This window comes from Castor canadensis, chromosome 6 (assembly GCF_047511655.1).
Source record: "Castor canadensis chromosome 6, mCasCan1.hap1v2, whole genome shotgun sequence".
Taxonomy (NCBI): Eukaryota; Metazoa; Chordata; class Mammalia; order Rodentia; family Castoridae; genus Castor; species Castor canadensis.
This window is the reverse complement of record NC_133391.1, coordinates 27,647,849-27,774,501: the sequence shown is the minus strand read 5'-3', so window position 1 is coordinate 27,774,501 and position 126,653 is coordinate 27,647,849. Positions and strand designations below refer to the sequence as shown.

General features: G+C 38.7%; 4 protein-coding genes and 1 long non-coding RNA gene across 6 annotated transcripts; 1 reads left to right on the top strand and 4 right to left on the bottom strand.

The window, feature by feature from the left end:
* Positions 1-6,787: 6,787 nt before the first annotated feature.
* Positions 6,788-22,879, bottom strand: Wbp11 (WW domain binding protein 11). Of its 2 annotated transcripts, none has more exons than XM_020167146.2 (12): positions 22,725-22,879; positions 20,824-20,932; positions 20,343-20,374; positions 19,260-19,353; positions 17,421-17,617; positions 15,849-15,982; positions 15,433-15,632; positions 14,670-14,861; positions 12,103-12,204; positions 9,827-10,120; positions 8,657-8,839; positions 6,788-7,760 (listed from the first exon to the last, which is right to left on the bottom strand). In XM_020167146.2, exons 2-12 carry the CDS (start codon positions 20,885-20,887, stop codon positions 7,327-7,329), a joined length of 1,926 nt encoding a protein of 641 aa, XP_020022735.2. In that variant the 5' UTR covers positions 20,888-20,932; positions 22,725-22,879; the 3' UTR covers positions 6,788-7,326. The 2 variants fall into 2 exon arrangements, with proteins under 2 accessions (XP_020022735.2, XP_073932106.1); XM_074076005.1 differs by having other exon boundaries at positions 22,804-22,822.
* A 2,097-nt stretch (positions 22,880-24,976) lies between these two features.
* Smco3 (single-pass membrane protein with coiled-coil domains 3) lies at positions 24,977-39,728 on the bottom strand. The gene is made up of 2 exons (XM_074076004.1): positions 39,631-39,728; positions 24,977-25,661 (listed from the first exon to the last, which is right to left on the bottom strand). The coding sequence occupies exon 2, from the start codon at positions 25,646-25,648 to the stop codon at positions 24,977-24,979; it is 672 nt and encodes a 223-aa protein (XP_073932105.1). The 5' UTR covers positions 25,649-25,661; positions 39,631-39,728.
* A 5,812-nt stretch (positions 39,729-45,540) lies between these two features.
* On the bottom strand, positions 45,541-60,417 carry Art4 (ADP-ribosyltransferase 4 (inactive) (Dombrock blood group)). The gene is made up of 3 exons (XM_020167742.2): positions 60,229-60,417; positions 57,639-58,347; positions 45,541-46,733 (listed from the first exon to the last, which is right to left on the bottom strand). Exons 1-3 carry the CDS (start codon positions 60,415-60,417, stop codon positions 46,642-46,644), a joined length of 990 nt encoding a protein of 329 aa, XP_020023331.2. The 3' UTR covers positions 45,541-46,641.
* Positions 46,427-63,283, top strand: LOC141424029 (uncharacterized). Its single transcript, XR_012448828.1, has 3 exons — positions 46,427-46,503; positions 48,903-48,952; positions 62,947-63,283. It is a non-coding gene; the product is annotated as an uncharacterized lncRNA (long non-coding RNA).
* A 32,341-nt stretch (positions 63,284-95,624) lies between these two features.
* On the bottom strand, positions 95,625-98,872 carry Mgp (matrix Gla protein). Its single transcript, XM_020167679.2, has 4 exons — positions 98,713-98,872; positions 97,299-97,331; positions 96,402-96,477; positions 95,625-95,988 (listed from the first exon to the last, which is right to left on the bottom strand). Exons 1-4 carry the CDS (start codon positions 98,771-98,773, stop codon positions 95,847-95,849), a joined length of 312 nt encoding a protein of 103 aa, XP_020023268.1. The 5' UTR covers positions 98,774-98,872; the 3' UTR covers positions 95,625-95,846.
* Between the last annotated feature and the right edge of the window lie 27,781 nt (positions 98,873-126,653).

Genomic DNA, 126,653 nt, shown 5'->3' with positions numbered 1-126,653 from the left:
ACCAGGAGATAGAAGTTTTTTCACAATTTGGATCACTGAGTCCATGACATCCCTCCCAGGTTACATATATTTTGTCACATAACTAGAAAATAATCTTTTAAAGTCATTACTTTTGCCCCACACAAAGGAAATGCTGATGAGCTGCCTCACCTTACTGATGAAACTGGAATGCATAGGTGTCTTTACCCTTTACGTTTTTACCTTGCATTTTTCCTTTGCCTACACAGTAACTAGACTGTGAAAATGCCTCCTTAAGACGTCAAGAAGAGGGGCTGGTTGTAACTCAGTGTAGAGTACGTGCTTAACGTGTGAGACCCTGGGTTCAATCAACCCCAGGATTAAATAAATAAATAGTCACAAAGAATATTGGTAAAGAGCCTTTAAAAAAGACGTATTTAGTTGAATGTAATTTTTTACCTACTCATTTTAATTTTAAAGAAGTTTTAGAAAGTGATAAGTTATTTCATTATATCCATGTAGGTGTTTTAAAATGTTTAAAACATGAGAGGTTTGACACTGACAATCCTTTTTTTTTTTTTTTTTTGAGACAGGGTCATGCTGTGTAGCCTAGGCTGGCCTTGAACTCATGATTCTCCTGCCTAGTGCTGGGTTTGCAGACATGAGCCACCATGCCCAGCTCCATTTTTTTTTTTTTATTAAATAGAAAATGTTTAGTTTCCTAAAAGAGGAAAATGGGAAAATGGAGAACAAGAAGAGCATCACACACATGCACACACAAAGATATGAAAGTAGCTTCAGGCATATACTGAAATTATCCCTTTAAAGCTTTGCTTTCTTTACTAGAAGAAAGAAAGTTTAGGTGTGGAAAATCAGATTTTCACATTTACATACATGAAAGAGAATGTCAGCACATTTGAACAGTAACTTGGGTCCCTGGAAGTTTTATTAAGCCATGCAATTAAAAAGCCATTACTGCATAACTCCAAAGTATGGAATCACTCAACAAAACTACCTTTCTTTTAGACAAACAAGATGAGTAATCTGCCCATGAGGGTTTCTTGGCTTTCTATTTTAAACTATTTCTCAAATGAATTATCTATTTTTTTCTCAAAAGCTCAATTGCACAATGTCCCTGATGAAATTGTACCTATAAAAGAGATAAGTGTGCAATTAGCATCACAGTGAAAAAAGCATAAAGGAAGTGCATTGGGTGGAAGATATGTAGTTTTAAGTGTGAAGAGTAGGATAAAGGCAATGGTTGGGCTGGTGGAATAGCTCAAGTGTAGAGTTCCTGCCTAGCAATCATGAGGCCCTGAGTTCAAACTCCCACTATGCCAAAAAAAAAAAAAAAAGCCAAAACAAAGAACCTGTCAAGGTGGGTCAAGAATCACCAATCATGGGTCTGGGCAGACAACAAAATGGATCACTTCTCAGGGGTACAAAGACAAGACTGAGAAAGAAGCTTTTTGTTAGGTTTGGAGATGGCGTCCAAAGCAAAATTTGTCTTAAGGTCACTGGCCTGGAGACTGGATGAATGCTTCATCTCTTGGAAGTAGTTCACAAATGGATTTGTTAGACATGTCTATCTCTTTCCCATAGTTTCCTCTCTTAAAAATATCACTGAACATTAGCAGAAGATGCAGGAAATAGAAGACTAAAATGATTTTACCATCATTTTTCTATCTTTTGGCAATGATCAAGTGCAAAAATGATCTTATTGAAGAATGCAAATCTGATTAGATAACCAAAAAAAAAAAATCCAAGATCTCTTCTTCCAAGGCAAATAAACTCATCACTGAAGTGTTTTAGTCAATATGGGAGCTCAATTCAGCATGAACATACCTCTTAGCCATGAGCAGGTACACCTCATATATATAAAATCACAAGCAGTCTATTTGCACACTCTTGCTGAGTTGAGTATCCTGGTTGAAGCAATAAACATTGTATGGAACCTCTGACATACCCATAGTTGAACAAGTTAGGTTTATTGCTTTTCCACAAAGGAGAACACACATTCTGGAGAAATGTGGGGTGTCTCAGCAAGAGGATGTTTGGGTTTATTATAGGATTTGGGTTTGTGTCAGTTGGCTTGAAGATTTTGCTCAAGTAAACTGTAGTACTGCTGTCAGTACTACAGTATGTACTATAATGTGCGGCCAAAGTGAAGCCAAAGTTGTAACTGGTACATATGCCAATGCATACCTGGATAGGGGCTCTTTAGACTTTTGTGTGGTTTGACCAGTGCTTATGATTTTTTTTTTTGTGTTCAGACATGGTTAGACAGTGGTCTTTTTGTTTTGATTTTTCATGGTTTCTTAGTGGGCTAGTCTTGTGCTGGTTTCTGTGAAATTGTTTATGTTAACAGAAAACCACAATAAAGCTGTGTCAGGCTACTTCTTAGCTTTTGCAAGGCCTAGGTTGTAGTCTAGACCATTGCTATCAGTTATGGGCTGCTTTTCCTTTCCAGTAGCTAACGAAAAGCTTTCCAGTAGCATCATACAAAAGAGGTAGCTGCTGTCTTTGAGTATTTTACTCATTCATTTATTTTAGACATCCAAATTCTCTAATAGCATCCTGTTCTGATGTTTATCAAGAACTTTATCATGGGACTGGGGGTGTGGCTCAAGGGGTAGAGCTCCTGCTTTGCAAGCACTAAGCCCAGAGTTCAAACCCCAGTCCCACCAAAAAAAAAAGAAAAAAAAAAAAACCAGAAAGGATATTTTGAATTTATTATTTTGTCTATACTGTCATGTTCTACTTTCTTTGGCACCATATTCCATGTTCCTAATTCTAAACTGTGCTTTGCCTTTCATGATGCTTATATGTAATTCATATGGACTAAATTTGTACATTCCAATATCCTACCTCCTATTTCCCAGACCAAAGAACAAAACCAACTCCATTAGTGCCATCTCTACAATTTTGCCTCCTGGAGCACAGAGTGGAGTGGAAAAGTGTAAGGAAGGGATCTGAAGGGGGCAGACCCCTTAATTGTCCAAATATATAGTGTAAATAGGTATCCAAAGTCATGGTGGGGAGGATGTCACTGGGTCTCTCATGGCATGACAATAGTTAGCCCCTCACAAAACTCTTGCTATGCAGAATGCTTTGGCAAGAGCAAACAGGGCAGATAGATGACTTTCACAAGGGTAGTAGGCCTGACATGAAGTCTATAAAAGGCATGCTGTCCTTTTATACCCTCACCAGCAGCAGGGAACTCACACCCACTCTTCTTTGCTTCAGCCCATCCACTAGAACTAGCTGATGCTTAATCTAAACACAAGGAAGGCTAGGAAATGAAGAAGAGTAGGTGTAATATTTCTAACATGGAGCCTGAAAAACAAGAAAGAAAATAGCATGGAGCCTGTCAGTTAACTGGTTCTCTTGAGATTTTCAGGCACAAAAATGACACAAAAAGTCTGTATCATTAGCTAGAACACATAACTAGCTCCTCCTGCCAGAATTTTCTCAATTTGTTTTTGCTAAGATAATCTGTGCTTAGAATTTTATGAGTAGTTTTGTGATCGTGGAGGAAAAGAGCGCTGGATTTTCTCTGGTTTCCTATCTGCCAGATAAGAATTTATTGCCTGTGAGCTTCAAATTCAGAGTTCACTACCTGCTCTAGCTAATAGATGGCATTCTTTCTCATGTTTCTCCATCCCAGTGATCTTGATGTTGAGTTCTCTCAGAAGAGGGCACTGGAGGGACATTGAGGAAGAGCATCTTTTCATGTGGACTGGAGTAAGGCAGGCAACTGGCCTGCAGGCAGGTTTCATGCTAGGAAAGCAGCTTAGTGACAGAGAGGGCACAGCTGGCAAGGCCCAGAACATGTATTACAGAAAGTTTGCTGACACTTGTTCAAATCGATTTGAAGAAACAAAAATAAAATATAGGAAGTTGATCAAACCATGAAGCATCTATTTAAATAACTGATGTTGTTCTGTTTTTCTTCATAGATGCGTTTTCTCATGCTATTCTTTACTTTTTCATGTTGACCCTCAAGTTTTTTTAAATTTTAAAAGAACACATATTTTATGAAAAAACTCTTTAACTATGGATTTAAAAATGAACTAAATGCCTACTTGTATATAGATGTTAAAATACATCCACCCCTGGCCCAGGATATTTTGCAGTTAAGAACAGATTAGGAGCAGATGCTGTGTTTGTACATGGCCTGTTTTACTTCTCTTATCACTCAAGTGAAGGTATGGTTTTCTCTGCAGTATAATATGCTAAACATAGTGCTTTTCATGCTTAAAGTTTGACCTTCACAAAAATAATGTTTTATTATTTTTTTACTGTGGTTGGTTTATTTCATAAAGTCTGACACGGTTTCACATTTGTACCTGTGTTTTTCCTTTCTCTTTGCTTGAGACTGGCTACCCTTTTTTATCTCACTCATTTTATTGGATATCAAGATTGTTTGGTGCAATAATTCTGTTTGTGCTTGAACTCAAGTTTTTTTGAGATTCTATGGATATAAACACTTAATATGTTCTTTCATAAAATGGTTATGAAAATCATTTAGTCATTTTGGCATTTCTTACAGCATTTTTAGAGCATTTTCTCCTGTATATATTCATTGCCTGCAAATTAGCGTAAATCTTACTGAGTTCACTGTGGTAAAGTACAGTGGAAAACAAATATTTTTAAGCTTAAAATGCCTAGTGAGTATAATTACTCTGTGTGACTAGGGTAACCTGTTCTTTATATACTTCTGATATTTAAAAAAAGAAACCAGTTTTCTCTATTTGAAGCATTGTTAGGCCAATAGTATATAATTAATATTTTTAAATTTACAGAGAAAACATTTCCATTTAAAAAAATTTCTTTGAATGTCTTAATTGGTTGGTATGTGGCATATATAGCTACCAGATCTTTTTTCCAAATTATTTAGAAAATTAGCATTGATAAAATTACTCCTCTGGGATAGAATCATTTATTCCCCAGAATTTCCCTAAGATCCCCTTAGGGATCGTATCTGATTATGCTCGTGTATTCCCAGCACCTGGGTCACAGAAGGCTCTCAATTATCTGTAGAATAAACTTTATACTGATTCTAATGCCCACTCCCCGCACCCTCAATCCTCAAGTACCTATTCACCCATTACTCCATCATTCTGCAGTCTCTTGACTGTTGGCCATCAGCAAAACAAGCATGCTGAGTAAGCAAAACCCCTGTTTACCCAGCCCAGCCATTTGCCCTCTTCTCTTCACAGCTAAACGACATGGCCCTTACAGGGAATGAAGTGAGGACAGTTATTTTGGCCTCACAGTTCTCTTTGTCAAAAGCTCTTATTTCTTGGGATGTATTTTTTCCTCACAACTCATTCCTATCTTCCTGAACAGAAGATATAATTATGTGTACTTCTGCTTGGTGACAGCTTGGGAGCCCTGAAAGTCCTGCAGTAAGGTTCATCCTTGAATTAATTTTAGCTGAGGAATATTTTCAGATATGCAGCTCAAAACGGGGTGGTGATTGTGGCACCAAATGGTCTTAAGTGACTTGAATGCCATAAAATATAATTTAAAACATTCTGAAAGAACTCTTACCAGCTATAAGTAAATAAGGAGTATTTGAATAAACAGCACAAAATGGAGTATGCAAATTGAGTTGAAACTAAACAGAAACCTGGAGAACATCTGAACTTTGTGCTGTCTCCATGCCATGGCAGTGTTATTGTGGTGCTCCTGAATTCACATTTCACAGCACCTTAAAAAGCTCAGTTGAAAGAAAAAGTAATTTCAAAATGTTTTTAAAGGGCAATTACTGTAACAAAGCAGCACCGTGGTAAGGAAACAGTATTGTTTGTCCATACACTGGATTGACGATTTGTTTCCAGCCTACTTTTCCTGGTAGCAATCTAAGTGTTGAATTTCTATGAAACCATGATATAAATTTCGACCATGACAACCAATGTTTACCAAGGATCAGGACTGCTGGTTCCCCTCTTCTTTCCCACAGATGGAGTTGACATATTAATTTTATTACTAGAAGAATTTTCAAAAATTCAAACTAGCAATGTATTAGGATACAGTTTATGGCAAACTGTCAAATGCTTCCTTACATAATATGAAACAGAAATCTCTCCCAGAAAGAATACAAATTTCAAGCAAGAACATAATTAAAAAAAATTGTGGACAGGGACCAAATTCTATAGAGTAGATCTGTTTACGTTGAAATTTAATTGCAATACTGATTTGAAAACAACACAATTGGCTAATCCTTGCATCTAAATGACCAGATTCAATTTGCTGGCTGACCTATATTAGTTACACAAAAAAATAAAAACTACATGGTCTATTTCATGCTCTGGCAAGATTTGCTTTAATCTGAAAGAATTAACTTTTAAGCAAAAACTAGACACACAAGGTAACAGAATTAAAAATCTAAAACTTCAGAAAAATAATTATGAGGAGATGAAAGTATCATTGCACTGCTTTTTAGAACATGAACAGTATTTAAGAAACAGTGGAAAGCTGTGCAAAGCCTCACAATGTGTGTGTCTATGTGTGAATAGACACAGGATAAAGCACAAGAGCCCTTTCTAAAATTCAACAGTCAAGTGTAAAATAGTAGTAATACCTAAGCCTTTGTCATGAGATTAGTATCAGTTCACACAACTCTGGAGGAAAAAAATCATCTCCAAGGATAAGACTATCCTCTAAGCAATAAAAGTTGAGACATATTGTAAAAACCTCTTGATTTCTCTAACACCAATCAATATGATAACCTTGAAGGAAAAAGAATATTTCCTCTTTACCACTTAAAACTTAAAAACCCTGTTTTAGATACTTGCTTCTTAATACACTATTACACAGAAGGTCTTGGTATACAACATTTATTTATTTTTTCCATGAAACACTCAGTGGGAAATAGTTTTAATCAAAGAATTGTACATTTCTTCCCATACATCCTGCTCTGTATTAGGAAATGATATTGTGATCCATTTCACTACAAGTAAAATATTACAAAATATTTACAAGAAAATATTAAAAATAACTCAAACACAAGTCAAGATGAAATAAACTTTTTTCAGAAATCTCACTCTGGTGCCTACAGCACACAAGAAGAGAGTCAAACAAATAAGCAACTAAGATACCCTTGATCACAAATTTCCAAAGACCTGGAGAAGGGGAAAGAAGGGGACGAAAATGGCGGTGTCAGAGGGAATGGATTAGCAGCACTGCTTTAATAGCCAATCTCTTCTGAACGAAACTCCCTCTGTGCAGTAAATCCCCATCAATGCTAAACTTTAGGATTCCTTGAAATCAAATTAGAAAATACCCTGACAGTGGAAGTAGCTCTTTCAATGTAATTAGAGCCTCGTCAATATTGTGAAGCCTGTCTGGCATCAAAAGCTGTCACAGCAGCCCTTCCATCTCTTTCATGAAAGCTTCATACACATCATCCTTAGTTTGTACTGAGACGGGAACAGAAGGACCAGATTTGGGGGCTGCTTTGGCAAGAGGCACAGCAGAATCATCCTCTGACTTTCTTTGGGGAGCAGCGGTAGCCCCTTTATTCTCCCGACGTACCCTCAGTGCAGTAGGTACAAATCGAGTAATCTCTGCCTTGGGATTAGTGATCTGTGGCTTGGCACTGATGGTTGCTGTGGCTTTCTTCTCAATGGTGGCTGCACTTGTATCATCTGCCTTGGGTCGCTGAATCAAGTTGGGTGGGGCACTTAATACCCCAGGGTTGGGCAAGGGAGCTGGTGGGAAAAGCCCAGGTGGGGCAGGTCCAAGTGGAGGCACCAAAGGTGGGCGCATCATGCCAGGACGAGGTGGGGGAATACCTAAATGAAGAAACAAACAGTCAAGATGAACTAATAAAAATTTATTATTAAGGATATTTAAACATAGGTTGGAAAATTTTTAAACAGAAACCAATTTACAGAAATTAAGCCGAAGTCACACTACTTGTTATTTGCAAGTCAGGAATATATTCTGATAGTAAGGAATATTATATTATAAAACAAAAATCACTTTTAGTCTTCATCTCTGTACTTACATCTTTAAATACTGCTCTACATCAAAATATAAGTAAAATCAACTGGCTTCAAATACCACTTCAAATCTGATAATCCAAAATGCTACTCTTACTGTACATAGGTGCTTTACCACTTGAGCCACACCTCCAGCCCCTATTCTTACTGTAGAGTATAGGTGTTATTAAGGTCAACAAAGGGGGTTGGATCCTTATGCATTATTTCCTTATTTCCATACCACCCCCAGTGCAAAGAAGGTAACCCAGTGGGGAGGGAATACAGTTTTAACCCTGGTCATTAAATGAATATGGGATGAGAGAATGTAACTCATTAAAATCTGTCACCATTAAAACAATTCAGATACTACTGATGATTCAGACATACAGTAGTAATATAGCCATAACCTACAGATTTTAATGTTCTACCATACTGCATCATTTTTACTCAAAAAGAAAAAAAACCAAAACCCTCAAGAACAGACTCTCTAAGTGGTCTCTGGCTGGGTGCAGTCCCTCAAGTGACAAGCAGAAACAAATGCAACCACCCACTGGAATAACTCTGCCTCGATTCAGGCCAACAGCATTCAAAACCACCGATCAACAGTAAGATACCTCTTGATTTCAGAATACTGAAATGTAACAACATTTCACAAAGCCAATGAAAACAACTGGTGAAGTTCTTGTTATAGAAATCGAGAGCTTCACCTGGAGGTGCAGGAGGAGGTAGCCTTGGCGGGGGCCCCCGAGGAGGAGGGCCAGGAGGCAGACCTGGAGGTGGACCTGGGGGAGGGCCAGGAGGTCGGCCTGGTGGTGGCCCTGGGGGTAAAAGTCGTGGTAAAGGACCTCGGAGTCCTGGCATTCCAGGTGGTCTCAGGAATGGAGGAGCCCCTGAAAAAGAGAAAAATGATGAATTAACGTCAAAGAAATACACATGAAGTAATAGTTGTGACAGAAAGGTAACTCACATTTAATTTTATTAGGTAACTTCAAAAACTCATTGAAATGAGTGGAAACAGTATTCATTCAACAAATATTCAAGCACCAGAAATAATAGATTCGTTATAGATCACTTCTCTATTTCCAAGCCCTGAGAAAAAGTACTCTCAACCATAGCTCTCTGGGCCTGGACATACACAAAGATGAGAAGATTTCTCATTATTACAGTTCCAGTATAAGCTGAAAATGGAATATAAAGCAGAAGACTCTAAGGAGCCCATGAAACTCATTCAGAGTTCTAGGAATGACAGACAAAGACCACTGAGAATTTCATAAAAAAGCGAATTTAGCTTTGTAGCAATCAGAAAATGATTAGTTTAATTGAAGACAACTTACTGGCTGACTGTGGGATGAAGGACTAAAATTATAAATAGCTCAGAGTGCTTCATGTTGTTTCAAACTACAAATAAGCTTTTAAACCAAACACTTGACAAGACTAATCCATCACCCTTCCCTTATTCTATGAAAAGAACTATAAATAAGCCTAATAAAGACTACATTGACAGCCAACAACTCCCAACCTAGGAAGAACGTGAGATGGTATCATTGTGCCCTAATCCTACTTGATACCAACATAGAACCGGGCCTCCCTGTCATTAAACATACTAAAGAAAGCACAATCATGTTCAAGTTTCTGCCTGCAATAATCAGAAATAAGAATCCTAAAAAAGAGCTTTGCATAAAAACAGTTGCCTGCCAGAAGAACTCTGATCTACAAACAATGCTTTCAGGATGAACAAGTTTCATTTATTCTTTGAGAATTCTTCATAACTAAGAGAATTCCATTAAAGGAACAAGAAAATATTAATACTAATGATGTCTGATTTCACTATAATCTCATTTATAGCAAATACTTAATAACATCATGTAAGTGCTTACCTGGAGGTGGCCCAGGAGGAAGGCCTGTAGGTGGCCCAGGAGGCCGTAAAGGTGGAGCAGGTGGTGGTCCAAGAGGTGGTGGTCCTGGCATGGGAGGTGCTTGTATCTGAGAAGGAGGAACAGATTGTGGGGGAGCCTGCTGCTGTGAAGAAGCAGTAGCTGTGTTGTCAGAATGAGAATCTTCTTTATGCTGTTTCTGTGACTGCTTTTCTGCCTCAGAGTCATCAGAATCATCTTCTTCATCATCTTCTGAAAATTCCTCCACTTCCCGGCCCTCCTCAGGGATTTCCTGACCTGAAAGACAATTTTAAAACCATAAACAGTTGATTCATTTTTTATAGCCTGGAGAACAGCAATGACTGAGGACACATTTAGTAAATGCATTCTTTTTAAATTTTTTTGGTGAGACTGGGGTTTGAACTCAGGACTTCGTGTTTGCAAAGCAAGCACTCTACCATACCTCCAGTCCAATTTGGAGATGGGGCATGTGTGTCTCTTGAACTATTTGCCCAGGCTGACCTTGAACCGTGATTTCCCCAATCTCAGCCTCCCAAATAGCTAGAATTATAGGCATGAGCCACTGTGCTTGGCATTCGTACACATTCTTTAAATCAACAACGACATGATCTTTTTCAATAAAGTACTTAGATGTGGAAGAATCACATAATATTATTCTGCTCATCAATGTTACTGTAGTATAGCTAACCCAGTGCTTTTTTTTTTCTTTTATTATTCATATGTGCACACAAGGCTTGGGTCATTTCTCCCTCCTGCCCCCATCCCTTCCCTTACCACCCACTCCGTCCCCTCCCTCTCCCCCCACCCCCTCAATACCCAGCAGAAACTATTTTGCCCTTATTTCTAATTTTGTTGTAGAGAGAGTATAAGCAATAATAGGAAGGAACAAGGGTTTTTGCTGGTTGAGATAAGGATAGCTATAAAGGGAGTTGACTCACATTAATTTCCTGTGTGTGTGTGTTACCTTCTAGGTTAATTCTTTTTGATCTCACCTTTTCTCTAGTTCCTGGTCCCCTTTTCCTATTGGCCTCAGTTGCTTTTAAGGTATCTGCTTTAGTTTCTCTGTGTTAAGGGCAACAAATGCTAGCTAATTTTTAAGGTGTCTTACCTGTCCTCACCCCTCCCTTGTGTGTTCTCACTTTTATCATGTGCTCAAAGTCCAATCCCATTGTTGTGTTCGCCCTTGATCTAATGTCCACATATGAGGGAGAACATACAATTTTTGGTCTTTTGGGCCAGGCTAACCTCACTCAGAATGATGTTGTCCAATTCCATCCATTTACCAGCAAATGATAACATTTCGTTCTTCTTCATGGCTGCATAAAATTCCATTGTGTATAGATACCACATTTTCTTAATCCATTTGTCAGTGGTGGGGCATCTTGGCTGTTTCCATAACTTGGCTATTGTGAATAGTGCCGCAATAAACATGGGTGTGCAGGTGCCTCTGGAGTAACCTGTGTCACAGTCTTTTGGGTATATCCCCAAGAGTGGTATTGCTGGATCAAATGGTAGATCAATGTCTAGCTTTTTAAGTAGCCTCCAAAATTTTTTCCAGAGTGGTTGTACTAGTTTACATTCCCACCAACAGTGTAAGAGGGTTCCTTTTTCCCCGCATCCTCGCCAACACCTGTTGTTGGTGGTGTTGCTGATGATGGCTATTCTAACAGGGGTGAGGTGGAATCTTAGCGTGGTTTTAATTTGCATTTCCTTTATTGCTAGAGATGGTGAGCATTTTTTCATGTGTTTTTTGGCCATTTGAATTTCTTCTTTTGAGAAAGTTCTGTTTAGTTCACTTGCCCATTTCTTTATTGGTTCATTAGTTTTGGGAGAATTTAGTTTTTTAAGTTCCCTATATATTCTGGTTATCAGTACTTTGTCTGATGTATAGTTGGCAAATATTTTCTCCCACTCTGTGGGTGTTCTCTTCAGTTTAGAGACCATTTCTTTTGATGAACAGAAGCTTTTTAGTTTTATGAGGTCCCATTAATCTATGCTATCTTTTAGTTGCTGTGCTGCTGGCAACCCAGGGCTTTATAACAAGACAAACCTGAACATAAACGCCGTCAACAACTTACTAGCTGTGTAACTTTGGGAAGCTTACCTAATGGCTTCAAAACTTAATTTTTGTGAAACACAAATTTTCACTTACTTCAGGGTTGCTGGGATACTGCTGGGATACTAAATGGAAAAATGTACACAAAGCCACCAGCATAAGGAAATACAAACGGTGATTTGGGTCTATTTCCTTGCCTTACCTGCCATTCGAAGCATCATAGCTTGAAGAGGTGTCAGCTCCTTCATGTTCTTCTTTTTCTTCCTTGATTTTCCAGGCATATCTGCAAATCGTACACTCAGACCTAAGGGGAACAAGGGAGGAAGGGTAGAAGCGGGATGGATAGTGATCAATAAAATTTAGTAAATGTTCACTATAAAACAAACACTGTAAAGCACTATGCGTGACTATAATCCATTATTTGGCAGAAGTGCAAAAAAGACATAGCCCTCTGTAAGATAGTGAATAAGCCAGGCACTGGTGACTCATGCCTGAAATCCTAGCTAATCTGGAGGCAGAAATCAGGAGGATTGTGGTTTAAGGCCAGTCTGGTGAAAACAGTTCACGAGACTCTATCTCAAAAATACCCAACACACATACCAAAAAAAAAAAGGCTGGTGGAGTGGCTCAAGCAGTAAGAGGGCCTGCCTAGCAATATGAGGCCTTGAGTTCAAACCCCAAAACTTAAAAAAAAAAAAAAAATGAAGTGCAAAAGATGGTAAACAGGTGCTATAGTGGCTTCAGATTTATAAATAAAACAAAAATCTTTTTTGGCAGTACAGGGTTTGAATTAAGGGCAGGTGCTCTACCACTTGAGCCATGCCTTCAGTCCTTTTTGGAGGTAGGGTTTCACTTTTTGCTTGGGGCCTGCCTGGATGGAGGTTCTATTGTAAACTTCCCATCATCACTGGGATGACAGGTGTGCACCACCACACTCAGAACTCCACTCCTACTGAGGTGGGGTCTCGTAAACTTTTTTGCACAGGGCTGGCCTGGAACCACAATCCTCCTGAACTCAGCCTCCCAAGTAAGCTAGGATTACTTGCCACCAGGGCCTGGCAACAAATTGTTAAGACTACTATTAATAACCTGTATGTGAATAAAATTGACCTAGATGAAAACATTTTTTTAGAAAAATACTAATGAATTAAAATTGGCCAAAGGAATGATAAGCCCAGAGAATATAAAACTGGTAAAGATCTACTCCCTTAAAGGCAACAAATAATTTTATGAAGAAATTCAGCAGCCATTAAAAAATCTCCTGAAAAAGGTTACAGTAAAAGATGGAATGCTATGCAAAGGTAGCATAACCCTGATAACCAAAACTAACCTACTATCCAATATAAAAATATAAACAAATTGAATCTAACAGTGTTTTAAAAGAAAAAATACATCATGAGCATGCATGTTGGTCCCAGAAATGTAAGGTTTAATATTAGCAAAGTTAGTAATGTAATTCACTACAATAAAATAACTCTGTAACATCCCAACAAATGCTTAAAAAATATGGTCAAACATCTCTCCTCTCCCTAGCAAACTGCAACAGAAAGAAGGCTTCTTCACATGGCAAAGGCTATCCACTAGACATTATTCTGAATGGTCAGTGTCAGGAGCAGTCTTATGTGGTAAACACTGAGGGAGGATAAAAGTTCTATGCACACAGGGCTTTAGTTTGTTTATTCTGTATACTTAGTGCCTAAAAAATGTCTTTTATACAGTTAAAAACAATAAACATTAGTTGAAAGAAAGCGTATCAGTCAGAGTAAGGACAGCCATTTGTAGAACACATGCCAATCAATATGTTTAAAAAAAAAAAAAAAGTTGGCAGAAAAAGGAAAATAGGCAAGGCACCACACAGTCTACAGAAAAATGGAGCTGCAGTAGCTCTAATTGCTTTCTACTATAAAATAGTTCCCACCTAAAAGTCTTTATAATTTTCTAATGCCAACTCTTTCTACTATGTTTTAAACCAGCCTTTTCATTTGCAATCATGATTCTTAAGAAATAGGAGAGAAAGCTCATCTTTCTGAATACTAATATTAGCATTAAACAAAATCCCCACAGAAGCTCCAAAACTACTGAGGCTCGACAGAACTAGAGTATATTTAGCATTGTTAAATGTTTAGAATTTTCTTGGCACTACAAAATACATTATAGATAAAATATGGTCCATGATTCCACTTATAGATGTGTTAAAACGTAAAGGGCTTCCAGTAGACATTTAAGTAAGCTTATTGAGAAACAACGTGGTTCATCACCTTTCTTTCCTACAGTGCATCCAACAGTGCATCTTTATGCTGTTGAATAGGTGTCTTTTTGCCCCAAAGTGGAATTTACTATAAAGACTTTTTCTTTCTTTTTTTTTTTTGTTTGCGATAGGGTTTGAACTCAGGGCCTAAACCTGAGCCACTCCCATGAGCCCTTTTCTGTGATTTTTTTTTTTTTTTTGAGATAGGGGCTCATGAATTACTTGCTCAGGCTAGCTTTGAATCACGATCCTTCTGATTTCTGCCTCCTGCGTAGCTAGGATTACAGGTGTGAACCACCAGCGCCTAGTTGATACAAAGACTTTTAAAAAATTACATACAATATTACTCACAAGCATCTACTGAATATGTCAAAAACTTTCAAAATATTGAAATAAAGATGAATACAATTAATGATCCCTCCTTTCAAATAACTCACTATTACTTTCATCCACTAATAAATTTAAAGCTTTAGCTTTGTCTATTTACTGACAAATACTATGGAATGTCCCCGTGTACAGACCTGACTTTTTCTCTTCAGTGTTGTCTCGCTCACTGTCATCACGGTGCACATACTCATCCCCCTCACTTTCTCCATCCGATCTATCAGTGTCACTATCATCAGTACTGTCATCATGCTTATCTTGGTCCATGTCTTCAGGATAGCCATCATCTTCACTAGTGCTGGAAACATCATCATCGTGGCCCCGTTGAGCTGAAAAATGGGATAGAACAAGTAATGTGACTAGCTGTCCACCATGTGGTACCCAGACATACTGAAAACTATGCTCACTTAGAGTTAACACTTAATTGTTTAAATAAAAATTCTATATATAATCTTAGCTATTCTATGTTCACCAATTAAAAGTTTTATATACTTCTTTTTGGTAATGTTGAGTTTTTTTTTTTTTTTTTTTTAAAAAGAGGTTCAAATTTGAAAACATATTCTACTTAGACAATTCTGGGTATGACCTCACATGCAATCATTAACTACATACAATGATGCTTGAGAATGATGACGAGAAAGCTGAAAGGGAAACAGGAACCCAGGTCTTAAGGGACTGGTAAGAAAGTGACATCTCCAAGAAAAGTCTAATGTAAAACACCACGAACACTTCCACACATCCTTATGTATGATGCCTGTATTCAAGTAGATCCTATGATTTGTTCATCTGTATACACATTCACATGCACATGGTATCCTTAATTATTTCCTAAGTTCTGATGGTGCTAAGTAGGGCCACAGTGAAAAGGTTCTAATGGTGAAAAGAACAGACACTCCTTACCAAGTTCAGGACTATATAACATGTCTTCATCCCGCCTTCGTGGGGGAAGATCTAGAGCAAAGCCCACTTTACGGCCATACATCTGTAAAACTTGGGGAGGAGGTGGGCCAGGCGGAGGGCCAGGTGGTTTTCTGCCAGGGGGCAAACGTGGAACACCATGTCCAAGAAGAGGAAGGATAGAAACTGCTCGAGTTGGAGGTCTGTAAGAAAATTTGATGTCATTATGTGATTATAAAACTGCAGTGAGAATACTTACTTTCCCTTCTAACCAGTTTCCAAGGAATTGCTTACTCTTCAATTAACCAAATGTTACATTCCTTATATCCATCTTATCTTTTGTTACTTGCTGCATTAATTTTGGCTTCACTGTCAAAAGATGGTTTTAGTACGTGATCTTTGATTATGTCACTGCTTACCCATAAGCTGAGGTCTTCTTAAGGATGGAGGGAGGCTGGGCCCCAGGAAGTGGAATGTCCTGGATCAAGATGTTGGAAGGAGCATGAGGCATATCTGGCAAAGGAATACTCTCTACTTCCACATGCTGGGCATTCTGAAATAGAAAATTTTAATTATACACAAAAAAAAGTAATCAAAATAATTTACTTTAACATGGAAAATTCCATGTCACTATTTTATAACCTGATTTTGCTTTCCAATGAACATTTAATATCATGAAAAAAACAAGAACCAAAAGCTTTAAGTCAATACTCCTAAGAATCAAGAATTAAGAGAAATCTTTATCTTGTTCTATAGAAAACCAAAATCCAGCTGCCTTTTTTTTTTTTTAAAGCCTCTCATTATCAGCTTATTTTTTTTGGATATGATTTGAAATAGCTGTGTAGAGAAATTTGTTCAGTAACTATTCAATATTCTGCACAATAATATGTATCAATTAATAAATAGTAAATATCCAGTGGTATAGCTTGGGCTCTAAAATAAGTCTGCCTTTGTTGTGTTTTTGCCCTGCATTATCTGTATGCCACTAAGCAAGTTATCTTAAGTTTCCTGCAAAACGGGATGCAAACTACTTACTTCACAAAAATTATACCATTTGGGCACCCTCCTCCCCATTTCTTAAGTAAAATGTACAATGGAATATACAAATTCAGTGAGTTTTGACAAATGCATACACCTTTTATCTCTTCTCAATCAATCCCTAACACCATCCAAGGCAACAACTGCTGCTTAAGAATAATTAACATTTTTTTTCCCTCCATAGATCAGTTTTGCTTGTCCTGGAATGGAGTAATAACCATTAAAGCAGTTTGGCATGGATTCAGGGATTTAGCCATGTTGTTTTTAACATTTTTTTTTGGGTGGGGGAGGCAGCACTGGGGTATGAGCTCAGGGTTTTCTGCTTGCTAAGCAGGTGCTCTACTGATTGAGCCACACCCTCAGCCGTTTTGGCTGTGGTTATTTTGGAGATAGGGTCTCACTTTTTGCCCAGGCCAGCCTGGACACTGATTCTATTTTACACTAACTGCCACTGCTGGGGTAACAAGCATGCACCACCACAATCAGCTTTTTCTGCTGAGATGAGGTCTTGCAAACTTTTTTGCTGGCCATGAACTGCAATCCTCTGGATCTCAGCCTTCTACGTGGCTAGGATTATAGGTGTGAGCCACCAGTGATTGGCTTAATTTTTTTTTTTAATTCCAAGTTGTTTTGACTATCAACAGATTACTTTTTTTTTTTTTTTATTTCAGAGTAGTACTCTATTGTGTAAAAATACTCCAATTTGATCACCCCCTATTGCAATTAGCGAACATGTGTGCTGTTGCTCAGTTTGGGTTATTACTGCATTGGAAAACAGATTAATTTCTCTTGTTTAAATACAGGGGATTAGATTCGTTGGTATATAGAGTAAGTGCATGTTTAGTTTTACTAGAAATTACTAAGAAGAGAAGGTATGATGTGATCAATTCTCCCATTAACTTTTAAGAAGAAATCTAACATTTTAGTTTGTCTCTCAAGAGAAACTTGATTACCTTGACGGCATCAAAATATTGGCTAAGTTGGGCCCTCTTCTGTTCATATTCTACTTCTAGCTTTCTCAGTTCTTTGTAAATATCTGGATTCTCTTTTTCATATAGTCGTAGAATACGTTCAAAGGTTTCACGTAGCTTTTTACGCTTGTCTTTCAGTACTTTCTCATTTAGCTGTGGCTGTTGTACTGGGTTAAACTCTAAAAGAAAAAGCAGATTACAAAACCATAAAGAAAGGGCTACTTCATTTCCGTACTTAAACCCTTTTTAGATGTCCATAAATTTTTCATTTCTCAGAAATGAAATGCAATTGATTTCCATTTTGTTATAATAAAAATCAATTTACACAACTTATTACAATCAACCATTGTAAGCATATCCCATGTTGAAAAATCTGGTAAAGTGAAGTTTCCATCAGACACACCTGGACTTATATATTACACTGGTTCTGGCATTTAAGTCTGAAATCTTGGGTTATTTACTTGAATTCTCTGCTCTTTAGCTTCCTCATCTGGAAAATGAGGACATCAATTCCTTAATACCAAAGCTCCGATAAAATGGGATCACAAATAAAATATCCAGTGGTATTTTGCTTCACTTCTAGGCACTGAAATATAATCCTATTATATCCTAAACAGAATTCTATTAAATATAATCCATTAATTATTAGCCTTGACGATTTACTCAAGTCCAGAAGGCGTATTTCTACACAATTCCTGGTAAGTTAAGTGTTTTAATACCAGCTTTGCCTTGACATAGCACAGTGACTTTGAGAAGATCTTGCAACTTCTCTGTGCCCTCTTGAGCTTCCGTACCTGCAAAATAGGGACCTGTACCTACCCTAAAAGTTGGGTGGGGATGAAACGATAAAATCTAGAAAACTTGGAGCAACTTGTTACTATCATTATCTCCTTTTAAAACAACATATAACAATTTTGGATTCTTTAGCAGGATATTGTGTGCAATCCTAGGGAACGTAATTGTCCTTATTGATATTTAAACCAGAGAAGAGTGGAATCAGTTACAGCTGACTGGGAAGGATTAAGGATCCTCACCTACAACTCTTGCCCAGGCTAGCTACATGGATTCCTCATTATTCAGAAACTTTGCCACTATAACCCCCTATGATTAAATATTTGAACCCCAATTGATGTGTCACAGAAGAGATTCAGTGTACCTTTTTCATTTACTACTGTTTTTAGATAAACCATTGAATCCGTTTGAGTATCTTTGTGAACAAAACTTAAAAACAACAGGAAAAAGAGTGGCATGTAGGAAGAAGACAGAACTGGCAAAAAAGTGATAGATAGCTGAAAAACCCATAGGAGTTTATTTTTTGCATGTTTAAAAACCCCTACATGTTGTATAATAGAAAGGGTATTTGTTGGTGACATAAAATTTCCAGAGGCAGCTAATTCTCAAACAACTTAAAAGGACGGTTCTACTTAGAATGGCTCCACTTAGTGTGAAGCTGTAATCATTCAGTGGCAACTCCTCAAGTGCCCATACAACCATTCTGTTTTCACCTCCAGTACAGTAGTCGGTAAATTACATGTGATTCAATACTTTATTATAAAACACTTTTGAGTTGGATGATTTTGCCTAACTGAAGGTTAAGGCAAGCAACACGCACACACTTAAAGTAGGCTGGCTAAGCTATGATGTTCAGCAGGTAGGTGTATTGAAGGCAATTTAAGTGGCTTACTGGGATGCGACTCCAAAAGTTGAGAAGCATCCCTATGTGAATTCTTCTACATTCTTACCAGTCAAATTTCTTTCTGGATCTTCTCAATGGGATTAGTATAGCTGACATTAAAATTGAAACTTTTTACAAATTCTTACCCATTTCATCCAGTTTCTCCATGTCACGGATAATCTGTTTTGGATCTTTCATTTTCAAAACTGCAGCTCGAACCATCATGCGCTGCTTTTTGTTCTTAGAAATGAAAGAACAGGATGCTAAGAAGCTGGAAGCTGATGAGTTTTTATTTCAATTTCCTTCAAAGATTTAAACAGAAATCTGAATTTCCCCTAGGTCTCTGATCATCTTTTAACTACCAGAAACAGGCATTAATTTTTTGCTATCAAAAATGTTTAGACTTCAGTCAAAAAGATACCTTCTTAGTCAAGTATCTTTCAACATTGTGAGATCTTTTGCAGTTACTTAAAAAAACTTAAAAACCAACTTTGCAGCTAAATTAAAAAAATTATACATTGGAATAGGGAATAGGTTTGCAAGATTTGATGCTAAACAACAATAAAGAATACACAATGGAAAATTATTAAAAATCTGAGTTCTCTCAGATTAAACCATGATACTGTAAACTTACTCCTTTATTATTTTGTTGAAGTATTTTCCAACACATCCAGCAACTAACTAGTCAGGAAACTGGACACAAAGATATCTAGCAGTGCATTTATTTCCATTCAATAACTTTTTTGGTGGGATTGTGGTTTCAACTCAGGGCTTTGCACTTGTAAAGCAGGCACTCTATTGCCTGAGTCACGCTTCTTGTATATTTTGCTCTGGTTATTTTTATTTTTTTGGAGATGGGGTTCTCAGGAACTATTTGCCAAGGCTGGCCTCGAATCTCGATCCCATTCTCCCAATCTCAGTCTCAGGGGTAGCTAGGATTACAGGCGTGAGCCTCCTGTGCCTGGCTTCCATTCAGTAACTTTCAGCAAAGAAGTTATGTTTTGATAAGCCGCAAAAAAGTTATTTTCAAAAGTACTGGTTTACTTACAGGGAAAGATAATCAAATAAAAATGTCATTATAATCAACTATGAACTTAGTAAATGTTATGTAAGTTTCAGATGCATAAAGGATCTTTTCTGGCAAATAACTAGAAATTATATTTTGAAATCTACAAATACCACACAACAAGATGTGCTGCACAACACACAGAATACTTCTGAATTCATACCTTTTTTAATTCTCTTTTCCGGGCTTCCTTTCCTTAAAAGGGAGAGAAGGAAAGATGATATAACTTTCAAATCTTGAACATTAATATTTTCTCCAATTTAATAGATAATTCTTTACTATGAGATCATCCCATGCATAACAGTATATTTAGCTGCTGCTAAATATTGATGACAATAGCATCTCTCTCCTCTAATCATGACAACCCAAAATGGCTTAGAAAATAACTATGAACCTTAACAAAAAAGACACAATAAACTACTAAATGAGAACTTGCAAAAACTAATTTGTTTAAAATTCCAAACAGAAAGCCATTTTACTTTGCATGTCAAATTCGAAAAAACAAAATGTGGGTACTAATTTATTTGCACAAGAACACCAGATAACTATTGTCACCACTAATCTTGGTAAATAAGCCACAATGAAATACGTTATTTACAATTTTTAACATTCCTCTCCATCATTCTATAGCAATGGATACTTACGGGCTTGGTCTGTAGGGTTCATAAATTTTCCACTCTTGGTGGATGATGTTGATCTCCGTCCCATGTTGACAATTTGTATGGTTCACTTATTCATTAAAAAAAGAAAAACCTGCCAAGACAAAGAAATAGATTTCTTTTTTATATTTGTAACATTGCTTTCTTTTCAAAGTTCCTATCAATCTCTGGAAAGAATTCTCTTTTATTATTAATTTTGTGAGGCCTTATTGTTTCTTAGCCACAAAGGTAAAGTGTCCAAAGACCACGTTATTAAGTCATCAGTTTAACATTTTCCATATAACATCACTGTCAACTCAAAAAAAATCAGGTAGGAAATATCTTAACAACATGACACAAACCATGAATATAGGAAGCCCCTATTTCATGTCTTTTTCTACATCCTCCCTTTCTTTACATACAGGGTAGAAGACTAAAAAGGGAATGGGGATAAGGGACGTGGGCTCAAAGACAAACACTTTCCGTTTGCCTTTTTCCATGATTTTTCTTGGCATGTATGTGTACCTTTCCTACCACTCAGAGACAGTAAAATTCATTAATTCAGGCATATTTAATCCAGATTTAGTACTAATAAGTAAAGGCTTAGGGCATCACTGGAGATGCTTTAGCATCTCTAAAGATGAAATATTCAAAATTAGCATTATATTAAAAGCACTTCCAAAACTTCAACATTAGGATAAATATTTTTCTTAGTAGTACCTATTTGATTCCTAATTTGTATTTTTCTTCAAGGTAGTTGACAGAGGGAACTGTGTTTGGGAAAAAGATTTTTGTGTGTGTGTGTGGTACTGGGGTTTGAACTCTGGGCCCCACCAATCCTCTTTTTGTGATGGGTTTTTTCGAGATAGGGTCTTGTGAACTATTTGCCTGGGCTGGCTTGGAACCATGATCTTCCTGATCAGCAAGCATTACAGGCGTGGGCCACCAGCGCCAGGGAGGAAAACATTTTTTAAACCCAAAATTTACAACCATCACTTCTTTCCTTTTTGTTCCAAAGGGAAGTTTAACTTTTTGAAACTTAAGTCTTCCCAATAATAAAGACTGGCAAATTTTCTTCTTTTTGAAAGCAGACACTTCTAAAGCGTGGGGGAGAGAAGGTCGTGAAGCAAATTTCTTGGTAGCCCATACAATGGGCAACTTTCCTTTGCACGTTTGTTGTCCGGTTTTACAGCTCACGTCTCTTTCACCAAGTGTTCAATCACCTGGATTTCTGCTGCATGTTTCAGAGACGTTCCAGCTGCAATTACCGCAGAAGTGTTTCATTCTCAGAAAAACCGGGGGTGGGGTGCCGGAAGAGCACAGGCAGTGAATGGAGAGAACCAGCAAAAAATATTCCAAATATAGGATCTCGCACCTTTGCCTGCTCTTTTTTGTTTTCCTTTATGATTTATCCTCAAGCTCATGTTTTGACCCTCTGCTCCCCAAACCTAAATACATAACTGATACTGATTACAGAGCATTTTTACAAAAGACGATGGAACAGTCTACGTAAGCTACCTTTCTGTCTAAAAGCAGGGGCGATCGGGAAATCGGGCCAAAAAATCGAGGGGGACTCTATGTGGCCAAGCGTTTCCATGGGACGGGGTCCAGGGCCACCAAAGGAGGCAACAGCAGCGGCAACCGCCGAAACCATGGCGACGGTTGACACCGAAAGGATCTACGTGCCCAGGAAGTCGCGCCAAGTGATCGGGCGAAGTCGCCCGCCACGTAACCGCTGGACGCTGCGCCACGCCAGTCCCAGGGATCTCCAGGCCGCTACTGGGGCCACCCCAACCAGGGAGAGAAGAGCGGGGTGAAGGGGCCTGGTGTCCCCGAGGCAACCGCGCGGGTGTCAGAAGGGACGGGAGACACGGAGAAGCGGCGTAAAGCAGTCCCCAAACACTCACACTACTGTTGGGCTCCCAGGATTGCGAGAAGCGGGTAGGGGGCGATTCCCAGCCTCTTTTACTTCGTAGGGGCCTTCACCTCTGCCTCTCGGTCAACCACCCAGCCACCGCCATCTTGAAACCTCGCGCTCCTCCGCCACCCTTACGTCACTTCCTATTCCTCGGCGGATCTCTTAGCGTTGCTCAGCCCTAGAACCATAGAGAAGACCGTAGAACTGTGGGACAGAAGGGCTTCCGGTCTCATTCAATAGCCAATTGGTTGGTTGTCAGCTAAGGGCCCGCCTCAGTCCACGTCGATTGACACAGTATAATCCAATAGGAATAAGAAAAAGGAACTGGTATCTGATTGGCTGATTTCCTGGAACTCCTTGCTTTGAGCTACCCAGTCCTGCTATATGCGGAAAACGTGGAGGTATTTTGCCTAGTTTCTGTCCGTTTGGATTGTGTTACTGTTGTATGTAAGCAAGCACGACACTTTGGGAGTGTCTCCATTTGAAAACGAGTCCTCGAATAACGCCACTAAGTTTAATGGGCTCGGCAGGAATCAGATCAACCCATGTGGGCGCCTGGTGCATTTGGAAAATCCGTGAGTGGCTCTTAAACACAAAACGTGTGTAGACCTGAATAAGTCAGGGTCCGTAGTAGAGACCCAGGGGAGTCTGCAGGAGTAATTTTTTGGAGAGAAAAATGTGAGGATACACATGCAGTTTTAAAATCTCTAGAGGCGAGGTATACATTAGCTTCCTCCCCTACTGGTCTTTTCACCAGCCCAGAGCACTTTGTCATGTCATAGATACGGGATAATTCACTCATCTCTAGTCTTCCTCTTCACTTTTTATGCTTTCTTAAAATCCCTCTTCATCTTCTCCTTGAAGGCGTTTTTCCCCTGCTCTTAAAGGACATGAAATTATTTCTAATCTTATTCTGAGAATTAGAAAACCTACAGAAAAATTAAGTTTTAGGTTACTATCAGTAAGCAGCTAAAATATTGGTGGAGACGTGTATTCATTTTTAGCAGAATATTTAAATGTGCCCTTAATAGTATGTGAAAAAAAATTGAGATATCATTGAGCATTTTTAAATTTCAAGACTTTTTTGTAGTTGGATTAAGAGTGAACTGTGATGAGCACATTCTCACATCAATATAATAATTTTGGGAGTAGACTCTAAAGGAGACTCAATGGCATTAATTACTTGGCGAAGGCTTTAGAAAATAAAGACTTGCATTTACAGAAGGTAAGCTGAACTGTGGGCCTTTATAGCCTTTGATTTTTTTCTAAAATCAGATAACTAGTGAAACAGACCACTTAATGCTTTATGTTAGCAGAGGTAGCTGTCTCCTTTCTGCTAGTATTGAAAATGAGATATTCTCTTCCCCTACCCCTCCACCGGAAAACTCATAGTGTAATAAATTAGAACTTTATTTTAAATAACAAATTCTTAAAGAGTAGTTAAGTTCCTCTTACGCATATGGAAAGCATTTTATTTATGTATAACCAGGGTTTGCTTGCTTGTTTGTTTTTTTAAAATGGTCCAGAGTATTCAGTCACTGGAATGGTATTTAGTTACCACAGTTGATCAGTGTTGACTGCAAGTATAGGAACAGTTTTTGCCATTTTTTGCTTTTTTTTTTAATCCATCCAAGTTACATTATGTAGTTAGTAGAAGTTCACAAATCTATTTCCTCCTTTAGTCATCAAAGCAAATTATTACAAACTTTTTCAGTCTCTTTCAATTTACAGAAAACTGGATTTAATCTACTGGTGAAAAGTATGATCGTATTACTTTTTCATTTGAAGGCCCCAGGTTTGTGTCTAACCAGGAGATAATAAGTATGTTTTCCTAGAACTAAGCTGTCTTTGAAGCTAGTGGCAGAAAATGAAAGTGTCTGCATTTAATGTAAATGTTTAAGGATTTTGACTAGAAATTAGAGAAGGAAAACATAACCCTTATGCTGCCTGCTGCCCTCTGATAATATTTACCCCAATGTGGATCTGGTAGAGGAGGATGACAAAACATCCTGAGATACAACCTTTTACCTGGCAGGGTCTAGCACCAACTGGTCCACTCATTCATTGTTGATACAGTATTCAAGTCATTTAGTTTTAGCATCTCCAGTTCCTCTTTCTAATTGTCTTTAACCTTTTTATGTCCATAAAGGAAGCATAAAAATGAGCGTAATCAAAGAAACAAGCACTATTATTGAGAAGGAAGCAGAAATATTCCTGCGGTAAATAAAATGACTGTTCATTTCATTTGCGTTTCACTGTATTGGTGACCTCAGTAATGGCATGGTGATATTTTTCTGAGGCTGACTTGAACTCCACCAAATGCTTCTCATAACTTTTGATGGCGGCTTGAAGCTGTGTTTTCTCCACTGCTCCCAGGATGGCACGGAAGATCATATCTATGCCAAGGCCAAGAACAGCCACTCCAATACTTCCAAGGAGAGAAGCACCAATTTGAGTTAGTACAGTGACCAGCTTGTTAATTATGCCACTTGTGACATTGGAGCCCACGAGTTTAACAGCCACTGCACTGGCTGCAGATGTAGCTTCTCCCAGGATGACTGATATAACCTTTTGTACGATTGCAATTTTCTCTGTTTCCCTTTCCTTAATATCCTGAAGTTTTCTATAAAGGGTTGGCTCTAGTTTATCTTTCAGTGCTTCATCCACCATTTGCAATTCCTTTTGGATTTTCATAATGGCTTGAATGATAATATCACAATTTTCTTTGATGGTCCCATGTCTTTTCATTTCAATGAAGTCTAGCCTGCACCCCAGGTGCGTATTTAGAACTCCGATTAGTTTATTGGTGGCTTGGAAGCTGTCAGATAAGCAGTCAAGGAGCTGCTGGTGTAGGCGGCTTACTTCTTGCCTTCTCCTTGGGTTTTCTGGGTAGAGGAAGTCACTCTGAGCCATATTTCAAATATCCCTGAAAAAATAAAACAGTATATCTTCACAAAATTGTCTTGAAAAATATCTACCATATGAATCTGGTCATAAATCTTCATGTATATAACAAAGTGGCAATGTGCATATAAAAAATCCCTTAGGAAACAGGTTTTTCAAGCATTTTTTTTTTTTATGAAACTTGGGCGACAAAACAGAATCCATTGATGCATAAATTAAGGCATTAGATTTTTATTGGGAAATTCTAAAAAGGAAATATGCTTATCAAGCATCTGGTTATTAATAAATAACATGATTAACACCAGGAAATACTTAAGAACTTTTATTTGAAACAGACCCCAAATCAAAGTGTTAGCTCTTGATTACTAATGTTCCCTAATTTCCCCAAACCCTAGTCATCATATTGAATGTACCTGCTAGATTGATTTTGCTGATATGTGGGATTAAACTAGTAGTCAGGGTCAGAAGAGTATTAAAACCTCTTTCAGGGCTACTGACATAAATTTTGTGTTTATATATTTGGTTATCTTAATTTAAAATACTCAAATCACTTTTATATTTTTCATGGGTAAATTACTTGTTTTCAAAGCCTAAGGGACATCCAAAGGCAACACACATAAAATTAGAATCCTAGAGGGGATTCCAAGATGGCGGCTAGAGGTAGGAAGCAGAAAGTGACCCTCCTATAGTGAAATCTTGGAGAGACGCTGGAGACACACTTTGCAGGCATAATCACCGAGAAAAGGCATAACTTTGACCCCTCCACATCTCCAGCCAGTGCAGAGAATCTCCACTTCATGTTAAATGGAGAAACGAGGAGGGCCCCCTGGGCCGCCAGTGGCTGGTGCCCATACGGCTTGGGAAGACGCGGACCAGGTGAGCTTCGCCCGCGGTAGCCCCACAGACAAGCCTGGGCCAGAGCAGCATAGTCCCCTGGACAGACTGACCTCCACCCGGGAAAAAAAAAAGAGAAACTGAGTAATAAGCAATAAGAACAGTTAAGACATGCTGGAAAGAGGGTGGGGAGCCCTGAGCGCTGAAGATTGGGGGAAGGGAATCCTTCCTGGGACTGTAAATAAACAAGCCAGGTGGGCCGGAGAGCCTCTGGCGGGAGTGGGACGCGCGCCCAGCAACCAGGAGTGGGGAAGCTTGTGAGAGTGGAGGAGGGAAGACCCACTTCCCACGTGAACTGTAAATAAACATGGCGGCCGGCAGGAGCAGCAGCACCACCCAGTAAGCAGGAGCAGGAAAGCTTCTGAAAGTGGCAGTGGGAGGAAAACTTCAGAGGAGAGGGGGGGAAGACCCACCTCCCACATGAACTGTAAATAAACACGCAGGCCTGACAACGCGGGGGCAGTGTCACCTTTCCCAGTGCTTGGAAAGGGGAAAGCCTGTAGCAGAGGCTCCCGCACAGGAGAACTCTGAGCAAACAAAGCCTGTGGGACCAGGTGAGTGCTAGCTCACCCCAGAGATCTGCATAAATAACGCTGCCAGCTACAGGCTGAGAGCAGCAGGCAGGCAAGCCACAGTTGCAGATACCACTCTCAGAACTGTCTCCAGACGCTTTTTTTTCTTTTTCTCCCTACCTTTGATGAGAGAACAACCGAATTACACCTGCAAGCCGAAAAACTTACTGAAATTGTATTGCATTTGAACTGGGGACACTTGGTGGGGCTTTTGTGTGTGTGTGTGTGTGTGTGTGTGTGTGTGTGTGTGTGTGTGTATGTGTATGTGAGTGTGTAGTTTTGTTCTACTTTATGCATCCCCTTTGATGAGACAACTACAGAACAACATCTGAGGCACCAACTCCAGGACTGGAGATTGAGACGGACACCCAAATTATTAAGACTGAAACTGCATTGCATATAAACTTGGAAGTTTTTTGGTTTTTTTTTTTTAATTTTCTATTTTCCATTTTATTTTAATTTATTTTTATATATAGATATTACTTTCATTTACCTATTTTTTATTTTTTTATCTTTGATTTTCAATCCTCTATCTCTCTAATGTCTGTTCAGCTTACTGTCGATTAGTACACTAACACTCCCTGTTTATACCTTTGAAACTCTCTTGTCTGATACCTTGTTCTGCTTTCTCCCTCTTGTCTGTATATTTGTTTTCCCCTTTTCTTTAACTTCTTGCTTTCCATCTCAGCTCACTCTTCCATTCTAAATATTACCATTGTTACTATTACAAGCTAGAAAATACTTAATTACACACAGTACAGGGACAGTAACAACACCAAGGACAATGACGGGAAGACAGAAAAAACAGGGAAACCAGTTTCCCCACAGCAAAAAATTAGTACAGGAACCAGAGGGGAATGAAGAGAACAGAAACTCAGATCCAGACTCCAACAAAATGAAGATAAACTATGCCAAAGGACCCAATGAAGCCCACAAGAATAATTTAAAAGAAGACATACTACAAGTACTCAATGAGAATTTTATAGAGATGATACTGGATAGGGTCAACCAAAATGTACAGGAGACACTCAAGAAATTCCAAGACAATAAAAATAGAGAATTTGAAAAAGCAAAAGAAGAAATAAAGGAAACCATAGAAGCACTGTATAAACACCAAAGTGAAAGAGAGAACACAATGAATAAATGGATAAATGAACTCAGGACAAAAATAGACAACAATAAAGAAGAAAACTGCCAGGATATGGAAGACCTCAGAAAATAGAATGAAACAGAACTGCAAAACAAAACGGAAGGCCAATCCAGCAGAATAGAACAAACAGAAGACAGAATCTCAGAACTTGAAGATGAAATGGTAATTAAAGGAAAAACCGAAGAACTATTAATTAAACAACTCAAGACCTGTGAAAAGAAAATGCAAGAACTCACTGACTCCATCAAAAGACCAAACTTGAGAATCATGGGCATCGAAGAAGGAGAAGAGGTGGAAGCGAAGGGAATGCATAATATATTCAACAAAATAATAACGGAAAATTTCCCAATTCTAGAGAAAGATATTCCCATACAAATGCAAGAGGCCTCCAGGCCACCAAACAGACCAGATCAAAATAGAACTACTCCATGACATATCATCATTAAAACAACAAGTTCAGAAACTAAGGAAAGAATATTGAAGGCTGTAAGAGAGAAAAAACAAGTAACATACAAAGGTAAACCCATCAAAATCACAGCAGACTTCTCAACAGAAACATTAAAAGCAAGAAGAGCGTGGGGTGAGATCTTCCGGGCACTGAATGAAAATAACTTCAACCCCAGGATACTCTACCCAGCAAAACTATCACTCAAAATAGATGGAGCAATAAAAGTCTTCCATGATAAGCAGAAACTAAAACAATATGTGACCACAAAGCCACCATTACAAAAGATTCTGCAAGGGATCCTGCACACAGAAAGTGACACCCAACTTAACCATGAAAAGGCAGGCAGCACCAAACCACAGGATAAGAAAAAGCAAGACAGTAGAGAGGAACATTAAGTTAGGTACACACAATCAAACCTTCAAACAACTAAGACAACTAAATGGCAGGAATCACCACATACCTATCAGTACTAACGCTTAATGTTAACGGACTTAATTCACCCATCAAAAGACACCGTTTGACAAAATGGATTAAAAAAGAAGATCCAACAATTTGTTGCTTACAGGAGACTCATCTCACCGACAGAAATAAGCATATGCTTAGGATGAAAGGGTGGAAGAAGATTTACCAAGCCAATGGCCCCCGAAAACAAGCAGGAGTAGCAATACTTATCTCTGACAAAGTAGACTTCAAACCTACATTGATCAAACGAGATAAAGAAGGACATTCCATACTAATAAAAGGGGAAATAGACCAAAAGGAAATAATAATCATCAATCTGTACGCACCCAATGTCAACGCACCCAATTTCATCAAACATACCCTGAAAGACCTAAAAGCATATATAAACGCCAACACAGTGGTTGTGGGAGACTTTAACACTCCATTATCATCAATAGATAGGTCATCCAAACAAAAACTCAATAAAGAAATCCAAGATCTAAAATATGCAATAGATCAAGTGGACCTAGTAGATGTCTACAGAACATTTCATCCAACCTCTACACAATATACATTCTTTTCAGCAGCCCATGGAACCTTCTCCAAAATAGATCATATCCTAGGGCACAAAGCAAGCCTCAGCAAATATAAGAAAATAGAAATAATACCATGCATACTATCTGACCACAATGCAGTAAAAGTAGAACTCAACAACAAAAGTAAAGACAAAAAACATGCAAACAGCTGGAAACTAAATAACTCATTACTTAATGAAGAATGGATCATCAATGCAATAAAAGAGGAAATTAAAAAGTTCCTGGAAGTCAATGAAAATGAAAACACAACCTACCGGAACCTATGGGACACAGCTAAGGCAGTCTTGAGAGGAAAGTTTATAGCCATGAGTGCATATATTAAAAAGATTGAAAGATCCCAAATCAATGACCTAATGATACATCTCAAACTCCTAGAAAAACAAGAACAAGCAAATCCCAAAACAAATAGAAGGAGAGAAATAATAAAAATAAGAGCTGAAATCAACTAAATAGAAACCAAAAAAACCATACAAAGAATTAATGAAACAAAAAGTTGGTTCTTGGAAAAAATAAACAAGATCGATAGACCCCTGGCAAACCTGACTAAAATGAGGAGAGAAAAAACCCAAATTAGTAGAATTAGGAATGCAAAAGGGGAGATAACAACAAACACCATGGAAGTCCAGGAAATCATCAGAGACTACTTTGAGAACCTATATTCAAATAAATTTGAAAATCTAAAAGAAATGGACAGATTTCTAGATACATATGATCATCCAAAACTGAACCAAGAGGAAATTAATCACCTGAATAGACCTATAACACAAAATGAAATTGAAGCAGCAATCAAGAGTCTCCCCAAAAAGAAAAGTCCAGGACCTGATGGATTCTCTGCTGAATTCTATCAGACCTTTAAAGAAGAACTGATACCAACCCTCCTTAAACTGTTCCATGAAATAGAAAGGGAAGGAAAACTGCCAAACACATTTTATGAAGCCAGTATTACACTTATCCCAAAACCAGGCAAAGACACCTCCAAAAAGGAGAACTATAGGCCAATCTCCTTAATGAACATTGATGCAAAAATCCTCAACAAAATAATGGCAAACTGAATTCAGCAACACATCAAAAAGATTATTCACCACGACCAAGTAGGCTTCATCCCAGGGATGCATGGGTGGTTCAACATATGAAAATCAATAAACGTAATAAACCACATTAACAGAAGCAGGGACAAAAACCACTTGATCATCTCAATAGATGCAGAAAAAGCCTTTGATAAGATCCAACATCATTTCATGATAAAAGCTCTTAAGAAAACTAAGAATAGAAGGAAAGTTCCTCAACATTATAAAAGCTATATATGACAAACCTACAGTCAGCATTATACTTAAAGGAGAAAAATTAAAACCACTCCCTCTAAAATCAGGAACCAGACAAGGATGCCCACTATCTCCACTCCTATTCAACATAGTACTGGAATTCCTAGCCAGAGCAATTAGGCAAGAAGAAGGAATAAAAGGAATACAAATAGGTAAAAAAACTGTCAAAATATCCCTATTTGCAGACGACATGATCCTATACCTTAAAGACCCAAAAAACTCTACTCAGAAGCTTCTAGACATCATCAATAGCTATAGCAAGGTAGCAGGATATAAAATCAACATAGAAAAATCATTAGCATTTCTATACACTAACAATGAGCAAACGGAAAAAGAATGTATGAAAACAATTCCATTTACAATAGCCTCAAACAAAACCAAATACCTAACAAAAGATGTGAAAGACCTCTACAAGGAAAACTATACACTGAAGAAGAGATTGAGGAAGACTATAGAAAGTGGAGAGATCTCCCATGCTCATGGATTGGTAGAATCAACATAGTAAAAATGTCGATACTCCCCAAAGTAATCTACATGTTTAATGCAATTCCCATCAAAATTCCAATGACATTCATTAAAGAGATTGAAAAATCTACTGTTAAATTTATATGGAAACATAAGAGGCCACGAATAGCCAAGGTAATACTCAGTCAAAAGAACAATGCAGGAGGTATCACAATACCTGACTTCAAACTATATTACAAAGCAATAACAATAAAAACAGCATGGTACTGGCACAAAAACAGACACGAAGACCAGTGGAACAGAATAGAGGATCCAGATATGAAGCCACACAACTATAAGCAACTTATCTTTGACAAAGGAGCTAAAAATATACGATGGAGAAATAGCCTCTTCAACAAAAACTGCTGGGAAAACTGGTTAGCAGTCTGCAAAAAACTGAAACTAGATCCATGTATATCACCCTATACCAAGATTAACTCAAAATGGATCAAGGATCTTAATATCAGACCCCAAACTCTTAAGTTGATACAAGAAAGAGTAGGAAATACTCTGGAGTTAGTAGGTATAGGTAAGAACTTTTTCAATGAAACCCCAGCAGCACAGGAACTAAGAGATAGCATAGATAAATGGGACCTCATAAAACTAAAAAGCTTCTGTTCATCAAAAGAAATGGTCTCTAAACTGAAGAGTACACCCACAGAGTGGGAGAAAATATTTGCCAACTATACATCAGACAAAGGACTGATAACCAGAATCTATAGGGAACTTAAAAAACTAAATTCTCCCAAAACTAATGAACCAATAAAGAAATGGGCAAGTGAACTAAACAGAACTTTCTCAAAAGAAGAAATTCAAATGGCCAGAAAACACAAAAAAATGCTCACCATCTCTAGCAATAAAGGAAATGCAAATTAAAACCACACTAAGATTCCACCTCACCCCTGTTAGAATAGCCATCATCAGCAACACCACCAACAACAGGTGTTGGCGAGGATGCGGGGAAAAAGGAACCCTCTTACACTGTTGGTGGGAATGTAGACTAGTACAACCACTCTGGAAAAAAATTTGGAGGCTACTTAAAAAGCTGGACATCGATCTACCATTTGATCCAGCAATACCACTCTTGGGGATATACCCAAAAGACTGTGACACAGGTTACTCCAGAGGCACCTGCACACCCATATTTATTGTGGCACTATTCACAATAGCCAAGTTATGGAAACAGCCAAGATGCCCCAGCACTGACGAATAGATTAAGAAAATGTGGTATCTATACACAATGGAATTTTATGCAGCCATGAAGAAGAATGAAATGTTATCATTTGCTGGTAAATGGATGGAATTGGAGAACATCATTCTGAGTGAGGTTAGCCTGGCTCAAAAAACCAAAAATCGTATGTTCTCCCTCATATGTGGACATTAGATCAAGGGCAAACACAACAAGGGGATTGGACTATGAGCACATGATAAAAGCGAGAGCACACAAGGGAGGGGTGAGGATAGGTAAGGCACCTAAAAAATTAGCTAGCATTTGTTGCCCTTAACGCAGAGAAAATAAAGCAGATACCTTAAAGCAACTGAGGCCAATAGGAAAAGGGGAACAGGTACTAGAGAAAAGGTTAGATCAAAAAGAATTAACCTAGAAGGTAACACCCACGCACAGGAAATCAATGTGAGTCAATGCCCTGTATAGCTATCATCTCAACCAGCAAAAACCCTTGTTCCTTCCTATTATTGCTTATAGTCTCTCTACAACAAAATTAGAAATAAGGGCAAAATAGTTTCTGCTGGATATTGGGGGGGGAGAGGGAGGGGGCGGAGTGGGTGGTAAGGGAGGGAGTGGGGGCAGGGGGGAGAAATGAACCAAGCCTTGTATGCACATATGAATAATAAAAGAAAAATGAAAAAAAAATAGAATCCTAAAAATTCCTCATGATTAGAGTATATATTTGAGATTCTTTAGACTGAAATCTTATTTGGGGAGAAAGTGCGTACTTCTCTGTGCCCCACTATTCAGGGGACAAATGCAGTAATGACTGTGTCTGGTATTCTCTGTTTGCAAAGCTTGTATATTATTTAGAATGGTCTGCATTGCTTTTGGCCATTATTAAGATAAGGTAGGAAAATAATGCCATCTTGCAAAAGTATTAAAGAATAAGTAGTTAGAATACACTGCAGAAAAAAACACTTGTGCTGTGCTACTGGCTCTCAGAAGTATTTAGAGGATAAAAAAAAAAGTCTTTTCTGAGTTTATCTGAGTGAAAAATGTAAGTCTGAGCCCAGTAAGAACAGTATGTTACTTAATATGTGGGCCAGAGGTTGACTTCTGTGTGTTGGCACTTTTATTTTTCTGTCAAACTCTTAGGAGAAATGAAAGAACATAGGCTCCTTTATTTGCTTCTGCATGGGGTCTGACACATTCTCTCTGAGTAAACAGCATCCTGATTCATTTGGCCCCTATTCTAGCACCACAGATCTTAATCTAGATATGGAATCTTCAGAAACATGTGATGAACATACATTTTTTCCTTTAAAATAGCAAACTTGGAAATTGTCTATCCTTCAAGTGATAAAAAAGAAACATTTAAAAAAATACCTTGGGAATATGTAGTAAATAACCAGAAAAATGCATCGAGACTCCCTGGTGAAATGAACTACTGTATTCAGAAATTCACTTTTCTCCTTGATTAAGATCCAGTACACACACACACACACACACACACACACACACACACACACACACACACACGATAGACACAAATGTCCACAAAGTGTACTTGGAAAACTGATTCTATTCTATTAAAAATTTACCAAACTCACCAGAGGGTTCTAACTGAAATTTGGTAAGCACAAATTTGGACTTGATTCTCTTTTTTCTTTTAGAAATTTTCCATTAAACTTTGTTCTCCTCCTCTTCCTAGTTTTCAGATTTATCATGAAATGCAAAGTAGTTTCTGATTGGAATTCAGAAGACAGCTAACTCCACCTACTCAGATATGTAGGTGAAAGGAGTCTTTCTTACTCTGAAAAAGTGGAAAGTATCTGAAGCTGCTATCATATGTCCTTATATATAGGTATAACTTCCAAAACAGGTGTGTGCTTCTAGACCGATAAATAGAGGTATGAAAATTCTTCCTAGAGGGGAGGTTGAATGCTGCCCAGTGTTCAGTTCTTTTTCAATTAACTAATTTTATCACAACTTTACAAATTAATCACAAAATATATCTGAAAGACTGAACAGACAAATTAAATTTTTTTCAGGAAGAGTAATACTGGGACCCTCACTCCATATTAAAACACCATAAAAAACACAGTTTTAAGGTCAGTCTTGTACAGGTGCAAGAGTAGATAGTGTCATGAAAAAAAGTCCTCCAAGAAGCCCTTTCTATCCACTTAATAATAAATGTATCTCAAATCACTAATACATTTGGCGGGGTAGGGGGTAGTACTGGGGTTTGAACTCAGAGCCTCACACTTGCAAGGCAGGCACTCTACCACTTGAGCCACTCCACTGGTCCTCAAATTGATAATAACTGAAATTACTATTTCATAAATGGCTCTGATGTAATGGACTAGGCTTTGGAGTTAAAAATTAATAAAAATTAATAGAATATGTTAAAAAAAAAGCCAGATGGTAGAGTCACTATGAGAACATGAATAAGTCCCAGATGTCTGCATGGAAGAGGGTTTCATAAATGTAAAGACGATGGGGAAAAAAAAGCACATGCAAAAATTTGACCAAAAACCATGATCATGTGAACAGAACTGAAGGCAAGCTGGGAAATATTTAATATACATGAATTAATTTTGAGGAGTTTTATTGTTAATAAGAAAACCCAGCAGTTTTAAACATTCAAGCCCACTTGCATTCTAGGATTTATACATCAATCTATCATTTTGTTCTAATAATTTTGAGTAAGAGGCATGATGTACTCAGAACTATTTTCCTTTTTAATAAAAAAGGACTTTTATTGTTCCAAGTCAGGCTTACCTTAGCTGTTATTATCTTGGAATGGGAAGTGTGTGGGGAGAATTCCGTAATGCAAATAGATTCTCTGCAGGTCTGCTACCATACCTGCTCAGGTATGTCTGAACTCCAATAGTAAGTACAACTCAAGGTTATTTCCACTTCCAAAATGAGACAAGAAGGGCTAGAGGTTTAGGAAGGGGAGAGGAGAGGACAGAAGGTAAAACTTGAATTCTATTTTGGACAGGTGAGGTTACAAGAGTTTGGTGAAGAAAGCAATGTATTAATTCATAGAAGGCCACTATTTTGGAATAAGCTCCTCCACCAGACACTAATGGACATACTAAAAATCGAATGGAGTCACTCATCTGTCAAGTTACCTAAGTTATCTCAATTTCCAAGAAATTGAGAGGTGACATCTAAACTTTCCCCCAAATAGGCCAGTTTCTACCACCACGATTATGAAGTTCCCTCTCCTTTAATCTTTACCAAAAATAATAAAAATAAAGAAGTAACCTGATGGTAACCAGTCAGTTATTTTCTAATTGCTCTGTTTCCCTGTTCCTGCCTCATAAGGAAAGTAACTTTTAAATGACCAATCTACATTTTGTTCTGTTTCTGCTTCCTTCAGTCCTTTTCTGTCTCTAAAACAAACCATTTGTTTTGGCACAGTTATCTAAAAGGTCATATTTTACTGGGTGTATGGTGGTATGCTAGACATACAAAGGATCAAAATACATAGACCCTGCTTTCTTGGAATTTCTAATTTGGTCAGGAAGTTAAGACATTTATAACTACAATATCAAGTTGAAAATACTTTATCACACAAAGTTATGGGTGCATTTGGTATGTGACTTGTGCAAATTCAAATGTTAAACAACCCATACTTTATAGTGATACTGTAGCCAAACAGAAACATTTGATCATCCAGTAAGATAATAATTTGTACCCTTTCAAGTTGATCTTAAATATGTGATTGATAATTGGGGAAAGGTTAGTCACCACGTAGAGAACTATAGTGTGCAATGTTTCTACTATTTCCCTTAATGATTTAATTTTGAGTCCCAGATTGATTACTCCACTCAGCAAAACAAAATCCCTGCAATTCATAGGACTTACTCTTAAAGATCAAAGTTGTTACTCCAGGCAAGCTTAAATTGACGTCTTACCAGTGACACAAAATACTGTGCCTGAGGGGAGTTCTGGGCCATATAATTGACTCCATCTTATTTTCAATGATTAAGTGGCGATTTAAACAATTGTAGCATTAGCCTGGTGATGCATTTTACCTAGATCTGGAAAACTACAAATTTGCATGGCAAATTTGACTTTAACATAATTATAGTTGTTACATGATGGAACTTTCTGTCAGCGAAAAATTACCACTTGGGGTGTTACCATCCACTCTCTACAGAGTTTGTGTTGTTATTTGAATTTTTTATTACAGTAGTGCAGGAAAGTTTCTAGAGCCCTGGAGCAGCCTGGTGGGGAATTGCCAGCCAGCAGGTGGTGCTCTTGGTCCCTGGTATTCTTTTCATCTGAGTTTTTGCTAAAGCACCTTTGCTCTCCTGGCTCTACACATTTGGGCTCCTGGTGGGTAAAATTTTATTTGAGATTCTGTTGCTAAGCCAGAATTTGATTTGTTAATTCCTAAAAACAACAATGAAACAAATGTGAAAGTGCTACTATAATCAGCATGCTCTAGAAAATTAAAATGGAAACAAAGATTAGCCTGAAGTAGATGCCAAGTGGAACTAACCTTGTCAATTTTATTGCATTGGGAAGTAAACATTCAAGATGAAAAAGTATATAAGAAATGGTAGGATATATTGATGATTGTCACAAAGTTAAGGTTTTGCTGTTACACAGTTGATTTAGTATTTCAGGAAAGGAATCATTACAAAATGAAAATGCATTGGTCACAGTTTCAAATAAAACTTTTCAGGGTACTTTTGTGAATAAAACTAGTGAATTGTCTTTCAAGGGCTATAGGAATTTAAAGGGATAAATTAATATTGAGGTGATTAAAGGAAGTTTCAGGAGAATGCTACATGTGAATTGTGCTCTGATAAATGGAAGAATTATAATCTGGAAAAATTAAAAGTGAAATGTTAGGTAAAATGAGTATTTTACAGCATAAAATCATTGTTGCTAATATATAGAGTTTCTGAAATAGAGGAAGAAAAAAATACCCACAAACTTACCATCTTATTTTTCTCTTTTGTTATGTCTACCTAAAATTTGTTTGTATGCATAAGTATCTTTACAAGGTTTTAACAATAGTGCACATAAAATTCCTGTTATATTCACTTAAATAGTTGACCATATTTCTAGTTTTATAAAAAATATTTTACTGATTATATAAACTATTCCATATCTTTACCATAATTTAATAAATCCCTAATTGTTTCACTATCTTAAATAATATTGATATAGGTAGTTAGTTTTTTTTCCCCTCCACTATCTGAATTATTTTTTTAGGCTAAATAGCTAGAAAAACTACATAATTAATGGGAATCGAATTTTTTTCATTACTTTGGACATGTATTGCAAATTGCATTCCAAAGCTTTTCACATTGACACTCAAAATAAGTTTTTTTCAGCAAGATATTGAGTCTGCTCCTGTTGAATTATTTTGATCAGGGAAGCATAAGGTAAAATTTCAAAAAGGGAGTACTTGTTTTTTAGGAATACACAGTGAAAAGGTTATAGGTGAGTTGATAGGGTCTCTGAAATTTGCTTCCAAGTAACTTGGAAGGGATAGTGGGGTATTACAGAGAAAATAAGATTTTCCTTGTTTTGATAATTTTTAAAGCTGGGTTATGGGTACATGGGAGTTTACTATATCATTGCCTCCAGTTTTGTGTAGATTTGAACTTTTCCCATCATAACAATTCAGGAAAGAAAGAGAAAGTGAAAACCTGACTCTGCTTGCATCTCTGATGTTGTCGTTAGTGCTCTCTGCAGTTTTACATTACTCTCTGCTGTTACTGTTCCTCGCTGTCAAATGGCTTTCTCCTGTCAGATGAGATTTGCTTATGTGGGGGTAGAGAAATAGGGTATAGACAAAGTTAGAATCCTTGCAGGAGGAAGTAACAGCTATATCTAGTTCTGGGCCTTATTTAGTTTAAACCAAAACCATGGAATTTAACTTAAAAAAAAAGTTCATTGTGATATGATGATACACTTTTTTTTTTTAAGGTTTTCTTTTTTTTTTTTCTTTTATTATTCATATATGCATACAAGGCTTGGTTCATTTCTCCCCCCTGCCCCCACCCCCTCCCTTACCACCCACTCCGCCCCCTCCCTCTCCCCCCAATACCCAGCAGAAACTATTTTGCCCTTATTTCTAATTTTGTTGTAGAGAGACTATAAGCAATAATAGGAAGGAACAAGGGTTTTTGCTGGTTGAGATAAGGATAGCTATACAGGGCATTGACTCACATTGATTTCCTGTGCGTGGGTGTTACCTTCTAGGTTAATTCTTTTTGATCTAACCTTTTCTCTAGTACCTGTTCCCCTTTTCCTATTGGCCTCAGTTGCTTTAAGGTGATACACTTTTTAATGTAAATATTTTGAGGAATATTCCTGAGCAGAAAGCACAATATCAAGGTTATTCATCAGTATTCATCAATGTTCACTTGTGATGCCTCTACTGTGGGCCTTGAGATTTTTTGTTTTAAGGAATGTTCCTCATTCTCAAGAAGATAACGGCTTACTTGGAGACACAGAGCAAAAGCCAAGTGTATTTAAATATGATTTAATTTATGAAGGAGTATGAGTTAGTATGAACTAGTATGAGCACCCTCTTTCACATTCATTGGCTTATAATTTTAATGACGTAGATGGAAATGTCCTCATCTACAGAAGCAACACACATTTTCACACAGGTGTCATTTCATCCTTCATCTTTCTAAAAGTGATGTCTTTACTGCTTCTGCTCTCCTGTGACTTAGTCTTAGAAGTTGTTCATTTTCTTCCTTCCCTGGTGTCTTCAGAGAAATAGAAATGACAGAATCATGCCATGGGATCCTTTTATAACAAAGCTATTTATGACCATGGAAGACTTACATGCTATTAAATATTGACAATTACAGTATTCTATTTATACCAACAGAAATATCCATATTACTTACCCTGCTATGTGTCCTGTTTGTGTCTGGCAGTTGTTTAAGAGTATTGTTGAAGTGCTTTTTCATCTGGTTTAGTCTGGATGTTTCTGGTGGAATGTGATGACTGACAGGCTTTGCTAGTCTCTGCTGGGTCCCTCTGCTTGCCTGGTTTACAGTCTACTTCTGCATGCTTAGACCTCAGAATTTTTCTGTTCCTATTTTAATATAAACCTAGTACATAGTAAGCAATGGAATTTGAAAGACTAATAAAGTGATAAAACTTGTTTTCAAATGTTTTGTTCTTTAGTAGGCTTTCTATTATTCAGAGGTGCTACACAATTCAGTAGAGAAGATGGTATCTTGATTGCTGCTCTGAGAGTCAGGGATTCCATCTCGTCAGCTATTTCAGATATTACATTTCCTTTAGCTTCTGTTGCATTTGGACTTTTGGCTGTTGCTGATTGCTTTATGTACGTTCTCAAGAGATACAAATCCAGATATAGCCAAATGTGTTGGTTTATTTATTTATTTTTTAAATTTGGTCTTCCTTTGGGTTAGGAGTTCTGTTCTTTATTACTACTTCTCTTCTTAGTGTGGTGAATTTGTCTATTGACTAGAATTTGTATTTTCCTGGAGCTGATACCACAAATTACCATAATTTTGTAACTTAAGGCAACAGAAGTTTGTCCTCTCACAGTCTGGAGACTAGAAGTCAAGCAAGACCTGCTTTCTTCTGGTGGCTCTTGGTATTCTTTCACTTGTGACCACATCACTCCATGGTTCCACTGCCTCCTACTCTTTTCTAGTGGTTACTCTAGAAAGTACTGTGTGCTTCCACACTTCGTACAACTATTTAGAATCAATATTCTGTCACTTTAAGAAAAACAAAGGAAACTTATAGCTATATGGGTCTCCTTACCCTTTCCCCTCCATCATGTAGTGTTATGTATGTGTGTGTATATGTATATAAATAGTGGAATCCCATTAGTGTTATTATTATTAATTTTTTTATAATTCCTGCTTCTCTCTGTGGTCTACCACCCCACTGTTTGATCCCTAAGGGTCCCTTTTTGTGGTGTTCTGATTAGAAAATAGAGGTTCAGCTCTTCCCATTGTTTACTTACTGCAATTGGGTCTCACCTCAGGGCAAAGTAGTGAGGGAAAAGAGTCACCATGCCTACCACCATCCCTGCAACACAGTTGCTTATTCCAGGTGGTAGAGTGGGAAAAGTGAAAAAGGGCTCCCCCACCTAGGTTCAGCCTTTGCAGTGCCCATTGGCAGGGAGTAGAGAAGTGGGGTTTGCATCGTTGCTGGCACTCATTACTCCAAAAGAGTTGCCCCTGGTTGTGCTTGTGATACATATGGGGCTGGAGAGGGGAAGTGGTGCTGCTGGATGGCACTCAAATGTCAGAAGGGTTCAGGGCTGCCTCTGCTCATGGGAAGTGGAGGAAGGGGCAAGGAATGCTGTTTTGTTGTGGGTACTTGAAACAAAAAAGATCTGCCCTTCAGAAGTTTCTGTTCATGGTTTATTAGTTAATAGATTTACTTATTTTTAGAGATTTCCCTATTTGGATTTGTTCACAGTTCTAGTTTTGGGCTGCCCTTGAGCCAAAGTGGGATGTCTAGGAAGCAGGAAAAGACAGAACTCAAAGTAGAAAAAAGCCACCCAAACCCCAAAACTCTCAGAGATCTTTGTTACTGCACTGTCATTTAGTGTTGTACTCTCTACCTGCTATTACCCACCTTTCAGAATTATCTGATAGTTACTTTATGAGTGCTATCCAGGAGTTTTAGTTGTTAGGAGCAGGAAAGATCAGAGGGAGTGTGCTTACTCTATCTCAACTGAGACCAGAACCATTGAGTATAAATTTCGATGCTATTTCCAGTCTTTTCCACCATACTGAATGGTTACTGAAGGTCACAACTTTGAGAGTAGTGTCATTCCATGTATCAGCGCATCTGTATATTCAGAACTAGCATATAATTTACCTATCATAGGTAATGAATATTACATATATGTAACACTGTGTGTAATGGGTATGATAGGAATCCAGTGATAAGAAGTATCCAGTGATACTTAATTATTTCTGTGAAATTATTTCTCCTCTTAATTATTTCTGTGAAAGCCAAAGATAATTTCTGTTTTGAAGTTTGTGTAGCTTTCCTGCACTCAGCAGGAATTATCCTCATGTTTACATTATACTTTCAGTCTCTTCATGGTTGCCAAATCCACTTTTAGTGGAAATGAATATTTTATTTAGATTTCTGCTGTGCTTTGCGGTGCTGAAACTTCTTTGTTGGAAAAATGTCTTCAGAGTCAGAAAAGGATAAAGAGAGACTGATTCAAGCTGCCAAAATGTTCTTTCATATACAAGATCTTGTTTCCTTCATAAATACATATACTGAATTGTTTAATGCTAATGTGAGTACTCAGATCTTCCCCATGGCTATGAAAGAAGATAGTGATATTAAGGATTTCTCTGAACTAATGCTCAAAAATTTTAAGGATTTCTCCCTAATTCTTTCAGTCTTAGAGTTGTGCCCCAGGATGTTGGGACAGCTAGGGAAATGAAAGGGACAATGACCAAGAAAAGTCTTGAGGTAGAGCCTTTCTGGGAAATGACTAGGAGAACAACTGGTGTTCTTCTAACAGAAGTCCTTGACTCATGATGGGAATGTCAATTGGGGCAGCTACTTGATATTAGAGATGGGTGGTACCCAGTTCAACCAAGATGGGTGGTCTTCAGGTGCTAGTGGCTCTTGTGAGACTGGCCATCACTCAGTGCCTCTCATAGATCTTTTTCCTACCTCTGGGCATCACCAACCTGCCCAGCCTCTGATGGCTTCCTATCTGCTGCTGCTTCCTAGCTTGTGGAAATATTGGAGGAAAACTATACTCTTCTTAATCCGATTGTTCTCATGTTTTGTTTATCTCAAATACTTTGGTTTTGAGTTCATCTCATTTTCTCTAAAGCCCTTCAGTTTTTGAGTAACACAGTGGAGAAGACTAACTTGTTTTGTCAGTGTTGTGCCTAGTCATACTCCATCTGAGGCCGTGAGCACAGTGTGGTCTAACTGAATGAGTGTTAAGTGGAGAGAAAGGGTGAACTGCCAAGCAACAACAAAAACCAAAACGCACAGCAATTTACTATAAAAATGAATAAAAGAAAGAGAAAAGTAGCTAAGGAAAGCGAGAAGGAAAAGAAAGAAGCTCTGTAATACTTGCAATACCTTTCCCCACTTTGTAGTTGCTAATCTTTGCTGCATCTTGGTGGCTCTGAAACCACCTTGCTCAATGTTGAATTTTACCAAACCAACTACTAATTTATTCATTGTAAATCAGTTTGATTCAGGTCATTAGACAGACAGTCCAAGAATTCTGATTCCCCAAGCAAATTAGATTGTACTGAAATTTTCTTTCACTTTTTAAAGAAGGTATAAGAGTACCTAGAGTACTTCAGGACAAAACCCTAGAAAGAAAACACTGTATTATAAATTAAAAATAAAATGGATCCAGAGTATTTTGTGCATGTAAAAGAAATAATGAATTACTTTAGTAAAATCACTATAGGAGAAAAATTAATATGCATCTTACTGTTTTTTCTCTTTCAACAATCCAAGTGAATTTATATGTAACTAGTGTCCATTCTATCTTCAGAAGATATCCCAATCTAACAAAGGAGGAGAAATTACAATGACATTTCTAAAACTGGTCTCCTATAATTTCATGAACTTTTAAACTTAGACTCTAAATCAATGGTCCAGTTTATGGATTTCATACTCAAAAACTTTGGACTGCAGGGAGAGATGGAGGGAGTGTGAACTATGTACAATTGTCCTTAATCAAACTTAAAAGTCTGTGTAATTTCAAAAGAATAATTTCTGCCTCCAGAGATTTGGCCTGTAAAGTAGCAGCAAGAGGAAGCACAAAGTTGTCACTAAAAAAATTTAGTTATTCTCTTAAGGATCATAATCATATAAGAAAAATGTTCCCAGTTGTATAGTAGAAACATCTGTAGGGTATATTAAAACATAGACTGCTGGACTACTGATATCATAAATTTGGGATCAGGACCTAGAATTCACATTTCTACCAAGTTCTTAAGGAATGCAGATGCTGTTTGTGCTGGGAGCATACTTTGAGTCACTAGGAGAATTGTCTCATAAAATTAAGACTCCTAATGGAGACAAAATGCTTTAGGCTGACATTTTTAGCTTAACTGTGTGGCTTTAACTTTCCTCTCTGCCAGAACTACCTACTTCCTGACCCTTACCTTCATGGATCATTGCTGTATCTTGTCTGTCTTTTCTACTCACCTCCCTTTTCCACCCATGGGAAGCCTCTCATCTAAATAAACCCTCTTTCTCTGATGGAAAGCTGCTTTACCTAGCCATAGTACAGAGGAAACTCAGTTTTTCTCATTTATGATTTGTACTTGTTGTTGGCACCAAGTTCTGGCATATACAGTTTATTTTTCTTTTCTTTTCTTTCTTTTTTTCTCCTTCCTGTCACCTCTTGCTCCTCTCAGATGTCTCAATGCTGTCTCCAACCAAAGCCTTCCTGGCTCTTCTTCATCCCTGCATTAGAAGGAATTTTGTTGCATGATGAAAAACTCAATTTTCCTTTTTGGTATTTTCTTTGTAACTTGTGTTCTAAATTTCTTCTAACAGATTATAAACTTATGAGTGTATTCAACTTTTAATTCCCTCGATATTTTATATATCACATACCTCAATAAATACATTCATATGGCAGTGGGAAGAAATATATTCAAGTTGTATTTCCTAACACGGTGTTTCATTACTGCCTCAATCAGGGCTCCCTGAAAACCTACCCCCAGACTCTCCACTAGGCAGCCATCATCCTGTCAAAGACCCTGTGCAATGATTTTAGAAAAGTGTCCGTGGAAATTCTTGGTCCTGTTAGTCTGGGAATCTTAACTTAAAAAATATTATGTTGAATATATGTTGGTAGTAGAATGGTATGCTGAAGGCTGAACTCCCTGACAGGCAATTTTGTGTAGCTAATTGCCCATTCAGTTTCTCTGATCATAGCATAGGCCCTTCAGATGGATGAACTGATTTGCACTCCTTATTTTATTCTTCTCAAAGGGGCTAAGAAGTACATGTTGTCGCAAGTCAAAGTCAAGACTGTCCCTCACCTTCATTCCATTTACCCCAATAGTCGGATCTTTGGAGATCAGGTAAAATAATTTCCCCTGTTCTCACCTAAACTCTATACTAATTGAGGGAAGAGTTGAAGAACATTTCCAGTTGTGAAAGTTGGTAACTTACAACTCTTCATCTCATAGTTTGCACATAATGAAATTCATATATCTTTGATGTTTGTTTGTTAATCAGATTTGTTTTTTCTTCTTTATTCATTCTCTCTCTCTTTCTCTCTCTCTCTCTCTTAATTGTGGTGCTAGGAACTGAACCCAAGGCCTTGTGGATGCTAGGCAAGTGCTCTACCACTGCATTCTCAGCCCCATATTTTTTCCCTTACCTCCACATGCTCCCCTGACAAATGCACTTACCTTTTCAATGGAGGCTTAAAATCAAATTTTCCATCTAGTACTCTTCTATAAGGTTCCATGAATTTTAAAATTTTGTAATGTCTTAGGAACATGCATGTAACACTCCATTAATGGCAGTGACTAAGATTTTGCTCACATCTTCCATTAACTTTCCCTTTTATTTCTCAACTTCACATGTTTCCTCCTGTCTGAGACCACACTAATTTGATCTTGAATGCTGATAACAGTCTCAGAAGAAAAACAGAACAAAACATACTTTGCCATAGCTCAAAGCTTTTCTAGTTGATGAAGAATTTGTCCTTTGTTTTCTAACTCAAGTCTTCTTTGATTTGTTTCTATTTAGGATCTCTAAATAAATAAGTGGAAAGTCTGTGTTCATTAGAATTCCTTCAAATTGCTTGAGATAGAAAGTCAAATTCAAATTGTGTTAGCAAAGATTGTTTATTGATTTATGCAATGATAAAGCCTAACATACTCAGCCTCAGGCACATCTGGACTTAGAAGTTCACACATTCTCATGGGTAACAGGCCTAAGTTTCTTTTCATTTCTCACCCTTCCTTCATCGTGTTACTTCTTTTCTCGGAAGGTAGAGTCCTCTCCTTTGTTCTTGTGGCAAGATAGCTGCTAGCAACTATAAATTCATATTCTGCTTTTGTTAATCTCTGCTCAAAAAAAGAGGTACTCACCCCACTCCTAAAACTAATTTCAAAAAAGTACCCTGATTGTATCTCATAAGCTATATATGAGTCATTTTCTATTCCACCTCTATGCCCATGGAGAAGAAATACATTGAACTGGGTTAGGCCTGAGTTGCAGGTCAACTCATACACAGTGTGTATGACAACGTAAGCCAGTTCTGCATCAAGTGATAGTAGGGCAGAGTGATTCCTCAAGGATATTGAGGGTGCCCTGATTGGAACCACGCAAAGGGGCACAGGAAAAGCAAAACAGGACTAGAAAAGCCAAGGACAGGCACTGGTTTCAGTAGAATTATGATGGGATCATCCTTCCTGGCAAATAAACTCCCATTTTTAGTCAAAATGTAATAGGGGTTCATTTGAAACTGTTCCTTAGTCCCCTTCCCTTTCTTTCTGTTCCTTTCTCAGGCTCTGGTTAGCTAGCTGTGGAAGAGCAAGGTCCATTGTGAGGTTCCTGACAGAAAAGAGGAAAGAAGACACATCTCAAAGACCCTATCCAGGGCACAGACTTCCTGCCCACTGTATCTTCCCTTTTTGTCTCTCTTAAAAGCTCCCTGTGCTCTGAAACCCTCTGAGACAGAGACTTTAGATGGAGAGTCTCTTCTGTCTTCTTCAGGACTGGCTTTGAATAAACCTGTCTTTTGAGTTATTGGCTAAGAGGTGAGTAGAAAACTTTAAATTCTAGTAGCAACCAGATTTTTGCAGAGCAGAGTAGTGAGTAGTATGAACCTCAGTGATTAAAAGACCAATAAAAAGTTTCATTTAAGTATTTTTTTTTTAAGTATCCACAGGATTCCTTTATACTGTACTTTTGGAAGAGATGATAACGCTGGCCAAAAAGGAGAGAGAAGCAATAATTGTAGGAACAGGGATGCACTTCTTGCTGGAAGCTGCAAAAAAAAAAGTAAAACAAGTTAGAAATGTTCTGATAGTGAGATTAAGGAAAACAAGCTCATGTCTCTTCTTCCCTTCCCCCTGTTTTTTGTTTTTGGTGGTAATAGAGTTTGAAATTAGGGCCTTGTACTTGCTAGTCAGGCACTCTACCAGTTGAGCCATGTTTTCACCCTGATCTGTCCTTTGATTCACTAGTTTAACATGAAAATTTCCTATAAAAACATTCAAAATTAGCTATTTTAAAAAATCATTCTCTTAAATTTTTCTAAATCTCAGAATTCAATTTGCTTATTTTAATGATGAAACAAGTAACATGAGGTTGAGAGATTTACTTCAGGTTACCCTACCACCACCACAACCACCACCATCATCCCCATCACTGTTACCCACTCCTTAATTACCATCACCATCACCATTTTGAAACATGAAGTACTTATTCTGTGCTAGTATGTTTTGAGTACTTAACATACATTGGCTTATTTAATCCTCAAAACAAAACTACAAGGTATTTATTTTTATTATCTTCACTTTTTAGTTGATAAAACTGTGACAGAGATGTAAAAAGTCTTGCTAAATATTACATATCTAGCAAGTAGTGGAGTCAGTATTTGAATTCAGGCAATCTGACTGAACTCTATGTTCTTAAGCATTGTATTCTGTATTGAAATATTATGTGTCCAGTCATAGAATTGTTTTATTACAAAATTGTCAAGAAGTATCCACACAGTGCTGTTTGACACATGTGTGTACATGAGTGCATGCATGTGTATGTTTGTGTATGTGTGTGTCCTGTGTATGAAATGGAGTACAGAACCTTTAAAAAATTATCTTAATAAAGTGTGCATCTCGTTTTCAACCAATCTTCTCTGGTTATTCAGGGTAGAAAAGATGTTTGGGACAGGAAAAGATTCAACTCTGATGCCTTAGTGTCTGCCCATGTTTTTTGATAGGGTGACAACAAAGCAGTTCCTTGGGGAAGATGTCTTTACAAAATTACTTCGGTCTTCCCTCTCCAATATTTAACTTTTTCCTAGTCTTTTAATGATCCATTCCTTTCACAGGGTATTCTCAGTTTTAAAGGAAGGCCTCTATAAAGCCCCTCCTCTCCTCAACTCAAACCAATTGACTTGGAGAAAAGTAATCTGTCTTTCTGAAAAGAAAATTCCATGGTGGTCTTGGGAGGTTGAGGACTGGATCCTTTTGGAGGAGGAAGAAGAGGGGACTGAGATTGGAAGATTTGAGCTCTGGAGAGGAAGACCATGCCCAGGGAGGGAATTCCACTGCCCATTATCTCATTCTCTTCTTTCTTCCGTAAATGCCTTTCATGCCTCCGAACCCACTAAGATACAGACTTGAGGCAAAAGGAAGTCTGTCTTCTTCAGGGATGGCTATAAATAAACCTGTTTCCTTCCACTAACTTTTGTCTCCTGAGTCATTGGTTAAGTGTCAAACAGCAAATATCTTAAATTCTGGTAACAACCAGATTTTCACACAACACGTAATATCTCTTGAGTTTCCTGGAAATTCTGTTTGGAATTCTTTCTCTATATATCAGTAGTAATTTTCAAAACCCCAATTTTTGCAAATAATAATTAGTAGTCAAAGTAAATTAATAGTGTATTCATTTTTCTTAAATTTTATCAAAGTTCATATTATCCTGAATCCCCAGTGACACAGGAACCACGAATACCCACTCCAGCAGGGCAGTCATTAGAACGGTTTCAAACATTTTTTGGTTGTTTTCTCTTCACTGAGGCTAGAGATCACAAGGACCTCCATCTCCACCTTTTCACATTATAAATGTGATAAAGTATTGATATACTTAATATTGATTAAAATCAATACCGTTATTGACTGACAGGAGAGCATCATAGCAGAAAGTATTTAGTTTTGAGAGCTTTGGTGTTGAAGCCCTCTTTAACTTTGACCTTGACCAGCACTTTCATTGATCCTCAATTTTTCTATCTATAAAGTTAGAACACTTCAAGGATTTTGGAAATACGGTTATCACTTGCCAGTGCTACTGTTACTACTCCTCCACTACCACTTCTTCTGACTAACACTTGTGTAGAGCTTACGATGTATCAGTACAGTAATATTACACACCAAGCAATGTAATTCTCAAAATGCTCTCGTGAGACTACTGCTTTTTCTTTGTTTTGCAGATGGGGAAAGTGAGGCAAAGAGAGCTTGAATGTGCCTATGAGAATACACAGTAAGTGGCAGAGACAATGTTTACCCTAGAAAGTCTGATTCAAGGGATCATATGTTGAACCTTCTCAGTCCTCATTTTTCCTGAGATCTCCTGCTTCCTTGAGTCTTACTCTTCACTTCATTTCTAGGACACTAACTCTATTGATTTTCTCCTTTCTCACTAATTATGACTTCTTAGTCTTCTTTGCTTATTTCTCTCACCCTGACCTTTTAAGTTGGAAAGTGCTGAGTTTCGGTCCTTGGAAATCTCTCCTTTTACAAACTTCAGTGGAGAGGTCATCCGGTCTCAGAGTCGAGACTCCAAATTTGCATCTTCAACCTGGATCACTCCTCTGAATTCCAGTCCCAGGTCCAACAGTCAACTCAATATCTCTACATGGATGCTGTTTCACAGATGTAACATGTTTAATACCAAACCTCTGCTGTTTATGCCCAAATCTATTCCAACACAGACTTCTTCATCTCAGTTAATGCTAACTTCATCCTTTCAGTTGCTCAAAGCCAAAAACTTAGTCACCATTTGCTCCTCTTTTCCTCTCTTCACAGCTGGCGTGTCAGGAAATCCTCTTGGCTCTAAACTCAGTGTATCTCAACTGTGATTAAATATCACCACCTCTACCACCATTATCACCATCTTGCATCTGAATTATTAGAGCAGCCTCCTGACTGGTTTCTCTCCTTTACCCTTGCCTCACTACAGTGTGTTCTCAACTGAGCTGTTAGGTCAATTCCATTAAAATGTCAGTTACATATTCTATGGTCTGCTCAAAACATTTCAGTGGTTTCCCATCTGACTAAGAGGAAACGCAAAGACCTTACAAGTGCCTTCAAGGTCCTCAGTTGTCCCTATGTCTGTACTTTCTATTGCTTGATCCCTCCTTCATTTCCATATATGGGCTCCCTTGCTGTTGCTCCTGACTTAGGGCCTTTTTATGTGTTATTTCCTCTTCCTGGAATGGTCTTTCTTCAGATAGTCACATAGCTCGCTCTCTCACCTCCTTTCCATCTTTGCTCAAGTGTGATCTTCTCTGCAAGACTTTCCCTTACCACCCAATTTAGTATTGTGACTCCCTCCCATGGCTTTTCCTGCTCCCCACCCCCTTCTTAAATACCTATCACCTACTAACATATTGTACAATTTATTTATCTACTTTGCTTGCTGTCTACCTTATTGCATTAGAGTGTAAGTCATTGAGGTCAGCGATTTTCACTTATTTTGTTCCTTACCCCTACAGTGGTAACCCAGCACATAAGAAGTGCTCAATAAATTTTTATTGGATTCATGCATTATACCTGATCTTATGATGATGCTCAAATAAGACACAAAAGTAGACATTTCCATCTTATAATCATATTCATCCTTCAAGAATCAACTGTTAAACCTCCTTCATAATAATTAGGATGTTAAAATTATCTTATTTTTTATTCCATTCTTTCAGGTAAAAGAAACTTATCCTTCCTAACTCTTTTGATACTTTTTTTCTCTACTTTCTATATACCTTCATGTTATAATTATTTTTTGCATTGATAATATATTTAGAAGGGTAAATGAAAAACAGCTGTGAATTACCTTAATTATAAATTTAAGAAAATCTTTTATTTGAGGATACCTCATATTAGTTTTACTTTTGTATTTATCTTTTTACTAGACTATTCAAAGCTTTTCTCTTTTTACTCGTGTTTTTTTTCAAATACAGTATAACACTACTTTTAAAATTGGCAGTTATGACCCATTAATGAGTTATGATATCAGTTTAGAAGGCCACTACCATTAATATTTCATAACACAACAGATTATAATAGAAACTAGTAGCATATTACACATAAAGAGGGTATCTATTATTAAATTACATATGAATGTGTATATTTGTATATTTACGTGTGTGTGAACTGAGTTACAATATAAATTGTCGTAGTCAACAGGTTTGAAACTAATGGTAGTTCCTCAGTAACATTTATAGAAATACAAATAAACCTCATGAAATTTCTCATCTGTAGAGAAAATTGTCTTGGTGGAATACACCTATAATCTCAGCTACCGAGCAAGTAGAGATTAGGAGGATTGTGATTGAGGCAAGCCTGAGTGAAAAGTTGGTGAGATCCCATCTCAACAAACAAGACAGGTGTGGTGGCTCATGCCTCTAACCCCAGCTACCCAGGAGAGAAAGCATAGGTAGGAGGACCATAGTCCAAGGCTGGCCCTAGGAAAAAGTATGAGGCCCTATCCTAAAAATAAATAAACCCAGGAGGTCTGAGAATGTGACTCAAGTCGTGGGGGAAGGTTTTACTTGCAAGCATGAGGCCTTGAGTTCAAACCCCAGTACCAATGCCCCCTCAAAAAGAAAAAGAAAATTTCCTAGAATTCTTTTTCTTTTAATGGTACTGGGGCTTTAACTCAGGGCCTCGCACTTGCTAGGCAGGTACTCTACCACTTGAGGAATTCTTGTTAGAAAAAGCAAGAGAAAGTGTCCTGTACCTGTCACTTCTAAATTGTAACAATAGTTTTATGCAAACTAGTTTTTCTGAACCCCAGTGTTCATATATGTTTAATGGGTTCAACAACCCAACTTATAGTCTGGCTATTAAACAGATAATGTGAGTGAAAGCATTTTATAAACAAAATCATTAATTTGGTCATTTCTGCATTAGAGTTTGGGAGAAATATATTATTTTGTGAAGTCTGAATTCAAATAGTATCAGACTGTTCAGAAATATTTAAACTTGAAAAAAGCAGAAAGGTAAAACTGACGTAATATATTTAGGTAATCCAGTGTTTGAGGCAAATGCTATCTATAGCTTCTGTCTGTTACATTGCAGAGACTAAAACTCTTCTAGGATATTACCAAGCAAAAAGTAGGCACTCACCCTGTGCCAGTGGCTTATACCTGTAATCCTAGACACTTGGGAGGCTGAGATTGGGAGATTATGGTTTGAGGTCAGCCTGGGCAGAAGGTTTGCAAGACCCGATCTCAATGTAAAAAAAGCAGGGCATAGTGGCTTATGTTTGTCATCCCAGTTGCTGCAGGACACATAAATAAAAGGATTGCAGTCCACACTGTCTTGGGCACAAAGTGAGACCCCCATCTCTAGAATAATAACCACAACAAAAAGAACTGGAGGCATGGATCAAGCAGCAGAGCACCTACCTTGCAAGTGTGAAGACCTGGGTTCAAATCCCAGTACTATCAAAAAAAAAAAAGAAAGAAAAAGAAAAAGTGGGTACTCAAAAAATATTAAGTATTATTACTTCCATGTCTTCCTCTGTTTCTCTTTTTTTACTGTAAATCTTCCTGGAACACATACTTTGTTCCTTCAAGCTATTATTCCACTTTCTTGCACAAGGAGAGCTTCCCTGTTACATTTGAGATGGTGCATGGCTACCAAGTGTTACAGCATTCCCACAAGGCAAGCACTGCTTTCATTTCATAGGTGAAGTGACAGTCTCAGAGGCCAAGTCATTTATAGCTGCTGACGTGCCTGGATCTTTCTGGCTCCACCGTGCCACATGGCCCCTAGATCCTTCAATTACTTGTTCTTTCTTCTGTTCATCTGAGCCAGACAGTGTACTTCAAGGTCAGTTCAGTGCCACAAGTGGGAACAACTTATTTTAGATCACTGAAGCCCAGTTCAGGAAAAAAACAGGAAGTTAGACAAGTGAGTGTAAGAGTAGCTATGTATGTCCCATGCTGTCCTAAGAGCACTTACACACACTAATTTATTTTCTCTTCACCAGAATCTTGTAAGGTAGGCTTAAAAAAATTCCTATTTTTACATAAAGAAACCAAGGCACAGAGAAATTAAGCCATTTCCCATGTTATCCCTGCTAGTAACTGTGAAGTTTACATGCAAAACTAGGCTACTACAAACAAATGGCTACATTTTTCTAGAAACATGTTAGGAATTTTGATTATGTGAGGTATTTCAACAAATCCTTCTTTGTGAATCCATTGACACAGAACAGAGCATATATTTGTGTGTCCACAGATTCTCGATGAAGATTATTTTGCTGAAGAAGCAACAGTGAAGGGTAAATAACTAATGATCATCCTGTTAAAATATTTTGAGTCTTCCATTTAGCATGAGAACATCTGTTTCTATGGTAACCAGTAGAGGTCATGTGAGTGGTGATAGAAGTAGAAGAGAAAGATACCGCATTAGAATGACTTAATTTTTCTTTTGCACATTTACTCCCTGTAATGAATGTTTTATGCTACCAGTTTGACCTCTTGACTCTCAGTAGGGGACAGATCCCTAGGAACTCTTTCAACTTGAGCTGCAATTCAACAAGAACAATTCTGACATAAATTTAAGTGCTAGGGCAGTTGTGCTCTCGAGTACATTATTTCTTCACTGGGAGACTTACAACATCCTGGCTGGCTACATTTTAAGGTCTGAATGTTGTCTTTCAAGTATTATGTCTTTCAGATAAGGAGAGAAAGCATAAGTCACTTGGCTTATAGGGACTTTTGGAGACATGCAATAGGTTATGGCTTTTGTCAGTGAAGAAAAAAAGAAACTGAAAGAATAAGTAACAGTCTTCTGATAGGATTTGAGTTCATGAGGAATTAGGTATCAGTGTTCCAGAATAATATGTGTGAATCCCCTGGGCTGGGGTGAGCAGAAGAGGTGAAGGGGGCAGTAAAGTAGCTATCTAGAAAAAGCAGGGAATCACTGACCTCCCTCCCTCCTTCCCAGGGAAAGAACTGGATAAGAGAGGTACACCACCTCTCCTTCCTCCCATGATTCATATATAGATCAGCCAGTATTGCTTCGGGAAGTTGGGAAAAGTAGAATATTACTTATCAATGAAGAGAAATGACTCAAGAACATGGTTTTTTTCCTTCCTTTCTTTCCTTCCTTTCTTCTTTCCTCCCTTCCTCCCACCCCCCCACCCCTTCCTTTCTTCCTTCCTATTTTGGGACAGGCTGGCCTCAATCTCACCATCCTCCTGCCTCAGCCTTCTGAGTGCTGGGATCACAGGCCTGTACCACCACACCCAGGTTTCATGAAACATTTCCTAAGTCATTAAGAAAAGTCATCTAAAATAATTTTTTAAAGTCACTATTTCTTTCACTTACTGATTGAAAGAGAGAGAAAAAAAAACCAACATTGAGCAATCAACTGAAAACATTCTGAAGCCAATAAAACATTTTTTCAATCAGCAACAATAAGTGGATATTGAGTGTGTCTAATGTAAGATTGCAGTCTTTCTGTCCTCAACTAAAGTGACTGCCAACAACCAGCCAAATGGCCAAAGAGGCTTAGTTAAATGGTACAGAACTGGAGGACAGACCAGACTTTTCTGCAACCTTATGTTGGACTCCAGGCTCAAAGAAAGGTCTCACTGCAGCTGGCACTTCTTCCTTTCCCTCTTCCACCCTCCCACATGGGTTCATAGTGGTGGCTGGGAAAGCACCAAGACCAGCTCTTGGTGGATCATGAGATGCCTCTGACAAGTCTCTTCCCTCTTCACTTCAGTTTATGAAGAAAACACCACCTTGTATGCAGGGATATTTTTATCCTGCCATTTGCAAGCTCTTCCCAAGGCTACACAGCTTCTAGTGGATGAATTTCTAGGAAAATTCAGTAATGGCAACTCATAAGTGACCACATTGCAGGCCATTCACATTATGACTGCAGCTCCTTACTTTTGACAAGGGATTGAATCTTCTATAATATTTTTCTTCTCTAGGTCTTCAAATCCTGGACCTGCTTTTAGTCAATTGATTTATATGGTTTTCTTACCCAAGGTCCAGATCACTCAGAGGTGTGAAAAGAGTGCTTCATTTGTTCTCCATTATTTATTCACCCGTTCAACAAAAATAGGTTAAGCATCTCCCTGTGCCAGGGGATTAAACTTAATATATATCATTGATTGACCATTTCTCATGTGTTAGGAAATATAAAAATAATTTAGTATTTTATTTAATTGTATCTTTACCTTAGGAGGTTCTATTATGATGCTTATTATGTAGGTAAAGAAATCTAAAGGGTTTAAGCTATTTGACCAAGAACATATAACTAAAAGGTGGTACAGATTGGATTTGAATCCAGACAGTGAATTTGGGGTCAAACTATCTGGATTCTACATTTGGCTCTTAAGTACTATGTCGCCAAGGTCCTGCTCACAAAGAGCTTACAAAGAATTCAAAGATTATTGATTCACTTAAGTGTGGCTTACAATTTCAAATATCTGCTCAAGACCAATCAAATTTCCAGAAACTAGCAGTATATATGGCTATCCAGCCAAGCCTAATTCAAAACTGAGTTAAAGTTATGTGTGGGAAATTTCTTCTCATGAAAGAATAGATCATTAGTTTGCATGTGTATTGGGGGTAGTCCTGAAATATTTTTTCTTGAGGTGGACAGAGTGGTAGAATATGAGCTATAGTTTCTATGCTATACTCCTTTCCCTCAGTTTCCTATTTGACATGATTTTTCACTGAACATATTTTATTGTGCTCATTATTCTAGTGCAATGAGCACATGCCCCAAATTCATAATGAAAATGAAGTAATAGCATGCTAGGCTGGTATAGCGCTAAAGAATCCGTCCACCTGGCTGTGTCATTCATGATCAAAGTGGCACTGTTTTCTTTATAGTCCACTGTAGGTTTTCATCCTCTGCAGACTTAGGTCTGTGGGGTGGATACTCATTTCATTGTTGCCACACTGCCAAGGAGAGGAGGGAAGAGATGAAAGTATTGATAGGTGACCTCTCTCTGTGTGTACAGATAGGGCAGAGTGAGCAGTCTCTAGACCTCAGTGTGGATGCCAGTTTGAAGACCCTTGCAACACTACAGCCCTAAAATGTTGAGAAATTCTGAGCCTGAATTATAAACAGAAGCAATAATAATGGAGTAGAGACAGGTTTGGGGATAGACAATTCTGCAGCTGGGTTGCCATTAACTAAGTGTGCATGAATTAATATGTGTAAGACAGCTTTCTTTCTTCTGATTCTCACGGGGCACAGCATTTGTTACTGAGCTACCCCCTTGAGAAATAACTAGGCGGCAACAGAAGAACAAACTGGATTAGTAACTTTTTCTAAGGAAAGAATTTAACATTTTTTTTTCTAGTGTGATGTATCTGATTTATCCTGCTTCAGGTCATTTCCCACAATTTCCTCAGAGCTCTTTCTAAAATTTTGATCTACTTGATGTTCCGCTTCTAAAAGACTTCTAATGACATGTTATTACCTGCAGCATGAAGTTCGAAAGTCCTCAGCGTAGATTATGAGGCCTAGAAAATTAGGCCCCGTCAGACCTCTCCTGCCTGAATAAATCCCCTGTTCCTTTTCATCTGGTCTCCTCTTCCTGCCTCCTGTTCATCCTACACTCCAGCCACCCAGAGTTTCAGAGGTTCCTTAAAGACACTGGGCTGTCTGAAGTCCCTGTGGTTTAGTATATGCTGTTCTTTGCTTGAAATGACATTGCCTTATTTTCTCTGAAAATCCCCATTCCCATTTCCAGTCCCAAAGGGTGTCTCTATTGGGATGCCTTCATCACCTTCCCCAGAGAGAATGAGCTACTATCTGCATAGAACAGCCACAACCCTCAGCTAAAACTTCTGATGACAAATGTTCCCGCTCCCACCCAGGGAAAAAAATTGCTTTCATCATTCTGTATTGTCAGGACCTCCTATCTCAACTGAGAGTGGTTAATAAATGGAAAAAAAATCAATGAATAAATCTAACTTCCTGCTTTATTTTTAGAACCTCTTATCCATGCAATGGATAAGAGAAGGAAAAGAGTTTGAGGGAGAAGGTAAAATTGCTATTTTTTATGCATTATCTTTTCCAATCAGGATTCACTGTGTTTGTCTAGAATTTCCCATGCATACAGCAATCCTGTCTTATGTCTAGTTTCACTTTCTGTGATTTGTTACCTAATCAACTATGGTCTGAAAATTTGACATGGAAAAAATTACGGAAATGCATAATTTGTAGGTTTTAAATTGTGCATTATTCTGAGTAGCATGGTGAAATCTTGTGTGGTCCCATTCCATCTCAGCTGGGACATGAATTATCCCTTTGTCCAGAGTTTCTACATGGTCTGTGCTACCTGTACATTAGTCACTTCATGTCTATCTCAGTTACGAGATCAACCGTCAGGTCACAGTGTTTGTGTTCAAGTAACCCTTACGCGGTGTGCCAACCCTGCATCACAATGCCTAGGTTGTTCACTTCACTTCATTTCATCACACAGGGATTGTATCATCTCACATCATCACAAGAAGAAGGAGGAGCAGAGTACAGTACGATATTCTGAGGAGAGAAGAAAGTGAGCAAGAGGGAGTGCACATTTATATAACTTTTGCTTTGTTCTAATTAATTTTTATCATGGGAATGTTTGTACAGGAAAAAGCCTACTATTTTATGGTTGGTATATCTGTGGTTTTCAGGCATCCACTGCGTGTCTTGGAACATGGCCCATGGATAAGGGCCAACTGTAGTGCCAGTGCAAAAACTCATCTTTCTAGAGGTAGTTGAAGAGACAAGGAGAAAGGGGAAAACAAGGCATATAAAAAGTAGCTTTTCTTTAACCCATCAGGTTTACTATCACTGGAGGCCAGTTTCCCTGTTTTTGCTCTTGTTTTCCCACCCTAAAGCAAAATAAAAGTAACTTTCATAAAAAAGTAGTGGTCTATGATTCTGATAAGAGTGGATCCAGTTTACAGCAAGATTACCTTTCAGCAGCTGGCAGTTATATGTGCTCATGTTCCCAGCTGACCGCAAGTGTAACCAATCTCCCTTTGTGTGGTAGCTCACGTTTACGACTTCAAACAGTTCATAGGGAGGGATCAAGACTTCCTTCTTGAGGGAGAAGTTTTGTACAGGTACACCCAGGCAGGTGAATATGGTAAATAGCGTTTGACTTCCAAATTTCTGTGCCTCTTCTCTTAGGAGGGAGGTGGAGAGGAACTGGCCAAATCGAATGGTGGCCCCTATGTTGGCTTTAAAGTGGACATCCTTCATCCCGTGGTGCACCTCGTAACACAGACTGCCATTCTTCATGATCATCTCTTTTCTCAGCAGCTGGATTGCTGAGGTCAGGTAGTAGTGGAGATACTTGAAGTGGAATGATTGTTTGTATTGCTGTGGAGACCTAGCAGCACTGGCCATGGTCTCAGAAAAGTCCGCGCGCACATTGCTATTCAACGTGTAAACCAGGAGGACCACAGCATGTGTAATTGTCATGTCCTTGGGGACATCTTTTTCTTGGCTCAGCCAGGTTAGGTGGGCTTTTTGCCACACTCTGGAGTAATTCTTACGGGCTTCCAGTTCCTTTGTGAAATAATCTCCTTGATTTAGCTTCTCCAGGACCTGTTTGCTACAGCCTTGGTACTGATCATCAAAGGAATCTGGTGCCAGGTCAATGTCGATTTTAATCGTAACCTATAAGTAAAAAATAAAAATCTTGATCTAGTTATTTCAATGAGATGGAAAGTGTGATAGCAGATTTGCTATAATCTATAAATCCAAGACTTCTCAAAACCAATATTAACTGAAGTGAGTTTTACTCAGAATCATTATACTTCATTCACTGTAATGATTCCCACATCATTCTTACATCAATGACCTGTGCTAGAGATTGAATTTAGTTTGATAACTATTACTGAAAGTGAGGAAGTATCCCTTTTTGTGTCACTGAAATCACAGTGTTTTTCCATATTGAGTACTTGGAAGAAACAAAATCAATTAACCTTATATTTTAATTATATTTTTGGTTTCCTGTACTTTCCTCCCTTTTTTTTTTTTAATTCTCTCATGACTGTTTTAGGAATGTCTTTTTTATGAATGCCTAAAACCTATATTACATTTTTGAGCTGTATTGGAGAAAAACCTTGAGTGCTGAGTAACGTTAGGCAAGGGGGGACTCCAGTAAATAACCCCCTTGTCTTCCCAGATTCTGAAAAAAATGAGGGAAAAAAGTAAATGTGAAGTCCAAAGTAAGAGTTTTCTTAGTGAACGAGGCTGTGTTGGAGCACATATCTTTAGGTCTGAGGGCAAGCAGGTTGTTAAGTGTAGGTAGGTTTGGTCATTCAGTAGCAAGCAGTACTAGATGGAGGCCTCCCAGGTTAAGTTCTTATCTTTGGAGGAACAGAAACATGCCCTTTGCTATGAGGCTAACCAACTCCCAGGAGGAAGAAGAGCACAGCCCAAGTCAGAAAATCCAGCTCTTCTTCAAGGTATTACCAGCCAAGTAATTTGTCCACCTCCAGGGGAGCAGAGTGAGTGGACGGTAGGACAGTGGTTGAGGGTGTATCTAGGAAAGTGCCTCCTCTTGGAAATGAAGAGTGAAAAAGACATTCTTTTCTAATTGGTAGCCAATTGAATGTTACTTGCCACCATTTAGTGTGTGCTGTACTGAAATTAGGGGTTCACTAAGTATTATCATTCCATCATTTAGAGCCTTATTTTATTTTTTTGGCAGCACTGGGGTTTGAACTCAGGGCCTTCCACTTGTAAGGCAGGCAGACACTCTTACTGCTCGAGCTATTCCACCAGCCCACGAGCCTTATTTGAATTATCTCAATTCAAATGGACATTTCTTTCCTGGCAAAGAAATGGTGCTTTTCAAAAAACAGTACTCATTCACAGATGAGATTCCACTGAATGTAAAGGATGTTGGAATTGAAACTAAAAACCATACAATTTGGTATTTTTACTGTGTGGTTTATGATGAAATATCATTTAGCTGTGCATAAACTAGAATGAAATTCTAAGGCTGATTAAATGATTTTAAAAAATAATTCTTTAAAGTAGATTTAAAAGTAGGTCTACAGAGTCTATTTAAGCAAAGCAAACCAGTAATAGCATGTTCTGTCAAAAGCTCATGATGAACCCCAAACCCCTGTTAATATATTACTAAGTCTCAAATATGTACTCTGTAGACTCTCAACATTAGGTTATTTTCTATATATGGATCTTTAAAATAGAATATTATAACTTGAGTTGGTCTGTATGATACAGTTTAAAGCCAAAGAGACTTGGTTTATTTTGCATTATTTGTATTATGCAAACAGTATTTTAATTATTATGGAGAATCAAGATAATAATTCTGTTCCTCTAGGTTCTGTAATGCCAACTTTATAAACTATAAAGAATTCTCATTTTTAATAATTGCTTTCAATACTCTTCACTAACATTACTTACTAAAATGTTTGAATGCAGTTAGATCCTAGTGCTAAGGTTTAGACGTCATTTAGGTTGTCCCCAGGTGAGAGTCCGACTGGAGTGTTGATCATGCAGAGATCGGCTCTCAAATGCCCCTACCTCAGTGCTCCCCATGGGTGTCTGCAGGCCACACAGCAGCAGCAGGAGGGGCAGCTGCCCTCGCAGGAGCCAGGCCCTCATCGCAGGGCTGCCCACTGCAGTACCTGGCAGAAGAATCCTCTTGCATCTGCTGATCACTGGGCAGCGTGTGCTGTTGTGAAAAGCTCGCCTTTGCCCTTGCAGCCTCATCCCAAAACTCTTGAGTTCTTCCTTGACTGAGGCTCAGCAGGAACCTTCGCTGCTCCTGTCTGTGCTGAGCCTTCTGCTGACGACCAATTACTTTCCCGAGGGGAGAAATCAACTCCAGCTCTTTTGCAAAGTTGGAATCTGTGTGAGATAGTCAGGTGCATGTGCCAAATAAGGATTTCCAACGTGACCCCAAGTTAGTTTCCGATTAAAAATGAAAAAGCCCTGATCTCGTCTATGTTCAAGGGAATTGCAACAGCCTGTTAGGGGCCAGGCTGTGCAGTTCACCCTTGACCTTCCCAGGAAGGCAGGAAAAAGCATGCTGTGTTCTGTGCTAGGGGACCAGTGCCATTATCAGCAGCCTCAGGCTTCCATTGTGAGTAATGAGATTGGCGCGTGCAGGCAGCCGAGGCCTTGCCCCTGCAAGGTGGGTCTCTGTCAGGCTCATCTGGTGCTGCTGATAGGCCCTGCCCAGGACAGCCTGCCATGAAGCAATACACTTTTTGAGGTTATTGTTTAAAAAAAATTAAAAAGCTCTTTTTGCCCTTTTTTCCATATTCACCTTTGAAATTCTCCAGTCCAGAGATTAGATGTTGTCTTCAGAGCTTTTCTCATTTTCTCTGAACATATCAGGTCCTTATCTGAATGTTGCAGTCTACAGAAAATTCCAAAGATATTTGTCAGAAAATTGCCTAAGGATGTCTGACATACATCAAAGTAGGAAGCAGGGCGCATTGGGGTCCAGAACATTCAGTTTTAGATACTTCCTCTTCTAGCCTGAATATCTTTCCTCTATGCCCAACCCTTGAGATAATGGTTTTTCTCCAAATATTTTCCATTCACACTTCCTGACTTATTATTCCCGTTCTTGGAAATTCTGGTATTGATTTTATTTCAGCACTTTAGATACTTGTTAGCCTAAATCTTTCTGAAGGTCACAGCAGTCCTGTTATTAACAAAAGTTTGGAAAATCTAGAAAAGCATAAAAGAGGAGTCAAAATTACCCAAACCCGTCACCTGGAAAAAGCCACTATTTTGATTTAAATTTTGGTTTTACACACACACACACACACACACACACACACACACACACTTCAGATGTGAGATAATGTGGTGTGGAGTTTTACATACTGGTTTTTCCCTTAACATTTTAATGTAAGCATGTCCTCACATAAGTTAATACTTAGTGAAACACAATTACTACTTTTTTTTTATTTTAGAAAAGTCTGTGTAACTCAGCTGGATTTCATGGATTTACATTTCTTGCTTGTCATAATAATACTTTCCTGATGTCATCATCCTTCTTTGGAAAGTTTTTTTAGTTGTATAATTTCTCCATAGTTTGGCAGTTAAAATAGGTATTTGTTTAGTATTAAAAAAAAAAAGTCCACGCAGCTCAGACTGGCCTCAAACTCAAGACCTTCCTGCTTAGTTCTCCCAAGTGTTGACACTGCAGGCATGTGCCACCACACATGGCTTGAAATAATTTTTTTTTTTAAAATACAAAGTCTTATGTATTGTGTTTGTGCCATATTTCACAAATTATTTGTGAACTCACAAGCAGAATACATACAAGATTAAAAGATTAGAGGTAGAGAAAGCATAAATAAATATAAGCAAATAAGAAACCATTTTTAGTAAGAGATGAATTTAATCTCTTATCATTGGTTTTTTTCAAAATCAACATTATTGAGGTATATTTTACTATCATTTTTAATTTATCTTTCTATTTTAAAGCGATTTTGTATTCATGGGAAATTTCAGAATAGTACAGAGGAGTCTGTGTCCTCTTCTCCTAGTTTCTTCCAATGGCTACATCTTATATAACTGTAGAAGGCTGGGTGCCAGTGGCTTACACCTATAATCCTAGCTACTTGGGAGGGGGAGATCAGGAGGATCAAGGTTCAAGGCCAGCCTAGGGAAGTAGTTCTGGAGACCCCCCCCACATCTCCAAAATAACTAGACCAAAATGAACTGGAGGTGTGGCTCAAGCAGTAGAGAGCCTGCTTTGCAAGTGCAAAGCCCTTGAGCTCAAACCCCAGTCCCACCACCTCCAAAAAATGATTAAAACCAGGAAATTCGTATTGTGAGAATTTGTGTGTATAGTTCTATGCCATTTATCACCTGTGTAGACTTAGGAAGTGACACACACAATCAAGATGCAGAACTTGGGCTGGCTGAGTGACTCATATGGTAGAGTGCCTGCCTAGCAAGCACAAGGCCTTGAGTTCAAATCCCAGTACTACTAAAAAAAAAAAGGAGCTGCAGAACTCTGTCACCACAAAGATCTCCCTTGTGACCTCTTTATATGTATCTGTCCTTTCTTTCCCCATTGTCCCTAATTCCTGGCAGCTACTAATCTGTCTGCATCACCGCAACTTTGTCCCATCAAGACTATTCTGTAAATGGATCATACAGCGTATGACTTGTTTTGATCTTTTAAGATTGGCTTTTCTCATGTAGCATAATGCCCTTGAGATCTGTGTTTGTAATATATTTTTAAAAATGGTTGCACACTCGTTCATCATATAGGTGCTACCTACCATTCAATGAACTAGCACAAGTGGACCCATGCGCTATACCCTGTTGGAAGCAGAGTGACAGTGAAGAGAACATGGACTTGTGAGAAAGGTACTTCTGTTCAATTCCTGCCTCTCCCACTTCCTGAATATTTGACCTTGGAATATTTGACTCCTCTGTTTCTAGTTTGCTTGTGTGTTTAATGGAGATAATAATAGTATTTGCCTCACTGAAGTGTCAATGTTTTTATAATCTTTAGAATAGCATCTGGTGCCTGGAGATTGTTCAATAAATAAAAACAATTATCATTACTTGTATTAAAGTTTACTTAATAAATAACTTCTATTTATCTTGCTTTCAACTTGAACTATTAAACAACATGTGACTATGTTTTAAGCATAAGTCTTTGTGTGTTTCTCAAATTTTTTAAAGACACAACTTTAGAGACATGACCATTGAGCCATGGAGTGCTTATTTTGGGATTTAATGGCAACCACAGCAATGTATGACAACACCCTCTTAAAATGTTTAGATTTCTTAAGATTCTTCATTATCAGCTGCTATTTTGGGAGTATTGAGGTAATCCTGGAGAGAGCTAGAAGTAGAATGAACATTTGGACTGTGGGTCTAGTTCTACTCATAATGCTGACTGAATTAACTGAAAAACGAGTAACCTGTGCTGAGCCTCAGTTTCCTTCATCTTCTAGAGCTGTGAAATAAGGCAAAATAATAAGTTAAATAAGTTCATATAAGTTAATAGTAATTAGTTAAATAAGGTAATAATACTTTTCTTGTATTAAGAAAGTGCTGTACTTCAAGACCCTTTAGTATATTATCTTGATCTCCAGACAGCCATGAAGAGAGATTTTTAACCTTCACTTTACAGATGTGGTCGCTGAAACCCTGTGAATTTGAATAACTTTTCCGTGACCATCAACACTTTCCTCTCCCCTACAGCCCACACTCTTCAAAAATTCTAAGGAAGTGTGTCAGCATGTTATTTTATTATTTGTGTATAAAGATTTTGTTGATTTCCCTCACCAAGACTACCTGTTCCAGAATAAGACCACCAGAGGGCAGCAGGAACATTTGTAACCTTTTAATATTCTTTTGTCTTAAAGTTGAGAGGAAAGAGGGAGGGTTGGAGGGAGAGGATGAGGGGGGAGGTAGGGAGGCAGGAGAGAGAGAGAGAGGAGAGAGCGCATTGAGGGAATTGAAACACATGGGGTAGGGAAAGGCCCCATGTATGGTGTGCATATATACAATTTTTTTATATTAAAATGAAAAAATATTTTCTGACAATGTTTAGCATCATACTTTGTCAACCATATTCCCTCACCTTCATCTTCTCCATTCAGCCTCCCCCCTCCCACAACCATCTCCTCCCCTCCAAACCCCAGACCTATTTTACAGTCCTGTCTTTCATTTTTAATTACAAAGTCAGTGTTCAAAGGGGTTTCTCACTGTTTCCCAGCTATGAATATCTTTACTTTGGTCAGTTCAACCCCCTCTGTTACTCTCCCTTACTCTTTCCCTCCTACTCTTATTATTCAACAGCTTTCAGTACATATCCTATGTCCTCTTGCAAATGTTTTAAGGGGAAGGCAGAGGGTTCAGGAAAAGAGATGGTGGGGGCGATCTAACCAATGTACAATGTAAGGTTATGCAGAATTGTCACAATGAATCCCTCCTGTACAATGAATATACACTAATAAAGATAAAAAAAAGTTAATTTCACCTTGAGGACTTTTATTAAGGTTCTTATATGACAATTTAATATTCATTAACTTAGAATTTGGGGTGTGTTCAATTATCATTTGCTTGATGATACAAATTCTTCACTTTGTGCTTTCTTGATGGGTAGAAGGGACAGATTTTAAGCAGCAAACACCTGCTGGAACTTGGCCTCTGTCACTTCCGGGATAGTTTCAGTCTCATTTTCTCTGTATGCAAAAGTAGAGATGATAAACACCAATCTTGCAAGGCTGTGTTGACAATGAAATTGAGATGCTTCATAAAGTACCATGGTGGACCCATGGACTGTCCTGTCCCTAAAGTAGACCAGTTAGTGAACTGAACATGTATTCCTGAGACAAGCACAGGTTTCTATTCCTGGCTCTCCTACTTCCCTTACGTCTGACCTTTGGCCAGCTATTTACCCTGTTCCTCAGTTCCCTAATGACATTGACACTTAGAAGTTAGTGTTTGCTGTCCTTACACTGTGTTCAGATATCTGAAGATCAACAACTCATAAGTAAATTTTTTACAAGCAGTTGTCAAAGAAGTTCTGCTAATTTCCTAGAACTTCTAGATTAAGTTCTAGGCATTCTAGACTAGTTTTCTAAAGTGCCTTTCAGAGTATAGGATGACATAGTCACTAGAAGGCCTTGCTGGGGGAATTGGATCTTTTGCCACTAGCTTCAAGGCTTATCAGTGGCTCTTTACAGTTCATATTGTGCTCTTGCTGAATTCCCTCACATCTGAGTATTTAATAGGAATATTTTGCTGCCAGAAATCCTTGTTATCCACAGCAAAGCAATTTAATAAAAACCTTCAAATTTAATAGCATGGTTTTGAATTATCTGTATTTTTTCTTTTTTTTGGTGGGACTGAGGTTTGAACTCAGGGCTTTGCACTTGCAAAGCAGGCATCTACTGCTTGAGCCACACCTCCAGTCCATTTTGCTCTGATTATCTTGTAGATGGGGTCTTATGAACTATTTGTTCAGGCTGACCTCGAACTGAGATCTTCTGGATCTCTCCCAAGTAGCTAGAATTACAGGCTTGAACCACCAGTGCCTGCCTGAGTCACCTGCATTTTAACTTGTTTGTTCTCATTTACCTTCAGCCTTTTGCCCTTATAGAAGTGAGCCAAGATCCATCAGTTATTTTACATTTTTTATAACTATGACTCTCCTCCTCAACATTGTTGACAGAGCAACTTAGGCTGCATGTATCTCCTCCAAACAGCTGGCATTCGGTGAGTGCTGAATGAATGAACAAATGGATGGATAGATGTTTTCAAATTTCAGTAACTGGACATTACCCACCAGGATGAACCACCATTGCCATGACATCCATTCATTCTGGAACAGATAGGACAGAATTCCTAGTGGCCCATAAGAGATTCTGAGGCCCAAATTCACAGGCAGGGTATGTACAAGGACTATAAATGGGTCAGTTCAAGTTCTGGGGACACAATTGTAGTAGACAATCCAATGTCACTCTGGACCATCTCCTCATTTGGGAAGAACAGAGTTATTGAGAATGTCAGACAAGGGAATAGCCATCTGTCCTGGTCTTTTCTGTTGTTATAACTGAACACCAAAGAAGAGTAGAAATTATTTAGCATGGTTGTGGAGTCTGGGAATCCAAAAGCATGGTCCAGCACCTGATGTGAGCCTTTTTATTGCATCATAATGTGGAGGGCATTACATTGTGAGACAGAGCAAGAGTTCTACCTGGCTTCTTTTCCTCTTCTTATAAACTCATTAATGCCATCATGGGGTATTTACCCTCATGACCTCATTATATCCTAATTATCTCCCCAAGGCTCCACCCTCAAATATTGTTAACACATAAATTTGGGGATTAAGTTTCTAACACACTTTTTGGGAGGGGGGAACATTCATATTACAGCACCATTCATTCATTTGCAAAACATGAGCTCATTGTGCAGCCCTGGAGCTACAGCAGTGGTCTAGGAACAGAAGTGGTCCCAGCTCCCTAGAGATTCTGACCTTTGCAGTTTTGAAGGTCAGACCACAGATAGTAGGAGCGTAGCAGTTAGGAGGGGACTTAAGCAAAAGCCCCATTTTTCCAAAGGGGCTATTGAAAGGAATAGGAGGTCTCAGCGGGCCCCAACCCCCTTGTTGGAGAAACCAGTACCAAACACCCCATGTAGATAAGATAAGCAATGCGGCAGGGCTCAGTTAGGGCATATAGAATGTGGGGAATGTGAGCGGGGGGTACATGCAAGATGTGAAGTACGTGCAAGATGTGAGGTACGCGCAAGATGTGCTCTGCCTGCTTGCCCAATGTTGATAACGAAAATATGCATGCCACCGCGGTCTATATAAGATTTCCCCTAAAGAGGCTCAGGGTCGTGTTTTCCTAACCGGTCCTGCGTGTTCGTGTGGGAGCTCGACCCTGCCTAGCCAGCCCAATAAACTCTGCTTTGTTGATTGCATTCACGCCTGGCTCTCTGTCTCTCGGGGGAATAGGATTCCGGGTCCTAACATTTGGAGGTCCCACCGAGATTTCATTTTCTCGAGAGACAGAACCTGCCTGCGAGAAAGCAGGGGCGATCCCAAGTCCTAGGCGTTGGGAGGGGATCCCAGACCCTCATTTGGAGGAACTTGAGTGTTCCATTTGGGCCGCGGCGGGGATTCGGCCAATCCCCAGGGAGATTCATTCTGGGAATCTCGCAAGGAGGACCACAGGGTCCTATTGGGAGAGGCTTTCCTCTCATTTGGGCTCGAGCATTTTAGGAACCCTGGCGCCAGGTGAAGAACTAATTGAGCTAGTCGACCGACCACCCGTCAAGTGGACGCCTTTCGGCCTGATATCCCAGTTGGACGGTGAGGAGGTTGAATGGGGTGCGCACCAGTGTGAGAGAAGGACCGGTCCGAGCGAGTGCTGGAGAGTGTTGTGTGTGTGTGGAATTATTGTTGCCTTTACCCTTTTTGTTCTATCTCTCTTGGTGTTTGAGTCTCCTTCCACAATGGGACAGGGACAAACAACCCCAAAGTCTCTGATCCTTTCTCACTTTTCAGAAGTTAAAGAAAGGGCCTTAAATGCGGGTCTGGTCATCAAGAAAGGTAAATTCGACACCTTTTGTTCTGCAGAGTGGCCCACCTTTGGAGTCGGGTGGCCCATTCAAGGTTCCCTCTCCCTAGACCTGATCACTAAGGTTAAAGCAGTCATTTTTCAGCCAGACAATCGAGGCCATCCAGACCAAGTTCCTTACATTTTGGTTTGGGAGGATCTGGTGAGGAACCCTCCCCCTTGGTTAACAGTTTTTCTGACCCACCCCTCCAGTTCGGCCCCCGGGGCTAAAACCCCAGTCACACCCGCCTTGGTCATAAAGGAGGAGGAAAAACTTCCTCTTCCCACCTTGACCGGTCCTCAAATTAGGGCATCTCCTTCACCATCTCCGGTCTTACCAGAGAGTTCCCCCCTTTACCCATCCCTCGCAGGGGCAGAGGAAGATCGGCCGTCTCCATACGTGACTCCCCCTGGCCAAGCCAATGCCCCGGAGGAGGAAATTTCCTCATCCTCCTCAACAGGACTGGCAGCAGGAGGAGAAATGGGTCGAAGACTTCGCCCCTGAGGGATCCGGGAAAGGGAGGGGGAAGACGGGCCCCCCTCATCAACACAGGGGGAGGAAACTGTCCCTACACTTCCAGTCCGGATGGTGGGCCAAGGGGGACCAGGAGGAGAGCAACAGTTTCAGTACTGGCCCTTCTCCTCCAGTGATCTATATAACTGGAGGACGCAGAACCTGCCCTTTTCTGAAGACCCCAAGTGTCTCATAGATCTCTTGGAGTCCATCATGCATACACACCGTCCCACTTGGGATGACTGTCATCAGCTGCTCAATACTCTTTTTACGACGGAGGAACGAGAGCGCATCCTCAACGAAGTGAGGAAAAACGTCTTGGGGGATAATGGGAGACCCACAACTCTCCAACCGGCCATAGACGAGGCTTTTCCCCTACGCCGCCCTGATTGGGATTTTGGGACCGCAGAAGGTAGGGAGCGTCTTCGGATCTACCGCCAGACTCTTATGGCTGGTCTCCGAGCGGCCGCTAGAAGGCCCACCAATTTTGCAAAAGTGAAAGCAGTCGTTCAAAGGGAAAACGAAAGCCCAGCCGGTTTCTTAGAGCGCCTCTATGAGGCATACCGTCAGTACACCCCTATTGACCCTGAGGCGGACCTCCACCGGTCTGCTGTGGTACTCTCATTCATTAATCAGGCAGCTCCAGACATTAGGAGAAAACTCAATAAACAGAAAAACTTAGGGGAGATGACTATAAGGGAAATGCTACAGGTAGCGGAAAAGGTCTTTACCGCTAGGGAAACTCCAAAAAAAAGGGAGAAAAGACAGAGAAAGGAAGACAGGGAGGCCCAGGAAAAATTAAAAAAGGAGGACCGGGAGTTCCAGGCTAAGAAAAACCAAAAGCAACAGAGAGAAATGGCTCGTATTTTCCTAGCGGGTGTCCGGGACCAACCCAGGGGAGGGGGCCACGCCAGGACCCCGGATAAGGAACACTGTTTTTACTGTAAGGAAACGGGGCATTAAAAGAGAGAATGTCCTAAGTTAAAGGGAAAAAGAGGGTTTGGAAGGAGACCGGGGGAAAACAGGGAAAGGGAACGAGCAGTAGAGCAGGCCAGAGTCCTCCTAGCCAGAGAAGAGGACTAAAGGAGATGGGGCTCAGACCCCCTCCCCGAGTCCTGGGTAACAATGCATGTGGAGGGGAAGCCGATGGGGTTCATGGTGGATACCGGCGCCCAATATTCGGTTTTAAACAAGGCACATGGACCTTTGAACAAGGCACAAACAAGTGTTGTTCAGGGGGCCACCGGTACGCAGTTATGTACATGGACTACCAAAAGAAAGGTAAACTTAGAAAAACACCAGGTCACACACTCCTTCTTGGTCGTCCCTGAGAGCCCCACTCCCCTGCTCGGACGGGACCTACTCACCAAAATAGGGGCCCATATCCATTTTAAACCAGATGGAATAATTGTGACTGATCGAAAAGGGAGCCCGATTCATGTCTTGTCCCTATCATTGGCTGACGAGCATCGTCTGTTTGAGAGTCAACAGGAACCAGGAGGGGACATGACTCATTGGGTAAAAAGATTTCCCATGGCCTGGGCAGAGACTGCGGGAACTGGCCTCGCCAAACACCTCCCGCCCGTAGTTATACAATTGAAGGCTTCTGCTCTCCCCATTTGGGTGAAACAGTATCTTATGCCTGAGGAGGCCCGAAGAGGCATAGCCCCTCATATCCACAGGCTAATAAAGGAAGGAGTACTGCGGCCTTGTCAGTCTGCCTGGAATACTCCTCTGCTCCCCGTCCGAAAGCCGGGAAGCGGGGACTATAGGCCTGTGCAAGACCTACGAAAGGTAAACGAGTGGATGGAGGACATTCATCCCACCGTTCCGAATCCCTATACCTTGCTCAGCCACCTACCCCCCTCGCAAGTATGGTATACAACCCTTGATTTAAAAGATGCTTTCTTCAGCATTCCATTGTCAGAAATTAGTCAGCCGCTATTTGCTTTCGAATGGCAAGAAGATGGGGGCCAATCCGGACAGCTCACTTGGACCAGACTGCCGCAAGGATTTAAAAACTCTCCCACCCTGTTTAATGAGGCCCTGAGCCAGGACCTGGAACCTTTTCGTCAGAACCACCCACGAGTCACTCTATTACAGTATGTTGATGACTTACTGTTAGCGGCAAAAACCCGAGAGGAGTGCATCAAGGCTACTGAACACCTGCTAACGGAATTAGGTGAGCTGGGGTATCGGGCAAGTGCCAAAAAAACTCACATCTGTAAAAGGCCAGTGACATATTTGGGTTATCGGATTGCAGATGGGGCAAGATGGCTGACTGATGCCATAAAACAGACTATTCTGGCTATCCCATCCCCGACATCCACTAGGGGGGTGAGAGAATTCCTGGGCTCCGCGGGGTTCTGTAGACTCTGGATTCCAGGATTTGCGGAAATAGCCAGACCCCTATATGAGGCCACCAAAGAAGCTCCAGATTGGAGTTGGGGAGAGAGAGAACAACAGGCCTTTGATCAGCTAAAAGATGCTCTTTTGCAGGCCCCTGCCTTAGCCTTGCCAGATCCTACAAGACCATTCACTCTGTTTGTAGATGAGAAAAAGGGGGTAGCCAAAGGAGTCTTGACCCAACAGCTAGGTCCCTGGAAGAGACCAGTGGCATACTTTTCCAAGAAATTAGACGCAGTAGCGGCAGGATGGCCCCCCTGCCTCCGCATCATAGCGGCCATTGCCGTGCTGGTGAGAGAAGCCGATAAACTAACCTTTGGACAGGCCCTCTGGGTAACGGCCCCTCACCCGGTGGAGGGAATCCTTAAACAACCCCCTGGGAAATGGATGACGAATGCCAGGCTCACCCACTACCAGGGGCTCTTGTTGGATTCCCCTCGGATCACATTCACAGATCCCGTAATCCTAAACCCTGCCACCTTGTTGCCTAACCCGGAACTGCAGACACCTGTCCATAACTGCAAAAAATTCCTCTCCGAAGTTACACAGGTACGGGCTGACCTAAAGGATACCCCCCTGTCCGGCTGCAAATTAAACTGGTACACGGATGGAAGTAGTTTTTTCCAAGATGGAGCCCAAAGGGCAGGGGCAGCTGTAGTCGACCAAGAAGAAAATACGGTATGGAGCAGCGCCCTCCCACCCAGAACATCAGCCCAAAAAGCGGAATTAATTGCCTTGGCAGAGGCCCTGGAGAGGGCAAAAGAAAAGCGAGTCAATATCTACACCGATAGCCGCTATGCTTTCGGTACCATCCATGTCCACGGGGCCATCTATCGCAAAAGAGGATTCCGCACAGCAGAAGGAAAACATCTAAAGAACCTAGCCAAAGTCCAGCGTCTATTAATGGCAGTGAAAAAACCGAAGACAGTGGCAGTGATGTATGTCCCAGGCCACCAGTCTGCCAAGATGCCGGAAGCTGTCGGTAACAACAGAGCAGATCAAGAAGCAAAGAGAGTAGCAATGGTGAGTCCTCCCATGGAGACAGGGCAACCTTCCACGGTTGCGGCGATAGACATGCCGGTCCCAGAGCTCCCTCCGCTACCCCCCCCGACCAGAATACTCCACAGAGGATTTCACTTGGATGAGAGCCCACTCCCCCTTTAGAGAAGGGAAAGACGGATGAAAAAGCGACTTGAAAGGCAAGTTAATTCTGCCTAAAAAACTCGGACGATTCCTGTTGGCTAACTTACATAAGTCCACCCATTTGGGGTGAAAAAAATTACTAGACTTGTTGACATCTGCGCAGCTCCGATTTCCAAACCAGACCATAGCAGTCCGCCAAATTGTGAAAGATTGTGCCAGCTGCACAATCATAAAACCAGGACGAAGGGAGGGGCACCATACAGGTACTCGGGAACGGGGGAGGGCTCCGGAAAAAAGTTGGGAAGTGGATTTTACTGAGGTAAAACCGGGAAAGTTTGGATACAAATATTTGCTGGTATTCATAGATACCTTTTCAGGCTGGGTGGAGGCTTTTCCTACAAAGAAGGAGACAAGTCAGGTAGTGGCAAAGGCTTTGCTAGAAAAAATCATACCCAGATATGGGGTGCCCGAGGCAATTGGGTCAGATAACGGTCCGGCTTTTGTTAGTAAAGTCCTGCAGGGACTAGCCCAGACTATGGGGGCCAATTAAAAGCTACATTGTGAATATAACCCCCAGAGCTCAGGGCAAGTAAAAAGGATAAATAGGACACTAAAGGAGACTTTAGCCAAATTGGCCCTGGAGACTGGCGGTGATTGGGTGACGCTCCTTCCCTTGGCCATCTTCCGAGTCTGGAACTCCCCCTATGTCCATGGGCTAACTCCCTTTGAGATCCTGTATGGGGCTCCACCCCCCATCATTCAGAGGACCTTAAGCCCAAAACTAGGTGATCTGGCCCCAAATTACCTGACCATGTTGCAGGCTTTAGCTAAAGTGCAACAACGGATTTGGCCCTTAATTCAAGCATACCACGCTGTTAAGAGGGACCCGGCTCCGGAACATGGCATAGTCCCGGGTGACATGGTATGGGTTAAAAGGCATCAGTCCAAAACCCTAGAGCCTAGATGGAAAGGACCTTATGTTGTACTGTTTACTACCCCTACCACCCTCAAGGTCAACGGGATTGCAGCATGGGTACACCATTCCCATGTAAGACGGGCTCACCCTCCGGAGAAAAAACAGGAAAATTGGTCCGCACGGAAGCATCCAACAAACCCACTCAAGCTCCGGCTGATACGGGATGCTCCAAAAAACGAAAACACTCCAGATGCTCCGCAGCCCTCCTAGAATGGGATTATCACCTGGGTCCACTACACCCACATCAGACCGGCAGATCCGGTAGCTATAAAGAAAGGCTTCCTGCCAACAAGAAGGGTGTCCCACCACAAGAAAAATTTTTTCAAACTCAAACTTCATACTGGACCTCAGTAACTTTATTCCTTTTTCTAACCCTGTCCACCACTTGCTGGCGACATACAAATCCACATCAACCTTTTAACCTGACCTAGATAATTGTAGATGTATCCACAGGAGACATTCTTAACCAGACCTCCAAGGTGACCCCTCCCAGCACCTGGTTCCCAAAATTATACTTTGACTTAAGGGCCTTATTCACTGGCAGGGGACAATGGGATTTGCGCCAAAGTTACTTCTATGTCTGCCCCGCTCCCCAACCCAACCACAAAAAAAAATGTGGAGGAATCGCAGACTATTATTGTAAGTCATGAGGTTGTGAGAGCTCAGGGGATATATGGTGGCCACCCCCCAAACAGGGGGACCTTATTCAATTAAGTAGAGTCTCTCAATCTGGCATTACATACCACCAACCTAGACCTATAAATAAGGGATGCCCAACTCCCCCCAATTGTAATCCCATTATGATAAATTTCACTGATTTAGGAAAAAAGACAACGAATTGGGAATTGGGTAAATCCTGGGAAGTCAGACTCTACAAAACAAATCATCCAGGAGCCCTTTTTACTTTGCGGCGTGTGCAACAACCAGTCTCTACTCTAACAATAGGCCCTAATAAGGTACTTAGGCCACCCTATGTAAAGCCACCTCCCCGACCTTCCACAGCTCATCACCTTCCCTCAACCATAGCCCAGGCTAATGTTACAACTCCAAGACCATCAAAAACCAGCCCTCCCCTGGTAAGGCCCAGTCTCATGACCGGATCTAAAGACCCCCTCTGGGAGCTAGTGGGTGCTGCCTTCCTGACGTTAAACCACACCAACCCTAACATGACTAACTCCTGTTGGTTATGTTATGATGTGAGGCCCCCATTCTATGAGGCAATAGGGCTAAACACCACTCATGATACCTCATCTGAGAAAAACCCTACTCAATGTTCCTGGGGAGACCGTAAGAGAGGTCTGACCATACAGCAGGTAAGCGGCCAAAAAACCTGCTTAGAAAAAGTGCCAAAGAACAAACGGGACTTAGGTACTGTTATTAACGCCAGTTCTACCTGGGAAAATGCTATTAAATGGGTAATTCCAAAGGACAATGGGTGGTGGCTATGCTCGCGGTCTGGACTCACCACGTGCCTATCAACTAAGGTGTTTAACAGCTCTAAAGAATTCTGTGTTATAGTGACTGTGCTGCCCCGCATCCTCTATCATTCAAAAGAAAGTCTATATTCATACTAAAATACAAAAATGGTTAAAAAAAAAAAAGAGAAAACCTATTTCCACAGTAACTATTGCTACCCTACTCAGCCTAGGGTTAGCGGGAGCAGAAACCGGCATAGCTTCTTTGGCCACCCAGCAAAAAGGGATGTCTTCGCTGCGTACAGCCATAGACAAAGATATAGAGAAAATAAAAACCTCCATTAGCCACCTAGAAAAATCCCTCACTTCCCTGTCTGAGGTAGTACTTCAAAACCGACGAGGTCTAGACTTGTTCCTCCAAAAGGGGGGACTATGTGTTGCTCTAGGGAAAGAATGTTGTTTTTACGCTGACCATACCGGAGTTGTTCGTGACTCCATGTCTAAACTTCAAAAGAGCCTAAAACAAAAAAAACGAAAAAAAGAGGCCAGGAAAAGCTGGTTCGAGTCTTGGTTTAACCAGTCCCCATGGTTGGCTACCCTTTTATCTACATTGGCAGGGCCAATAATAATCATCCTATTACTTGTTACCATAGGACCCTGGATTCTAAACCGACTTATGACTTTTGTCAAAAGTCAAATTAATACTATCCAACTTCTGGTCCTCCGCCAACAATATCAGGCTCTTCATCCCCTTGAGAATGATTCCTCAATTTAGGCCATAAGAAAAGGGGGGAATGAAAGGAATAGGAGGTCTCAGCGGGCCCCAACCCCCTTGTTGGAGAAACCAGTACCAAACACCCCATGTAGATAAGATAAGCAATGCGGCAGGGCTCAGTTAGGGCATATAGAATGTGGGGAACGTGAGCGGGGGGTACATGCAAGATGTGAAGTACGTGCAAGATGTGAGGTACGCGCAAGATGTGCTCTGCCTGCTTGCCCAATGTTGATAATGAAAATATGCATGCCACCGCGGTCTATATAAGATTTCCCCTAAAGAGGCTCAGGGTCTTCCCTGTGTTAGGTGTTTTCCTAACCGGTCCTGCGTGTCCGTGTGGGAGCTCGACCCTGGCTAGCCAGCCCAATAAACTCTGCTTTGTTGATTACATTCACGCCTGGCTCTCTGTCTCTCGGGGGAATAGGATTCCGGGTCCTAACACTATGAAGAAGGGAATACTAGTCAGATTGATTAGCTAGAGAATGTAGATTAGAATTGATGTATATTCCTAGGATTCCCAGTTTTTTGTGGAGTGTAGAAACTCTAAAAGTTGCAAGACAGAGGACTGAGGGTACTGGAAGTTATAATCCTAGGGAGGAATTGTGATCACAGATAAGTCTAAGACCAAGTTCTGGGATGAAGAGAGCAGCCACTGAGGACTCCACATCTCACACCAGGGCCCAGGGCCCAGAGTCCCTCAAAGGCCCCCATGTGAGGCTGTTTCCCATTGTGTGGGCCCCTCCATGGGAAACAGGATGGCAGAAACGGGTGATGGAGCATGGGAAGAATGGCACCATTAGATGAGTGTCCCTGCTATCTCATCCAGTGAGGTTTTGGGTTTTAAAAATGTATATACATATGTATGGGATGACCCAGTATTTGCGGGGCAAGTACTGGTTCACATAATGGAAATCTAGAGTTTTCTATTACACCTTTTCCTGCACTTTCAGCATTTCCCCCACTTTGGCTTTTGTTTTGCTTGAAACCCTATTTGTTCCTTATGTATATTGGGCTTGCTTAGTAGATCAGGGTTTCCCGCCACCACCAATTCTTTGCATTCCTTGGATCAGTAATTGGAAATTCAGTTTTGCACTTGTTTGAAATTGAGATACCACCGGTATACTGATTTTATGTTCAATAACCCTTTATAATTTCCATTTTGTTCATTAGGGAACAATAAACTGGAGGCCTTTATATGAGGCTTATATTGGCGCCCTGTATAGTTAGCTTCTTCCCCGTATCTCTACACGGTGTGTCTTTGCTACTGGGCAGAGGGGTGTAACTGAGGAAGGCTGAATCTACTTTTCTAATGAATCATAGTGGGTGAGTGCTTCGTGTGGCTCAGAATTCTGCTTCTTGAATGGCACTCACCTCTTCTCCTACTTTTGTAGGATCACAGACCCCTCCCCAGGAATATAAATAACCTGGTGTCCTCAGTTCTGGCTGTGTCTTGAACAATTTGTAGCTTCTGTCTGCTATTAAAAATTGATGATATTTCTCCTCCACATAAGTATTACTTCTCTGTTGAAGGAAGATGAAGTCTGGGGAGATGGGAAGAGTGAGCCATCTTTTCCTGGATGGAGTGGAGACAGAAAAATGAAGTGTTTTTAACTTATGCTAAAGCTGTTTTCCTCTTAGGTTCTATGAACATCTGAAGGCAAATAAATACATTCCACCAATTTGAAGATTAATGTTTATTTCAAAAACTCTCACCTACTTGAAGAATGAACACTCCACCACAAACATAATACTGGTTGTATTTTTATATAATTCATAAACCTGCCTGACATTACGCTTACAGAACTTTGGCTCTCCCCTTGCTCTGAGATATGATATATATCTTACATTAGTTAACAATTAATGGCACACAGATCAAATAAAACATTATCCCCCACTAACCAGAATAGAAAATGTCTCAGTCTACCTTACCCCAAAGGTAATAATATGTCATATAGCATTTATTATATCAGTTTCATCTAATTTCAACTAATTCACTATTTTTGGTACTCCAATTATATTTATTATATTTTGATTTTAAAATAGATTCAAACATTAAAATGATTCAAACTTCAAAAAGTATAAAAAGTAAATGTTTTCTACAAAGTTCTTCCTTATCAGTCACCACCCTATGGCCAGATAGCCAACCATTATTATATAGTCTTTATTTAGCTTTCCAGGATTTATATATATAAAAGCCAATACAAAGATATGCTCTTTTCTCCCAAAATATTAAAAATGGTAAAGTACTTTAACACTGATGCACTTCACTTTTATCATTTAAAAATCATAAAGATGTTTCTATATTAGTATCTGTTAACAATGTACCAAATTTATAAACTTCTCTCCTTAGGATGGTGTTGAAGTTATTTCCAAAGTTTATTCAATACAAAAATGACAGAGTGTGCACATTTCTCTGTAGATTACATGATTTTAAATGGACGATAAGCTCCTAGAAGATAATTTCCTGGTTCAAAGGGTGTATCTATTTATATATTTTACAGTCAAGATTTCCCCACACTACCTTCAATAATGTATAGAAATATTTCTCAACTACATTATCCAAATGATATCAATTTTAGAGAATTTTGAAGATTTAGTGGATGAGATATTATTTATCTATTTATTTATTAAGCATGCCATATTCAAGAAATTCATAGAACATCTGTTACACACTAGGTACATTTTTAAGGCTGGTATTAAGGCAATGTTTCCACTAATACAACTCATTCTCTTGTGAGAGAAACCTAATAATAATTATAGTAATTATGAATTGGGTAAGATTTTGATTTAGATATAAACTAATGCATGATTTTTCCATTGTCAGAATGATATCTAATAACTTTAATTAAAATATCCTGAGGCCTAGATATGTAATGTGAGAATAAAGTTTTCTTCTTACTAAAACCAGGTTTCTTTCCATTAAACACCTCCTGTCCCATTGTAATACATAAGAAAAAATTGATTTATGAGAATAGGAAGATGGGAGCATCTCAGAATGACAACTGAGAACTAGCCAAGCCCAGATTATTAGTGAAGACTTAGGACATAAATGCTAGGAGATAAGGTAACAGCAAAGTAGAATTCTGTGAATTTTAGAAACTGAGAAATGTATCTTTCCACTTTCAATGAAGAGAAATCCTTAATGGAGGTTTCCATTAGGAGTCAAATTGAGGTTTTAGAAAGTTAAACTATAATGGTTTGGCTTAGTGTAGACTGGGTGATCTTCAGAGTATCTCAAGACTAGACCTCATTTAGAGTTAATAAAGTTCTTTGCCCTGATCACTCCCTCAATATTTTCTTTTTAAAAATTCATTTTTTATTGTTTTTGCATTTACCTACATGTGTATTCATAATTTGGGCCACCTTCCCCCTCCACCCCCCTGCCTCAGGGCAGAACCTGTTCTGCCCTATTCTCCAATTTTATAGAAGAAAAAACAAAAGATAATAAGAAAAACATGATGTTTTTGCTAGTTTGCGATAAAGATAACTACATAAGGAGATTCCTTGTTTTGTTTCCATGCACATGTGTATTACAATCCAAACTGGTTCATCTCTACTAGACTCCTTTCTTCACTACTTCCTAACCCCCTTCCATAGTGGCCTCGGCCAGTTTAAGATTACTATATTCATTCCTATACAGTGAGCACATCAACCACATTCAAGTTTTTGGTTTCCTTTCCTTGCCCTATCCCTCCCGTTCATGGACTCCCCTTAGTGTGTGACCTGTGTCCAATAATATTACTGCATTTGTTTCAGATCTATAATCCACATATGCAGAGAATATGTAGCTTTTGGCCTCTAAGACTGGCTAACCTCGCTTAAGATGATGTTCTCCAGTTCCACCCATTTACCTGCAAATGAAAATATTTCATTCTTTGTGGCTGAATAAAATTCCACTGTGTATAAATACCACATTTTCTTAATCCATTTGTCGGTAGTGGGGCATCTTGGCTGTTTCCATAGCTTGGCTATTGTGAATAGTGCTGCAGTAAACATGGCTGTGCAGGTGCCTTTGGAGTAACTTTCAGGAATATTCCTTCAGGTGTATCCCTAGGAGTGATGTTGCTGGGTCATATGGCAGACCTATTTTTAGTTTTTTGAGGAGCCTCTGTACTTTTTTCCATCATGATTATACTAGTTTACATGTACCACTATCAGTATCAGTGTTCCTTTTTCCCTGAATCTTTGCCAACATTTGTTGTTGGTATTCTTGATGGTAGCTATTCTAACAGGAGTGAGGTAGAATCTTAGTGTGGTTTTGATTTGCATTTCCTTTATGGTCAGGGATAGTAAGCAATTTTTCATGTGTTTTTTGGCCATTTGGATTCCTTCCTTTGAAAAATTCTGTTTATTTCAGTTGCCCATTTCTTTATTGGGTCATTGATTTTCTGAGAGTTTAGCTTTCTGAGTTCCCTGTATATTCTGGCTATCAGTCCTTTGTCTGATGTATAGCTAGCAAATATTTTCTCCTACTCTTCAGTTTACAGGCCATGTATTTTGTTGTACAGAAGCTTTCAAATTTCATGTAGTTTCATTTGTCAGTCCTTTCTCTTAGTTGCTAAGCTGCTTGGGTTCTACTGAGGAAGTCCCTGCCTGTACCTATTGCTTCCAGTGTATTCCTTGCTCTTTCTTTGTACTAGCTTCAAGGGTTCAGGTATGATATTAAGGTCCTTAATGCACTTTGAGTTGATACTAGTACAGGGTGACAGGCGTGGATCTAGTTTCAGTTTTCTGCAGGCAGATAAATACTTTCCCCAGCAACATTTGTTGAGGAGGCTGTCTTTTCTCCATCGTATGTTTTTGGCACCTTTGTCAAAGATTAGGTGAGCATAGCTGCATGGATTCAAATCTGGGTCCTTTATTCTGTTCCACTGGTCTTCATGTTGGAGGCAAATCTTCCTCACTGCTCTTTCCTAATATTTGAGGATGCTGTTCTGTTTTTGCAAGTTTCCCTTTCCAGACTCAACATTCTGACTCAACAGCTCCTTAGAGGACACAGTTTCCAGACTCACTATCATCCTGGCCATCTCCCTCTTTCTGAGTTCCAGTAAGTCAGTGACCCTTGTGAAATGTGGACCAGGACACTGCACATGTGTCCAGCTTGTGGGACTAAAAGCTTCCTTTCTTCTGACTTCTTCCACTGATGTAACCTAAGGTGAAGCTGCTTTTTTTGTGGGGGGAGAGGAAGTGAGGGTAATTATGTCATTCTTTGTCTCACTGAATTTTTACCTATTGGAAATCATATATTTTTCTCAGATGAACTTAATTTTTAAGTCAGGTCTCACTAATCATGCACACCTGTAAATTTGAAGCAGATTTGTCAAGACCAATTTTAGAACCTAACATTTATGCATATTAAGCCTCTTTATTTTAGCTTGTCAAAGACTTCATGAATCTTAATATGAAACATATTAGCAATAACTCCTGGCTTAATTTCATGCAAAAACTGGAATGCTATTCTTTTTTCATTTTCATTCAAATATTAAAAATATCACAGGATTAAGTAATGAACTCCTTCAAGGTTGAAAATGACACATTTTAAAGTTTTCTTTTGTTATGTATCAACCAGTTTCTCAAGCAGGTTTGAATACATATAAATCCACTGACATCTTAACTATGGATCAAATTTATGGTCAGTAAATTCAAATGATCTTTCCAGCTTAGCATACATAATGCTATTTAATATTATTTGCAGGCTTTCAGGTGGGTCATGCATTTTTCATTTAGTCACAAGTCACACTTTTTATTCTTATACTAGTTTAATAATGTATGATCTCTACCTGGACTCCTTAGGTATTAGTTTGCCAGCCCTATGTGATTTATTTCATGTAGGATGTAGAGACCTTAAGAGCATGTCATTTCCTTCCGTAAAAGGAGAACAGAGCTGGATAATCTACAATATCATAAATTATTTTTGAACCTCTAGAAAAGCCAAGGTCACAAGACAGCCAAGTAAACAGTCCCTCTGAGGGACAGTCCCTCTGAGGAGAAATGGGGCACTTGACTTCACCTTTGTCAAAGTAGAGGATAATGCTGTGTGGTTCAAGAGGCAGAGTAACTACTTTGCAAACAAAACCATGAGTTTAAGTCCCAGGCCCACAAAGACAACAAACAAACAAAAAACAAAAACAAAGTAGAGGATAAAAAGGCAGCTGACATTAATGTGGATAGAAACAGAAAGATTTTAACAAATTCTTAAAGGTCATGAGTCATTTTAGAATCTTTCATGACTCAGACCCAAGGAGAGTAGACATTCATTCTCAAGGTGTTTTCCATGAGCCTCCACTGGGTATCCATAAAAAAGACTGAAGACAGGACAAGCAAGTGATCAGAGAGATTTGGCCTTGGAGATGAAAACAAGTACAATCCTCCCCAACCCCATTTTTCTTTGACTCTGCTCTCCAAGTAAAGCAAGTCATGTGCCCTAGGGGCAGGGCAGAGACACCTGTCAGGTTCAGGGACCTGCAGTGACACAAGGCAGAGGTCTGCTACCTTTGGGGAAGAGGTGGGACCTCCCATACAAGATCTCTCAAAGGTACAAGGTGGAGTTGGTAGGGAGACGAGAGGGGAAGACAGATGAGCACTTCTGAGGAAGCCCATCCCCCAGCCCAGGCACACGAGTCCTTCCTAAGTCTGAGAAGACCGAGGCTATGCCAGGAGAGTGGAGAACCCCTCCCTCCACCCATTTCTAAAGTGCAGACCACAGGGCCTGCTGAGAACTGAGAGCAGAACAGAAACTTGGAGAAGATCTCTCTCCTCCTCAGACTTCACACCAGGTATAAAGCAATAGCGGCCCACAATTGTAGGAGTATGAAGTCGTGGCTCCCTGAAAGCAATTAGAACAAAACCAAACTCAAACCCAGTTTAACAGTTGATTAGATTGGCTCAAACACCAACAGAAGACAATGTGTGTTTATTTCAGAGCATAAGTACATTTTTACCTGAGTCTTTACTGTTCTTTTACACACAACATCCAGCATCCAGTAAAAAAAATTCTCCCTCTTTTCTCTCTCTCTCCCTTAACACACACACACACACACACACACACACACACACACACACACACACACACACCATACCACACCAACCACAAATATGAGAGAAAACAATCCACATAACCAAACTCATAGCTGATTCAGACATTGGAGCTCTTAGACACGGACATATATTGCATGGTTTCCAAATTCTCTGGATTTTTTTTTTTTTTGAGACAGGGTCTTACTATGTAACCCAGATTGAACCTGCAATCCTCTTGCTTCAGCTTCCTGAGTGCTGGGATTATAAGTGTGCACCACCATACCCAGATTGCTGGCTTCTTATGCCAAACGTTTGTTTAATTTTTTTCCTTAGGTCTTCCTGAAACTTCCCTGGGCTCTAAAAGCTTGATATAATTCTTGTTCCTGTTGCTTTTATATCAATGACAATAATAGTTTCATCATTTTAATGTACCTAATTTGTTCTAGAATTTGATATCATTTTATTGTTAAAACTTAGGTTTCGTGAAGTTTTTTTTTTAATTGTGGTACTGGGATTTGAGGCTGGAGCCTCACACTTGCTAGGCCAGCATGCTATCACTTGAACCACACCCCAACCCAGGGGTTTGGTGAAGTTGAGTAGAGACAAGAACTTTTGTTTTAGAGGAGTCTTTTGAATTTTGTTGGTGAGCTCAAGAAATCCATAAATTCTTCATACTTTTTGGCAACTAGTTGTGTTAGGAGTCAACTATATTTTTAAGTGCATATCCTCTGGTGGAAGTGGGTTTTGTTTAAAGGTTGTGTTGTCCTGGTATTGTTTGCTCATTGGATTTCAGTTCTGTCATGGACATTTAAAGGACTATTATTTTTTTCATATAGAAAGAATTAGCTAAAAGATGACTTGCTAATTTTTAAAATAAAGGATTTATGAATTCAATGTACATTTTATATGTTTAATTGTAGCATATTAACTGAAGGACACTGTGTGATTGTGCAAATGTAGAGAGCAGTAAGAGTGATATTTTAGCTGAAATGTAATATAGGTTTTCTGGACCTGATGTGGATTTCATTACTTCATTAATAGTATTTTTTCCCTTGGTTTAAAAAATATGCCTTTAAATGTTGTTTCAGACTGAAAGATCTTTGGGCAGAACCCTAATTGCTGTCAAGGAAAACATAATTTTCCAGCCAATGTACTATAACCACACAGTTCCACATTCATGTAGGTTGTGTACAAAAACTGTACTGTAATATTGAGAAAGGAAAGTTTTGGTCAAGCTGGTGCCTCTGGATTTTGCCTGTAGTTACACAAACATTGACATTTTGTGACTAATGACCAGGAAAAAGAGCTACTCACACCAAAAGTTCAGTCTCAGCATTGTTCACACATTGGCCTAGTGTTAAGAACTTACTATAATTCAACGATCAGAACCGTTACTCTCCAGAGTCAGTAGAGGGAGAAGAGGAGGTAACTATACCCACATGATCAATTTGCACACTGTGTCTGAGCCTCTCCAAGCTGCTTAAATTAAACAGGGTCTAGGCTTTCAGACTATGGCTGCAGATGAATCTTAAATGATAGTCATCTATGCAAAAGGTCATAAACACTTCCATGTATCAGGAAGCTTGACTGCAGATTGTTTGCCAAGGGGGATTTGTAAAAGGGCATGAGTTAGTTGAAGGAGCTAATTGCATTTTACTTAGAAGTAAGGAGTGTTGGTCAAAGGCCAAGGGAAAGGAAAAGGAGAGATACCAAAGACAAAGCTGTTTTATTATCTTACCTTGAATGGTCTTTTATATGATAAAATTATTTATCATTTTTACTTTAAAAGTATTTGACTTTTAGAAAATGCAGAGACACAGAAATTATTTTCACATCCCTACATATATCACATAGGAAATTATATTTGAAGATTGGTATTGGAAGTTACAACAAAACAAAACAAAATGATTTATGATCTGATAACAAGTCATCTTTTATGAGTTCTATATCAAGAAGTATAAAATAGTATAGATGAAAATATCTAACCTAGCTCTGGTATGCTCTCTCTCTCTCCTTTTTTGACAGTATTAGCGTTTGAACTCAAGGCCTTGAGCTTGCTAAGAAAACACTCTACCATTCGAACCACACCTCCAGCCCATCTCTTCTTATGCATATTCTAAATACGCACTTCACAGTTAAAAATGTATTCCTCATAATAACATATATGGCAGGTATAACAGATATAATCAGCCCTACTTTCCAGATAGGCTACATGACTTTGTTTAAGTAATACACAACTAATACGTGTCAAGACTGGGCATAAGACTCATCTTTGCTGTCGTAGATTCTTTAAGCTCAGCTTAATTTCTATTACATCACATGGACTATAGCAATATAAAATGAATAATGCATGATTATCTTAGTCTAATTACACCTAAGGTTATGAAACACAGAGATGCTTAGAGAGTAATAGAAATTCCTTCTTTTCTTCCTTGTCAAACTCTTAGTTATTGTGTAGTCAGCTCTCCATTTTTTGTTACAAATACCTGAGATAATCATTTTAAAAAGAGAAATATTTTTTTTTTTGGCACACAGTTTTAGAGCTTTCAGTCCATGATCCACTGGTCTCATTGGTCTATGATTGGTTGGGCCTGTTGCAAGGTAGAGCATCATGTCAGGAAGTGCATAGCAGAGCAAAAACTGCTTACCTCCTGACCAAAAAGCAAAAGAGAGGAAGAGAAGGGGTTGGGATTTGACTATTCCTTTTTAGGGTATGTCCCCCAAATCCTGAAGACCTCTCATTGGACCCCACCTTCCAAAAGCTCCATCACCTCCCAATAGTGCCACCCTGTGGAACAAGCCTTTACCACATAGATCTTTGAGGGGACACTGAGGATCTGAACTACAGGAGTCACCTACCTGCTTTGGCTACATTTAACTCACAACCAAGGACTTGCTTATAATGAGACCTAAATAATTAAATCGGTTATGCAAAACAATGTATTCATTTGTGCATAGTAAGAAAGAGTCAAGATACGGGCCTAAAATGCTGACAGCTGCTCCTTACTTAACTCAGAAATAATTACAGGTCAGTTATAATCAGCTCCTATCCACCTTCCCTCACATGGCCATTCTGTCTGTCCTGGAATACCTAACATCTTTCAGTCTCTGTTTTGCATCTTCACTACTGTATAACCCTCTCTCTGATCTGAGTAGAAGGGAGCTGATGGCTGGCATTGTAGACAGAAGTATTGGTTTTTTTGTCTTTCCCTTTTCAGCATAGATAAGAATCATAGAATTTTAAGATATGAAGCTTCATCTGGTTTTACAATTCAAGAATTTCCTTTTCTTTTGTCCCTGTCCAGAGGTGATGGCCCACATTTAAACATATTTGTAACAAGAAGCTTACTCCATGGCCATTTACAAATTTAAACTTCCTTTGGATTTTACATTTATTTTACCAATGGGTCTTTCAGCCTGTCTTTTTTTACCCTTTGTTCATAATTGCATCATTGGGAAGCATGCACTTTTTTCCTTTCCACTTGTTAGAACTTTGCCTGTTCATCCTGTGTGTCATACATGCCTTCTGAGCTCCAAATAAAACAATACTTATTTTTTTAGCCATTGATCACCGAGTTTAGTTTTAAATCGAACCTTTCCTTTTTGCGTTTGTTCTCTTCTAGACACAATGCCTTATCTCTCAGAGCCCATCTCATGAAATGAGCAGGATAGAGACAACCATTCTGATTTAAGAGATGCTCACATGAGCTTTCAAAAGGGGAAAGGTAGGTTATATGGGATAATGGCACAAGGAAAGCTCAAACGAATAAAAAGGTCTGCTCTTCTAATTTTGGCCCTCTGGTTCTAGAGATTGGATATGAGAAGACATGGCAAGAGACACTGGAAATGAGTCACAATGAGGCCCCGAGAAGGACAGGTGGGGGTGCAGGAGGAAGTGAGCCTTCCAACCTACCCTTTCAAAAAAGCCACATGTCCTAAAACATCAGCAGTGATGAGGTGTGGAAACAAAAGTGTGACCACTAAATGGGGAACATCCAGAACCCTTCATTTTAGTGCATCCAGCCATGTCCAGACTTACTTTGCAGTTCATTTTGCAGTCAAGGCAGCAAGGAAGACATTTTGTCAATTTCCTTTGAAAACAGATTGACAGGTACTAGCATTAGGAGAGCCAAAAAAATTTCATTGGTAGATAAAATAGCTATACTGTGGAGCAGCCTGACATGAAAGCTCTTAGAAACTGAGAGGCTTATGAATATGGATATTGCAACAACTTTGTAGAAAGTGTAGGGCCAATTCTAGAGCTTGAATATCTAAAATCCTTAATCTATCCATCAAGTTCTTATTTAACCTCTACAGGCAATACACATTTGCTTTTAAAATGAAGGAAATAAATCATGTCATCGTTTAGAATTGTAAGTATGTACAGGCCAGGCAGGCACGGACCTGAATCATGACTTTGAAACTTTCTGACTGCAACATTTACAAATTCAACTCAGCTTGTGAAAAACCATGCACACATTTCGGTTTGGCCCAAGACCTTCTTTTCATCTTTTAGGTCACTGAGTGCAAAGGAAAAAGGAAAAAAAAAAACCTATAAATATTTTTAAAGTACAGGTTTATTTTTCCCTCTTGAAAAATTATTTGATTTTGTCCAGGGGATCTAGTTTGTTCTACAAAGGAAACTGATACCAGTCACTGATAACTGCTTTTTAGACTGAATGCAAGTGTGTGACTTTGTGACCTCCTAGAAAGTCTTAGCAGAAACTGAAAGATAGATGCGGAGAGGGGTCTTCATTCTCAATACTTTCTCCTGTGTTATGGTGGGTCTTGTGGTTTCTATACTGTTGAAAGTCTAGTCATTTTGCACATTGCCCTGTCTACTTCTAGTCTTCCCTTTGCAAAAAGATTCTCTAAGCTTCTTATCTAGAGTGCTAGGAGATATCTAATCAGATATTAAAAACTGAGTCCCAGTGCTGGTTTGCTTTTATCTTGCCTGTGAGTTACTTAACTGCTTTCAGTTTCCATAGCTCTGAGACTGGATAATAATATCCACTTTGCCTTTCCCTACAGATGCTGTTAGATTGAGTAGAAATAATATATGGATGTGATAACATGTAAAATAAATTTATTTTAAAAAGGAAAATTAATGCCATACATTCAGGCTGATAGGGTAGAATTAAGGGCAGAGCTTGTGTGGAAAAGACTTTGAACTTGGTTTACACTGAACTGGGTGGGAGAAGGGTTGTGCTGTACTGAGATCACATATCATTTTGTTCTCATCTCTCTCTCTTTCTCTCTCTCTCTGTCTTCTAGATCCACATTCACAACTGATATCCTAGGCCTAGACTGCTCTTCCTTCAAACCAGTACTAACTTCTCACAGATGCCATATAAAGACAAGGACTTCAGAACCTCATAATTCTGAGGGGTTCAGACATACTTCCGCACCTAGATAACCACTCAGAGATCCAGTTGGTCTGGGTCCTATTTCTGTCTACCCTGGGTTCTCAGCTTGAGAAACCTGGCTAACTGTTCACCTGGAAAGAAGAGACTTTATATTTTGGTTGGCTAGGTTGCTACTATATGATGTGATTTGAGGGGGATGCTTGGAGGCCTGCCTCAGAATGTCTTGTGCAGAAGTTTGCTTTGCTACCTTTAAGGTCACTATTTCAGACTAATTTCTATGGCAACATGGTCCTTTCCAAATTCCATTTAAAATTTCAGACATCTCCTTGGGAAGACCAGGGCAACTTTTTTTGGCCAGTAGGTAGGGAAAGAGTAGAGACACAAAGAGAAACTAGAAGGAAAGGTGAGGAGGCTAAAGAAAGGTCTCTTTTGTTGTCATAGTCTACATCGGACTGACTTGGTCTCAGGTCTTTCTACAAAGCACTTGTGAACACCTGCCTAACATGGACTCAGAGCTCTGGGGTGGCAGGGAGTGAGACAGGCCTGGACTGGGCCATGCTCTAAAATAGTGCTTCATATGGGAACCTGTGTCTGATTCATTGTAAACTCCTAAGAAAGCTTTCCTCTGCCTCCTGTCCTCATGATCCAGTTAGCAGGGTTTGCGCTGGATTATATATTATCTAATCATTTTGTATCATAGGCATATGAATGATAATGGAACAAAGCTAGCAGGGCCAAGTGACTGAACACAGATAGGCATAAAATGAGTTCATTAGCTTCCTAACACTATACTGGGATCTTCAATATAGCAGACTGAACTAATCTGAATACATGGCGATAGCAGCAGTGAATACAGTTCAAGTCAAGTATTAAAACTCTTCTCTGGACTTGCCTTCCACGCCTTCCCTCACCTTGACTCATTGGCTCTTTCCTTCTGGTGTGTCTGTTGCTAATCCCTATTGGTCATCATGTTTTACTCAGCTTTAGAGCTGAAGACATTCTCATCAAACTTCAGCTGGTTCATATCCTTAAGAGACAGCTAATAAAATCAATAAAAATATCTCCATTGTTGTATTCAACAAGATGGTATTTAGAAAGGGATCAAATATATTTTGCATTTAGGATACAAATGTGCTCACAAGAATAGGATGGGGGAAATTTCGAGGATGCAGCTCAGCAGTAGAGTACTTGCCTAGCATATATGAAGCCCTGGATTCAATTCTCAGTACCACAAGGACAAAAAAAAAAAAAGCCTGAAGGTTTTAACAGGTCACTAGTGAGAAGCAACTGTGAAAGGAGCAAAAGCAGGTTTAGACTTGCAAGGATGCAAAAAGGTTTGGATCATAAGCAGGTGCAATAATTGCACAATTTGTTTTACTTTTTTTTATTCATATGTGCATACAATTACTTTCCAATGGATCCTGCACAACAGTGATAAATAGAATGTATTCAGAAGAAGATGCATGGGAGAGTGAAGGTGTCGAAGCCACACATCAGGTGTAGAAAATTGAAAAGAAGAAATGAGAAATGCATCAGTAGAATAGAGTCTGTTTTGTTGAAAGAGAATGTTTAAATTGATTCAATGTAAGAAAATGAGAGCATAATATGACCTAGAGAATTTCATAATTCTGGAGTTTGTAAGTACAAATCACACTGCTACACTAGCCACCATTGTGCGATGGAGGTATATGGAAAATATTTTAAGTGCCACATGCATGCTTGGAATGCCATAGATAGAGAGAAAGAGGTAGGTTGGACTTGATTAGAGGTTCTAAAAAGTATTCGGCAAGAGGTTGATCAGTGCCTTTGGAAGAGAACATTCTATTGTCATGTTATCTTACAAACCCTGCCTTAATCAGACTCAAATAGATTACTTTACTGATAGACTACACAGAAAGCTTTACAGACCTAAAATAGCCACATGTATTTACATATGTGAATATCCAAGGGGAAATATATTAAGGTAATAGAATTTGTTTGGGCATAGAACAACTTTCAGCAGAGTACTGACTGTGATAGATTGTTCTTTAGAATTCTCATTTGGGAAATGTTGATGTAAATTTTTCCTATATTTTCTTTCAATTCCTTATTACCTTTTATGTTTAAAAGACATGAGTGTAAAAGTGCCCCAGGGCTTCTCCTAACCGCTGTAGTTCTAGTCCATTTTCCTGGATATTGTTGTCTTTCTGTAGAAGTATATTTACCAGTATAATGAAAAAATTCTATCCTCTTTCTCAGCTCTACAATTTCTATTTCACTATAGTCTCATGTTTGAGGTCTAATACACTCCTAGGATCAAGTATTATTCTTTGAATAATTTTATAATACAAAATCATAATCCTTTAGGGACCTTTCCTTGACTCCCCTTAAGGAGGAAATTTCTCTCAAAATGATTAAAAACATGTAAGTATATGCAGGTTATTTCCTACTTTATTTGTGGTTAGAAGGAGTGGTCATTATCCTTAGATGAAAGAGGTAGACACAAATTTTGTGTACTGCTCTACCCAAAGGAGAGAAATCAGAGGGTTTCTAGTTAAACACCATAAAAAAAATCTCTTCTATTAACTAAGTGAGCAATGAGCACATTTCTTGAACAGTATTTTTGAAAGCTTAACCTCATGTTTTAACAACCACAGATGACTCAAGTTCCTGGCTTTCTTTTTTGCTGGTTAGTTTTCAATGCCTGAATTCAGAAAAATGAGAGATGGAGAAAAAAAAAACCCCAACAGGTCACCCAGTTCATATCTCTAAAGGAATTACAGATCAATCTCCTAGTGCAGTGTCTGTATGTATCAACATACTTGAGGAGGAGTAGGGGGTTCCATTTTCAAATCAGAGCTATTGGAGTCAGTTTCACTCCTTAGATGAATTAGAGACTAAGAGGGGTTCCCATATCTTACTTCTGCCTTCCTGTTACTCAAAATACACAGTCACAAACTGAACAATTAAGCCATGACACATCCTGATCTTTGAATATAGAACTGGCAAGCGGAGTGAAGATAAGAAAAAGCAATCAGAGTCACAATGTACCACCAGTACCACAATAATATGAAAACTTAAAAAATGTAAAAAAAGGCAATCAGGGCTGGGGGTGTAGCTTAAGTGGTAGAGCAGCTGCCTAGCTAGCACGAGGCCCTGAGTTTAAGCTTCATTACTAAACAGACACACACACACACACACACACACACACACACACACACACACAGGCAATCACAGGTTGGATAATGCTAGGATCAGGATCTTTATACCTTTTTTTTTTCTTTTATTATTCATATGTGCATACAAGGCTTGGTTCATTTCTCCCCCCTGCCCCCACCCCCTCCCTTACCACCCACTCCGCCCCCTCCTTCTCCCCCCCCAATACCCAGCAGAAACTATTTTGCCCTTATTTCTAATTTTGTTGTAGAGAGAGTATAAGCGATCATAGGAAGGAACAAGGGTTTTTGCTGATTGAGATAAGGACAGCTATACAGGGCATTGACTCACATTGATTTCCTGTGCGTGGGTGTTACCTTCTAGGTTAATTCTTTCTGATCTAATCTTTTCTCTAGTACCTGTTCCCCTTTTCCTATTAGCCTCAGTTGCTTTAAGGTATCTTCATTGACCAGATTTGGGATATGGCTGTTCTAGAAAGTGATGTAATGGAGGCAAGGTGACTCTCTTCAGCTGAGGCAATTTTAGGAGAGGAAATGAGGCAGCTGAAGCTACCAACTACTGAAGGGCATCTGAAAGGAGAAGCATCTTACCCCTAGATCAGGGATCTTGCACTGCACTACACAATCCATGACAGTCTATACTTGCACTAGCTCCATATGAAATGTTCTAGGAGCAGCTTCTCCATGACTCTGGTTGATTTCTTTCTCAGGAAAAGTTATCATAGTCACATTTTCCTGGATGCTGTGGTGGTTTTTTGGAAATTTATCTCTCAGTTTTATGTAACAACAATCTCCTCTTCCTCAGCTCTGCACTTTCTCTTTTGGTACAGTCTTGTGTTGGAAGACCAGCTCACACGCGGGGACAAGCCAGCATGTTTATGAAGGTTGGTAGCACTGCTATTGCCCGTGCTGCTGCAGCTGGTTGCAAGGCCACTACTGACACATGTTGTCTCCTCTTAAACATTAACCATTCTGGAATTCTCTCACTCTTATCATGTTTGGTGATCTTGGGACCTAACTAGGCAAGGGAGATAGAGCCCCATTACTGAGTGTTGTGGATTCCTGGCCACCTCTCCCTTGTTGTACCATGGCTGATAGACTTGTCCATTTACTAGCACAATTGGGCTGAGAAGTATCAAGAGGTGCTCCACACATTACCTGGGTATCAGATGCATTTTCCATGTACACATGGAAGCCATTTCTTCTGATGAGCATAGTAATTTGTCCCTGTTAGGAAGATGATTCCTTTATTTGCAATAATAGGTCTCTTAGCTCGAAGGGCTTGCAGTTACTGGGGCTTTTAGAGCTTAAATGGGACTCTCCCTGTGTCCAATGGTGAAAGTGTTCCCTCTAAAGGAACCAGGATCTCCAGGCCCACAGGTGAGCATTTCAGGGATGGAGAATATAAATTCCTCATGCAAGTTATAAACGAGGACAAGTTTAGCCATTCCTGCTTCCTTCCACACCTTAGTTCTCAGACCCATGTATTCTACCTATTGGAGACCTAGCACTATAAAATGCTTGGTGATTTAGGGTTATCTCACATCCTAGATAATAGTACCAGAATCTTGTAGGAAAAGCAGAGTGGATTAGTCTGTTTTGCTCTGAACTCACATCAGTAGCGAGGGATTCTTAATGGTGGAAGTCATGGCAAAAGGCATATCTAGGAGATATCAGATAGGTAGCAATGTCTAAGTTCCAGAGGAAGGTCTCCTAGGTAAGAAAGAACCTGGTTCAAACCATGATCCTGCTGATCTCTGCCTCCCGAGTAGCTGGAATTATAGCATGAGCCACTGAGTCCAGCTAGATAGGTAAAATTTTGATGGATGTGGAGATGGGGGACTACATTAAAAATAACTTTGTAAGAGCCAGTTGTGGTGGTGCAGATTTATAATCTCAGCACTTGGCAGGTAGAGGCAAGAGCATTTTGAGTTTAAGGTCTCAACAACACAGCAAACAACAACAAATAGTTTCATAAAAATCAGAAAGTATGCCAGTGTGAGGTTGGTAAAAATATATAGGCTTTTGGTATACATTCCTTTAAAAATTAGGTTAAAATTGGATTAAAAAAATCTAATAAGTTAGATTTTATCAGGCCAGTACAAGGAAATTTCTCGAATATAGAAATACTTGCTCTTGGACAAGTCAGTCAGCCATTTTTGCTCGCAATTATAGTACAGAGTTGAAGTAGATTACTACTGAGTTCCTTACCAACTCAAAAACCATGAATCTACTGCTGTGTGGTGATGAAACAGGTCTGGAGCTAGAAGACCTAGTCCCAACTACTTAACACCTGTATAACGGTCATAGATTTGTTTCTCTGGGAAGCAGACTCCAAGGTTCATAGATTCACGCACAGGTGGTTTATTGGGAACAAAGTCTGAAAGGGATGAGGGAAGTAGGGCTAAGCTGAGTGAGCATTTGAACTGCAATGTAGTTGTAATAAATGTGTAAAGAATCCCCAAGACTGGGATGACCATTCAAAGTACTCTTGCCTAATTTAAAGGTATTTTAGCCAAGACAGAGTGTCAGGGATGGGATTTACCCTCCCTTCAGAAATAAATAAACAGATAATACATGTGGAGAAATGGTTTTTAAAACACCGGACATCCAGTGGTTAAACTGGCTCTCCCTGTGAGATGAGAAACCAAGTGGATCCTATGATTGCCTTTGCTTACTGCCTAAAGAGACTACCCAGGCTATGGCTCAGTGAGAGGGAGCCAAGGTGGAGTCCAGTTGACATTTTCAGTTGAGTGTCTTGGAAGAATATGGTAGTTGTAATTCACATGGCAAAACACTATATAGGAGAGTAGAGCAGAGAGAAGGAGCTCTTGATATCTGTGGGGGTGCACCTTCATGTACACACAGAGGATCATTTGGCACATGCGCACGAGGAAATTATCATTCAAGATGAAAAGACGGAACAGTGACTGTCACTAACTTAGTGGGGTTATTGCCTATTCTTGTCATCTAATATTGGGTGCAGTTCTCAGAGGGATCTTATCTTACTGTGGGGAAATAATTATCCCTAGATTAAAAGTATTTTAAAAATAAGATGTGAAAGGATTGAGCTTTCCCAAAGTGGTTTAACTGCATCTTAGAGCAAATCTGAAGAACATTTATAGAAATACAAATGTATCTAGTAAACAAAAAGGTAAATTTTACATTGTCTAGCATCAAGTAAAAGGTGCCAAATAATTCAGAGAAGTAAAAAATTGTGATCCATACAATTACAACAATGAACTAATCAAAGCCAAACCAGAGCTGACATAGATGATATAATTAGTAGATAAGGACATTAAAATAGTTCTTATAACTATAGCAAGACATTAAAAGAGAAAAGTAGAAACATGGAAGTTATAAAAACACCGAAATCAAACTTGTAGTGATTATATAGCACAATGCCTGAGATAAAAAATAAAAAAATAACTACATAGGGTTAGTAGTAGAATAGATGTTGCTGAAAAAAAGTTTAGTGAGGTTGATAACCTGTTAATAGAAAGTCTTAGAAGATGAAACACACAGAGGAAAAAAACCAGAAAATAACACCAGGAGAGTTAGTGGTGAGATTAGTATAAGTGGCTAAAAATGCATATTGAGCCTCCAGAGGAGAGAAGGAGTGAGGGAGGGAAAAACATAATATATATAATAAAAATGTTATATATCTGTATCTATCTATCTATCCATGCATTTGAACCCAGGGCTTCATGCTTGCTAGTTAGGTGCTCTACCACTTAAGTTATGCCTCTATCTCTTTTTGTTCTGGTTATTCTGGAGAAAGAGTCTCACTGTTTCCCCAGGCTGGCATGGACCACAATTCTCCTATTTTAAATTTCTCACTGCCACTGGGATGTCAGGTGTGCATGCCACCATGCCCAGCTTTTTTCTATTGAGATGGGACAAACTTTTTTTTTTGTCCTAGCTGGCATGGAACCTGGATCCTCCTATGGAAGAGGATGCACTCCATAGTATCTAGCTGTTGGTTGAGATGTGGTCTTGGGAAAAATTTGCTTGGCTGGCCTCAAACTATGATCCTCCCAATCTCAGTCTCCCAAGTAGGTAGCATGAGCTATGTGCCTGGCTACAGGGGACATATTTGAAGAAATAATGGCTTTAAAAATATCTAAATTTAATGCAATCCAAGAAGCACTCAAAGCTAAAGAAGGAGAACCACACTAGGGCACCTCACAATCAATTTGACAAAAACCAGCAATAAAAAGGAAACTCTTAGAAGCAGCTAGAAATAAAAGACATAGGGTAAACAGAGGAGCAGAGATTCGAATAACAACAGATATTATTTCAGAAACAATATAATGTAGAAAACAGTGGAATGACATCTTTAAATAATTGAAAGAAAAAGCTGACAAATTAGGGGTTTAATATACAGTGAAAATATTTTTCAAAAATAAAGAGTAGCTTATAAAACAAAGAATCCAATACACCTGCACTATAAGAATAATGTTAAAGGAAATTCTTCAGCTAGAAGGAAAATGACACAAGATAGAAATCTGAATGAAGAGTACTGGAAATGGAAACTATTTAAGTACATGTAGGCAGTGTTTTTCTTATTACCTACACACTTAGAATCAATTGACTAAGGTAAGAATAATAAAAATTTACTGTGTAATGTACAACAATTTGTAGCAATAAAAATGGATTGCTTAGACTAATCATGTATATTGTGATTGTTGATATAGTTAGACTTAAGTCTATCATCTCGTTATTTGTTTTCCATTTGTGCCTCTGCTTTTTATCTACTTTTCTCTCTTTCCCCTTCTTCTCTATTACTTTGATATACAAGTCAATTTTTATCTTGATGCATAAGAGATGAGAAATAAATGAAGTGAACCTTATAATTGTCATACTTATGAGTGGAAAATTCTGGAAAATGCATAATAGGAAACAGTCATAAACTACTTGCAACCAAGAAAGGATCTAGATAGTAATGGCTTGGGTGGGTGATTTCTAAGTTTCGTTCTATTAGCTATGCTTGTCAACACTAGGCACAAGATTTAACAGCACTTCCTATTCTTGGTTAGATGGGCGAAGATGCAAATATCTCACCACTTTTCCCAGAAGAAAACCGGATTCACAAAATGAAAGTATCAAACCAGAAGTTTATTATGTATAATAACACATTTTAACACACTGCATTTCCATTACTTATCAATCTGGGGGCAGGAAGGAAGAGTGTAGCCAGATTATGTAGGAAACAAACAAGCATCATGTATATGTCTATATATTTCAGTAATGCTAGTGCAAGGGGATACAAAACCAGCCTTCAGAGTCCAGAACAAAAGCTATTCCTCCTTTCCCCCCTCATTTGGCCCCTCGGCGCTGCCTGAAATAGCGATTATAGGCAGCGTTGTATCCATAAACCATGGCATAGCGTTCACAAAGTCTGTAGTCATCACAGGCTTCCCGAGTGAGCTCGTAGGCTGGCTTGCTGCGTTCTCGGATCCTAGAAAGTGCAAAGAGAGGCAAAAATTGAGAAGTATAAAGAGAATGAGGAAATTTTAAAAATGGAAAAGGCAGTAAAGAAGGCATAAGGGAATACTGGAGAGAGCCCTTTACCTCAATACTAAGAGATATTTGAAGAACAGGGAGGGAAGGTAGAACTTTTTTTTTTGTTTATTTTTTTTACTTTCTTTTAAAAATGAAAATTTTTCTTTCTGCCCTTCTTCCCCTCTCCTTTCTGAGTTTCTGAGTCTTTCACAAAATAATCTTCTCATTATTCAGTTGTTTCTGTATATTGGTTTTTAATTCATTGACTTTAAGACACAATGAGAAGTAATCTGTGATGAAATCTCTTTGTTACTCCATTCAGATTGGTGATGGGGACCCCTCCCCCCACCATGAAGTTCTGGTACTCACCTCTCTTGGGCTTTAGCTTGCCATCTCTGCTGCGGGGACATAAAGGTATTAGCATTTCTCCTGTTAATGAAGGGATCTGAAAACAGAAAAGAAGTAAATGCAATTTTAGGGAAACAGTAGCTGAAAATACTACCATGAATCTTCTGTGGCACAAACATTTTTAAAACTCATTGACTCGTATTTTATGTAACCAGAGTTAGGTAAAGCAGATTTCATAAACTATCCGACCAGAGGAGATCAACAACCCACCTGTGTGCCTTAGAGACTTGTCATACAGGCCACAACAATTTTGTTTGTTCTTCTTTGGACAATCATCTTGCCTTTCTTATATTGGGTAATTCCCACTCAGTGTGTTTTCAATTTATTTGAGGAGAAATTGTCTCATGCTGAGTTCTTATAAAGTGTAGTTTATAACATATTACCAGTGCACGAGCAGTTTAAACACTATGAAAATATTGAACAAATTAAAAGTGGGAGTGATATTCTGTGTCTTACCATCCTTAGTCATTTTAAGTTCAGATATTCAACAGTGTTTAATGCTGACGCCTGTGGTCTCCCAGCTGACTTGGCCTCTCATTCTGTGCTTTGCCATTTGTTTTTACTCTTCATTTTCCATTTGTGTGGTGGATGTGGTGCCAACTCAAAATTTCCAAATGAGATTTTATGACTCCTAAGTATGTTGAACACAGTTGAAATGTCATAATATACTTCTTCAAGCTTTAAATATTGCTCATTTGGTGATTTTGACAGTCACTGGGTTCTTAAATTGACTTTAGTTTTCCAAAAGAGGCCCTGTCTTTCCTCTCTGTTATATGTCTTACCACTTTGTTTTCTTAAAAATGGGGAGAGATTCTTTAATGCAAGATATTGAAATAAGGAAGTCAAATATTTACTTACTAATTTCATAAGACTCCATGCTTTCATGAGATTCTGGAATTAAAAAAAAAGATTCAATATGTAGTTATTCATCACACGTTGAATTAGTCTAAGTATAGGGGTGGAAGGAAAGGCAAGAGTCAAAAAGATGTGAAGAATATATTTAGCAATGTGGTTATTAACAAATTCCAGGAATTCAGGATTTGTGAGTTGCTTCTCTAGCTCTGTCTTTGCTGTGAATATCTCTACACTTTAGTCTGTCTGATGTCAAAGGAGGTATTGACCAGTCTTGGCTAAAATTTATCAAGGGCTCTGAGTTCTTTAGAGAACAAAAGGACATGTTAAGTGCCACACAGAAGTCTCCAGAGAGCCTTCTCTGAGTCATTTGGGGCCTGCTTGGAGAGTAGGGTCAAGGAGGGTTACAGGAGGGCACAGAATAGCCAGACTTCTCCAGACAGAGATTTGCAGGCCATTTGCTTAGCTGGGCTTGACCAAGACAGTTTCTAAGAGGGTTCCGAAAGGCTCTTAAGAACGCGTGTTAAATTAGCAGCCTCAGAAACCACTGTCTGCAGCTGACAGCTCACCCTGGGCACGATGCCAGTGCAGAGGCTGTCAAAGCAAAAGTTTCCTCTTCCTACCGCTTTCCTGAGCACAACAGGTAAATTTGTGAATAGGACTTATGTTTGTAAGCAAGTGAGTTTGCTTCAAAAGTTAAAAAAAGGAGGTAAAGAAGTCAAATCCTCTTATAAAGAAAATTTGTGAATAATCTCAGGAGTGAGAAGCAGAATAGCTGGGGTTGTTAAGGTAATGTAGGCTTAAAAACAGCTAAAATATCTAGGTAATTGAAACATAAGGTGGAATTATTTTTAAAAATTGGATTCAAATTTCCTTCAAGTTTTGTTTGAGCAAACACAGACATTATACAGATGCCAGAAAAAATTATTTTTTGGCAATAGAAATTACGAAATTCATTTTTTTCTGGAATTCCTTAAGTGTAAAACTCAATTTTAAAATTAACTTGTTGGGCAAAAATAGTAAGTCCCTAGTAAGGGTTAGAGTTAATAATTTAGTTCTTAAAGGTAAATTTAAGTGATTTAACTTATATTCTTAACTCATACTAAACAGCAAAGAAATGTTAAAAATGAGAATACAGGGGCTGAGAATTTAAAGTCTTCTGAAATATCCAAGTTTCCAGGTGTGCAGAGAACTACCACTCAACTTGCTTGTTAAGTTGCTTGCAAGCTTCTGGATATTTAGAATATAAAGAGGCTTGATGGAAGGGATCTGTGTCCATGGAGACTGGGGAAAGTAAAATTCATGCTCTGGCTCTCTGAGATTACAGTGGAGCAAGAGGAGGACGAGGAGGCAGGAGAGAAAAAGGGGAAGCAAACACAAGGCAGAAGCACAAAGGGGAAAGCAGAGAAAGGTTTCTCACCGTAACACAAAGCTGCCACGGCTAAGGCAGCCAGAACAAGAAGAAGGAGCAGGCTCTTCATGGTCTCTTGGGGCGTTGTTGGGTGGGTCTCTCTCTGTGTCTTGTTTAGCAGCAGTAGGGAGAGGCTCCTACAGGCTGTTATGGAAGGGCTGAGCAGTTTTTATAAGAACCAGGGCAGCTGAAAGGGGAGGAACCAGTGGGAGGGGGAATGGAAAAGGTGGGGATGGGTTGGCATTAGTCTAGCCCTGGGACTTTTCCCAAATATTCATTCCTTCCAGATATTATCTACTTAAAATGGGCAGTTTTCCCTCACTCCTGGGCCTGGCAGTGCTACAGCAGGATGTTGCTCTGGTGCAGAAGCTGTGGCCACCCTGTGTTTGGGACCAGATCTAGGCAAAGGTTCACAGAGAGGGGAGTTGCCAAAATGTGGGTTTGCTTTTCTAATTCCTTCTCTGATCTACCCTCGTGGCCCTGACCACTGGCCTTTTGGGGTCAATCCACTGACAGAGTCACAGTGTTCTGTTTGTTCCCCCAATGGATGAAGGATGGGTTGTGGGGGGACAAAGTACCTCATTTTGTATGCTGGTTACATTTAGACACCACAGTAGGGCTGACTGTTCAGTCCTATACCAATACAGCATGAGTCTGGTCATATGCACCTTTTCCATTTTTTCCGGGTGCTCAGCAGGGGAGAGCTGTCTGGTGACTTGGTCAATTCCATTTCCCTACTTTGCAACTTTATATATAACTTGCTGTGACATTAGTCCAACCTGTGACTGATGCTCTCTTAGCCTGGTATCATTGATGGAGAAAGTGCAGCAAGGCAAAGAAGAGAGTACTCACTTCTCATTTTCTTAAGTCATTGTCTTGCTAATTAACTAATCTGATAATCCTAGGTGCTAATGAGGGGAGAGGGGATACAGACAAAGGACACATCCCTGAAGAGCAAGTAATAGCTGCTAGCTATGCACTGTTGCACTGTGCTCTTGCTGCAATGGATCCTCATACACAGGTTTTCACAAACTTGCACTTTCACTATCCCCCCACCCCCACCCTGAGGCCCCCAAGGGCTGTTTCTTTTCTAACAGGAGGACTCCAGTTTGGTGCCTCCGGTATCTTGTAGATATCTCTCTCTCATCAGAAAACCTTTTCTACTGGATGCATCTCTGTTGCTTGGGAACCTAAGAATCTTCTCTCAGGGTTACACATTGTGTAAAAGCTTTGGCTTCCGTACCTCTGACTCTGGGGTGGAACAGCAAAAGGACTGAGTTGTGGGTGGACGAATGGAGTCATTTTAAGAAGCATTTATGAAACTCTAGGTGGAGCCTCATGGTTCATTCTTTTCGTCTTACTGGGATAGACTTTCCATCCCACCTGCCATCCTGTGAAGAGCATTTTTAAATTATTGAAGGAGTCCCTGTTAAACAAAGTAGCTCAGTCGAAATCTGGAAGATTAGGGAATTCTGAGGGACCAATAAAATTCAGGTTTCCCTCCATTATTTTTTTCATGTGAAGACATAGATTCTTTGAGATAAAATCTTAAGGATCTCAATAAATAAATAAATAAGACAATGTATGTTCACCCCTGATAAATTCAACCATCACCATTTCCAATCACAAGATTGGTGGTTGTTTTCCTGTTTAAGTCACAAACTTGCCCTTGGAGTTGCTTCTGTGTCCTTTTCCCAAGGTGAATCACTCAAATCATTGCATTATCAGTAAGTAACTGCAAATCCATGATCCAGTTCACTACATTGCATGGTTGTGGAAGAAGGATTGGCATTGTGTATGTAACCAGCTCAGTTAGCATATCACACAAGTTCAGCTGCACTATTTCATCCTTAAAATGAGTAGGCTACGCTGGACACTGGTGGCTCACACCTGTAATCCTAGCTACCCAGGAGGCAGAGACCAAGAGGATCACAGTTCAAAGCCAGCCAGAGCAAATAATTCACGAGACTCTATCTTGAAAAAAGCACCACAAAAAAGGGCTGGTAGAGTGGCTCAAGGTATAGGTCCCAAGTTCAAACCCTAGTATCACCAAAAAACAAAAAAATGAGTAGGCAACTTCCTATTTCCAAAACTAAAGAGATTCCTCCCCTCTTTCAACTATAAACATGCTTTTCTAAAAAAGTAAAAATGATAATCAACACATAGTCATTTTATACATATTTATGGACTAACATATGTGGTGTATAAAGATGGGATCAGAGTAATTGGAATATCCATCACTTTGTGTACATTAGCTCCATCGTGTCCAGCTAGGGACTCCTCTACTCCCAAATTCAGATAGCAACTGTGCACTTTCAGCCTTCTGACATCACGATTGTTCATTTTTACACTCTGAAACCAAACTGGAAAGCCTCACATTTCTTTTTCCAACTTAAGCTTTTCACCTTTATTACAAAAGTCATTTTACTGCTGCTTCTACTGGGTTCCATAAGCTTGTAAGCCTTTCTCTTTACCATCTTGGCTTTTGGGAAATGTTCCTCACTGGTCCCTGTCTTTCCTTTTTCACTCTCTGCATCTATTTCTGAGTTCTTCTATGGTAAATCCCATTTATATAGGAATTATAAAAACTACTAATGTGTGTGAGAATTCAGATATCTTCTTTTTTATCTTCCTTGTATTATTCCCTGTCTCAAAGTTAATTTTGTGGATGGCAGCTCCACAAATGCTGAGGATCTAACCCAGGGCTTTCACATGCTAGGCAGACACCCTACCACTGAGCTCTATCTCCAACTGCAAGTCGCTCACATATATATTTTTAAACAGGGTTTAACTATGTAGACCATGCTAGCCTTGAACTCATGATCTTCTACTTCACTCTCCTCAGTTCTGGAATTATAGGCATGAACCAACATACCTGGCTTGTCATACATTTTATCTATCTACCTGTCTGTCTGTCTATCTATCTATCTACCTATCTATCTATCTATCTATCTATCTATCTATCTATCTATCTATTTATCCATCTATCTATCTATATCTATCATCTATCCATCTATCTACCATCTATCATCTATCTGTCATCTATCTATCTATTATCTATCTAACTATCATCTATCTATCTATTGTCTCTGTATTTATTTTTGTGGTTCTGGGGATTGAGCTAGTCTCCACCTGCATATTTTTATAAAGAGGACTTGGACCTTCTGAAGAGGGAAGCATGTTTTTCATCGGAAAGGATCAAGACTGATTCATCTGAATGAAGAGAGAAGGAAAGAATGGAGGAGAACAAAGTGGAGTGAGAGAAATGAGAAGAGCTTTGCAGATTTGGCTTTCTGGGTGAGTAGTTTGAGTTAAGGGGAGAGAAACTTTGGGATAGCTTTTGAATGTGATACATTAAAAGTAAGATATGAGTTTTTTGATTATGAACAGGATTATTTGAGATTATAAAATATTGTTTGATAACAACCAAGAATTACTAGAATTTTAAAAATTACTCTTGGCTGCTAGTTTCATTTTTTTAATTGGGATATCTTGTAAAGGCTAGACCACATGCAGTTCCAACTTATAAGTGACTACAATAATGACACAGGAAGAGTAAAGTTTATATATTTTCTCTATCAATTCTGTCTCCTCTCTCTGTCCTTGCTTGTCTTTTCTCTAACTCTTTTTCAAGATGGTAAGGCATTTTGTCCCTTTGAGGAATTTTCCTGGCTCCAGTCAGATTTCTTTCTTTCTTTCTTTCTTTTTTTTTTTTTGGTGTTCCATGAGATTCAGCTTTATTTATGCAATGTTGGTTTTATGAGTTCATCTTATGTTTTTTAAACTGGCAGCATTAAAACTTGCACCATTGCCAGTAAAAGAAAAAGGCAAACAAGAAAAGAAGCAGCAGCAGCCCTGAAGATAAAAACAGAAGTCACTTTCTAGGACATCCTAGGACAATGAATTGAGACCAAAATCTGAACAACTTCATGGGACAGTGCTGACCTCTGGGTCTTTCTCTTAAGGGAAGAACCTTGAATGGATTCTACATCTCCAATTTCTTCATTGACATGACTTTCCAGGCACAGAAAACTTATTCCTCTTCTTAGTTTGTCTTAGCTGAACTGAGTGGAAATAAATGTCTGTCAAACTCAGGCATGGATGGAGCATCTGAGAATCATGAGCAGAAACTTCTGAGGGAATCAATGGATCTCCTGGTGGGACAGCGCAGATTTTTCTTTTCTTCTCATATAGCTTATTTCATTCACCCTTTTCCTTCTTATTAAGGGCTTCATTTTTTTTTTACTTTTTTTTTTTAGCATGCATTATAGTACAAGGTGGTTTCATTGTGATATTTCCATTGATGCATACAGTGTACTTCAAACTGGTTCACTCCTCTGTTATATTCCCTTAACTCCTTTGTCTCATCCACTCTTTTGAAACAGCATTTGGTGGGTTTCATTACGCTATCTTCATTTATATATATTGTTTATAATTTATATATAATATATATTATATAATGTACTTTGATCCTCTTCACCCCTGGTACTCTCTCCTTTTCCTCTTCCTCTCTTGTTGATCCCCTGACAACCTCCCTTTTACACTCAAGTCCCATCATCACCACCACCACCACCATCACCACCACCACCACCATCACCACCACCACCACCATCACCACCACCACCCTCATCATTTTAAGCCCAGATTCACATATGAGTGAAAACATTCAATATTTGGGTTTTTGAATAAAGGCTTCAATTTCTAAAAATGATAGTGCTATAGTGTGGATAGTGTTAAAGTAACGCTCATGTGTTAAACTTTGTCCTTAAGTGGTGCTATTGGGTGGTGGTAGAATCCTAAAGAGGGTGTAGGGGGGCTAGTGGAAGGTACTTAGATCACTAGAGAAGCGCCCTTGGAGGGGATTGTGGGAGCTCTGCCTTTTCTTTCTTTGTTCTCTGGTTTGTGATGAGAATGGGTTTGCTCTGTCACCCATACTATGATTTGCTGTCTTCCCACAGGTCCAAAGCAATAGTGCCAACTAATCATGGATCAGAACGCCCCCAAACTAGAAGCCAAAATAACCATTTTCTATTTATAAGTTGATTATCTCAGGCATTTTGTTGCAAGGAGGGGAGACTGACTAATACAGATAGCAATTATCAAATAAGAAGTATACAACTATCCAAGTGATATTCCCATGTGCAAAGTACTTGCTATAAACTAGTTAATCTGATGATAACTTTTTATTCAATGTGTTATTTATGTCCTGTAATAATCCTAGAACCTGAGTATAATAAATCACATCTTATATATAAGAAAGTAGAGGGCCAAAGGAGTCTAACAGTTTAATCCAAGGTCACACAGCAACTAAGTGGTAAAGGCAGGATTCAAACCCAGGTCCATTTGATGTCCAAGAATGTGGCTGAATCACTGATACAACCATGCAATATTTCCTAAGGTTCTGGTACCTCCTTAAGTAATTTTGTGATTGTGTCTGTAGGGTTCCTTGAGTTCCCAATTTCATAGAAAAAGATAAAATTATACAAAGATACACATATTTAAGATGATAACTTATTCAACATCCTTTAAAATAGGACAGTAGAAATTAAAGATTTATATATTACCCCTTAAGCTCAGAAAATTAAAAAACTTATAAAAACATAAAGGGATGAGTTGAGTATTGGATTCTAAATCTATCATTTCTCTGTCCACTACTTTGCACACTAAATTGTCACCCCAAACATGCTCCAGCTTAAATGTGCTACTTTCCAAAAACCTGTCATTTTAGTTCAGGAATCACCAAGTCTTCTCCCAGTGTCTATGAACTCATGTTTATTGGCTGTCGTCTGACACTCTGGGTTGTATATTAAGAATGCAGTCTCCCAGTGCCTATAAAACCAATATCTACAGTTACTTAGACCTGAAGCAAAAACGAAAATCTCGGCTCAATTTAAAAAATGCTCATTCAAGTCAAAGCAAAATAGAGAACAGGTTCTATGTCTGCAGTCTCGGCTAGAGATGAAGTTAGGAAAAGCTGTCTGTTTACTCATCAGCCTCTGGTTGGTTTTTCTGGATGTGTTGTGATGAAGATGATGTCTAGAGAAATTCTCCCATGGTACCATGGCCTCACTGGGAGCAAAGCATCCCTTTATATCGATCTTACAGTCATTCTTTAGAGTCTCTTTTCATTATTCCAATTTACTAAGATAAAAACACTCCCTTCTATGTTCAGAAGATTTATAACATTAAGAAATGGAGCCAAATAGCCTGTAGGAAATGAGGGAGGTATTGATGACTGGCAGAGACACGAGTCTTAAAGGTAGGATGGGTGAGGAGATGGGAAATGAGTTGGATGGAGGCAGGGGGAGTATGTTTATCATTTGTGAAGTTATGAAGTGAAAGGAGAGGATGATTTGCTCACTGAAGCACCATGCTCAAGAATTTGAAAGTGTGATTATTTAAGTTGTAAAAAAGTCATATTAGGGAAGCTAGAAATAGCACTTTAAACAGTGGTGAGTTGTTGAAGAGAGTTTTAAGTAAACATAATAATGATCAACCATTAGTTATTAAAGTAAGTTAAAAATAGTTGGTGACTTAAAGTTGAAATGAGAAATGAAAATATACTCTTTTTTGAAATCCTTCAGTCAGAGGTATGTATCTAAATAGACCTTATGTCTCATCCAACAGTAGTTCTTCAACTTTAAATTTTTCTTAAGGTGATTTTAACTTTCGGTAATGTATTAATTTAGAAGAAGACAGCTGCAACTTCCTGTCTTATAGTTAGATTCCATTTTACACATTCTTAGCTCTCTCAAACCAAAATCACCCCTGGAAAAAAAGGAAAATTAAGGGAGTGTGCATCCCCCAGCTTCACTCCATTTTGCTATTTTCTTTGTTCTTTTGGTACCGCCTCAGATAAACATTCATCAGTTCATCTGGATTGGACTCTGAAGATAGGCTCTGTAGAAAGTAGATACCCCTCTTTAAAGGATGTAGTTTTTGGATTAATAATAACATACGGACTTGAATTTTGGCTCTGCCACCTACTCTTTGCATGACATTCAATAAGTCACTTAAGCTCCCGAGTCTCCATTTTTCAGTTACACAATCAGGGGTTATAAAACCCAATTCAGAAGACTTGGATGGATTAAATCAAACAGTACACACAGAGCCTCCTGCTTAAGGGCTGGCATGTAATATCTATAGAATATACACACATATTCACACATATACCCAGAGTTATTTTTAAAGAACATTGATTCAACTTTGTTGGACTAGTGTCACTTATGCTTTTTTTAAACCCTAGTATTTGAGGAATAGATTGCCAAAGCAATCTTAGTGATAACCAAAGCAGAGGAGAGAAGGCAAGAAATGGGAGGAATAGAATTAGCAAGGCCTCGTCCAATGAGAACAAAAGCTGAATCCAGAAAAGCTCATTTGGGTTCTGATGCTGCCACTCAATGGCTGTGTGACTGTTCAGCAAGTCATTTATGTTTTGAAACAGAAGTGTTGGAATAGACCTCTGTAGTTTTATGCTTCTAAATTATTTCATCCTTCAAGTGGATAAACAAGATAAAGAAATTATTATATAAGCCAGTGTTTGAAGGAACACTCTGTTCTTCATGCAAGTTTGCAAGTGGTCCTTCCAGGACTGCTTGGTGTTTGGATGTCCACACCTAGGACTGGAAACCACTAACAAGATGCCTTGCAAAAGCTCCATTCAAATCTCTGCTTGTCAGTCAGCCCTGCCTGCTGTTTCTTCCCAGTTGCAGTCAAGTAACTTGATGCATTCGCTTTGGACCTTGATAGGCATTGAAATCTTTGGGACAAAAAAAAAAAAGCAATCTTTCCAGCCAGTGTTTGGTCTGTGAAAGTAAAATCTCCTTCTCACAGAAGAGATCTGAAACTCTGCAATTCCTCTCTTTGGTTTAATCATGTAATTCTTGCAAAAGAGATGAGATGAAATTCAGAAAAGGCAGCTTAGAGAGAACACAAAGGAAACGTTTCCAAGTTAGTGTTAAGAAAAGTAGAGTGCAGGGTATCCCTTTGCTTATCCAGCTAAGAAGTGAACAGGCCGTGAAATAAGAGATTATTTCCACATCTGATTCTCCCCGATAGAATTGTTATGGAACAAAAGGCATTGAAGTGGGCTTTAGGCTGATCTGTAGAAATTTATTTCAGTCCTGCCCTCTGGTACTTGTTTTAGAATTCCTATAATCAGTGTTTGTCCGAATCTTGGTGGCCTCGCCTCTGTCTCCGATTCTTCTAATTTATTATTCTCTGTCTTTCCTGTCTTCTCACAATCCTACGTTATTTATTTCCTTGCCATTATGGAATTTTGAAAGAGACTTTTATTTTGAGAGAATGAAAGGGAACTTTTCACACTGGGATTCTTAGTCTTTTGGAAGGGGATCCATGAGTGGGAGTAAGATGGGAACCAAAGGGAAGGAAACAAGATGTAATGTGATGTATTTTCTCTTGTTCTATTTTGAGATGTCAGTAGGACAGTGAAATGGATATGCTCTGTAGTGTGGGATAGTGAAAATGAGAGTCGAGCATGGACACTCATTTATCTTGTTTCTCCACCAGTTTTCTGAGCTTAGCCTCTGGATCTTACTCATCTTTAAAACACAACAGATTTGCATTACTTACAGAATTAAGCCAATTTCCATCTTACATGCTCCCCCAATTTACTGATGGCATCATGAGAGAGTGGAAAAGAGCCCAGGCTTTGGAATCAGGAGGACTCAATGTGAATTTGGCTTGATTTGTCACTCAGTTATCACTACCATCTCTCTGATGCTCGTTTTCTTCTGGAAAAATGGAGGTGATAATAGGCAGTAGCTTATAGAGTTCTGCATGGAATTAATTGAGAGAATTCATGCAAGGAAGTAGATGACACAGTGCTTGCATTTAGTAAATGTTCCATGAAATAGCTGCCATTATTATTTCTAGTTAACTATGTGACCCTGGATAAGTCACTTCCTCCTTGTAACATAGGAGTGGTAATTGTTTCGTAAATCATTGTGAAGATTCAATGAGAGACAACCCTTGTAAAATATCTGGCAAGTGTCTGCAATGTAATAGGTGCTTATTAAATGATATTTCCTTGTCTCTGTTCCTAGCTGTCTTTTCATTCTTTTCTTTCACTATTTCCCTTCATGTAATCAGTGCTTTAGCCAAACTGAGCAACTTGTTCTTAAGATGTCCCTCAGGGTTTATTGTCACAACTTTGCACATTTTGTAGTATCCTTTCCTCTTTTTTTTCTTCTTTTTCTTTCCTGTCTTATTTCTAGTGACCTTGGTCATTTTTAAAGGCTTAGCCTAAACTACATCTGCTACATAATATCTTACTGAAGCTACCCATCTGGATTTTCTTTTTTTAAAAACTCCCTTAGTGTTGTGTTTAATTTCTTTACCAGCACTTATCTTTTTTTTTTAATTATACAGACATTCTATTTTGTCTCTTGCTGCACACACTCTTCCTAGCTATTGATGGTACAAACACCTGTCTCATCTTCTTCCTCTTCTCCATACATGTTTATCCACCAGGCTCCAACTCATTATTTTGGAACTTGTTATCTCTAGAAAGACTGAATTTGTTCTTGCTTAAAGAAGAAAGAATTCTCTTAGTGATTTTGCATGTTGGATTAAATGCTTCTTTTGAGTTTTCACACTAACTCCGTGATACTTTTTCATAGATCTTACTCAATTTCATTGCTGAATACTGCAATTACCTGCTTATATGACTTCATCCTACAACAAACTTCTCATTTACTGTTGCAGCCCTCATTCCTGACACTTGCTGCCAGTCCACAGTAAGTACTTCTGTATGTTTCTTGAACTGAACTGACCTAAAAGTTCAGTGTCAGGCATGGACACCACAAAAGCTCAATGAACTTGCCCTTAACGGTCTACAGCAGTGGACGCATAACTTTAACTAAAAATATCCTTGTCCTTTAACTAAGGTATTAATTTATTTTTTTGGTAAAGAATGGAAATTACTGAATATAATTGGAAATACTAAATAATTATATAGTATGCTCACTCTTTGTTTTTCTAATTTTGGCTTATATAACAATCCAACTATTAAGTTAAATGATTATCCTTTTTTGAAATAGCAATATTCCTCAAAAGTTTTCAGATAATAACACTATAAAATTAAATTATAATGTGTACTCTCTTTAAAAGGAAAATCTTGGCGAAACCCCTTGAGTAGCAAGAATTCTTCCAGAAGGGTAAAATTTTAAAAAATGTTTCCTTATTGTATTTGGGATGTAAATTTTCCCTCTATATGTTTTCTTACATCTGGATTTTCACATCTTGTGCACGACGCAAAGGTTACATACAGGAGTTGACTCCATATGCGGTACCAAACTTCTACAAGATGCATATTTCAGAAGTTCAATGGAAAGAAAACACAAATTTATAAAAGATATAAAAGGGTAGCTTTAATTAATTAATTTTTCATGATGTTAATATGAACAATTAATACTTATTAAGAAGTGTTTCATTTCTTTCTTTTCTCACTTTTTTTTTGGTCCATCAAAACAAGCCTCTCTCATTTATACCAGATAGCTTAAAACAAAGTACAACATTTAGGTTGAAAGGAAAAATATAAATGTAGTCTCTATAACTAACATACAAAAAATTAATTCATGAAAAAGAGTATGTCTCTCCCAAAGTTTCTCCTTTCTCTATAAATACAGATTTTTTACACTCATGGAACATTTACTAAATATCTGAAAGGAAGAAAATTTTGTCTCTTTCCCTTTTCCAAGAATATGTGCTGTATTTGTTGGAACAAGTTTCAGTACTTCCTTCTCATCCTCAGATAATGATGCCAGGTAAACTTTCTCACAGGGTCACAGCCAGAGCTGGAGGATTTCTGGGGATACATGTTCCCAAGCCAAAGGTTTCTGGGAACGAGTAAGAACTCAGACAAAGGTACTGGTGCTTCTCTATACCATTTGAACATCAAGTGTTCAGACACTTAATATTTTGTGGCCAGAAATAAATTATATGGATAATGGTGCATAAATAAAAATGTTCTTGAAACAACTGGAGGTTAGTTTTGAACTTAGCTAATCTGGCACCCTGTCTTGGACTTGACAGCCTCCACATCTGAACTTTATATTAAGCGTTTTACTTGGACTCACCCCTTCTAGGGCCAGACACAGTCCATCTGGCTGGGGTTTTTCCTTTGTAAGCTCAAAGATAAATAAAAAACCTCACTTACTGCTCAGCTCTTCTCACCAGTGTGTCTTTGTGTTGTATAAAAGGACAGCAGTGGTACAGGCTGCCATGAACAGATTTCACAATGCTGACTTGTAGAAATGGTTTCCGCATGGGGTAAGATTAGATTAATTGCTCAAACACCAGATAGTGAAAGAATCCTAAGGCATTTCAACTATCCTTAAATAAAGATCAAGAAAGGAAAATGTACTAAAACATTTTAGTGATTCTGTAAATAAATTTATACAGGCCTTGGTGTATGACCTGTTCTTTAAATTATCTAAGTTTTAAGCAATACCTTAAAGAAAAAACTCATAGTACTAGTATTCATCAACACTAAAAGATATATGCATCAAAAGGAGGCAATTCTTACTATTCTTATGTCAAGTACAAACATCTTTGATGGAGACCAGGAATAAAAAGTATGCATGCAACTGAATGAATCTGTAATTTTGGTCTTATGGAGGTCACGTATTTCTAGACCTCTAAAATTCCCATGTGTATATGACTCTAAAATATAGTTTTAAATATTATCTTGATATGAAAAATATAATTTACTTTTGTACACTTCTTCTAGGGAGATGGAGACTCAGAGATGTCAGCTGAGTTTGTCTACAGGTACATCATGGGCTTTCATGATGTACCTTGAGCTTTTCACCTGACTTGGATCTGTTCTCTGGGTGCATATTTCATTTATGGCAGATTACGTATCATTTATATATGTCTAAAAAGGAAAGGCTAGAGTCAACCCAGATCTGTATCCAAATGTAATATACATTATATTGCTTAGCAAATAGTAAGCACTCAATAATTATTTGCTAAAAAGAAATTATAACTACAAATTAACATATTGATGACAGGACAATTTCTATGCATAATGAGAGATTTTATTTATTTGCTCATTAATTTACAAAACACTTATAAGCTACATACACTATGCCGGATACTCTGTTTGAGTTGATAATAAAATTATAACCTATAGCAGGGGATAGGAAGACATGTAAACAAATAATTAAATACTTCGAGAAAGTCTTTGATTGTGTAAAAAACATTATATTGTAGAAATGGCATATATTCTGTAATAGGAAAACTCTACTAGAACAGAAAAATATAGCCCTTAAAAACATGAATGTACCTCACATTTCAACATGTGTACACCTACCCTCGCAAACTGTGACTAGATCAAGCAATAGGTTACATAAGTTAAAGGGTAAACAAATTATAAAAAGGGATATTTTGTTTTATGTTATTTTAAATTATTTATTTACTTGTTCAAGACAGTGTCTTGCTATGTTGCCGATGCTGGCCTGGAACTTATTATGCAGCTCAGTATGCAAAACTGAATGCTTTAATATGCCTTTCTTTGAAACTCAAAAACCGCACACCAAACAAAGAATACTCATTGTTTTTCTACCATATTTTAGAAAATATTCTATATCATCACACAAGGAAGCTTCAATAATTCCAAAGTATCACTATCTCATGGGTTGCTCTTTCTGATCATAATGCAATAACATTAGAATTTAAGGTTAAAACAATAGCTATAACATTCCAAGCATTTCAAAGTTAAATAATATATTACTAAATAATCCCTAGAATAAGTGATATAAAGGATAGAAAGATAAAAGGGAATAAAAGAATGCTTATGTCTGAATAATAATCCAAATTTGCAAGAGCCAATAAAGTACTGAGAGGAAAATGTATGACATCCCATAAATTAACCAGAAAACAAGAGACTGGAGATAAGTGACCTAAGCATGCAATTGAAAACATTGGAAAAAGAACAGAACAATGCAAGGAAAGAAGGAAAGAAATAACATGATGCAGTAAGAAATCAGTGAAATAGAGAACAAAATGTAATAATGAAAACATTTACAGAAACTCATGTTTAAAAGATAAATAAGACTGATATCTCTGCAAATAAAGTGTTACATCCAAAAATTGGTATAAGAGGAAATAGAAAATTTGAACAAATCAATAAATGTCCGTCCAATACCTCTATCCCCAAATCTCCCAGGCCAAAGTCCTGATTGGTTAGGCCTTGATTTTTGTGTGTGTGTGTTTGAGAAATAGTTTCTACTGTATACAAGATATACAAGCTGTTCCACAAAATTCAAGAGAAATTATGATGTTTAGCTTATTTTATAAAACTGGGGAACTCTTGGCTAACTAGATAGAAACTCCTGAAGAAAACAAATTTATAGTCAGCTATATGATAGTTGGTCACACTCAAATGCTAAACAAAGCATTAGCTAGCAGAATCCAAAGACCTCAGATTTTACAATATCAGAGGAAAAACCAATATTTGTGAATATCCTTGATAAATACAAGGATATTAGGTTTTAATGGTGATTAAAGTAGTCCCACAATCAATCACTATTATCATTAGTACCCTATATGGTCATTCCTTTACACGCCTCTTTACCAGTCTCTAAGTATTCTACCTTTGTATCATTTTCTGAATTAACTCTTGATCAGTAAGGATTTGTGAGTCGTGAGCAACTATAGTATTTATCTGAGAATACATTTGTTTTGTCTTTCGTCTGAAATGATAGCTTACCGAGGAATAAAATTTTAGTTTGAAAGTTGCTTTCCCTTAACGTTGAAGATCTTTTTCTTCTGATCTTGTTGAAAAATCTGAGGTCTTTTCTCTTTGGCGATTTAAATATTTTTCTTTGCTTCTTTAACATTGTATGTTTACTAGGATGCAGGTATATGTGGCTGCATATTTATTTACATGGCTCTTTATTTCCTTCTTTAATTCAGGCAAATCCTAAGGCACTATTTCTTCAAATATCACCTCTTCTACATTCCTTTAGTGCCACCTTCTGCAACTTTTACTGGTTTGTGTTGGATCTTTTTGTTTGTGTTTTATATTTTCTTTTTTGGTGGTACTAGAGTTGAACTCAGGGCCTTGTGCTTGCTAGGCAGGTACTCTACTCCTTGAGCCATGCCTCCAACCCTTTTTGCTCTGATTATTTTTGAGATAAGGTCTTGTTTTATGCCCAGGCTGGCCTGGACCACTATTCTTCTGTTTATACTTCCCAAGTAGTTGGGATGACAGACATGTGCCCCCACACCCAGCTCTTTATTGAATGAGATGGGATCTTGCAAACTGTTTTCCCCTAGACTGGCCTTGAACTACAACCCTCCAGGTTTCTGCCTCCGGAGGAGCGAGGATTGCAAGCTCGAGTCGCCACATCCGGCTCTCGTTTTATCTTCTAGGCTGCCCATTCCTTTATCTTTTTGCTGAGTTCTGAGCAGTTTGCTAAAAATCTTTCCTCCTGTTGACTTAGTTTCCCTTCTTGGTTTTTATGTCTCCCGATTCATGCTTTTGGTGACTAGTGTTCTCATGTATTTGGTAATTTTGGATAATGAGATTATCTTATTTGGTCTGTTATTTGTGAAATTTCTAAGCAACCATGAGATTATCTTTCCAAAATTTTTCTGTCTTTTCTGCAAGTGCCTATGTGGGTGGAATTTCATATTAATTTACCAGCTTGGAAATTCTTGAACACGAAGGCAGGATATACTTAGACCCTAAATTAGTCTCCAGAGTAGATTTAACTTTTTAATTTTCATGTGGAATGCTTTTCCTCCCAGTTACCGACAAGTATCCACACAATCTCTACTCTGGTGGATGGATTTTTTATGGTTACTTATTACCTCATTTATTCAACAATGTTTATTGCATATAAACGAGTGTGACACACACTGTGTGAGGTGCTAGTTGCTTTCAATTCAAAGATGCATCTGACTCAGACCCCAAGAAATTCAGTCTGGGGCTGTGGCTCAAGGGCAGAACACTTGCCTAGTAAGCTTAAGGCTCTAAATTCAAATCCCAGTACCACTAAAAATAATCATCATTTATAAAGCTCAGGTGGTCACTCAAATGTCACAGTAACAAAAATGTAGAGGCTTTTGGATTTCAAGTCATAGATCTTCCTCAGGAGTAATGAAGGCTCAGTCTGTCAGGCCTGTGGTCTGTACTTCCTTCTTCAGAGTCCAACACCAGGAAGGTTTTTTTTTTTTTTTTTTTTTTTTGCATATTTAACTTTTCTGCATGGGAGGAATGAAAAATTAGTATGAATAATCTTGGTTTCTCTGCACTACTCATTTCTCTGCCTCTTAGCTCAACCTTGTCTAGAATAATGGCCTTAATCCCTTCCTTCTAGTCCACAGGTTTACCACAGTGCAGTTTCAAAATGTGGGCTCCTTAGAACATAGAAAAACAGTGGAACGACATTAGAGGCTTGTTCTGCACTGGATGTGGTTATATGTGGTACGTACAACAAAAGATGTTAATGGTTTTCTTTCTGGCTACTAGCTGTTGGTTTTATCCATCCTTATTAAAATAACAATAATAAAGATTTATAAGGGTTCATTAACTCGCAATAATGTATCCACACATCTCACAGCTGCTTCTTGTGTCAGTGTCCTCTGTAGCTACTTTTCTAGCTAGTCATCTTTACTTTCCAGTGTTACACTGGCCACACTCACACATTTATACTGATTTCTTTACAGACATCATCTCCTTTCCTGGTGTGAAAATTCCTTTTTAGCATAAGAGCCATTTCTCTTGAAATGTTTCTTTAAAATTTCTTTTTCTTTTTTGTTTTTGGTGGGGCTGGGGTTTGAACTTAGGCCTTCATGCTTACAAACCAGGTGCTCTACTGCTTGAGCCCCACCTCTAGTCCATTTTGCTCTGAGTGTTTTGGGGATGGGAGTCTCTCAAATTACTTGCTTGGGCTGGCCTTGAACTGAGATCATCCCAGTTTCAGCTCCCCAAGTAGCTAGGATTATGGATGTGAACCACCAGCACCTGGCTAAAATTTCTTTTTCACCTTAATATGGCGCTCACTTTTGTTCATTTTCCAGCCATTTTACTTATCAAGCCCCTAGTATTGGTGAGCAGACACTGTTCTTGACACTGAGAATACAGCCTTGAACAAAAGAGTGGAAACTCTGCTCTCCTGGAGATTAATTCTCTTAGTGGAGACAAACAACAAACTTATAAAATAAGTCAATAATTTTGCATAAGGTAGTGGTAAGCGCTAAGCAGTGACAGAGATCAGAGGAATGACTTTGAGGATCTGAACCTATTTCACTGGATATTCAATTCCCTTCTTCATATTTGGGTGTTCTTTGGGTCTATTCCCATCAGATGTTCACCAGCATGCTGTGCTGTGCTATCGACCAAGACTGGTAGACCTTTACCTGAAGAGAACACACAGTTTTGGGGGAAGGAAGTAATTATGGAAATGCATGATTTTAAACTTTGATAAAATTAATGACAGAAAAGTACAGCTAAAAATTCCATGACAGCTGGGTGTAGAGTTCAGTCTGTTATCCCACCTACTTGGGAGGCAGTGATTGGAAGGATTGTGGTTTGAGTCCAACCTAGCCAAAAAGTTAACAAGACTATCTCAACCAACAAACTGGGTGTTTTGATGTGTACATGTGGTCCCAGCTATGTGGGAGTTTTAGGCAAGAGGATTATAGTTCAAAGCCAGCCTCGGCAAGAATTTGAGACCCTACCTGAAAAATGACTAAAGCAAAACAGGGCTGGGGGAGGTGGTGCGGGGAATGGTTCAAGTTGTAGAGCATCTGCCTAGCAAGTCCAAGGCCTTGAGTTCAAAACCCAGTATCTCCAAAGGAAAAATAAAGTTAAAAAAAAAAGTTTGTGAGACAGAAGATCCAGATTAGATTAGGGGGTTAGAAAACAATTTCTTAAAGAATAATGTTTGATCTGCAGTTTGGGGTGTAAATAAGATTTAAATGGATAAATGGAGCAGGAAGAACAGGAAGAGAAAGCGTTACAGACTGAAGGAAGAGTAACTGTACAGGTTACAGGCAGAATGAGACTCTGGGAATTAAAAGATTGGAGTTGAGGCTGGAGAATTAGGCAGGATGATGTAAAAATACAAATGACCTGGTTTTTAAAAATTCTTAAAGGACATGGGGAACCATTGAAGAACTTTAAGGAAAGGAGAGGTATAATTAAGTTGTAGTTTTTATAAATGAGCCTGGTAGCACTCAGGAAATAGATTAAGAGGGGCAGGAGTTGGTATAAGGAAATTGTCTGGGTATGGAGGTGTTATAGTAACCCAGCTCAGGTAATGGTTGCTTAAATGAGATAATGTTTAAGAAGGAGGAAGTGGAGAGGGATATGCCATTTATTTAGGATTTAGGAGGTAATGGGGAATCGATGAATGTAGGAATGGAGGCCTGGTGAATGGAGAATGGCTCCTTCATTTTTGTTTTCCACAACTGGTGTTAATCTAGAGTAGCTCAGTTTTCAAGGAGACGTAAAATGTTTATAAGTGAGTTGGAGATATTTTTGTGATAACTAGATAGACATATGGAATAAGTAATTGAGGTTCAATGTCACATCTGAACTGGAAATATAAATTTGGAAGTTATTGGCCCATGCAATGAAACTCATCTTTGTTTTTCAACATAAGTAGAATTGTCCCTTTCTTTAAATGGACTCCCACCTATCTTCCTGGATAGGACCAACTGTTTTTACCTAGGGACAGATAAAAAGGATGAAATGTTAGGAGTGACTGTCATTTCATTTTGCTTACCCTTTTGACTCCTTCATGAGTAATAATAACAAAACCAAACAATATATCGTACAATTTCAACAAAATTGAGTTAAATATAGAGAATTTAAACCACATGAGCTCAAGGAGTTATTTGTATAGAGTAGGCGATCAAGACACATTTGTTGTTTGACCAAGTCATACTGAAAGTATTGCTAAATCACTTTCTTAATAATGGCTTATAATTGGGTTTGTTTTAAGAAACATAACCATGACCATAAATATATTTCTATGCTTTCATTTAAGAAGGTAAGAGAAAGCCCTTCCCACCCTGGAGGCTGACTTTGGCTACATAGACAGCCTAGTGACCTGGCATAACTTCAGACCTAAAGTTTCAGTCTGTCACTTAGCCTTTGGTGGGCTATGGACCTTCTCATTTAATATAATTTTTGGCAAGTGCAGAGTGTTTTAAGAGAGAGGCAATGTGGAAAGACCTCTGTATTTTTGCAAAAGATTCTTCCAGTGTTTTTAACTACTCATCTTCCCACATTGTCTGCTTCAGGCAAGTTAATTAGCAAATAGTTTATATTTTCCATGTCTTTTTTCACTCCCTCTCTAGGGACCAAGAACTTGGCATGAACACTAGCTCTAATAACCTCCTGGGATCAAGTTGAGTCATGTGGAGGGATCAGAAACAGACACAAGAATCAAGTTCAAATTCTTATTGAGTGAGGAACCAAGGGGTAGAACCAGAGGAATAATGGTATGTGCTGTGGAAGGGAAATGGGGTGGAAAGTCAAGAGTTGAGGGCTGCAATAGGTCTCTGAGCCCAGTGCAGATACCAGGAAAAGAGAGAAAGTCCTGAAGGTAGCTCTGATCCTCTTATTTAAGGCCCTCAGGAGTTTCTTCCCACAGTGCTGGGCAGAAGGTGGATGGTGTTTAAAGGCTCAGGATGATCTCAGACACCTGGTTTCTTTGCTTCACATCACTCCATTCCTTAGAAATGCTTTCCTTTCCCTTTTCCATAGACCAGAAGAAGACCTATTTATTTTTTATTACATTATTGTTGTACTGGGGGTACATTGTGATATTTTCAAAAGTTCTTACACTATATCATAGTTGAATTCACCCCCTCCATCATTCTCCTTTATCCCCCTCTCCTCCTATTCCTGGAATAATTTTTCATTTTTCCATTTTCATACATGAGTACATAATATTTCTACTATGTTTACCCTCTTATACCCTTTCCTTATGTTCACCCCTCCCACTGGTACCATCCTCCAGACAGGACCTGTTTTGCCTTCCTATTCTTCCTTTTTGAGAAAAAGGTGTTTTGTTTATTTAAGACAGCTCTACAAGGAGTTTTCTTGTGACTTTTCCATGTTTTATAACTTGAATTGGTTCATTTCCCTATTTCCCTCTTTTCTACCTTAGTCCCCTTGCTATGGTGATTTCAACAGGTTTAAAATTCTATATTCATTCTTTTATAAAAAGTACATCACCCATATTCACCTTTTTCATAATATTGTCTATATTTATGTTGTGTCTGTTTACAACATGTGAGAGAAAACACATGGCCTTTGTCTGTCTGAGTCTGGCTTTACTTAACATGATGTCCTCCAGTTGCATCCATCAAACCACATGATTTCATTCTTCCTTATGGCTGAAAAAAACTCTATTGTGTGTGTGTATGTGTATATATGTATGTATATATATATATATATATATATATATATATATATATATAACATTTTCTTTATTTTTCATCAGTTATAGAGCACCTGGGTTGTTTCCATTCCTTGGCTGTTGTGAATACTGCTGCAATAATCATTGGTGTGCAAGTGTCTTTATTGTATCTTGGCTTACATTCCTTCAGGAATATCCCTAGGAGTGATAGTGTTGGATCATATGGCAGATCTATTTTTAGTTTTTTAAGAAGGCTCCATATTGTTTTCCATAGTGGTTGTACTAATTTACATTCCCACCAGCAGTGTATGAGGGTTCCTTTTTCCCACATCCTTGCCAACATTTGTTGTTTGTGTTCTTGATGATAGCCATCTAACAGGAGTGAGGTAGAATTTTAATGTGGTTTTGATTTGCATTTCCTTTATGGCCAGGGATGTTTAGCATTTCTTCATGTGTGCATGTGTGTGTGTGTGTGTGTGTGTGTGTGTGTGTGTGTGTGTGTGTGTGTATTTAAGCCATTTGGACTTCTTCCTTGGAAAAAGCTAAGTTCAGTTCATTTGTGTGTTTCTTCATTGGGTCATTGATTTTTGAGGAGTTTAGATTTTTGAGCTCCATGTATAATCTGGTTATTAATCCCTTGTTAGATGTATAGCTGGCAAAAATTTTCTCCCATTCTGTGAGATGCCTCTTCAATCTGGTAACTATTTCTTTTGTTGTGCAGCTTTTTAGTTTCAAGTAGTTCCACTTGTCAATTCTTTCTCTTAGTTGCTGAGACATTTGAGTTCTATTTAGGAAGTCATTGCCTATGCCTATTAGTTCTGGTGTATTCCCTGCTGTTTCCTGCACTAGCTTCAATGTTTCAGGTCTTACATTAAGGTCCTTAATCCACTTTGAGTTGATACTTGTACAGGGTGAAAGCCATGAATCTGGTTTCAGTTTTCTGCATGTAGATTTCCAGTTTTCTCAGCATTTGTTGACAAGGCTGTCTTTTCTCCATAGTATGTTTTGGGTGCTTTTTCAAAAATCAGGTGGATGTAGCTTCATGGATACATATCTGTGTCTTCTATCCTGTTCCGCTTGTCTTCATGTCAGTTTTTGTGCCAGTACCATGCTGTTTGTATTGCTATGGCTCTGTAGTATGGTTTGAAGTTGGTATTGTGATACCTCCAGCATTGTTCTTTTTGCTCATTATTGAAAGCCTATTTCTTGTGTGACCACTGCTAAACTATTTAATTGTCCTTGGCACCATTTAGGAAAAAATTCTGTTTCTAAAAGAATGACAAGTCATTGTAGTATGTTTGTTTTAAGAGACAAATTTTACAACATTTTAAACATTTTGCTCTCTTTCCTCAATGATTTCAGAGAATTTTTAGCTATTTTTTTGTTTGCTTTAGTCCTGGGGATTGAATTTAAACCTTATGCTTGCTAGGCAACTGCTCTACCACTTGAGCCATGTAGTGACTCAAGTCATTTTACTTTTTGCTTTATTTTTCATATACATAGGGTTTCATGCTTTCTCCTGGGCGGGCCTCAAACTGATCTATTCTATGTCTACCTCTTCCCAAGTGTTTGGGATTACAGTTATGTGCTATCACAGCTAGCCTAAGATGTCTTAGTTATATTTTTAAATTTAATGCATCACATGTTCATTGCTTATGAGGTTAAGAATCGTGTTTTTATTTATGTAGTTCCATATACTTTATACAGTCAATAATAATTGTTATTATTTGGGTATACATTATATTCAGGTACCTAACCCATTTCTAATTTTCATAGAAACTTTTTCAGGTACTGGTGTGATTCCCATTTTAGGCTTAGGAATCTCAATTTGTTCAGAGAGCAGCAGTGTATGCTGCAGTTCTGCTATGATCGGAACTCACATTTGAACTCCCTCCCTGACTCCAGGCTACCTTAAAATTGTTGACTTGATTAATATGAATTGTTGATGGCCTTCAGCTCCTAGAGTTTCTGCAGTCATCTCCAGGAACAGACCACACACACACACACACACACACACACACACACATACAGAGAGAGAGAGAGAGAGAGAGAGAGAGAGAGAGAGAGGCAGACAGAGACAGAAAACAAACATTGGTGTCTCCTCATTTCATAAGGCAAAAAAGCTTTAGTTTCTTCATTTTTGTTTTATATGTGTTTCCTTTTGCCTTTATTATTCTTGGTCTTTTCCCTTCATCACAAACACTTATCTATAAAAAATTATTTTCTTATTCTTCATACTTTCTTCTCACCTATGGGTGTAATTTTGATCCATAAATATTTGGTCTAACCTACGCTTACAAATTTCTGAAGACTCATTAAGTAACTAGCTAAATTCCCCAAAGTCAATTTATTCAGAGAAGGCTAATTTGTATGGTCTTCCTAGGAAACAAACTCCCTTCCCCCCCTTTTTAGAGGGGAAAACCAGTAGGTTCCAACAAATTCATTCTTGGAGGAACCAACATAACTTTCCAAACTAAAGTGATAAGCTCTGTGGAGTCTCCTGAATTGTTCAGATCTATCCTGAGGTTTAAGGTGTTACTTGCTGTCTTTCAGCTCTGCTCACAGATCTTCTTTGTGTCCCTGGCAGCTCTGTGCTTTCTGACTGGTCACTGTCACACGTTCACAGATTTTCAGATGAGCATGGACAGGGAGGTAGAAAGAAACTACTAAGAACAAGTGTTTGGAAATATTCCAAAGATATTTAAACTATGTATGGAGCTCCCAATATGTGTTACATGCTTTTAAAAAATTAGACAAATACATAAATCAATATTGGTAGTAAGATATGATGAATGCTCTGTTAGGTGTGTTGTCATATGTTTGGGGAGCTCAGAGGCCTGAGGAGGGTTCCGGAGACACTTGGGGAGACACCCAGCTAGGTAGGGTGGGAAGGACAGTTTAGGTAGAATTCATAACTGTTACCTCAGCAAATACCAGAAAAACAAAACAAAACAAAAAAGAAAGCTTGTGAAAGTTTGCTTTTACAAATTGAGGCACATTGAAATTAGGAAATTTGTGAAAGTTTATAGTTAGTAAGTACTAGAATCAGGTTCTGACCCCAGAACCTAGGTGCCTAGCTTCCTCCAGGTATTTGTGGGAGAGCAAGAAATATTTATTGATGCATGTCTTTGGGCAGGTCATTATCTACTTCGCTAACAAGAAACTTTTATATTTTAATAGTACTTCACAAAATTCCCTAAATAGGAAAGGAAAAGGCAGACCCAAAAGGAAAGGATGACCCTGAAAGGTGGAAGGTGAGGGCTGAAAATAAACTTGACTCTGAATTGAGTTACACAACTGGATGCTCTGTTGGGAGAGGAAGTGATAAAGGTCTTCATCCTTAATTAAAACTAGGACAGCTGTGAGTGCCAAAAAAACACAGAATACAAGACTCAGGCAAAAATGTGCTTCCTTCACTGGTATTTACGTGCCAACTTTTATAAAAGAAAGATAGAAGACCTTATTAGCATTCAGGTAGTTAATTTTTTGGTGTCCCATTCACATCACTGTCAGCTGCCTTTAAAAACGTCTTGTATTCTTAGCTTTATCATTCACAAAAGGGTCAGGTGTTGCACGTGGATCTGGGGCAATCATCACATGCTGGAGCCTCAGAGTCCAAGGTCTTTGGGAGCAGATTTTTCAGAAAAGAGTGAAAAGGAAAGGAAGTAAGAAGGAAGATGTTTATTTTTAATAGAGACCCTGCCCTAACTTCCTGAACTAAAACCAGTCTAGACTTGTTTTTTCCATTTTACACAATGTCCTGCAACAACAGAATAAATTTATTAAAACCAAATAAACTGGGAGTTGAGTTTTGGCACAGAAAAACAGACAGAAATAGAATCAGCTGCTTTTGAGTTGAGTCTAGTAACTGATTTAAAAATCAGTAGTCGATTAAGGCTGTATTGGCAGTTATTTTCATTATGACAGAGACAATAGGAAGGAAAAATATCTGGCCTGGTGTCCAGGTCATGAAGTAGTCAACCCATCAGTTCTGCCCTCCTTTTATTTTCAAAACTCAAAATGTTAGTCAGAAAGGACCCTTATGGTCATTTTCCCACATCACCTTTTGTATGAAGGAACTAGTCTCAGAAAAATCAGATGTCCTCCCTTCCATTTGTAGAATTAGATTAGAACAATATATCACTAAATTATGAGACAGTACATGGGAATAGGTAGGTTCAATTTTGGTTCCTATGGACTGGAAGATATACATATACTGGGGTGTAGATTCATGGAGTCAACTCTCTATGAATTGATAGACTCTGTGTTTGGGGATTATCCAGTTTCTTCCTCTTGTTCTTAGCCATTTTAGGTTGCTTTCAGGAATGCATGGGCATCTAGACATGAGTGGGTATGTGTTTATGGAGTGATTGTTCACTAGAGTTTCTGAACCCAGGCCAAAGTCAACGTGTATTTTTACATTTTAGAATATTTTCTGTTCCCCATCTCAGTTTATACCTACTATATGCATGTGAGGAGAGAGAAGGTTAATTTTAGCTCTATTCCACATGTAGGAAAAACAAAACTCATGATTCCAAGATGACGTGCTGGTTTGAAGGGAAAGTCAGGATTAGAATCCAAATACTCTGTATCTTGTTTCTTGCAGCAGGCCACACTCTCCATCAATCTCCATACCTTAATATGAGTGGGAGAAGTTGTACAATAAATGAATACTGAAAGGTACATGTGCTTCTTCTAATGCTTATTTTTACAAAAGATGCTTCTAGTTAGTTTGGTTCAACATGTTGGATTAATTTTGGAAAGATGTACCAAAATTGGAACTAGAAGAGCCTCTTCTTCTCTGGACCCAGTTGTTTTAAATTTTAATTCTCCATGTCTAGATTAGAAAGACAGATCTGTTCCTAGGACTTTTTATGATGAAAAATATTCTTTCCCTTATCAATATGCAAAAGAATGAAAATAAAACTCCTATCTCTCACCAGATACAGATATCAACTCCAAATTGATTAAAAACTTAAATGTAAGACCCTAAACTATGAAACTAATAGGAGAAAACATATGGGAAATATTTCAGGTCATTGGCTAGGGGAAGAAAGGCAACCAAAGCAAATGTAGACAAACAGAATTGCATCAAACTGAAAAGGAAACAATCAACAGAGTAAAGAGATAACATATAGAATGAGACAAAATATATGCAAACTATACATTTGACAAGAGGTTAACATTCCAAAATCTATAAGGAACTCAACTCAATAGTAAAAAAAAAAAAAGCAAAAAACATTCAGCTCATCACACTTAAAAATGGGCTAAAAGCCTGACCAAACATTTCTCAAAAGAAGAAATACAAGAGCCAACACATACATGAAAAAAAAGCTCAGCATCACTAACCAATCAAAACCAAATGAGATATCCTTTACTCCAGTTAGAGTGGCTATTATCATAAAGACCATAAAAGTTAAAACAAACACCTCCCCCACACAAGACAAACAAAAATACTGGTGAAATACAGAGATGCTGTTAGACACTGTTGGAAATGTAAATCGATGCAGCCATTTTGGAAAACAGTATGGAAATCCACAATGAAACTCATCATTTTGTACAATTAATATTTGCTAATAAAAAGATAAACCAAAACCTTTAGAAATAGAACTACTGTATCATCCAACAATTCTTTTATCCAAAGGAGATACAATCAGTGTGTTGAAGAGATACCTGCACTCCTGTTTGTTGCAGCTCTAATCGTATTAGCTGGGATCTAGAATCAACCTAAATGTCTATCAATTGATGAACGGATAAGGAAAACATTGGAATGGAAAAGTATACACTAGAATATTATTCAACATTCAAAAGGATGAAGTCCTGTCACTTTTGACAACATGGATAGACCTGGTGGTCATGATGGTAAGTGAAAAATCCACACACAGAATGGCAAGCACTACACATCTTACTCATATTTGGAATCTAAAAAAGTTGAACTAATAGAAGTTTGGAACAAAATAATGGTTACCAGAGACTCAGGAGAGTAGGAGGAAGAGGAGGAGAGGAGAGGTTGATCAATGGGTTCAGTCTTAAGTTATTTACGGGCAGGAACCCTTCTGACACAGAAGGGTTAATACAGTTAAAAAACAACACATTGTATATTTCAAAATAGGTAGAACATAGGATTTTGACTGTATTCACCATGAAGAAATGTTCTACAATTAAGGTGATTGATATGTTAATTACCCTGATTTGATCATTATCCAGAATATACATGAATCAAAACGTAGCACACCCCATAAATATGTACAATTATTGTGTCAATTGAAAGTGCTGCATCTCTGACTCTTGTAGTGCATTATCATTTTCCTAGGGCATATATAATAGTCTAGATATCTTAAAGAACAAAGCCTTTAAGGGCAGAGCAGAGAAATAAATCTGATGGAGGCAAGCAGCAATAGCTAATGGAGAAGTGAGTTTATTCTTAGAAGATTTCTTTATTACCTTGAAATTTCTTCCTTTTGGGGAGACTATTTGCTAGTTGAGAGGGCAACAGAAGAGGGCAGGGGTGGCACAGAGAGTGATGGGGATAAATGTGCTGAAAGTACATTGCATACATGTATGAAAATGTAATGAAACCCAATATTTTGCAAAATATGATAAAAAGAAATTCCTTTCTTTTTATTCAGTTGAGACTTAATATCTCTATAGAAAAATAAAACCTCTTATCTCAAAGGATTTTTGTATATCTGTTTGTTTAAGGGGTGTGTCCCTTACAGAAAACATGGTCAGGAATTTGTAGAGCATGAGAAATGAATATTAGATCCACAAAACAGTCTTTGCTGTGGTTTGGACTTTGTTTTGTTTTGAGTGACTAAGAACTGTAACTAACATATGGTCTTTTCCAAATATGTTCCTTCTGAAGTCCTGCTTTGATGGTTATCACAGCTCTCCTCATTCATTCATCAGTGATCTAAGGACAAAGTACTTTTTAATTTAGTCTTAAATTCGTATCTCTTCTTTAATGTTAAAAAACACTGTGCCTTAAATCCAGACATTTTGAGAGCCCTGTGGAAATTGTATTTTGTGATTTGAGCTTTTTGGAAATGGCTATGCCAAGATACTAAGTTGTAATTAGAATCACACAGCTTGGGAAATAGTGAATTTCTCTGTAAGGAAGTGCTAGGGAACTTGAATATTCTATAATTTGGCAAATTGGAAAATGAGAAGGTGGAAGAAATAGAGGGTCATAAGCTGATAACAGTTTTTCAAACTATAGCCTTAGAAAAATACCATTTTAACACTTGGTCTGGTTGGCATAATTCTCTTCAGGCTTAACCTTACTGGCTGCCATTCTTCTCCAAAGACCAGTAGCGCCCATCAGAGCAATGATTTGCTGACTCTTTAACTCTTGCCTTACAAATCAACACCACATTCTTGGCCACTACCATTCTTCATTATACAATCATGTAAATACCTTACCACAACCACCCTGCCCTTCCATGAACACCTAACATTTCCACTTGTTGACTGACTTAGCCTCTTTCCCTCTGGTATATCATTAGTGGTGTTAAGGGAAAAGAATATGTGGAGCAAATAGAATGAGTCAATCCAAGAGAAGCTACAGGTCTGAGGAATTAGATCACAAGTAATTACTTCTCATTTTCACTTTGTGACAGGTTTGCCAAATTGTGGTAGAGTGAAAGCTATGTGGGACACAATGTGGTTCCTTTGGAATCAGTATAATTATGATGGCCGTGGTATGAAGGAGAGGATTACAGAACAAGGCCAGAACTGTCATTGTTCTGTTCTGGGTGTATCTCTTTCCCTCCAGACCTTCCTTCCCTGACAATTTCTCTTGTGTTCAGCCCTAATGTTATTCCTCAACTTGCTTCAACCTTTGCTCTACATCATAGGAAGAGGTGAAAATGGGGGAAGAAGTAGTGACATAGGCCATGAGTTTGTAGGAAAGCAGTAAAGGATGAATCACAGCGTGAGTAGTTATTAGCCCAAAGGAGAACATACCAGAGTGGGGAAGTAGCAGGATGCAGAGACAGGAAGGTAAAACACTGGCAATCTGGACATACAGGGAAAGGATATTTAATAAGAAGCATGATAGGTTTCAAAGCATTTAGTTGGTATAAATGAACATTATGGTCAAAATCTAGAGTTAAACATTAGTTTTTGCTCACTCACAATTTACTCTTGAAGTCTTTCCCTTCTCTTTATTAAGTATACATTATCAACATCAAAAGTTGATTAGAAATTCAAATCATCACTGAACCTTATATTTGTTCTACACCAGGAAATCAGGTGCTTGGGGAGGGAAAGGAGTAAAGTCAACATTATGCTTTCTGGGATTTGGTCTATTTCCCCATACATCTTTATTTCATGGTAGGTACTCAATAAGTGTTTGAGGAAGGGAGAATGAATACTCTTACACTGCTGTTGGGAGTCTGTTCTAGTCCTTCTGAGTGAGGACAACAGAGACATATATGTTCTCCACCAATCCCAACTCAATGAGTGTGCTACATTTTTCTAATAAAATAAAATTATCCTTTCCTCATTCTTTTGCATGGCATTGGTCATTATCCAATTCTCCAA

What these genes read in the sequence shown, in the direction of transcription:
- Wbp11 (XM_020167146.2), bottom strand. Translation starts at nt 20,887, where the DNA reads ATGGGACGGAGATCAACATCATCCACCAAGAGTGGAAAATTTATGAAC. An exon ending in GAACCCTACAGACCAAGCCC is followed by an intron (nt 20,375 to 20,823) that starts GTAAGTATCCAT and finishes CTCCCTTTTAAG; the next exon opens with GAAAGGAAGCCCGGAAAAGA. An exon ending in GGAGAAACTGGATGAAATGG is followed by an intron (nt 17,618 to 19,259) that starts GTAAGAATTTGT and finishes TTTTTCTTTTAG; the next exon opens with AGTTTAACCCAGTACAACAG.
- Smco3 (XM_074076004.1), bottom strand. Translation starts at nt 25,648, where the DNA reads ATGGCTCAGAGTGACTTCCTCTACCCAGAAAACCCAAGGAGAAGGCAA.
- Art4 (XM_020167742.2), bottom strand. Translation starts at nt 60,417, where the DNA reads ATGAGGCTGCAAGGGCAAAGGCGAGCTTTTCACAACAGCACACGCTGC. An exon ending in CACCCATGGGGAGCACTGAG is followed by an intron (nt 58,348 to 60,228) that starts GTAGGGGCATTT and finishes TTTTACTTATAG; the next exon opens with GTTACGATTAAAATCGACAT. An exon ending in TAACTGCCAGCTGCTGAAAG is followed by an intron (nt 46,734 to 57,638) that starts GTAATCTTGCTG and finishes TTTTTTTTGCAG; the next exon opens with CTTCCAGCAAGAAGTGCATC.
- Mgp (XM_020167679.2), bottom strand. Translation starts at nt 98,773, where the DNA reads ATGAAGAGCCTGCTCCTTCTTCTTGTTCTGGCTGCCTTAGCCGTGGCA. An exon ending in CGTGGCAGCTTTGTGTTACG is followed by an intron (nt 97,332 to 98,712) that starts GTGAGAAACCTT and finishes TTTTAATTCCAG; the next exon opens with AATCTCATGAAAGCATGGAG. An exon ending in CAAGCTAAAGCCCAAGAGAG is followed by an intron (nt 95,989 to 96,401) that starts GTGAGTACCAGA and finishes TGCACTTTCTAG; the next exon opens with GATCCGAGAACGCAGCAAGC.